Genomic DNA, 128,840 nt, shown 5'->3' on the forward strand with positions numbered 1-128,840 from the left:
GATTTTGTGTGACAGAGATTGGCGAGGTCCCGGCAGCAATGTGATCACACTGACACCCGAGAACCCGGTAAACGGGTGCCAGTGGACACTGATGAATCGGCACTTGGAGAAATCGAACGCAGGCCTAATCAGTGCATGGATTCCCCTGCAGCAACATTTTTCAGTTTTGTCCTGCCTTATCAGGTGAAGCCCATCAGCTGTGTCACATCCCATTGGTCGGGCCCCTCGGTCACTCACACCCATTGGTGATTAGGTGCATTAGAGACTATCAAGCAGGGGCAGTGATTTCTACTGTAGTTTTGTGTCTTCATAAGTAAATGTTGCCTTTTATGTACAAGTTTGGACCAACATTTTCTATATTTTCTCAATCACATGTATTCTTGCTGTAGCTGTTAGAATCCCTTTCATCATCATTTTTGATGCTTGTTGAGAATCAAGGTCATGTGCTCGTCAGTTATCAACAGGGATGGAAAATTATTCTTTACAAAACTTAAAAACTCATGAGCGTATAAGGCGATCTGCACTTCAGAGCTATGTTATCTTACGTTTGGAAAAAAAAAGCAGAACAACTCAGTCCACTATGTTCAGTGCATATTAGCATAGAGTTTCTGTAGTGGAGGCTATATGGCGTAGTGGTTAGGGCTTCCACCTCACAGCAAGAAAATCCAAGGTTTGAACCCTTGAGAAAGGTTTGGGTATTTCTGCGTGGCGTATGCATGTTTGTCTTATGCATGGATTTTCTCCTGGTCGTCTGTCTTTGAATTGACATGTCAGTTATGATTGTGAGTGTGTGATTGTATTATGCCTGTGCCCATCGTCGATTGGGATTGGCTGCATGGGCCCACAACCTCAAATTGGATAAAATGATATAGAAGATCATTTTGATGTAACTCATATGATGCTGTTGCACTTTTTGCACATCTTCATTTTGCATTATTTCATTTTGGGTTGTCTGAACCCAACAAGTATTGTTCAAAGGGACAGAATGTAAAGCTAAAACCTAGAAGATAGTGAAAAATGTAACAATATCAAAGCATTAATTATACTGCACTTGTTGCATGTGGACCAACTGTTGTGTGAAGTGCTTGTTGTCGGATTCAAACTCTTTTTACAGACCTGTTTACAGCAGCAGAGAATTATAACAGACGGAGGAATTGATGAATTGTATTTATCCATACAAAAGATACCAGTGACAGTGGGGAAATGTTGCATCACTGGTAATAGTTTGTTACTGGAAATTGTGTCATTGGTAAATGCGGCTGGCAATAAATTCTAACACAGACTTTGACATTGTGTGAACTGAAGTTTACATTGCAGAATTTGTGCTCATGAGCTTTATGAAGAAAATATTTTGTTCAAAATCTTTATGATCAAGCTTAACTCATATAATAATCTAATTTCAAGCAAGCAGTGTCTATAGAAAGAGCACAAATATTGTTCACCCTGCATCTGCACAACTCTGGAAGTTATCATTATGCAACTTTAGTATAGTATTTAATAACTTGCTCTTGGTCTTTATCATAAGTTCAATGTCACCTACCCTACTTACTTGCAGCTGAGAGTTTTGTGAACAGGATATCCAGGAGAAAAGTGTGGAAAGATGAAGACAAGACTCAAACAAAGGCAGAGGGGGGTCTTTACTGGTGGGTTTCTATCATAGAGGGGTGATCCTAGAGGGAGAAGATCCTTCCTGTCCCTCCAGGCAACTGAAGGATGAGGAATAGAGAGGTGGGGACATGAAGGCGTTGTGTAGTTTGGCTAGAAGATGATTATGTCAGTGCAGTGCAGGCCGAGGAAGAGCCTTGACTAATTATAGTCATCTATTATAGATACAATTAAAACCTGGCTAATTTACTGCAGCTCGACGCTCACACACCCAGCTGATTTATACCAGAGCTCAATGACACCCGGAGGACACACACACACACACACACACACACACACACACACACACACACACACACACACACACACACACACACACACACACACACACACACACACACACACACACACACACACACACACACACACACACACACACACACACACACACACACACACACACGTGCATTTAGATGAAACTTTAATAGGCACATTTGCTCTGTAAATTTCTCTCCTACTAACTGTAAAGATGTTTCTTATATTCACATTGTGTTCTATTGTATAGTAACACAAAAACTCAGATAAGTAAAATCTACAAGTGTTAAAAATAAACAGTTTTATATGGGAGACATAATTTCTTAATTCCATAAATTGCCATCACTGACCTCAATCTTGACATGATAACAATGTTTGCTGCTCATTATACAATCAAGCACTATTCAACATTTAGCTTTCCTTTTGTGGAGCATGTTTACTGAACTGTTTACTGAAGTTTGTGATACGAACATATAATTTCACTCCACACATATGTGATGCACACTTCTAGAGCCAAGGACTGGATGCCAATGTGACGCTGTGTGTCTTATTCTATACACCCACCATCATCTATTTACTACTGCCATTAGAAGTCAACAATGGATGTTAACAGCTTGCAAACACTTTTATTTATTTTTGCACAAAAATAAATCTACACAGAATAGAATTTATTAGTGTGTTCCCCTCCAGTACAGCAGGTGGCAGTGTGTAAAATATGAGCTATCATACCTATAAACCACCTGACCAATGTCGAAGAAAGTAAAGCAGCTGAGTAAACAGCAGGGTGTTGGTGTAGTTCACTAAACGAGAGAAAATGGTTAGTAGTTTATAAAGTATGCAGCATTAATTGTAGAGTTTTAAAGTTGTGAACCAAATTGACGGGAAAGCGTCCAGGTATATCTGATCCCAACTACATGGCTGTGATCAAACTTGTTTGCTCTACCTGCACTTTTCCATATTTAATGTTGCTATTTATTGAAACCAATGATAAAAGATGGCGTGAAAGCCATGATGACTGATCTGCACTTGTATACCTGGGTAACTGATGAGCACTTTTCTTAACAATCTCTTCAGGGTCATCATCACCACAAGAACACTGAAAACCAAACATGAGGACATGAGGAGGATTCTGTTGAGCCTTTTACGAGTGCGATCGGTAAGTAGTCTGAATGATATCAATATAATGATTCAGATCTATTATATGTCTATAGCTTGTGAGTGGTCATACATAAAGTCAGGTATTTTAAAACTAGTAAAGAATGAGTGCTTTAAAACAACCTACATCTAAAGAGTTTCACCATCTCATGGAGTATCATATTACGCCTATGTGAACTGTGTCTCAAATTTGTATCCCCAAATGACCTTATATGCATGTTTTTACTTTGTGGCAGGAAAATGTAGTACTCAGGGAAAACCCACGCACCACTTGCACAGGAAGAACAGGCAAACTCTATTTTTCTATGATGCTTCTTGACATTATTTGTTATATGCTCAAACAAAATAAAGGAGACAGGAAAACACAATAAGTGAATGAGCGGAAAAGAGAGAGCGAGAAAGAGCAATATGTCAGCAATTTTCTTGTTTGTTCAGTAAGTTGTCAAGGTGTTAGGCTGCTGCAGCACCAGACCAGAGCCCCCCTACCTCACTCTAAAAAAGGCCCAGCCTCTTCAAATTAGCTCCACCCTTGTAATGTGAATCTGGTGAAATCCAGTCAGAAGGCCCGCCCACCTCCACCATCCTGCCAATAGAAGTCTTACTTTAGCTTCCATACTCTCTCTCTCTCTCTCTCTCTCTCTCTCTCTCTCTCTCTCTCTCTCTCTCTCTCTCTCTCTCTCTCTCTCCCTAACGCACACACACACACACACAGGCACACACATATTGATGGCAGCCCTCAGGTGATGTGGCACTTAAAGAGTTAAGCCGGCAGCATGCTGGATCTCTGCAGAGGTGACAGATGCTTCCTATCCCACCCAGCACCACGGGGGAACCAGAGACACTCAGCATACCAATGAGCCACCGTCTGACACACATATACACGCACACACGCACACACGCACACACGCAGACTTAAATATGCATATGTGCACACGGAGACATCACAATCGTACCCAAATACACATACCACCACACGTGCACATGCTCGCTTGCATTTTACCTGCTGGGGTATATAGAATATGTCATATTTATGGATAAGCAACTATATGCACATCATTTCAAAATCTTCCTGATTTGTTTGACTGGAGCTAAAACAAATAGATGTTCATGGCTCCCCTTTCCAGCGGGAGTCAGGCAGATGTGATCCTTTGTCTCAACATATGACCTGTTATAGAGGGCCACTGCCCACAGCCGTACAATAGCAGGCACACACTCTCGCATAAATGCACACATGGATGCAGATACATTCAAACATATGGTACAAACATAGTATATGCACACAGGCAGACACATACACAGGCTATAAAAGTGACAGCTGTCCTCATGATGGAGCACTCGGAGAAGGGGAAGTGAAGGCTTAGCCACCGCGCAACATGGTGTCGAGAAGACCTGCTATTCATTTTCAGCTTAATATGTTCCAGCCCATTGGAAAAACATTGCAGCATATAATGTAAGCAATTTCATATGCGCACGCCACTCCTCACAGCTTTCTCTCTGAAGCGCTCGGCAAAATGAAGAGACCAGATTTAGCTGATGGTTGACTGACTTCAGAAATAACACGGAGGCCGGGAGTTTGTGTGTTTGGGCAGTTGGCTGCTTGTTTTTGTGTGTCTCCATAAAATAATTTGCATTTAAAACTGTACGGCCACGCGCATACACGTACATCTGTATTTGAATATATGTGTGTGTTAATTAATCCGGTCCCCTCAGTGTTTCTGTTATGCCCCCCTGCACTCTCCATTGCTGCATCATTTGGACATGGTGTTTATCCACCAAAGCAGAAAAGGCGATCAGCAGAGTGACACTCGATGGATGTGTTGACATCATAAACACAAATATGAAAAGAAAAAAAAACAAAAAAAACAACAGCCATAGACTTCTGTCCACAAAGATGAGTAGACTTGTGTACACATCGCCATATGATGAATAAAATCCATTTTCCCCTTATATATACACACACACACACACACACACACACACACACACATGCACTCTCACACATACACAAACAAGCATAGTGAGCCTCAGCCGGTCCCCTTGCATCTTTATATGGGTAAATAAATGGTGTGCTTGGCAGTGGGTAAATGCATGTGCTCTCTGCCTGCGGGCCCAGATGGCAACCCAGTCGTTTGCTTTACCTTGTTTTGTTTAATTACTACAATCAACTCTCTATTTCTTCAATTAATCACCACCAACCTGTTTCATTACTCTCTCTCTCTCTCTCTCTCGCTCTCTCTCTCTCTCTCTCTCGCTCTCTCTCTCTCTCTCTCTCTCTCTCTCTGCTACACAAACCATAATAAAGCTATCTGCACAAATCACATATAGAAGCAGACATGTTAATATTAAGAGAAAACAAATGCATTGTAAATGCCATGCATGTACACACAGAGCGTTGCCATCAGTTATTATCTTGCCCAAACTCTCAATGTGCCTCATGATGAAAACGCAGGAATTAAAACAGAAACCAGAGTCTGTTGTGGCGACAGGATGGAGAGATGGGGGAGGAGTGGAGCATCAAGGCAGCGTGGAGGTGGCTGACAGCAGCCGGGCGCGCGAGAATAACGGGGCGGAAAGCACTTCATTACGTCCTTTTATTCCGTTATAATCACCGCGCGGCCATCACTCCTCGGCGACACCGGGGCCCAGGCACTGACACGAGGATTGATGCACCGGAAACGCAGGGCTCATGCAACACAATAAACAACACCATTAACCAATGTGGCCCCGTCTACGCTGTAAACAGTTCATATTAATTATAGTCCGCCTGATATGCGCCTCCATGATGCATTTAATCCACCCTAATATGACGACAACCAAGAAGATTGTCAATTATAGTTTTATGTGTAGATGATCAAGGATGCAGGTTTAGCAGCTTGTAATAGAATTAGATGGAATCAATTTGAAACACAAAGCCAGACAGATATGAATTGATAGGCCCAAGTAATTCCATCATCAACGAAAAAGGTACATTCACTCCAAATAAACACCATCAACACACCTCAGAAATTGACTTTGCTCAAGCGCAACATTTCTGTGAATATTCTTTCAGGGCATACATTTTGTTTTTAGGCGTGTGTGTTGGGTTTTCGTGATGCATGCATATATTAAAACAGGTCTCATCAGGGTTTTAATCTGTACTGAATCAAAACCTAATGTTACTTGTTAATTCGACACAGAGCCTTTCAAAGTGTGATCAACATGTTGAAGGTTTCAGGGACTAAAATGTGACATTAAGGCACAATCATTAGTGGAAAGTTGATGGCAACACACACACACACACACACACACACACACACACACACACACACACACACACACACACACACACACACACACACACACACACACACACACACACACACACACACACACACACACACACACACACACACACACACACACACACACACACACACACACACACACACTCGACTGATCCGGTCAGATGGATGAGCGAGTCACATTACTGTTTGTCTTCTACTGCCATCTACAGGCCAAATGGAGCAACTCCTCCTCTTCGTCGCTGCGATTGGAAAATCCGTTTCACATTTTCTGTTTTTCCTGACTGGACGTGCTTTTTAGGGAGTCATGGTGCATTACCCGACCACCTCTACTCCTTTTTGTTCTTTTACTTTCATACCATTTTTTCCCCCCTGAAACCACCTATTTAACAAAACATGTTACTCCTGTACTTGTTGGACTTTCACTTCTTTTTTTTTTTTTTTTAGGGTTAGATTATCTGACTGTGTCTTTTGTCTACCTTGGCTGATTTCTGCATTTTATTATTTATTTAAGATATTATTTCTATTTTCAATTGTCACTATTAATAATAATGAGGAAACATTGAAAAACTGTATTTGAAAAACTATTTATCCACTCCAAAGTTTCTATAACCACCTAAAACAAATCAAATTCTGATAATTTTTTGCTTATTTCAGCCTCAATCTTCTGACTTGTCAGTAAAATTCAGACTTCAATGGGGGTTTTCAGAAAAAAAGACTGTAAATGAGATTATACGACAGGAACCTAATTACTTTTGCACCCCGACACTAGAGATTACTGTAACGTATAGATGTTGATCAGGCTTTCTTCTGAGGGAATTTTTTAAATGGAGGTAGGTTCATTTGAAGTGCACTCTGTGTTCCTACTTACACTGAGGAGCCTCTGTACGTGAGGATCATTAGTGTACATGCAGCCAAACATACTTCAGTGTCAGGGATTCGTTTCAAGCTGAAGAATTTCTCTGGTTCACCCAGTTTTCAGAAAACAAACCTGAGACGAGGTAAAAAAAAAAAAAAAGAATCTTGAAAAAGAAAAAAAGTGCTAATTATTTTCAGCAATGATTTACATGGCTGCCTCCCCACCAGACTCCGAGCTAAGGTATTTTCTGTGTTCTCTTTGCACTCTGACCTTGTAACAGCAGCAATATTCAGAGGAATTATAGCAAAGGATTGACCTGCTCAAGCATAAATATAAATTTTCAATATCACAAGAGTTAGAAACCCCCTTAAATGCAACGTAAAAGATAACATATGACCATCAAAGAGCACTGAACCCGTATATCACGTTCCTTAAGACTCCCGATCAGCACAAACTGCACTGTCTTCATTACTGTACAGGGATATCAGGTTGAAGCAATGCAGTGACTTGGTGTCACTCCGTCATCAAAGTGATTGTGTTCATTCCCAGATGGATCGGATGGCAGTAAGGAAGTTTGCATGTGCTATAAACAAATTGTAAAAAGAGATGTGTCTCAGGCCACCGAGGAAATGTGATCCCTCCCACTATCACCACAATGTGTAAATATTTTGATTTTGGAGCTGGGTGAAATTACATGCACACATTTTGTTATAAAGCTGAACAAAGTGGTAATGACACTATTGAGCTGTTGGTTTCTTTCTCTCATACTCGCACTTCTTTTACAAATATTCCTCTTTCTAATCTTTCATTTTGATTTACAGTTGGCAGCTGTTTGTAAAACATTCGAAGAATTAGAATTACTTGCAAAATCTTTTAATATAGAGCGAAACGATATCGCAAATCATCCTGTACTTGCCCACATTTTGTCACATTAAGCAAACATTAACAAAATCTTTGGCCAAAATTACTGTATTCAGCACAACCCAGCATAATGTGGCCTTGGCTTACGTGCACAGCTGTCAGAAAAGGGTCGTAACCCCTGTCCCCTGTTCACTCACACACACACACACACACACACACACACACACACACACACACACACACACACACACACACACACACACACACACACACACACACACACACACACACACACACACACACACACACACACACACACACACACACACACACGCCATAACTGTAACTTTAACCCTAAAAGTTAACCATTAAGAATATGTCGAAGGTCTTGAATCCAGCATTTGGTCCTGATAAGTATAGAATGCTCTCAAGCTTTGACCTCACAATGCGAGTAAGACGAGGGTGTACACACGCACACTTAAAACACTTTGCCTTTAGCCTTGTTAAAGTCAGGATAAGAGACCTGAGAGGGAGCAATAAAACCAGTCTAATAAAAAAGCCTTCTGCTTCTCCCTGCTCTGCAGCTCTCCCTGCTCTGTTGTGCTATGTACATGTATATATTCTCCATGCTGTTATGTAGATCCCCATCCATCCATCCATCCATCCATCCATCCATCCATCCATCCATCCATCCATCCATCCATCCATCCATCCATCCATCCATCCATTCATCCATCCATCCATCCATCCATCCATTCATCCATCCATCCATCCATCCATCCATCCATCCATCCATCCATCCATCCATCCATCCATCCATCCATCCATCAACAATGTTCATACTCACAGCTCACTCAGCTGCAGATATTTTTGATATGAGACTATCCAGACTCAAAGAAAAGCAACATTTAAAAGTATTGTCAGGCATGAAATACAGTCATGGAATGCAACTGTTTCACTGAGGATCAAATCATGACTCTATAAAGGATAGTTTTTTATATTACCACATTGTAAATAACTTAACATGTTATCATCATACTACTGTATTCATCTATTAATTAAATTACATGCATATTTCACATTTTTACTTTTTGAATTAAAACAAGATGTTCCCAGTGGGGATATTCCAGTCAAGTGTTTAGTCTATTAAGACCCACCGTTTCTTTTTTCTGTCGGTAGATGGCAGGCTTGAATGTAGAATTTCTCCTGGGCTCGGGGAGCGCGCCTGGAGTGGGCGGGAGCGCGCCTCCGCCGCCTCCTTCCCTTCCTTTCCTTTGCTTTCTTTTCCTGTCCTCCTGCCTGGATATCCTGCCTCCGTGCGCCGTCTCGCCGCTGCACCGTGCCCGGGTGAAGAGTTCATGCTGCGGGCTTGTCGGTGGATGATACGGGGCCCATGTCAAGAGTCTAATCTCATTTTGCAGCGCGGTGAGAGACGCGTGGTATATTACTGCAGGCAGAGATGGGACCCAAAGTAAGCATGCCAATAAACAAAAGTAACGGGCAGCTTCTCATTTATAACTATTAGGGACACTTAACCTTATGGTCAGGTTATGGTTATATATAAATCTACCAGCCATTTACTCCAGCGTTTTATTGAGAGGCGACACAGTGAATCATCAATATTAGATTTTAAAAATAACAAATATTTTATTGGGCCTATTTGCATCTTTTACTGTCCACTACAACTAGTGATGAAGTGGATACTCAGCTACTCACAGCTACGTGCAAATATGTGCACATTCATATACATTGTGAAATAGTTTGAGTCATTCTCTAGTTTATGATACAGTTTTGGAGAGTTTTTAGGAGGGGAAAAAAAACTATTTCCACTTGGCAATATACCTCTTCAGAGCAACTGATTCCCGCATCTTCCATAAGAAAAACTAGAATATATCACAATTACACACACACACACGCACACACACACACACACACACACACACACACACACACACACACACACACACACACACACACACACACACACACACACACACACACACACACTGAGCCACAAATTGTTCCACAGAGTCTAAACAGGGTTTGCTGTGTCCTTCAGTGCAAAGATGCACTTGAATGATAATGGCCAGTGGAGAGCACTTTGTGTAATCATAACGACCTATCTCCAATGAGTTATATGAGGTTTTGTCCATATGAATCATGTTTGTGCATCATATACATACATTTAGAAGGGTGAAGTCTACTCCTTGCATTGCATCGGAGGTGTTTTGTGGCGTATCTTGCGGTGCAGTGGGGAGAGGTGAAACCGATTCAGATAAGGGTCGTAATGGTCATTGTGTTTCCAGTCTTTTTTTTGTTTTGCATACAAATAAGCATTTTTTTGGACATGATATCCTGTAGTCACACAGATATCAGTGTTTTCATTGTAATATGTTTTCATGGAGAACAACAAACAATTACTCAGTGAACTGATTGATTAATATGCTGGAGGACTAAGTGACATAAAAAAAACTAAATTGAACATCACATGCCATTAGAAAGTGCTTGTTGAACAAGAATAATAATTTTATTGTAAGAAGGCTGACGTATTGAGAAGTTGGACATCACTGCACACTTTAGTTTTCTGAATACTGATATTTTAGCCTAACACAAATATATAGTTAAATATTCCAAAGTCATTTATTAATTTAGATTGAAACGTTCAGGCGCTTTCCTTGTGTATCTTTGCAGCTTACATCTGTGCCTTTGCTTTTATTTGTCACCTCAAACAATAGCTTGGCATATTACATTTACAAGTAACATATTTGTACACATGTCTTTGATAGAAAAGTATTCTGTTCATTTTGTCAACATGAATTGAGGTTGTGGAGAAGACATTGTTTATTCTTTTCCACCAACCTTCTGCTGTTCTATATTTTCAACACTAGTTGGCAGAAGAACACTAAAACCGTGACTGCAGACTTCATTCCAATGCTCACTCTTAACTAGCTGCTGCTATAGACTCACCTGGATCTTCATCTCCTGTTGCACCTTTCATCTGGAATGTGTGGCATGTTATTGTTCATGCAATAGATTTATCCAGAAATACAGTGTATGTCCTACAATACATTTGCATTTTTATGCAAACTGAGTGGATAAAATAACTTCTAATTTGACTTACTAAAAATAGTTTTTGAAGGCAAGTCTGCATCTGGGAAGTTACATCTTGGATTAGTTAAGTCAATTTTCTTTTTCTGTGCAGATTAGACTGTTCTCTCTCACACACACCTAAAGCCGGACACTAAAGGCTGTGCTGCATGTGTCACCAGTCTGACCCAGACTGCACTTCCTGCTCACCAGACAACTATCGCCCTGTTGTAGTGGCACACACACACACACACACACACACACACACACACACACACACACACACACACACACACACACACACACACACACACACACACACACACACACACACTGGTTAGAGAGCCGACACCAGATGGAGGTGCTGACACAGACAGAGCTGATAACGGGGTTACTCTCATCATTCCAACTTACACCCTGATGACTGTGGGCCTCACAGACACACACACACACACACACACACACACACACACACACACACACACACACACACACACACACACACACACACACACACACACACACACACACACACACACACACACACACACACACACACACACATGCTATCTGTGGTCATCGGCCTCCTCTCGCGTCACACTCCTGTCGCCTTATCAGCACCTCTTTGCCCTGAGCTCTAATGTTCATCCTCCTGAGGGGAGCACAGAGACAGTGAGACCGTGTGTGTGTGTGTGTGTGTGTGTGTGTGTGTGTGTGTGTGTGTGTGTGTGTGTGTGTGTGTGTGTGTGTGTGTGTGTGTGTGTGTGTGTGTGTCTGTGTGTCTGTGTGTCTGTGTGAGAGACAGTAAGACCTGTGGGTTTGGAAAAAGCCCAGTGACAGGGTAGAGGGAGGAAGCATGGAAAGATAGTGTGGGTGCAGAGGGCAGCAGACAGACACCCAGCCTGGCGAGGAAGATGCTGTGAGTGAGGATGGCGTGTGCAGCAGCAGAGGATGTGTGGTCTGATTACTGAGGTGAAAGTGTTGCCAGCCAGATGTGCTGCACCTCTGTATCTCTTCCTTGCGTCTCCCCTCTCTCCTGCTCTAATTCTGTCTCCCTGCTGCAGCCTGTACTTGGTCTTTTCTCCGTTGCTTTGACTCCTGGCCCTTTGCTCAGCTCGGTATCCTTCCTGCTGCACAGCCCCCTCATTTCTTCACTCCTAACCATGGACGCTCTCACTCATTTGTCACGTCCTTATCCGTGTTCTGTAACCATATCAGACTGGAAGAGAAACATAAGTTACATGAGCATATACTATGTACATATTTGTCTTTCTTTGTACTACTTTCTTCACCACTTAGAGGCTGTCTGGCACACCCCTCCACCTCCTGCTTCTCTCTGACCATTTAGCTCTAACAAGTGCTCTCATAGTTAATGAAATTTTCCTGTCTCTGCTCAAATTTCCGCGATTAATCTTACTGTACCATCTCCCACTTTTCATCCTCTCACCTCTTAATAACACCCCTCCCTTACTCTGTACTGAGAAACAGGGATTCCTGCCTATGCTGTCCTTTTCACCCCTCTTTTCCTTTAGTGCCTCACTCTGTTCCAGCCCTATATTTTAATTTGCTTGTGTTTAATTGCATGCATAGGAGAAGAGGGCAAGCAGGAGGAAAAGGCAGAGGAGAGCTCGGCCAACATTTGCCTAAGGCTCTGCAGCCTGGATCAATAAGTGGTCTTAAGTTTATCTGATTTTTATCAGCGGATCCGACAGGGGGGCAGGTCAATGGGCTGTGCCCGCGTCAAGTTGACCTTTTCAGGGACGATGGTGAGAGAGCTCCCCTCGGGACCACCACGGTCCCCTGTCACTGTCTGACTGGCACAAGTCTGTTGCGCTCAACGACAAAGTCTGCAGAGACGTCTATATCAGCGCTTGGTGCGGCTGACAGGGCCTGGCTGTTGTATTTATAAACTGTCCTTTGGCCGTGACACTTTGCCAATGATCGGGCCCTAATTTATGCAGGCAAATCTCCTCGGTGCAAAAATGAAAGCTAATAGAGTCATTAGCCGCTAATTCGTGCTGGGATACCTTGTATAAATTGGCTTACTTTGTAAAGCCCTCCCTTGATAATACCCCCCCACCACCGCCATTTCCCCTCCTTACCCCCCCACCCTCCCTCTGTCTCTTTCTCTCGCTTTTTCATCTTTCACTTGGACCATAGCTTAACAACACACACACACACACACACACACACACACACACACACACACACACACACACACACACACACACACACACACACACACTGAGCACTCGCACATTCTTTTAGTGCCTAAATGGTTGATGGTGTGTGTTTGTTTAATGGTGTGTGAGCTGGGATGTTTTAATGTGTGTGTGTGTATAGTGCAAAGCAGAGTTTCCTTCCATCTCCGTGGCTATGTTACATAAAATATACATACTCAATGTACCAGAGATGTAACACAGAAGAAGTGACTCCCGGCATGCGTCGGGTGTGTGAACACGTGTGTTGCCATCCTGCTGCTGCTGGTGCCCAAAGCTGTTAGTGCTGATGTGTTATTGTGCCGCCTGATGGCTGATTATGACATTAAATGTTTATGAGCATTGATCAGCGATAGCCCCAAAGTGAGAGCCATTTCATACCCTCACTGGCCATTGCTTAACGGCATACTGATGGATGCACAATGATCTCCAATACGACGCAATGGGGAGACACACACGCACACACACGCACACACACACACACACACACACACACACACGAAAGCTGATTCACTCACCCAACAATCTCATACTGTTATACACAGGCTGTAGAGGAGACATTTTAGCCATCATGCCCATTTCAAACATTTATGATATTGTTATATTTGTTCAAGAATTATGAAAAGGAAATCATAGTCAGGAAAATGATGAGGGAAAAGCTTGCAGGACACTCCAAGACGAAGGCAGGCGCTGGTTATTTGTAGTGGTTTTTAAGCATCTGTTTACTATTTTACATCTTATTAAAAGCACTATTTTGAAAGCTGAATTGGCTGTTTACCACCAACCGCACAGGAGCGGTGAGACATAATTCCCATCAGTTGTACTCACCCCATTAGTTTGTTAAAAAGTAGACCTTTGAAGTCTGTGTGGTGGGAGTCTTATGCAGCATGAAGCGTCCCAGGACTGTGGACTGAAATCCTTCGGCAGGTGGTTCAATGTAAAAACAAAAAACAAGCTCATATTTCTTATATTTTCTCATAAAAATGAAGCATGATACATTGATTGATTTTGATTTTGAACCGCTTTACGCACGACTGATTTCCTGACTTTTAATTATTTATAGCACCTTTGCAACGATGTTTCATATTACTGGACAACAATAGATACAATTGATATACATATTATAACTTCATCATGAAAATCCAATAAAATCTCAACCATTGAAAGCCTCCAATAAAAAATGGCCACCAATTCAATCAGGGGATGCCTTTTAGATGCAACTAAATCAGCAGAATAAATTGTATGCATGAATTAATTTCCCCCTGATGAACTGTATGGTGTGCAGATAAATGGGCTTTATGTGCTTCAGCAGCAAATCTCAGTAGCCCACCTTCCAGTACTGTGAACATTTTGCCAGCACATCTCTCTGTTGTGTTTGGCAATGCTTTAACAATGAATATGAATACATGATACAGCTTGTTACAAAGGCTCCTACAAAAGTTATAATTTTTTTAGCCAGTGCACAGTGCAATTTGGATTGCATGAATACAACAGCGAGTTCAACTGCACAATGTTGCTTTCATTTTACCTCTATGGAAATCTGATTTTGGTGAAATTTTGCAACATTTTTCTTGGTTGATAGTAGCTGTAGTTCATAGCAGCCACCATAGTAGTAAAATCCTCCGTTTTAAGCTTGTATTTAAATTACCAGTTGGCTTGAATACTATCATCACCCGTATTTAATTATTAACACTGGTCCAAACCTTAATGCTTTCTCTTGATCAATATGAGCATGTAAACAGTTTCATGTGACAGGCCGTCTGTTTCCGAAGCATGTTTGTTTCAGTGGCCTGACAGAGAGACTAGCTGGGGCATTTCATTCCGTTTCACTTACATCTGCCTTGCTTACTGTTGAAGGCCATTTTGGACTACTGCCAAGTTATGCCGACTGTATTGTGACATTCCTGGAGTGATTTAAATTCACAACAGTGGCAAAACGTGCTGAGGCTGATGGCATTAATGAAGGCAAGTCAGAGAGAGATGTGATGCTGCTCCACAGAGAGTGTGTGTGAGTGTGTTGTAGCTGTTATCAGGAAACAGCTTGACATATTATGCTGAATGCAGAGGACAAGGATTCATATCTACTTAAAAAGGCACCTTGCAAAAATGATCTAATATAGGCTAAAAGGGCAAGTACTGACGCCTCACCTGTGTTAATCTGTGCACGACTCTTTTGTTCCAATAAATTTCATGTTGTTTTAAGAAAAACAGTATCAGTATATGTATATTTGTGACTCTAACCAAGGATAATGCAGCACATTTCTTAAAGCCATCCATTGTGTCTTGGAAATATTAAAGATTGTAAAAAAAAACCTAAATGTACAAATGTATTTTCAGTGACTTACTGAATCTTCAAGTACAAATGTGCTTTTGAGTAACTTTAGAATTGACATTCTGTTGTAATATGTTGCCATGGTTTTGTTGTCAATTCTCGACTGAAGCCGGTATAAACTTGTGCTGCACGATTGACTGAACATGGAGTGGAGAGACGGTACTCGTACCTCAGAGCTACCAGGTGGTTTCATCTCAAGCATATGAAGACATAAAAAAAAAAATTACTTTCAATTTTTTGGGTTTGTTACATATAATGGCCTTTGGGTGAATACTGTGACAGTGGTTGGGTGTTGCAAGGCTCGGGTATGTCAGTAATGTGGTGTAAGTGAAAAAGATCAAGCACTGAAGTTTGATCCAAGATGAAAGACCATAGCTGTAAAAGTGTGATTTTCACTCATTTTATTAGGTTTCCTGTTTCAGTTGAGGCAAGTAAAGCAATAAAAATTAATGTATCAGGAAAGACTGGACTTGGATGTGCCCGCATGTTCATCATTGGGAAAATAAACTGCTGTGATACACAAAAGCTGTAAAGTTAGGGTTTCTACTGTTCTGGCTCAATAAAGTCTTGTGATGCGAGGTATGTAAGTCTGAATGGGTTTTCCATTTACGCTAGTGTGATGTTGAAGCCTTAATGCCAGATTTGACATACATGCCGAGCTCATGGAGAAACATCATGCCAGCTTTTCGAGAGATGATCCAAAATTACGGCGAGTTTTCCCTGGAAAAGCTCTCAGTCCTAACAGCCGGTCCAGGAAACTTCCCCCACACACCGGCAACAGCAGGCAGCAGATGGAAAAGACAACGTGGAAACTCAAAATCTATTTCCAGACGGTCTGAGAGCCACATATGGGAATAGGATCACAGACTTAACTCTTCATTAAGATAGTTAATCATCTATATTATTAACAAAATGATGCACAGAATCCAATGTGTTTGTTTCAGGATGAAGAGCTCGTAATAAAACACGCTGCCCAGATGACCATAAATCTGATCACCTAAATAACAAATCATCCTTTGGATGTCACCTTCACTTTGTCATGAGAAAGAATTCTTCTCAGTGTACAAATGTCCCTGAAATGTGCAGAAAAGAAGGAAAATTATTCATTTATTTAGATTTGGATGAGTGATACTTTCTCATTTGCACTTGATGTCCAGCTCCGGTCAGATCTGTATACTCGACACACGGCTCACCTCATCGCACGCCCTGATTTAAATATGCAATCAAACTTTTCCCTGACTTCAAGGATTGGAAAATAAATAATTAAGTCGGTCCAATTACTTAATTAATTATTTCATTAATCATAGGCTCACAAATTTCCTTCCCCTCCATTCGTCATGCGGCTCAATGGCTTCATTACAGATCAATGTGGAGCTGTCCCCATCAAGAGTCGCACTGTCATCGTCGAGATTAATCAAGATGCTGCCTGAATGCAGAGTGGGCCTCCGAGCCTTTCATATGGTAACCATCGTTACACATATGCACCTTGAGCGTTTAGATTAACTACATGAGGTCTGAATAGAAAAAAAAAAAAAAAAAGAATTGCTCCACAGGTAAACGGTTATAATTAATCTATTGATTTTTGGGAACAAAACAGAGAAACTCAATGCTGAATTTGTGTTCAATGGTGAATAAACTGTTGAGCCAGGAGTGCTGGAGATACTTGCAAAAAAATTGCTAAGAACCATAATCCAGAGCAAAGCATCTAAAGCAAGGTGATCTGACTGCAGCAAATGTTTGCCACTGAAACTTGGATGTCCTGTCGCATTCTTGACTGTGGTGAAAAAACAAAATGTTCCAGAGCTGAAGAATGAGAAGCTGAGCAGAGATGTCAAACTCATTTTACTTCAGGGGCCACGTTCAGCCTCATTTGAGCTCAGTGAGGCCAAACGGGTAAAATTATAGCATGGTAACCGAAACACACCGCAAAAATCATACTTTTTTTTTTTTCATAAAATACAAGTGCAACATGAAAATCTTTATATTCAAGGCACTTTATTCAATTCACCCTTCTAGTATGCTATTTGTTGCTATTGCTAATTGACAGTATAGTATTACTATTGCAGTTAGGGTTTCGGTGTTGCTTTGTCCTCTACTCAGCCTAAGATGTGACCTGAGTGAACAAATTACAAACAGAAGGTCATTTTATTATGAGGTTGCAGTTAATGTCTTCTTTGTTAGTGAATCCTTTAACCCTCATGCAGCTGGGTTTGGCCAACACGTCGCATGTTTGAAGCTCCTGTAGTGAGTAAAGACGTTAAAAGACAAATTGTCACTCTTACTGGAGAGGAAAGGGGTGTCGGGGCTTCTTCGCTCTCCAATCTGCCACAGTTTTAATAGATATAGCACTGTTGCAGTACTATGTAGAATATATCAATGTCAGCATGCTGTTCAACTTATATACACAGCGTCCACTATTATAATGCTTTTAACAACAGAACTCTGAGCTGGGTTTTAATCTAAACTTTAAAATTAGTTTGACTTTGTCTCATTTTAAAGCCCTCGAATTAGTTGGTAAGTTACTGAACACATCTGCTAGTACAAGAGCTGTATGCTGCCCCTGTGCACTACTGGAGTAGAAAAAAACAATAATGATCTTGGAAGTTGCCTCTCGAGCAGCAGCGCATAAAATGAACCATGAACTGAAAGATTATTAGTCATGCTACAGTTTTCATGCTGGTTAGTGTTTCAAAGTTATAGCTCTTTCTATAGCTCTGTTGACAGAGTCGGCTCTTAAGTGTGTTAAGTTTGACAGAGCTCATTAGAAGTACGATGCTTGAGTAACATTTGGATATATTCTTTAAATGACTACACGAATTTTATGTTTTCCAAAGTTTGCATCCCGGTGTGAGAGTACCAGAAACATCTGTTTGACAGAGAAGACGGTCTGACTGAACGCTCCAGCATCCCAGCAGACCCCAACTACAGGAACATGTGAGGGGCTGAGTGTCGACTCCGGATTTACTGAAGCTTTGAAAGCATTTTTTTCCCATGACTATGCTGCTAGCTAGGTGTTTAAACATCAATATGTGTGCGCATGGTTTTGTGAGTATTATTCTGCATGTCTCACAGTGCAGATGACAGCAAACAAGAAGTGCACGACAAGAAGAGAGAGACATGAGAGGGAGGGAGAGATCTTGCCTGTTAAACTCTAAATTCCTCGTTTATTTATTTGATTAATTTGCGCAACGGCGCGCTGTAACCTCGTTCTGTCACACGCCTCCTTCACAAGGGTTTATTTTAGCAGGGCGGTAAGTGGCCCCATAATGTCACTGTAATACTGGGTCAGGCTTTTCCGAACGGAGGGATGGGACTGAGGGGAAAAAAGACAGAACAAGGCATGCAAACGAGTGAGGTGGGAGGATAAAGAAAACATCCCTCGTTCATCTTCGGAAAGTGAGTGTTAAAATAACACCTGGCCCGACTGGATTCACTGTGGGTGTGCTTGAAGGATCTGCAGATTGGGCTAACAGGAACTGTCAGTGGGAATCCACACACACACTCGCTACGAGAGAATACAAAGAAGCAAGAGCTTATGCTCAATGTTAAGCGGGGTAACTTGTGACGCTGACACCCATGTGAGCCACCTCAAACTGCAAACCTTCGTCTGTCAATATGTTGGAGGTCAAAACTGCTTGGCGAGAATGCAAATGGTTGAAACGGCACCAATTCCTATGGCCGTGTGTGTACCGGCATTTATTTTGGTGTGTGTGTGTGTGTGTGTGTGTGTGTGTGTGTGTGTGTGTGTGTGTGTGTGTGTGTGTGTGTGTGTGTGTGTGTGTGTGTGTGTGTGTGTGTGTGTGTGTGTGTGTGTGTGTGTGTGTGTGTGTGTGTGTGTGTGTGTGTGTGTGTGTGACAGGGCTCACGAGGAAGGTAGATGGGAGAGTTTAGAGGGATAGAGAGAGAAGCAGTTTGCATATTCAACGCTCTGTCGCCTGGCTGTCATCGGCCGACTGAGCGGCGAGGAGATAGGGAACTAGTCAAATTACCGGCCGTGCTTGATTCTGTCTGCTGCACTGACAAGTCTGTCAGAGATGGGATTTAATCTCTTAATAACGAACCAGGCTGGGGATTTTTTTCTCTCTCCCCATCTTCCCCTCCGTCTCAAACTCTTCTTCCCTCGACCATCTTCTGATCATATCTGGTCATGTCGACAAATCACATGCATTTCCCAAAGAGAAATACCCATGTCTGAATATCTTATTTTCTCAACTCTCTCTCTCTCTCTCTCTCTCTCTCTCTCTCTCTCTCTATTTCTTCATCTCTCCATCTCTAATACGAGCTGTCATGCTAGATCATGATTGATCAGGGCCTTAGTGGCCAACGCAGGCTCTCCCTCTCCTGCTGCGGAAATGAATGGGGATCAGATGCGCTCCGGCTATGAAGTTGGAAGCTGAGTTATTGGTGACACAAGCTTGACGGCGGAGGAGAAGGAGAGATGAAAATGAGAAGCAGAGAGATCAAAAGAGTTGAAAACCAACTCTTATTTGCTCCTGCAAGTTTTTGATTTCCAGTAGGACCTGAAAAACACATCGAAGGCAACACGTCATGCAGACTTTGATCAAAGGAGCACACTTCTCTCTTTAAGGCACGTTTCATTTTTATTAACTTTTTGCTTCATTGGCGGGGCTGATAGTTTGATCTTAGGTTCTTCAATAGGTTTTAGGCTCCTTGAGCAAGAGTGTACCTATGTTAATGACGAAATATATAAGATGTGATGAACCTATGTTATTTCCATTCAATGTTTTTGTGTTATGACATAAAGATCAGACATGCGCTGTACCTCTGAAAACCAAATACATCCTTTTGTTAGTGTTTATCAAAAACCTGGTCTGAATAAAACTACAGATAACTCGAGTTGGTCCATTGCTCTTTACTCCAATATTAGGCATCGATTTAAATTGTTGATCAATTGATTTGGTAATATTATCCCACTGGTTGTAATGATAATGTCCTGAAGAATGGACATCTCTAACAAAAGCTTAAAAAACAAGTTTATTATTCAGAAATCATACGACACAGTCTGCTAGCAGGTGTTCGCTTGGTTGATATCCAATTAGGAAGGTTGATTCTTATAATGATATGAATAGTAATATTATCCTCTAAACATGGGGGTATTAATAACGTTGGTTTGTTAATCAAAAACGGCTGCCATAATGGCTGTCGCAACAACATTTCACTTTAATTTAAACTCCACCTCTTTCCAATCTGTTTATTTTTATCCCTAGTTCTTTGATATTAATATACCTACCGTATGTTGCAAATTCACTTAATTCTTCTCAAACTGCACCGTGTTTCCAGCCTCATTTTCGTCTCACCTGCTGGCTGTGAACTCGGCATGTGATTGGTCCCGTCGTCCCAGAGCTTGAACGTGAATGGCCCACACCTCTCACCCTAAGGGTTGCAGGCTGATCCCCCGCCTCATTCCCACATGGCAGTCACTATGGTGACACATTGTAACTCTGGTGATTAATGCCCCAGGAAATGAAAGTGTTGCCAGGGACGATGTGGGAACATTGTAACTTCCTGTGTTCTGCTGGGGCTGGAATGCTTTGGTGTCCGACATCAAGCCTTTAGCTAATTAGCTAAATCAGCTCACTGGGGCTTAATTAGAACCAGCTCGCAGACACACCCGTGTCCTGGGGCTCTTTAATTACCCTCAGGTTCATTAGGAGAGAAGGGCTTCAAGCTCTAATTAACTGGATTTGCGAATTTATAGGTGTGTGTGTGTGTGTGTGTGTGTGTGTGTGTGTGTGTCTGTTTGTGCACATGCATGCGCACGTGCCTCTGGTGCATGTGCATGAAAGCATGTTTGTCACTTTTATAAGAACAAAACAAGACACGAAAAAAATTGAAGACCCACAGGGTATGCTAATACCTTGTTAAACTGTGCTGCAAATCTGGTAAACAACAGCACAACTTTTCATTCTGAGGCAGAAGGGCCAAAAGTGAAGGACGGGGTAGATAACTGGATGAGAGATGGTGATAAAGATTTCTGCGGCTGCAGAGTGACAGCTTTGTAAGAGGAGCAGGGAGACGACGGAGAGGCAGAGTGAAGCAGTGTAACACAGTGCCAGAGGGAGGGATGAAGATGGAGGGACGGAGGTGGAGTCGGGCCTGTATGTGCAAACCCTGAGTGTGTTTATCTGTCCTTCATGGTGGTTGTCAGCTAACGATGCCACGTCTTCATGTTGCCTCAGCGTGCAAATACAGCGGTAATTAGAGAGACAGGTAACATGTGAGAAAGGACATGGACACAAATAAAGAATCAGACATCCCATACAATACGGATATGTTCATCCATCCATCCTTTTCTTACGCTTGTCCGTTTCCAGGTCGCAGTCTGAGCACTGTCACCCAGATCACATTGCACTAAGTAAGAACCTTTCCTGCAGGTGGTGAGCCCACGGGAAGGTGGCGCCTGGCATGGGACATGAACCCACTACCTTGAGATTGCGAGTCTCACGCTCTACCAACTGAGCTAGCCGTGGGTCAGATATGTTCAATTGGCTGGTTTTTTTTCAAGGGGATGGCTTTACTGTGAAAACCAGGGCGCAGAGTCGAGATTACTGCTGTAAAACTGTCCAGTCTGAATGGTGGAAAAACTGGAAATTCACTGTTGCTCCTGCTTCTTGTGGCCTGAAAATAATCAAAATGGTGCATCGCAGCCAAAATTTAGTAATGAGTTGAACAGAGTGCTTGGTTAAAGAGCCAGTGCAATCTGTACCACCGGCTCATTGGGTGGCTGTTTTGGTGAACGTTTTCATTTCTCACACAGCTATTTCTGTCATATTTATGTGCATGGTCCAGTTAATGAAAAACAAAACAAAAACCTTATACTTTACTTTTTAATGGATCTGTTCAGGATTACTGTGAAACTGTGTTGTGATACAGCTGAACTAATGCTTAAGTTACAAGTACCTCTGTTAATGTCACATAACTAAACAATCTTTTAAAAGGACTTTGGGATCTCCCCAATATAATGGTTCTCCTTTTACACAGTGGCTTGCAAAAGTATTCATGCGTTTTGAACTTTTCCACATTTTGTCACATTGCAACCACAAATGTAAATCTATCTTATTGGGATATTTTGTGATTGACCAACACAACATGACACATAATTGTGAAGTTGAAGGAAAATGATGCGACTGAAAAGTTAACCCTAACCCAGATTGTCCCACCTGAGCCGTGGACTTCTGCAGCGCCTCCAGAGTTACCACAAGCCTCTCAGCTGCTTCTCTGATCAAGGCTCTCCTTGCCCGGCCTCTCGGTTCAGGTGGACGGCCATGTCTTGGTAGGCTTGGAATTGTGCCATGCTCTTCCCATTTTCAGATGATGAATGGCACGCTTCTCCGTGAGATGTTCAAAGCTTGGGATATTTTAAACTTCACCGCGCTTTAAACTTCCCCGCAACCTTCTCCCTGAGCTGTCTGGTGCGTTCCTCGGTCTTCATGATGCCGTTTGTTCACAAATGTTATCTAATAAATGTCTGAGGCTTTCACAGAACAGCTGGATTTACATTGAGATTAAATTGCACACAGCTGGACTCTATTCAATCATGACTTCTGAAGGCACTTGGTTGTACTGGATTTTATTTATGGGGATAAGAGTAAAGGCGGATGAATGCTTTTGCATGAAACGCTGTCATTGGCATCAGACAAATGCTGCATATTTGCATGTGGCCAAACCAGTTTTTAAATCATCATGCCGTCACACCAAAATGACAGAATAGATGTCCTTTAGAAATAATGTATTTGTGTAATTGACCTGTCTCTTTGCATTTTATGACTAGCATATCTTTTAAAATCAGAATTACATCCACATATGGTGACAAAAAATACCCAAATAAATACTGTGCTGAAACAGTTCAGTCTGGTTTTTGTACCAAAGTTACTTCATCTGGTTCAACATAAGTACACAAGTCACACATCTGCTTTCATCAGTGTCATCTAGTAACACTTAGTGTCGAAATGGTGGAAAAATATTGTGAATCAGTGCATTATTGTTGCAGCTCATATTTCCTTCTTCTCTCACGTTCGTTTTTGCTCTTGTCGTACTGCCACTATAGGTCACTGTTAAAGCAAATATCAGTTGTTTTAAGTTGCATGCATTAACCTGCTGAACAGATCTTTATAATAATGAGAGCTTTCAGAAACGGAATCCTAAAGAAACAAAACCATGATCAAGTTGTTTTTTTTTCAAATTCTGTATAGTTTCATGAAATAAAGTTTACCTTTATCACTTGTTTAACCAAGTGCTGTCAAGCTAATATTTAACCAAAACTCTTCATTACATATTTGAGTGAATAATATATATATATTTTTTAATTATCCATTTATGTGCAGGTTGGTTCTCTAGGGTGTTTTATAAGATAATTATCAAGTGTGGAAGCAGTGCATTTAGCAGGGATGGAGATCCAAATAAAGATGACAAACCTTATCATGTGTAATTAGTCTACGCAAAACCCTAATTTACTTGGCATAATGTTGACTTTATTTGATATCTTTGTGCTTTGAGAAAATAGCGGAGAGTCAGATGTCTTTCCCTTGTTCCTGAGATTGACCTGTACAGTGAGTGAGCGAGCTTGAGCCGTCGTTTCTCAAGGACTTCACAGGTCAGTTTCAGGACGTTGAGCTGAACAAAGCTACTGAAGTAAAACTAATGGTTAACAAGTTGTGATGGAGCCATTATTCCACTCTGATCTGTGACACCTCACTTCATAATAAATTCCAGACCTTAGTGTGATAAGATCACAACTCTAGATGGATTCAAGCCCTGACTGGGAATTTGTTTGTGCAGTGAACATTATTTTTAACGTTTCAATTTATAAGGTCAAGTAGCTGTAATAGTTCTATAGTTGGAACTTTTTCAATTTGTGTCAATAATTGTGTACTTTGAGTACTAAGTAAAACCAGTGAATCCAGACTCACAAGAGTGTCCACTATCAATAAAAGAGCATGCCGCAAAACTCACAAACCCAAATTTATAATTTCAGTTTCAAAAGAGTTCATGTGAAAGATTCTTTTATTGAAACTTTCAAGCCATTTTTATTTTTTGTATTTTATTTTTTTTTTACAATATTTATTGCTTGTGCCTGCACAAAAGTTAGTCCAGCTTGCCGTCACGCCGCTGCCACGGCGTTGTGTATGATGCACACATGCCTCCCTGTGCTCTTCACAAAGTGCTGTGCCATACTTTGTCAGACTCACGTGAGACGAGCTTCGTATGGATTCATTGATTGACAACATGACTGGAAGCTGCAAGGCTTGAAACATTGAGTCGGCTCAGTCGATTTGTCCTTGGTTGACAGAGAGAACTGTGATGACACACAGAAAAAGCCTGCTATTAAAATGGAGCAACAGAGTAGAGAAACGGGAGGTTGGGACGAGAATGCACACGCAGTGAGGACAGGGAGTGGTGAGAGGTTTGATAATAGTTAAGAAGATAGTAGAAAATGTGATGACTTTGATTTGTTGATGATCATCATGATGGTGAACATCTGATGACAGTTGCATCGTTCATGCATACTCTATTTCCTCTCTCGGTTATCTCAGGTCATAGGTTTACAGGAAAAACTGAAAAAAAAACATGCCAGATTTTACTTACCTCATGAATTATAGAATGAAGACTAGAGAGAGACAAAAAGGCTCAAGTTGCTTGATAGTCTGCAGCCGATAGCTGGTGAAGTGTTGGGTGAAAGCAAAGAACAGTTGTTTGCGAGGTAACAGCGATTGGTCAAACATGTGAGCCAATGGAGCAGAGGCAACGTTAGTGTTTGGACTATATCGTACCTTTTTGGCACGTTTATGCGTATATTGTATTTAATAATTTTGGACAAGGACAAACAAGGTGGAGTCATAGGAGAACAATGTCCATACAGACTCCCTGTTAATGGGAACGGAGGGAAAGGAACAGTAACTGTGAGTAACAGTGAACTGAGCTGTGGATAAACAGAGAACAACCACATGAAACCACTTACATTTTATGTTTACATTTTCAGAGTCACACTGTGCACATCCTCTCATATTGGACATTGATTTTTGCATTACAGAAGATGAAAATTCTTACACTCATCCTCAAATGGAAAACCTAACAACAAGTTCAGACGGAAACTCTACATTTAGAAGAAAATTAAGCTGAGAGTAGCAGAAACAAAAAATAATTAAAGGGCAGTCAGCTAAATTGTAGTCACTAAAAAGTATTACCCAGTGGTAATTTGTGAATACTCACTGCTGGGCTGAATGAAGACAACAATTTTGAGGTGTACATGAGCCTGTTCAAAGACTATTTCTGTAACCCTGGTTGCAGTGTAGATCCTGGTGTTTCAGAGGTTAATGTTACAGGAAGAGGAAGCATATGACATCGTGCTGGGAAGCGGAGAAATGGACGAGACGGTTCAGGTGGCTTAGAGTAGCGAGAACTGCCTGCTGCCTCTATTTTCAGGCTGTGTTAAACCATAGTCAGATGCTACTTACATTTTTGGAGGTTAATAAAATACTGCATTCTTCTTTTCTCACCTATGACTGGCCACTGATCCGTTTCACGAACTACAGAGCCAAGAAAAGCTTCTCAAGATTAATGGATTATAAGACACTAAACATTTATTATTGAATTTTTGCCAGATGATAGCAAATTGAGCTAGTTTTGAGGACTGCCTGTGGTAATACTAATCATATGTTAATCACAATGGTAGTGATGCTCATGTTATTGACAGTTGTAATGATAATGGGTGCAATTATATTGATGATTGTAATGAGTAGAAATCATTTAAATACTTAAAGTATTGGCAATAATTGTGTGATAACACATGTTAATTTTATGTACAAGTTGAAGCTAGATAGATTTTTGTATCAACAATCATGATTACTTAGTAGTAAATATTTGAGAATGATTATGAATCTGATGATGGTATCCACATACTTGTGATGAATAATATTTATTTATTTGATGGGAAAGCTATTTATAAAATCACTGTGTGATCTAACAACAGATCTCTGTGGCTGTAACACACACACACACACACACACACACACACACACACACACACACACACACACACACACACACAAACACACACACACACACACACACACACACACACACACACACACACACACACACACACACACACACACACACACACACACACACACACACACACACACACACACACACACTGTCGCAGCCTGACAGTCCTCCCTCTCCTTCCAACTGTAGAGAACGCACCTTCAGCCATTCATCAGTGTCACCCTGTCGCCGTCGGTTACAGCCTGGGGCCCGTCGCGTCTTCATTACGGTCCAAATAAATCTGAAATAAAACCACAGATGATTTATTAGCTTCCGATGGCGTCGCGCTGGTTAGCATGGTCTGCCGCCACTCTGGCCTGGAGAGACAGTTCTCAGACATGAGCGGCAGAAGTCCGAGGTGACAGCGAGACGTTTGTGTGATAATATCCGCCTGTGATCACAAGTTCTTCCTGATCAGAGGTAGAGGGCATCCGGGTAACTGTCAGGGAACAGCAGCTTTTACTTGCCACACGAGGGACACCAAGGTCTCAACATGTCCCTCAGAGGAAAAGCACTAAAAGCCCCGTCTTTTATATGATTTGAACGCAATGTCTCACACATCAGTTTTTATTAACTCTATTGAAAACAACTTGCTTTTTTATTACTAGTAATATATTGGCAGCCTGTCCAGGGTGTTTTCTCTTTCTTCCTTGAAGCTTGTTAAGAAAAGCTGTTGTCAGCTGTAACCAAGTGGATGAAGTGAATATAAACCATGGACAGGTAGATTCCTAAATACCACTTTACCCGACTTTGGGTTGTGAGAGGCTTACTTTAGGCGAAGGTAGGATACCATTCGATCACGGGGTAAACACAAAGAGAGAGACAGACAACCACAGTCACACACTCACCTTCATACCCACTGTAATTCAGAAGAAGAAGCCAAAATTCCTCATTAACTAACCTGAGGAAGGCTGGGGCACTAATGTTGGTGCAGTTGGAGGCATCGTCGAGAAGTCACGTAACCACTTTTCGGAATTCTATGCCATTTGTTATTCGCTTCTAATCCCAACACTGCCCCCACAGTTGACTGTGGTACTACTCATGTGGTCCGTATTCATAATCTTCTTCTAGAAAACAGAAATACGGATGAACGGATTTGTGTGTATCTGTATGCATAACTAACATGCAGCATAAATTACCATTCACAGCAAATAAATCAACGTAGCATGACAAAATCATAATCATTTTTTTTTAGATTTTGTGAATTACATTGTCAGTTGTGAATGAATTGATTTGAGCGATCCAGAACAATTAAATTCTATTTTGTTTTTAATCTCAACAAAATGCAACATTGTCATCTCAAGTTACTGTATGTTCACAGGGAAAAACCTATCTATTGCACAGGAGCGAGGAGAGGTGACAGTGGAACACAAAAACTAACATTAGGACACAGAGAGAGAGAGAGAGAGAGCAATGAACAGATTGTCATAAAAAGGAAAGCTAATCCACTCGCCACAGAGTTGATGGAGCAGGAGGCTTCAGTTTCACCTATTTTTCACATCAATTCGATGTCTTATTAAATCCTAAGTTCCCGGCCATTTTTATACATATATATATATAGCTACACAAACCTTTAGGAGATCTGACCTCATCTTAATTAGAATCTCAATTACTGCTAACACTAATTCACTAATTAATTCACACAAGCAGAAAGCTGTTGTGGGTTCAAGGCACTTACACTTTAGCCTTGGAATTTGAAAAGAATAATAACAAAAAAACAACCCTACTACTGAAGCAGTGATCCATGAATAGTCAACGTTTCACTTTTTCTAGTCATCTCCATTCTGTCGTTGAGGGAACAGCTATACAATTGCACTGTACTCTGCAGGTGCACAAAAGTCTATTTGATATACATTTTTTATCATGTATGCATTGATTTTTATTGATCATTCATTCTTCATGTGTTGAGACCAAGAAGACACAGCTGCTGCTACAATGCTTACATGTGGACATGCTGAAAAAAGAAAAGAAAATGGACACAAAATTTGTTGAGAGACTCACAAAAATGAGCCAATTACTTCATTTGTCTTCATTGCTTCTCTTATAAAGCAAAGTAAGGATAATAAAACCTGAAGCAACTCAAGTGAAGAAACAGCCTAAAATTCAGGGAAATTAAAAAGGAGTGTAGGCATACATCATCCGGTGAATGCCAATTTAGTTTAGGCTTTGTGTTTAATGGTTCCTCTGGGTGGATATGAGAAGGTATATAAGTACTCTGTGAATGTCCATGTATGTATCCTCTGAGGATTTTTTATTTATTCCTTAGGATTGTCAATGATTGACATATGTGCTTTGTACATTAGTAACAAGTGAAGAACACACCTTTTTTTTTAACTCTGGAGATAAGTCTGTTAGAAACCTGATCTAATTTTGATAATACTGTATATATATTTTTTCTATGTGTGCCTTAAGAGCCACTGCTTTTGAATCCTGGAAGACGGATGTCACGTAATTTCTTTCCATGTCCTTGTCAGCCTAAAAGACAAAAGGTTAGGATTTAGACTGATATTTGTATTGCGCCCAGCCGTGCCTCTAACCCTGGATCGGTCCCAGAATGGCCATTTCAACTGAGGCTAGTCCAGATGACAGAGCTCCAGCTGACTCCAGGCCAGTTCAGTGGGGAGAGGCGCAGCTGAGACCTGCAGGTGTCACATTGTCCTGGTTGTCACTAACCCAATTACACCTGGATCGCTGGGGAAACACTCCCTCCAGCATGCAAGATGCGAGCACAGACACACACACACACACAACCACACGCGTACATGCAGAGACAGGGAATGTAAACAGATATGTATGAAGAGCAGAGTGAGGGAGCGATGAGGTAAACCTCATACCCCTTCCAAAAAAAAAAAAAAAAAGATATGCAGGAAATTAATTTTTTACTTGTCGTGAATTAATTATGCATTAGAAAAGGCAAATAGAGTCGATGATGGTGAGACAAATGAGACATTAAAGCAAACCTGAATTTTCAATGCCCTTCCACCCTTCACTCGGTATCACCCATCCTTACTTTTCTTCATTGTCCTTTCTTTCTTATTGCTTCTTTTTACTTCTTAATGCATGTGTGTGTGTGTGTGTGTGTGTGTGTGTGTGTGTGTGTGTGTGTGTGTGTGTGTGTGTGTGTGTGTGTGTGTGTGTGTGTGTGTGTGTGTGTGTGTGTGTGTGTGTGTGTGTGTCTGCTCTTGTGCGGGGTGTTTTTGCCCGTTTGAATGTGTGTACATGAGATTTCACTCATATTAAGGCTGCATGTGTATAAGCACACAGATGCCCTAACTAAACCCTAAATGCACATGTGTGCATGTGTTCCGTGCATGCGTGCATGTGTGTGTGCGTGTGTGTGTGCACATGTGTACGCTCTAATAGTGTTTAATGCCCAGACTAATGGTTTCAGCAGGGAATCCTTGTGCAGAGCTTCAGTCCAGGCTTTGGGCTGATCGCTGGCAGGACCATTCCTCATCCTAATACCGCATGGAGGTGAGAGCCAGGGGAACACACACACACACACACACACACACACACACACACACACACACACACACACACACACACACACACACACACACACACACACACACACACACACACACACACACACACACACATATGCGCTCTCCGCTTCTTCTTCTTAGGTTGTTTGATCATACCTGAGTTCTTTGGCTTTGTTCTCTCTGACTTTTATCCTGCATCACTCAATTTGTTCAAATTTGTTCCCGTGTTTAAATCACATTGTCCGATCTTGCATTTTCTCCAGCCTGGTGCTCTCAGCATGTGGATAGCACCTCCACTGTTTGAAGTCTCATTGTCAGAGAGCCCATCCGAACATTACGGTGACACTGAATAGTATCTCTTTTCAAAAGAAGTACGCTGTGCTTTCACATAGAACACCTCACCACTTTAAAATGACAAACTGAATAAAAATTGCTATTATTCATGTGACGGTATAGCTCCCACACAATGCAGGATTTTCCCTTCTTCTGTTAAAGCTCACCAAACAAATCAAGTGCAAATCCAGCCCAAATGTAAGGGAAATATAAAGCGATTTAGAAATTAAATTTAGGTTTTCATTATGAACAAATGGGATCAAGAGCCTCAGACAGAATGGGTGAAGTGGATGCATTTAGAAATTCCAGGGTTGATTTTTCTGTTGTTGAGGATAACAAAGAATGATTTCAGATGTTTTTCTAATATAGATGTTTCAGCAGCTGCTTATTTTTCATATTTTCTAGCCCCTCTTTCCATAACAAAGTAACCATAGTCCAAACTCACAGTGGAAAGGAGGTTTTGTACCCACTTTACGTACAAAACATGATATCTTTTACCCCTTAATGTAGAATTTGAGGAGGCTATATAGTTTAAACCCATAGAACAATAAAACTGAACGCACTTGTCACATTTATCAAGGTTTTTGTAACTTGTATATTAGTGAACACCCTCCTCTAAAAAAAACCCAACCCTAACCCTCTAAAAAAAATCAATATGGAATTTCCACCCTTTTTTTTTTTTAGCAATAAAACTGAACTTTGTTTTTTCATCTCTGACCTTGCGTTTCAGTCGACATGCATAGCTTGAATTACAGTACACAAATCAAACTTAAAAAGACTTAATGTTCAACTTTTAGGGACTATGTCCTACAGCAGATGTGTCAAAATTATTTTAATTCAAGGGCCACATTCAGCCCAATATTGTAGGCCAGAACAGTAAAATTATCAAGAATATAAACTCACACATTTTCCCCTTAAATATGAGTTCATCCTACAAACATCCACATATAAAACCCTTGTCACAATCTTACATGGACAATGTGGCTAAAAGCTTCTGTGAGCAAAACTTCAGCATTCTTTGTTTTTTCCCCCACATCTCACCCTCATGGTATGGCGTCAATGTTTATAACACTGATTTCTATCTACCACCCTGTTGTGGGTCTTATGTCAACTACTCTCACTGAAATACTGCAACCTTTCATTGGAAAACTGTACTTAATGTCTTCCTTGGTAATTTTACATTTTGCATGTTACAGATTGAAGCCTCTTGCAAGCCAGTTTTGGCCCATGAGCCTTATGTTTGACACCCTTATCCTTCAAGCAGGGACTAAGGGCACCTGCTTGACCTCAGAGTTGTTTGCTTCTATAGGATTAAGGGCCATTTTGGGCCTCGGGGATGTGAGTCACCTGACCTGCACTGGCACACCATTCAAAGAATACCCTCATATGGAAAGAGAGGAACAGAATTAAATTAGCAGATCAGGTTAAGGTGGAATTGTAGAGGTGAGACAAAGCACTTATTTTTATTTAATTTTTTTTATTAAACTGTGGCTTACCCAAGAATGGCTTACAAAAGTATGGTTATTAGAAAAGCACCACAATGAGGGTGTACGAGGGGAGCGAGCAGCGGGTTAAAGATAGATGTATGTTGGGGCGGAGAAGCGAAACACTGGGATGGTACGACTATGCGAAAACAAGACGCAGTAGAATGAAAAAAGAGGCAAGTGGGTTGGAAAAAGGTGTGAGTCGTAAGAGCGAGAAGGGCAGAAGGCAATGGACTGCCGGAGAGGAAGTGCGATGAAGGCAGGGGGTATTTGTGTGAATGTGGGTGGGTGTGTGCAGAGAGGTGTAGTCAGTGTGGGGGTACGCTGGCGCAGGGCAGTGAGGCTAGGGGGGTGTGTCAGTACAGATGCTCTGTGACCGGGTGTCACAACTCGGGCCAGGAAGCTGAATCCAGCGATTAATCACTGGGCCCCTCAGCTTGTAATCAAACGGGCTCTGGCCATGATGTATGAGCCATGTCACAATTACTGACTCGCACTTGCACGCTTACACGTGCACACGCACAGCACTCATGGTTGATTGTGCGCACATGCATTCATACGTATATAGGGATGAATAGACATACTCAGACGCAGATGCGCGAACGGTAAGCAGAACAACCCCTGGCGGCTCGCTGAGATTATGGCTGTCTTCCAAGAGGCCACTGGGGCAGACTTCAAAGACACAAACATAAACATCCTACAAAGCCAACACATTATAATCTTAGTCAGCAACACGGGGGTAACAGAGGAGAAAATGTCAGCATGGGGAAAGACAGGGAGAGAAAGAGTAAAAAAATAGATAGTGAGTCAGAGGGAGTTCAAGACTAATGAGGAAGACAGATATACTGAATAATGGGAGTGGAAGAAAGACAGATGAAAAGATTGGAGAAGTAAGAAAGACCGAAAGTAAGAGTGAGGGCGAGGGAGGCTGTAAACGAAGGAATCAGGGAAGAGATAATGAGCGAGAGAGAGCGAAGGAAGTGAGGGCTGAGGGGAGGATGAAGAGGTGAACCCGTGGGGATGGGGGTAAAGCTCTTGGTCAGCGGTTTCCACAGCGATGGTGGACAGGCCAGCTGACAGGATGAATAATTTAGGACGAGGTGTGGACATCGATCCCACAATGCACTTCTGCCTGACCACACTGTCCCAAAACGCGCACACACACACACACACACACACACACACACACACACACACACACACACACACACACACACACACACACACACACACACACACACACACACACACACACACACACACACCCATCTCAATCATCATGTGAGAGCTGACCTCCATTAAATTCACATCCAAATAATACGCTGCATTTTTTTGGAGCCCTGTATTTACAATAGTATTGTTACGTGGCTATTTTTTTCTTCTTGAAATCCACAAACATTTTGCGATAAAACAGGAAATACACACATACAGAATGTATTTTTGGCCTGTGTTGACGGACACTGACGAGTACTGCAGGCTTTCAGTAGCTTCCACTGTGGTAACTCCTTCCTGTTTGGTCGACTTTCTTCCTGTCTACTGCAACCCGATATGTCCTGGTTGAGTCAAATGTCTTTGACCCCTTCTGGCCCTCCATCCCAGCCAAACATGCCCACTTCCATGTTAATTCCTCCTGCAGGAACGTAACGGTGAACATAGAGCAGGAGCAAATTCAGGCTGCTTATGTTTACTTGCAAAATCACTCACCGGGCAAATCAGCAGTATCAAATGGTGAATATTAATATTTTATTAGTTTCATACTTTGCTAAGATTGATATTAAATGCTGGATATGATGAACATCCACTTAAATTGCAGTCCTACATATTTTTTTTTTTTATTTTTTTTTTAGTAACGCTCTCTCAGCCTCTGGCACAACAAGAGACCATTTTTAACCCTGCGGAACAATGTTTCTCCCAAATCTCTCTGGCTTTGCAGGCACCTCTCCTCTTCATTCATCACACAGCCTGAACAAGTGACCGGGGAATGACCTCGCTCACACACCAGACACACACACACACACACACACACACACACACACACACACACACACACACACACACACACACACACACACACACACACACACACACACACACACACACACACACACACACATCCACAAACGCGAAATCAACTCGCACAAAAGCATGATTCATTTATCAGAAACGATGGATACCTTGGAACACATGCTCAAACATGCGTGTGTGTACGCCCGCGCGTAGACACACAGCTAAGTGTGTACGCTCACACATAGCTGCTCCTATCACATCCGTTACAGATGGGTTCTCCTCCTCCTCACTCCTAAATGAATATAAATATGTCTGCTTGACATCATTCATCTGCCGAAGACGAACACATTTACCTCATCCAGCCAAAAGAGGCAGTGTTACTCTCTCCTCTGCAGGGGAGGGATGCATATGGAAAATGGGAACTGCAGAAGAGAATAGGAGCAGGGGTGTAAAAACTTTGTGGTATAAATAAGAGCCAAGGGCATTTAATAAGGCCGATGCCACGCAGTAGATTATCGAACGTATAGTTAATAAAGTTTGCGTTTCTCTCGCACACAGACGTACACAAAAACAAACGGCCCTCTCTTTTTAAATACACTTTATTCGGCAGCCATCGGCGCTAATCAAATCTGATCCTATCTCTCCATTCTTGACAGGCTGCATTCACAATGAAGCATTTGAAAGCCCATTAGCTCCACTTTCCAGCATCACAAAGCCAACACCAATCCGATATCATCAGTAACAGTCCATGAGAAGATGACGGCCAGACGACAAGTGAGATGCAGACAGACTAAAGGAGCTGAGAGAGAACGAAGAGATATCGGTGATGGGATCAAATTGAAACAAAATGGCGGGCGATAACCCGCCACTTGATGCTTAGGGAGATGTCATATGGGCAGGTGGCGAGATTTCTTTTCAAAAGACTACATATTATGGTGTGGTGTCTCAGGGAATGATCATTCAAACAAGTGATAAACAGTATTTTGCTTGGGGATTTAGATAGTAAACAAAACACCTGTTGAGAACCTTTTGCACTCAGAGCTTCCAGGTCATGAAAGAAAAAAAGGGTTTCAATTATAATGAAAACCATTAAAATTCGCCAGACATGACCCGTGTCCTCAGTCATGTCTTTATAATGTTCTGCTTGCAAAGCCCTGAGGGAGGCGACAGCGGGTTTCAGAGTGAACCGACTCCTGCTGCAATCTGTGCTCCATATGTCATTAAGCCCATTAGGGAAACACTAGGTTAACATTAGTGCTGGAGTGCCAGCCTTTGCTGTGTGAGCTATCGTGGGCCGACATAAAAGCAGCGTCTCACTGCGTCTCCCTTCCTGTCTTTGTCTGGCCGCCGGTATTAACAAGCCATTGTCTTTTTCTCACCACCACGCTTTCTGAACTGTATCCTCCATTTCCTCGCTTTGAGCCATTTCTCTTTCACTCAGCCCTTTTTCTGCCTTTCTGTTTCACCTTCACTGGTCCTCCACGTTGCCACTAGGGGCAGTAGAAGAATAGATGTGTAGCTTTTAGCAGGGCATTCAGACATCACTCTGTGGCAGCAAGGATCAATAACGGTACATTCTTTAAAAGCTGTAACAGTTGGTTTGCTTTTACTGTTCAAACATGTAGGATTTTGAATTGAAGGGGAATGGGAGGGATATTCCTCCTATTTGGTCTGAGGGCTTCCCTCTAGAATTATTTGGATAGCAGCTGCGGATAACCTCTTCATCCCCCTTACAGTGGTTGAAGCCACTTCGTCAGAAAAAAACATTCAAATGTATTTTGAGACGAGCAGAGCTGCCAACTCTTCAGAGTGAAACTGGCTTGTTAACTTTAAACACAAACCTTCTGACATGATTCACTTTTAAAGATTTTGTTGTTTTATTGTTGTTGAGGTTGTTGGGCAGTAAAACATGGTAAATGGCATGTGCTGATTAGAGAAATGTACATGGTAATGTATGAAGAATATCTACATACACCCTGTAACTGTTGCACCTGTTACACTGATAGTTTTGCATAATAACTCATTGTTATCACTTTGATTATCTTAATTCAAACTTTTAAAAATATGTTTTCAATAGTAAATGTACATATGACTTTTATTGTTGATTTATTTCTTGTTCATCATGGTATCCTCCTAAAAATGTTGAGAAAAAAAGATATGCTTTTTGAACCCCTTCCCCCTCCTCGGGTTTCCTTTCAAAGGGCACGCTGGTGATATCTATGCATGAAAACTGAATGGCTGTCAAACTCAGTAAAAGATGCATTTAGCTGTACAATTTTTTTTCTCCAACTCATCTGATGGAACTCATCCTTGTTTAATCAAAATCAATCGATCAAAATGTTCCCTTCAGGAAACCAGGAAACCAATACGGCATGTTCACCTAGAGGTCAGGTGGAGGTCAACGTATAGTGTCATGCCTCTACTCGACTCCCCTTCCTCCCCCTCCTGTTCACCTCCTCATTCCCCATTCCTGTGACAAAGAGAGCCAGTTTGGTTGCCAGGGAAACAGGCTTTTTTCCGTGGCGTTGTTGGGACACGTGGGAAGGGCAGGGCGGCTTTGTTTCGCCGCCGTGATGAAGGATTCTCCCCATGCATGTTTAATCGCTAGACTTATGGTCCCAAACCCAACAGCCGAGCCCATCTACCACAGCCTGATTATGTTCAATGGAGCTTCTGACACTGTCATTTTGCCAGTTTTATCACGCTGCGCAGCTCCCTCCACGGGTACCCGAGCTATTGTTGCACGGCGTTCCTTGATGAGTACAGCTGAGACCACAGATAGTGAGATCAAACAGGGAAGGCACACAAGCCGCCTTTTTTTTTTTTTTTTTTTACAACAACTAAGATACACCTGGCCAAATAAACACATGTACTTTATATACACATTTTGAAACCTACATAAGACTGGGCACACAATCCTTTTCTGTCCTTTTCTCGTATCTCGGCACCCACCCACCACTGTTTGGCTTAGCACAGCAGGGGAAAAAATGGCTGATCACCATGGCAACTGTGTGTGCCGTTCTGCTACAGCTGTGATGTATGTGGTGACACTTTTGACCCTCTGGTGAACTCTATAATGTAGGAGCCGTGGAAAGTCTGGAAAGACTAAGGCGCCCTGACTATTCTGCCTCGACGGGTCTTTTAGGTGCAGTTACCTTTACGTACCAGGTCGTCCTCCACGTATCGACACGTTTTCAAGCCAGTTTTAAGATATCTCTGCAGAGGCTCAATTAATATGCGTAATCTCAAATTGGAACACCTGATAATTGTCAACATTTTGTAAAATATTACAAATTGAGTTCTAATATAGCCTGTTTTATCACATCATGCATCTTATTCATTAGAATTCCTTTCTCAGTTGCTGTGCACATGTCACAATATTTTCTCATCCTCAAAAATCTAGCAAAACACTTCAGCTGTAGATAGGTTTCAAATGTTGATGTCAGACATGGACATCTGTCTGACACATTCACTGTCTTCAAATTATTCAGACAGGCAAGGCCAGCCCCTGTTTGGAGCCTGGAAGCATCCAAGGACTGTTTGGCCCTCACGTGTTTGTTTCCGACTCGTCTCTCAGTTATGTATGTCCTTTATTGTCACACAACATTTCTTCAGAACCTCTGTTGGCATGCCATTTCCACTGACATTTACAAATCATGCACACTGTTTCATACATAGAAAGGGTCAGATGCACACAGTTTGAGCCCGGATATACAAATGAACACACAGTGCCTTCCAGAAGGTTCTGCAGTGATGCACATACACACATACAAGAGCATGTGCGTTGTTGTGCGATGCAACAGAGAAAAAGTCACGTATGCTTGTGGAGCCTCTGCTACTGCCACCATCAAACATACACACATACACACAAATACAGGTGTTACTGCTTTTGCAAAAGCACAACACACAAAAACAATGCAACACAAAGCAACACTTTGCACAAGTTCCCTCAATCAGCGGTGTCTCCTGTCTGGTTGGTTTATGCAGAAATGTGACACTTACTCTGTGCTTCCACCACTAGAGGCGCTGCAGCTTTACAGAAAACCTGCTCTCACAAATCCACTACAGCTGCTGCTGGCTCCCAGGGAGCTGCTGTGGAGCAGAAAGGGAGCTGACACACAGTAAAAGCGTCAAGCAGACACCTTCTTAATCTTTCGCATTAGTTTTTTTTATTAAGAAACAATTGGTTCCACATTGAACCAGACATAGTCAGCATACTTAATGTGAGGCATACAGACAAGTCAATATAATTGACAGCATTAAAAAAAAAATAAAGTAAACTTGGCCTGAGCTTTAAAAGGTCAATCTAATTTCTTGTTGAGATCGCTCTCTCTCTCTCTCTCTGCAAGTACAGAGTGAGGAATTTTCCCCAGTTTCAACAAAAAAGTGAAACAAAACAAAAACAAAAGACACATTCCATGTCCTGTTGCAGCTCCTCAGTCCTGTTTGTCCAGGTCACAGTCCGGGAGGGTCATGACCTCCTAAGATACACTTAGACCTGTCATACCACTGAGAAGTCCACATGCTGCTCTGGAAAACACAAGGGGAAAAAGTGTTATGACAAATTGAACAGCACAAAAATACACCTCAATGCGTGAGAAAAACGAAGGATTACTTTCACAGATGTTTTAAGTCATGCACATGAGTAAGAGTTGTTGCAATTATACTTAAAGTATTGCATATTATTTACCACATGTATGTTTGCATGTTCATAGGTAGTTCATTTTAAAAACAAAACTTCAATTGGGTTTTTGGTGCTTTGGCAACTGACTTACCAAGTTAATTACCCAAATGTGTCAAACATTAACACTTTAAATTATACTAGGTCTCTAAAATTCTTCTTGTCAAAGGTCATACAGTCACAATTCTTTTAATAACTGATGTTAAGATGTGCAGGCTGGTTTTAAACAAATGTTGGTTTATAAATCGGAAGAGAAAGAATAAAGAAATGTTCTAATTTTCCTACAACTCTGTGACTCTGTGATCGGATGTCTTGACTAAGCCTGAACTGTGACGTTTGCTGTCGAGAACACATAGATTTGCTGTTCGGTGAGAAATCATTACGGATTTATTTATTTATTCATTTATGTGCTCCCTCATCGGTCTCGGGGGTTTGCTTATTTCCATTTGCTGAGTTTTTTTTCTGACATTGTTCACAGATCTTGTAAATTTTATTCGCTCATTTGTTCATTCATTTGTTCATTCATTCATTCATTCATTCATTCATTCATTCATCCATCCGAGATAGCTGCATCATGCATGTTTTTGTGATTTTTTGACTGACCAGATCACATAGCCAACACAAAAAGACAATCACCATGCACATATTAGGATTACAAACTAACATAACAAGAATGTCTTTTGATTATGGAGGAAGAGAAATCACCTGAAGAAGAAGACACACACACACACACACACACACACACCTGGAGAACATGTGATGTGATGAAAGTGCAAACCAATCCACAACTAAGCAGCCCTTGAGTGGAGCTAATAGAGATTATACTAAAAGAATTATCAAGGGGTCTTTGAATCATCTTTAGAAGCCAATTTCTGCAGGGAAATTTATTCAATCATGGCCTTGCCAGTCGTGGTCCTCACATTTGGGGACTCCCCCCCCCCCCCCCCCCCCCCCCCCCGGTTCCCCCTGTCCCTGCTGCCTGTGGTCCTGCCACTGATGTTGAGTGGGTGACCTTTTCTCTCAGCTAATCCACACCAAAAAGCCCTAATTACTGCTGCCGCTCCACCAGCCTCCCTTAGTCCAATAATCAATACACCCGATTGGCCGGCAGATCACCCCATCACACATCAGCGCTTTACATGTGAGTCAGTGTATGTGTGTGTTAGAGTGACATGATGTTGGTATATTTGTGGTAAAAATAAGAGAGAGTCAGGAAAACAAATCAGCCAATGGCTGAAAAGACTTGGCATTCGTAGTGATTAGACAAACAACAGAAAGACTGGCAGAGTGACTTCAAAGTAACCACACACACACACACACACACACACACACACACACACACACACACACACACACACACACACACACACACACACACACACACACACACACACACACACACACACACACACACTTGTATTTACACACATTCCTCTCTCCAAGCTGAATGTTGTGACGCCAGTTGACCTTATTGAGCTGCTGTTGTGTAAAGACTCCCTGATTAGAATATCTTCCCTTTAACCTTTAGCAGAGTGACGCTCCTCCCGAAAGCAAAGAAATAAGCTCGGGGTTTATGCAGGAAGGTAAATGTATTCTGTCGCTGTTTCATTAGGATGTGACATTTCACTAAAAGACCTGATCGTATTGTTGAAAATAGTGGCTTTTGATAAAAGTACTTGCTTTTTTTTTCTAGGAACATGCAGGTGTGGGCTTCTGAAGATATGATGAACTGACAGTGTAGAATGTCTACAGCCTAGGGCACTTGTGATTTTAAAGCTGTAATTTCCCACCTATATATGTGTGTGTGTGTGTGTGTGTGTGTGTGTGTGTGTGTGTGTGTGTGTGTGTGTGTGTGTTTGTGTGTGTGTGTGTGTGTGTGTGCGTGTGTGTGCGATGTTGTGTACAATGTTATCAAAAAAGGCAAGTTTAATTTTAGATGCAGCTGCATGAACTGTCATACCTGTGAAAAGAAGAAGGTGATCTCCCCTTTCTTTCTTCGTCTTTCATTCTCGCTGACAGTCTTTGATTGCATTAGACAAGTTAATGAAAAGCAACAAAGAAGAGACGGCCAGCAGCCCATCCTGCAGTCTGCACCTGCCAGAGTGTATGTCTGTGTGCATACCTGCCAGTGCCTATGTCAAGCTGACTCATGTCCTCAGGCGTGCCAGTCAACACATGATGAGACAGTAAGAGAGTGATGAGAAACTCGCTCAAAGCTTCAGGGCCAGACATGAAATGGTTATGAATATACGTTCTTGATGCTGTAAGAAGGAGAAGGAAAAAAAAGATTTAAACAATATGTTGGTAATTTCTTTTTTTAAATAGCAACACATTTTTGAATGACAAGCACATAATTTCCCTTGCAATATGTCTCATGTCAGCATGCGGCATTTTTGGAGCTACAGACACATTACAAGTCATCATCCAATAGTCTTCTCTAATTTGCAGACTCATAAAGATACTCGGAACCACAATCACACAACCTGCACTTATTGCATGAGTGCATGTTTTCATGCATGAAGATCAGGCAAAATAGGCGTTTATAAAAACGACCTGCTAATATTGTGGTTTGTGGATCAAATGGCCACACTCATGAGGCCATGTTATCTCGCAGCAATATCATCAAAACTCTGATTGTGTGGTTATCTTGAAATAAATAAAAAAAAACTCTAGTCGGCCTATAAAACAATATGAAAAGACCGAGCATTATTCTTGCAGATGGATTGATAAACATTGTGGGATTGGAAGTTATGAACATGTCGAGTACAAGTTGGTAATATTCATAGCAACCCGTTTGACAGGAGAGAACATTTTTGTGCAAATGACAATGATCAGTAGTAACAGATGATTTTTCCTCAGCTTTTATTGTTCAGGGTTTATGTGTTTCCAGTTTTTTATCAGTTATATCATATGAAGGTGAGCAACACAACTTTGTGAACCCCTCTGATCTTTCGCTCATGGGCTCGAGTGAATATTACTCAATTTTTACGGAGAATTCATGAATTTAAGTCAGTTTTATTCTAGGTTTAACTGATACAAGTGATCTCTGGAGATAAAACTGTGAGTGTGAGTGAACGTGTAAGACGAGGCGGGAAAAAGTCCCATCGGTGTTGCTGAGTGGTCACACTCCCATCTGCTGTTTGAGTTCAAATATTCTGAATTGCTGCACCAGTTTTTGGAGCGTAGAGTTGGAAAAGGAAAAACAAATCAGTGGTGGCCTCTGGGATAACCATCTGGAAATGGGAAAAAAAATAACAGTAGTCAAGATGTCTTATTGCAAACAAAATGACATTAGTGTCTAAAACATAGGCCAGACAAACCAAAGGAGCAGTTAAAACGATTTTACGCTCAGTAAAAAACAAAACCCTAAAATATCCCCTCAAACAGTAAGGGTTTATTATTTCACTAAATTATGGGTTTGTTATGTCATATTTTATTTCATCACGAAAAAACAATTGCTGAAATCAGTGTGGTAAAGAAATGTAGTTCCTCCACTGCTTGTGTTTAATAAGATGACATCATCTCAAAGACCCTCAGTCATTTGTTGATAATCTATCAGATGCGGCTGGTTGCAGCAATCAATAATGTTGGAGTATCAATTACTATAGTGTTGTATGTCATATTCTATCAGTATTTTGACATGTAAACAGTGTTCCACTGGTATGTGGCCTTAATTCTTGATAATACAGTGTGCTGCAATTAAGACAATTAAATGGGCTGTTCAATCCCCGACCTAATGTAGGCATCAGGTCTAAAATGCCATTAAGCTGATTTAATGGATGTATCAGAAGAAGAAAATGAGTGCCCTGTCTGTGTAAAGGCAGCGATAAATAAAGTTTTACTGTCCTACAGCACAGAATGACCATAATAAGTCTGCTGGAGGTTAAAATAATCAATAGCTGAACTTGAGCTTTTCTCAGGTTTAAACAAGGGTTCTGAGCACGACAGTATGACGGGCCGAGTCTACAACTGAAAATCACCATGTAAGCTCCAAATAAAGCATAATGCAAGATATATACAATAAATACTGTAAATACAATTTTGTTCGTAACCAATAGCTTTGGAAACATAAGAATCTTTGGGCCTGCTAAAGGCGTAAAAGGCCTTCAAACTTGTTTTTGCTCGCACTCATGTGAAAAGTGATCAACCAATGGGACGCACTGAGAATTGCGCTAAAAATCCATCTAATGCATTCACCTTCATGAATATGGAATACCTGGCAATACCCCCCCCACAACTTTTATCTGCAGACTTTATTATAAGGTATTTTCTCTGTTGTACCACTTCTTAGGTCTTTAAACCTTTTCTTTATCTCTTATATTGCTTTTTGTTTTCCACACATTTTTTGAATTTGTGACAGATCATCACATTGACATTTCCTTTTTTAGACAAATCCCCTGTTTTGTTTTTTTTGCTGTAACGCACCAACATCTTTGATAACTTCCACCACCAACACGCCCAAATCAAAGGCATCGCTTCTTTTTTTTGTGCTATGTCCAATGCATGTCAAACCCTCATTCAATTACTGACATTTGCATACGGTGTCATTGACGGTTTTATTTTTAGTTGATCAACTCCATTACCGTGACCATGTAAAGAGTTTATACAGGATCTTGGTAAATCAGCACCATTATGTCAAAAGTGGAAACTTCCTTCAAACTCAGTTGTTTTTCCTTTACACAATTATGCAGCATTGGTTCGCCATGTGTCTGCAGTGTGCATACATGTGCAGTTTGTATGTCTGCGAGAGCGTTTGGCGGTGAATTAAAGACAAACGCAGCCCCACAGAGAGCTGCCCCAGTCGGCCTGGCCTGCTGAGTGAAACCCTGTGGTAATGTTTAGCTTTAAGGGTGAAAAGAAGGTGTGCGGGGGGAGGCGGGTGGGGGATGCGGACGGCAGGGATGACAGGACTGGGGTTCTGTGGTTAGAGAGTGAGTCGAGAGAGCAAAGAGGCTTGTGGCTGAAGGAGGGGAGAGATGGGTCACGGAGCAGCAGCGGGCAGAGGGAGGGAGAGAAGGATGAAAGGTCCAATCGTGCTGCAGTGTAGGGAAGGTCCCTCTTGGTGTTGTCAGTCAGTCGTCTCTCTGACACCTGAACCTCCGCTGACCGGGCTGTGACTGTCTCTCTGGCACTGGAGATATCACTGGGGGGGCTGATCTTTGACCTCTCACCTCCTCATCACCGTCACAGCCCTCTCCCTGACTCCTCAAGCACCCCTCTGTATCCCTGCATTCATTTTATTATTTTTTTAGATCTTTACCTTCTACCCTTTCAGTTCAGTCAACATACCAGCTCAGCTTTACTAAGATGTCAGCGCTATTTCAATCAAAAGGGTTTATTTGCAATGACGCCAATTTGGTTCTATCCCGTGATAATATTTACTTCAACCCATTGATGAGTTTGGGCCGACTGGGGAGTTCAATTATATTTTGATAACTGATTATCTATATCCATATCCATATCCATATCCATATCCATATCCATATACATATACATATACATATACATATACATATACATATACATATACATATACATATACATATACATATACATATCATCCTCTCTTCCAACGGGTCAAATAGTTACTGAACACATCTACTGAAAGTATTAATGACAATTATGGCAACTAACCCTCTGAAAGGGACTCATTGTATGTCTGAATTTAATCAACATTCATCTGTTTTATAAATTTTTTTCTATTACCTTGAAATATACAAAGTAACTTAGAATAATTTCAATTAATACCCAGTTTCAATGTGCTTAAAATCATCCTACCGTTACCTGTGACACTGATGATTTTATTGACTTCTGGAAATTGGATCAAAGGTTAACGGCGTTTGGAGACTTATCTCAATGAATCAATCTGGCAGTAAAAATCATAGAGGATGCAATACATAGACAAGAGTATGTGGAGGATATATTCGGTGTATTTCACCTGGTTAATCACACCATGATCCGATGTCTGCAAAGAGCGTCTGTTAAAGACAAACAAACAGGAAGCAAAACAGCAGGATGTAACTGCTAAGAAGTAACCATGCCGCAATGCCGTTTCATTGATCAGTTCATTTTTTTTTTATCCACTCGGCTATGAGGAGCTCTAAGAATTTTTTTTTTGAAATTGTTAGTATAAACAATTTTATTTGTTCTAATGTCTGATTGGCTTTCATAGAGCTATGTAAAGTAGTTCCATTACCTGTTGGGAATTAAATAAAGTTATTTCGACTTATATAAATTTAATAAATTAGATTCCACAGTGAGCAACCAGGGCCTTAAATGTTCTGAAAGGAAACTTTTTCAGATGCTGAAGACACACACACACACACACACACACACACACACACACACACACACACACACACACACACACACACACACACACACACACACACACACACACACACGCACACTCACACGCTATATCCCTGGAGGGCAAGGTCTAATCCCAGGTTTACATTGTTAGGACAACAGGGATAATCCTTCTAACAGGGTGTTTATCTAGAAGATGCAACCATTGAATCCCCAACACACACAGTATTGACCTGGACAGAAACATAGAAAGGTGACGAGAAACAGAGGAATTTGAAAGATCCTAAAAAGGGGATAACAAGGGAACAGGAAGAAGATAGGAACAGAAGAGGGAACGATAAATAAAAATGAGCAGAGGTTGTAAGTGCACAGACAGAAAATGAAAGAAAGGTCTGAGCTGTCAGGTATGCAGATGAGAGCGCGATGGCATCAATGCAGGAGTGGACACAAGCGGTCCCTCGGGACCGCAGACACCAGCCAGAACACACACACTGAGAGGCTGAGCGGGACACCACAGAGCATATAAGCCTTCATTAAAGATAGACAACACTGAAGCTTAAACAAGACACACATGATGATGATGCAAGAAGCTGGTGAGGGTTTAGATACATACTTTTGTCGTGAAATGCAGAATACAGAAGAAAGCCAAGGACGTGTTTCCCTATTTGTTATTAAGATACGAAATGCTACCTTTCCTGCTAACTGACTGTCGGTCTTTCACGCTAGTTAGATTCCTCACTATTTTTCAAACTTTCTTTTTTCTTGTTATCCACCTACATAGTTAGATTTCCCACCTATCAATTTTCTTTTAGGAGTACAACATTTTTATTTTTGAGTTCCCTTACCAGACAGACTTGTTATAATTGTTTTGAAATCACATAAGTGTGTGCTGAGCAGCAGTGTGAGATGAGGGGACACCTCACAAGAAGATCAAAATAAAATAAAAGTGATCAACTATAAGCACATCTCTTTTTATGCCATTTTAACATTGTTGCCTATAGTGTAATTATTGTCTTGGTTTTATACTACTCCTTTACTTGATTCTGAACCATGTTACAAAAGCAAAGAAGACAGAAATGGATATTATTGACGCGTTTTTTTTAACTCTGGTCACATGTTCACTGCTGTGCCGTGCTAAGCTGGGATTTTCTGCAGTGGCGGGTTCATGTTTTTTAATTGCTCATGTTAGTTTCTCAGTTTGTCTTCCCACGCAAAGTGTTGACGCTGCTGGAAATGCAAAACACATTTCTACCAGTGTGCCACACTATATATTGTAAAGATGGAATAGAAACTATATACATAATGTGAAAGATCTCATCAGCAGAGCATCAGACGTGTGTTGTCTGAATGTCATGGAGAGATATCATGAAAGTCATTACTTTTGTAAAAGATTAGTCGCTTCGCGCTTAAACGTATAGAGAACTCCTGATGTGAGGTCCCACTATGACTCCATCATGCTTTCCTGCCTCTGCTAGGATTCTGGCTGACAATAATATGTCTTGAGCTGAAGTCTGTTATTTTTCACAACAGAGGAAGCAGGAGCTGGAGGGGCATAAATCGGCAAACAGTTGCAGTTGGCAGAATCGGCTCAGCTCCTGAGGGTGCTCCCTAATTAATGCAATCAACTGAGGAGTTTCTGCAGCGCTTGTAATAAATACTTTGTGTGCCACATACAAAAAAAGCATACTGACATATAACACGACAATATGTGATCATTTAAAATGTTCAAAGCTAGAGGTGATCGTACCAGGTACCATGATAACAAATTGAATGTTGTAGAGTCCAGCGGGGTTGGTCTAATGATCTTAGTAACTGAGGCACCACAGGAACGAAGCAGGTGGGGGGGAAAAAACTGTTAAAGTAAAATGACATATTAATAGATCATAAATATTAACTTGTTTTTTGTTTTTTATCTTGTTTGAAATTTTCGCTAACGATATGTACAACTTTAGTAATGCAATGCTTGATTTTACTTAACTTAGACAAACATTAGTGGTGAATTACTCATTTTATTGGTTTGATTTATTAAAATCCTGCATAAAGTGCACCACATTGCCTGCTCACACAAACTAGAGTTGCACTGATCAACTCAGAATAACACTAATCATCACACAAACAGGAGAATCCAAGTGAGGGTTTTTGGCCCTCTGAGTTCACCACAAAGTGACTGGATGGAGGGTTAGGGTTGGGAGCATTACAGAAAGTAAGTCTGAATTTGAAGGACACAAGAAAATTGCAATCTGGGAATGGCCATTTGTGGGATGGCCACAAAGTCAAAGCTGTGGGGAAAAGAAGACCTGATAAGGTGTACGACACAGAAAATATCTTCTAATAAAGTCTGCAGATGAAAGTCGTGACGAGCCAGCTGAGGAAATGCCTCTCACCACAACAGTAGCATCTAAGCTAAAGGCTGTGTGGGTTTGGACTGACTTTTCCAAAGTGTTAAAAACAGATGCAATCATAGTCAATACAAACACTTTTAGATGGAGTAAATCACACTATGAGTTCTTCATTCATTTATTCCCTCCCATGTTATTTGCTCAATGTGGTCAACGTGCCTGTTATGACATATGCATCATTCATTTCCATGAAATTAATAGAAGAATTTCTCAAGAGAAAATTACTGGAGTCCACCTGAAGACTTCATCCATGTGATGTCTGAGCTTTAGCAATGCCTCATGTTTTTGATTGAGACTTTCAGTTTTTTTATCATGGAGTTTGAACTTGCAGTTTCCTGACGATGAGCTGTTGAAATGTTTCCACTGTTATATCTTGACTCTGTCCGACCTTTTGCAGGAGCGCTATCTGCTAAAACAATAACAACTTTCAACAGGATGGGCCTACATTAAGGCACTTACTCACTTCTAAATTCCTCTTTTTTCCTGTGTAGATTGCCTCTGCTTACTTAAATAATGTCAGTGAAGATTGTTAAATAAACACGTGAAAATACCCTCATGCATCTTTATTCAATCTTAAATTTAACTTCTCCCCGACAAACCCTCCTTCTTTGAGCATTTGAACAATGGTGAATTTGCATTAATGGATTAAAATGAACAGTGTTCCTTACATCACAAATTCAATTAAATAAACAGACTTACAACTAGAAACACTGTTAATGACTGTTGTATAACAACATACTATCAGTGTTGTTTAATTATCCTGGTAACTGTTTGCTCAAACAGCAAATTTGGATAAACTGTTTAGAACCATTCAGGACCGACATGATGAAGGTTTTCACTGGTTTCAATGGGACATATTGTGGCATAGTGGTTAGCTCTCACAGTCTTTCATGGCCTTTCTGTGTGCAGTTTGCATGTTGTGACTGTGACCATGTGAGTTTCCTATCAACAGTCCAAAGACATATATGTGATATGTTTATTAGTAACTCTGAATATTCCATGATTGTGATTGTCTCAGGAATGTTGTGGGTTCAAATACTCTGGTCATAATTCTATTGGCTTCAAAGAATTGAGCATAACTCAGCAAGTGAAATCTGGGGGGGGTAATGGGGTGTTCTTTTCCAAGTGAGGTGGCACTCATTCCCAGACTTAGCACAACCCAGTTTATCCAGCCAGCCCACATTTGCAGATATGCTATGCATGCAAATCTTGATTAGATCTTCAAAGTAGCTGCCTCATCAGCTCGCTAACTATCTGCAAGGTTGCATTATGTGAATACTTGTTACTGGAGGAGGGGTCCAAGAGGGTTTGAGCTTGGCAATTATATGTGGTGTCTTCTTGTGAGTGGAGAAATAGTGAAAGATTTTAAGAAATAAGTCATTATGTGCCTAAATTAAGAAGCCCTATCTCCACAATAAGACAATGCAGCACACATTCATGCATACACATAAGCCATCTATATTCTCCCATTCAGGGGCACGAACTTCAGTGGCTACCTGCCACTCCAGTATCTAATGCTGCCTGTCGGATTATTGCGCTGGCCGGCGTTAACTTCCTGTTAAAGGGGGTTAGGTGGGCAGGGGGGATATCGGCAAAACAGAGGCGCGCTTTAGCATGCATGTCAGGGCTGGGGGACGCTCTCTGAGCCAAATGCCAGTCTATAGATCGCAGAGGGGACTAAAGATCACATCATCGTCCACCCGGACATCGGTGACACGGGACAGCGGACGTGGGAGAGAGGGAGGACCGAATGATCCCTGCCAGGACGAGGCATTATAGACAGCCGCTGTCATTACAGGGCAAACATGCACTAGTTTGGGTGCACAAATGTAAACACACACTCTGGGCTGCACACACACGCACACGTACGCCATCCGTGACGACGAGGTTATAGACAAGTGCTGTCATTAGAAGAGTCTCTGAGGAGCTCAAATGATAACGAGCGAGGAGGAGGAAGGACCGAGGGGGGGGAGTTGATGAGGGTGACTGTCCGGCTGTCTGCAGGTGAGGCTGTGGTGTGAGAGAGGTCAGCTCGTTTCAACACACACCCCTCACACAAAAGGTGCACACTTGAAGCCAGAGTCAGCCTGACTATTCATCCGTTTTCACAGCGTTACAGACAGAATGTTCAGCTTTGCAAGGAAACACAGTTTTTAATCTCTTTCGTTACATTTTGCATTCACGCAGCACGTACTCAGGTACAACTACAGTTACATTGTTTGAATTGCACTTGATTACAAGCAAAATACCTCAATAAAAAAATTTAAAGATTGAAGTACTTTTTAAGAAGTTACTGCAAATATCAGTTTATTTGTAATGTCATTCAATTAGATTGACAATGAAAAATCACTGGACTCGGTTTGTCTGCATGAAATACTTTCAAAGACACATTTCTTCAATGAACAATAAGATGTGCGTGTGTGTGTGTGCGTTTGTGTGTAAAAAATGCAAATCAAGGACTTTGAATATTAATTCAAATTGTTTAAATACTCAGGTTTTAAAGGAAGAAAAGTGGAATACATTGTGTAAAGTACACCTCTAAAGTATGAGTAAAATTATATACTGATAATCTTCATTAATGTACCCAAGAATACTTCTCAGTTATAGTAATTTGAATCTGTGTTGCTCCCGACACTGACTTGTGTATGTTAAGGTTGGACTCAGTTAATACATTTTATTCAACTATGTGATCAATTAACTCAAAATACACTAATCATTAAAGAAAGGAGACAAAACATTATTTCCTCGATTAACTGTAGTGAAAGAGCCTGATTTCAGTTTTAATATGACGCACATTCAATGAATATTGGGTTTTTGATTTCTATAAAGCAATAGAAATTACATGTTAAAGTACAGACAATTGAATGACAGCAGAAAATCTTTTCAGGAAACCTTCATTCCACCGTCAACACTCAGTATACCAGGAAGTCACAAAAGCTACAATTAACTGTCAGTACTTGTAGTTTGCTCCATTTCCTTTAACAGACTGTCAAATGGGTGAGAGTAAAAGTGAGAAAGTGTCGGGCTTAGATCAGTTTCACTGCTGTCTGACGCCTGTCAGCAAACATGAGACTCATGCCCACAAAATGACAGATTGTATAAGCTTCACAAATAAAGGACTGACACCAGCACCTCTGGTGTTATGAACTACTACGAATACATACAAATCATAACCAGTCAGGAATCACATATTGAACATGGAATGTGTGACATTAGAGAAAATGGAGGTTCGAGGACACACTAATAAAAACATTCCTGAAATCGGTGGTGTGTTGTGTTACATAAACACAAATAGTAAAGACATCTCTGTTTGGTAGAAGTGTGGCAGGCTGGTGACCACCATGAAACCACCAGGCTCATGCGACAGTGTATTTTGCTTTTAGACACTATTATCATATGCTCATGTTTGTTCAATGAATTTATTTTTAAAATGCCCAATTTTTTGGGGGGGGGGAGGTTTCAACCATCTAATCCACCGCAAAACTAAAAGAAGCTGTCTAGAATTGGGAGAGAAGATTTGTTTTTCCTTTCATGGGAGTAACCCAACCCACGTTTAACTCTGCTGCACATCGTACCAATTAGGGAAATAGCAAAAAACCACAACAGACTGTTCATTAGTATAAAATGTATTACTATTATAACAATCTACAAAACACAAATTTACTTATTTGTATGTACTATATTTAGGTAGTGTGAAAGCAGGTTTTTGAGCTGTTGAAGCTGTATTTGTAATGTCGCAGTGTCTTACCACTAATTCTCATTCACTGTAAAACTTGAGTTAAGTCAACATGTTACAACTTCACCAAACACAAAAACAACACTAAACATGCCAATTAAAAAAACTTTTTCACCACCTTGTCAATATTCACTAAGGCAGACTGACCACCACTGATAATCAATAAAATTTGAGAATATGAATCTCAGCCTATATGTGCAGGGTTTGCATGTTCTTCCTGTGTGTACATGTGTTTCCTTGAGGTGCTCTGATTTCCTCCCACACTCCAACAACATGTATTTGACACTAGTTGGCGTTCCAATTGCATATGTACACCCATAATTGGTTGCAGAACTTTTGGCAAACTGAAAACTTCTCTTTTGTCCAATTAGAATTTACTTCTTAACTGTCGGCATTGATAGATTTCCCCAGGAGCAGGCAGCAAAGCAGCCCCACGGCATTATGGTACCTCCACCATGTTATACACTAGGAACAATTTTGTGGGGCCCAATTTCATCATGTTGAACTGCATTCTTTAAAAGTACAATTATGTTGGCCGTGTCAGTACACAAAACATAGCAAGATAGATTTTTATTGAGTGTATCAACATTTGCATAACATTTTGTTTCCTTCAAAGCTCCAACATCCAGGGAAGGTTTTTTTCAATTTTCAGTGAAATGTTTTAATGGTTTCAAAGATGATTCTTCAAAAATATTGAGTCGTTTTATTGAAGCCTTTAAAAAAGACAAAACAAAAAACCCCAACATATAAATATAGTTTGTGATGCTCTCAGACAGCTCTCTTGGCTTTACATTTTTTTTTTTAAAAATCTTACTCTCTAAAAAAGTGTAAAAATGAGCACATCTGTATTGCATTTTGGGTAACTAAAAAATTATTAATGTTTGGGTCAATACATTTTCACTGAATTTATGTGAATTGTTTTATCATTGTATTGCCACGTCTTATGTTGAGTTCCACCGTCCTGCAATAAAATCTGCAGAAAAGTACCCAAACTGACTTATTGGAGGAATCGGGGGAATCTTTAAAAATGAACATCCTGTTCTTTGCACTAGGTTCATGTGTATTGTGGTATCAGGTGCAATGACTTGAATGATCTTGATGTTTAGCACAAATAATTCATCATTTATTTCTTAAGTATCATAAACATTAACATGTCCATTTAGAAGAAAGATGCAGGTACCTTGTACAATCATGGGTTGAGTGGACGCCATAAATTGTGTTCCAGGAACACAATTTTCTGTATTGAGTTTTTGTGTCACTAAAGCAAAGTTTTGAATTTTATTTTATACTACTGTTGTCAATTACACATTTATTTGCAATTATTTGTGAATTTATTACAAATGTTATTATTTAAAATGGGGGTTCCAATAATTCAACTCAACATTGCCCTTCAGCCAAATTAGGGGGGAAAAGGCAAAACCAACTGTGATAACTTATATAAGATATGATCATAATTAAAAAAAAAGATTTAAAAATAAATAAAGTCCCTTATGCATGTCACTGGCTCAAACTTAACATGATAAAAAGCTGCTGTCTACGTCTACTCGCCCGTAAACACAGAGTATCTCACAGATTTTTCTTTGTGTCAATTTGTCTTTCTGTGCTTACGGTTACACGGGCTGCAGATTCAGATCTCGACTGCTCTCTGCCCAAAGGGGACAAACAGCCTATCAGGTGCATAGTCTCACTCCCACTGTGTGCGATGTGCTTCGGGGTGTGTACAAACCGGAGGCTTAGAGTTACACGAAGCCTTACATCTGTCACTGAAGCATGTCTGTTATCCTTTATGATAACAAGCCGCTGTATTAATACTGTCGAGTTTAACATCCACGCCGGCTTGAAAGCTGTGTCTGTGTAATTTGTAGCGGCAAAACGTTGCACCGAGGAAGGTGAGTAGTTGAGATTTTTGGGATTTGGGATTGGTGAAAGCTATGTCACAATGAGAGCTAGACAAGTGAAACAATTAGGTTGAAAGCTCCTGATGATCGTCCAAATTTTCTCGATGTAATCTGACCTCCACCCTCGTGTCAGTAGTCATCAAAGAGATTGAGCGCTCAGTTTTGTGTCGGATATCACACAAATTGCTCCATAATCCCTCCCATAGTCCCCTGTCACTGCGCACGTGAGCACTATCGCTCTTCTTTTAGGAAGGACTGACAGGTGGTTCTCAGGTAAAATGGTGTCAGGTATGCTCAAACGCCCCGACAATCACCGCCCGTCCCCCTCAGCAGAATCCAGCGCTCACATCTTCTCTAAACTCGGCGGACCTGACACGGAGACGTTCCAACTCAGGTGCTGAAATCTGTTTTCTTCCTCGCGGCCGTGTGTGTGTTCATATCTGTGTGAAAGTACTGACGGCGGTCCAGTGTTTCTTCTTAGTGATATGTTAGCAATTATCTCCTCCAGGCCATTTTCAAATATGTTGCTTCACCTGTCTGTTCATGAGAGCAACGCCTCAAGTCCTTGATAACAAAGGCTTAGTTACAACGCTTGCTTATTCACAAGCTGGTTGTGCAGTTAAGATTTGGGATTATGTTTTGCCTTTTGTGTGTTGTACTTACATCTTTGGCTCAAAAGGAAAATTAGAAAAGCTTATAGCAGATTATAGACCAATAACGACTCGCATCATAGACTGAGTGGAACATGTCAGCTGGCTGAGTTCGTCCATGACATGATAATGAGTAAGAGATCATCAATAAGAAATACTCACATTATTAGGACTTGTGGGTGCGCTGCTTTTTTTTCAAAGTATACTTAAGTATACAAAAATGATTGCCATTAAGTGTCATTTGTGACAAATAGGAATGTAAACAATTAATACAGGTGAACTTGAAATTGAAGGCCAGCTGTTAAACTAAACATCAAGTAGGGATATTTGTGTTTGGCGGCCTATTTCACACCAATGAAAAAGCCTGTTTGTGTCCATTTATTAATGGTGCCAGTTTTGTGAAGAACATGCATTTGTGAGATGAGCAGCAGCTCTCTGACCTTGAGTTTGCATGTTCTCTTTGAGCAAGTGTAGGTTTTCTCAAGCTACATTTTCCACCCACAACCCAAAAGCAAGTCTTTGAGGTTAACTGGTTTCTATAAAGTGCCTCCAGGTGTAAATGTGTGTTCCTTCATCCTCCGTCGGTCGGGATCGGTTCCAGCTCCCTGCAACCTAAACTCAATAAAACATCATATAAAATAGATGGATCCATCTCGAATACAAAGACATGATGTGCTTGTTAAGAGTGTGGGGTTTCCCGTTGGTCCTTTTGACAGTTGTGTTGACCAACAGCAGGAATAAGTCGAGCGTTAACAGAAGGTACAAGTATATAAAATAAATCAATGGTTGTCAAATTACTTATCCAGTGAATATAATGTCCTGAACACGATGACGTCCAGATGATGTGTCCAGTAAAGATGAGGTTATCTTTAAAACTATAAATCCTGCTTTATCTTCCAAACTATTGGTTTTTTTTTTTACTTGTGTCATTTATCAATATGAAGTTACTTTTCACTGGTCACACAAAGTCTAATGTGACAAGCTGTTGACCCTCTGTACTGGTCACATGTGGCTTTCCACTGTTAAGGCTGAAATATCAGCATTTTGCACATCCAGGACTTGCATGCCACTTAAATTCAATTATGAATCTATTTTATTTATTTGTCAAAGAAGTGATATTTTGGTTTTATGCTTTGCGGAAGTTTTTGTAACTATGTTTCCCTACTTATTCTTCTTGTTTAATCTAACTTGCAGAGAATTCTTTTTTGTGGATAAGATAGTATTGTTTTGTATATTCAGAGGTATTGCCTTTGATCAGTGCCTGTTTCATTTGTAAAAACGCGCTGTGGTAGACACAGTTGTCCAGCCTCGATGCTCCTCTCTGGTTATTCCAGTTTTAACTGAAGAGTGCGTGTGGCTGCTTGTGAGGGAGACTCAGGATGAGCAGCCTGTCTGTCAGGTGTTGGTACTCACATTAGTCACGTAATAAACAAAGGATTCTGGGAAGCTACGATGGCTAACACAAAGAGCACCCAGACTCCTCTCAGTGTCACCCGATCTATTCTATATGTGTGTGTGTGTTTCCAAGCACATGTGCATGTGTGAGGAGATAAGTGTGTGCGTGCAGTGGGAGGCTTTCTTTAGGGGGTGCGGGCGCCTCATTGGCTGCCATGCTGGGGTCAGCCTGAGGTCGGGACATGTGTGATGGATGGACCTCTGTCTCTAGACCACTATCCAGCCCTCTAGTAGTTCTCGCTCCTCCGGTGGGCCTCAGACCTGCTCAACTATCCTGGCTGCACTCTTCTCTTTTTCATATCTCTTTGTTTCACTCTGACCAGGAGTGTTTCAACAGACTGATAGGAGCCCAAAGAAAACTGCAGACAACTCTTTGAGGTGAGTTCTGTTGTCAAGATGTGGATGTGCGGCACTTCAAACTGCGTCACTCATGTAACCTCTGCTATTCCTCCCTGTAATCCCAACGATCCACATCCCTACTTCCGTCTGCTCGCTCATGCTCTAACATGCATTGCAGGACAGACAGTCACTGACCACATGATGTCATCTCTGCTCTTCTTCCCCTCCTTCCCTCCTTCCATCTTACTGTCAGTCCCTCCATCGGCTCTGTCCCTTTATCGGCACATGGAGACACACATCTGTCGATGGAGGAATTCATTTTGGCTGCCAATCACAACAGGGGAGTGGTCAATGAGCACAGATGTGCCAATACTTCGACTACCATGATGAGTGACTTCTGTCTGGCTCCCTGCAGCTCCGTCTCTCTGGCTTCCAGCACTTTCTATCTGGAAGAAGAAACCATCTCACCCACTGCACTTCATTCTGACTTCACCTGAGTGTGTGTGTGTGTGTGTGTGTGTGTGTGTGTGTGTGTGTGTGTGTGTGTGTGTGTGTGTGTGTGTGTGTGTGTGTGTGTGTGTGTGTGTGTGTGTGTGTGTGTGTGTGTGTGTGTGTATACGGCACAACACCACAGCACAGCCAAAGCACAACATTTCTGTGAGTGGAATGAATTGAAGCTCATATAAAAATCTGGAAGAGATTCCTTGTATTACTGGGGCACATTGATTTTTGTTGTGGTCATATTTCTGCACCTTATACCTTCCTGAGACACAAGATTTCACAGTTACTATAAATGCAATGGGTCTGAACCAAAATGGTTGACTCACTGTGTTAATATCAAAATGTCATTAGTATCTGCATTTGACATTAGAATTATCCAACTTTTCATACTTTAAAATTCTTGCCCACTAATTTGGCTTTCACATTAAGTTCTGGCATGTCTGCTCAGTTTCAGAACTTTGTGCAGTTTTGCTGAGTCTTAACAGTTTTTATTTGGTCTTCTTTCACATGCAGGTGAACACAGAAATATAACAAATGTTTGAATAAAGTTTGTTTAAGCAACAGAAGTTTGTAAAGCTCAGACGCTTGACGCAGCAGCGAGGGATTCTTTTGAAATCTATTTCCATTTCTGCATGTGTCTTTCTCCACTTCAGTGAGTCAAATCTCCTTAAAAAAAAATTCTGGAGCTCCTGCATTTGTTTGGAATACAAGCCCATATGTACAGCACCTCAGTGGATGTCAGAGTTTGTAAGTTCTAAGTTAAATACCTGTGGACTCCCAGATTGATGTCTGGTTTCTTCCTTATTGAGCAGGAGTCCAAAGACTACAGACAAAAAAAATCATATTAATATTTTTGGAAGTCCAATAAAATCTCACAGTTTTCTTTATTTGAAGGACCCATTCTTTATGAAAGAGTCTTCTCCAGACACTTTCCACAATAGAGGCCAAAAATAATTTGGACTTTGCTATTGTAATAATAGAGTGAAAGACAAATTAAGTCATTATTCAGAAACCATAAATATCAACTTGAAGGCTTCACATATATATATATATATATATATATATATATATATATATATATATATATATATATATATATATATATATATATATATATATATATATATATATATATATATATATATATATATATATATATATATATATAAATAATAATTTTTAAAAAAACATAGTCTTAATATCTAATTCAATGTCACAGTTTCAAATTGGATTTAACCTATAATTTCAGTACGTTTTTTTATTTTGTATTTAGAATTTATTTCAAATAAGAATGTTAATTAAGTTTAAAATATATAATTTTTTTAACAGGCAAACTGATTTAATTACATTGCAATAAAGCATGTGCTAATATTCTGATTTAATTTTGAATAAAGTTTATCTAGGTTTTAGAGGGATTTTTAATATTAGAAAGTTCTTGATATATCTGGAAAAAAGTCCCTTTGTGCTTTCATTTGGAAAAACGGCCTACGTTTTTATTATTATCATGTTTTTTACTTTTTTTTTTCTGATTATATCATCAGCACTGGTCGAACTAGAAACTAGAAATGTGTATTTTACACGGCTGAATTCTCATTTTGGCTCAGAATCTCTAAACGTGTATTCCTTCCTCACGAAGCCTTAATGGTTTGAGTTAAACATCTGTCATCGTCCATGTGTTTATCTGAAGGCCTTAATGGGAACCATCAGCCGCGCGGCGCATCTCTGAAATCCTCTTTTTATCTCATCACGCGCAGGCGGGTCAGTTTGAGAGTTTTGCGCAGAGTCTGACGGTGTTGATGCGACACAGGCAGTCGTGGTTGTGACTGTACTGCGAGTGACTGTTGTTGAGAGACTTGTTTGTCTGTGTGGTCTGTAAACTGTTGTTTGGATTGGGTGTGGAAGCAGGGGCAAACAAACTGAAACCGTGACCGAGGACTGACCCCGGGGTTTCAGCTGCGGCTCCCTGCGAGGGGCGCGAAGGGAGCTTCCACCAGCTTCTACTTTCAAAAGAGGGGCACCCAGAGGTCCCCACGGAGGACTCTCGTGAAACACAGGGTTTTACTAAAAAAAATTGCACAAACTCCCCAACATCAAACGACTTATTTCTAATTTATTATCTGACATTGTCAACTAAACTCAAGCGTTACGTTTTAGTTTTAAGACACAAAAGATTTCAGTCTCTAAAATAGTTGGCACTTCGTTTTTCACAAAGGAAAATTTATACTGCTAGAAAAAGAAAGGCGGTAAAGATGTCACTGTTGATCTACGTGCACGGAAGTAGCAGTGAAGTCTATTTCCAAATCAAACAATCAAACTTTACTGTCAAGCGCACATCAGTTTTTATAGACTACATTATTAATTTTTTTTAATCGGCTAAAAACACACTACTTTCAAATAAATTAAATGTACATTTTTAACTGAATGAAGGCACGAATTGAAAATAAATTAAACTTCCAAATTTAATTTAATTGATTAATTCGGCCTGTTTGTCTTAGAATATTTCTAAAATACTCCAAATATGTGTTCAATTGTTAAAAAAAAATTACCTCGACTGATAAAAACAAAATAATCTTTTCAAAATTGCAATTATTCTCAGTCGCCTATAAATGAAGCGAAAATCTTCAGCATCAATGAAATATTAGTTCAAGTTTCGTTAACATTTTAAGAGTCTCCCCGAAGAGCTCGATATGGATTTGATATGATTTTCTTTTTTATCTATTCTATACGGAAGTTTCAGAGCAACAAGTCTGCATTAACGCTTTCATATTTTCACAGAAACAGCCTCGACCAGCAGAATGAGGGCCTCTGTAATGACCAAAACAACAACATCAGGCTTCACACAAAACACAGTTTTTGTCCTCCGTATAGGCATGCACTAGACACAAAAAGAAGTGAGTGAAAGATGAATAAAATAGATTGTCTACATAACTTACTCTGCTTCCCGGTGTGTGTTAGTTTGCGCCACAGCCTCAGCTTGTCAACGCAGCTCCAATTCAGCCACTCCTGCAGGTGGATCCGAGGTGGAGGTGAATGCATGGCGCTCATTAATCATGGCTTTTTCGGCCTTTCTTTGCCCTTTTATGGTGGGATGGACTCGCATCCTGCACACCAGGAATTAAAACAACCAAAGGATCAGGAAGCCCATGCTTCAGTTTCAAATGGGGATTTAGGCTAAAGAAGGCAGTTACCACAAAAACTCATGAAAACCGACAGTTTTGAGTCTAGTTTAAAAGCTGATTGTACCATGGTTATTTTAAGTGGAATATTTATTGGAAAGGTGTATAAAGTTGAAACATTTGTTCTTGTTAAAGCACTATTACTCGTTCGTTAAGCGTTTGACATCCGTTTCTGTAAGTTTTCACGGATCATCTTGTCATCAGATGATGATGATGACACCTCCATGTAACTTGGGGCGCGGCTGAGTTGACGCTGACGGGTCGAGAGGGGAGAAGTGGGGCGACATCCCTGTCGATAGGCTAATCTCGATGTTTTAATCAATAGAGTTTATTTTTTGTCCCCTCAATAAGCCGAGTGCTCGATAAGATTGTCATCACAAATGACGCTGACGTCCGCGCTCTCATCTTCTCCACGGATAAACATGCCTTTATTATGCCAATAACTCTGTACCCCAGGGACGGGAGCGCGCACGGCCGCATACATTGTGTGACTCTGGGGCGAGTAAAACAGTCACGTGCCGTTTCTCAGATGGTATGAAAATGGATCTCTTTTTTTTCTGTCTTTTGAGTTAAAATGAATTTCTGGTTGTTTGATTTCATTCTGCTATTTTCATTCTGACGCTCCAATCAGAAACGACACAGAGGGAAAAGCTTTAGAGGTAAACTCGCTTTAATACACATGATTGACCCGTAAACGTCTCTCTGGACTAAACAGTATTATGTGCTCCACTGGACTAAATAGCTAGCAGATAAAAGCCTGGAACATACAGATCCATGGATGTTCTCGCAACTGATAGAACTCAGCGCCCCCACTTATAAGAATACATGAAAGCATTACGCATCATGCAAATCTCACACAACAGACATTCAAGGTGACACACAGAGACCTGTAACACGGAGTGATATTCATCAAGAAGTTTGTTTAACAAAGCACTCAACAACGATTAATAAGCGAGGTCAACTCCTTGATTGTGTCATTTTTGACAGCTTTCAGTGCAATCAGGCAGCCTGTGGCCGTGATGCAAACTTTGGCACAGTTGAGGTACTTGTGTGTGCAGATTTGTGACGTTACATTGGCACCTTTAGCAGCTCTGGTCAGAGACAAGTGTGAAGATGGCACTGGGCATCTCAGCAGCAACATAATGGTGGCAAACGGATTTTTACGCCACGCTTAGAATGCAAATTACTCCATGGTCTACACTTGTTTGAACAGCTATTGTTCTTGCAAACACATTACACAATAGAAAACAAATGTATAGCCCATATGTGGTCCATATCACTGTCCCAAATTCCAAAATAGTGCATTAACTCATCAGTTATGTTCACAAATATCGTCAAAACTTTGGCTTTGATATACAGTTGGTACGAAATTTGGTATATACAGGCCGCAGTGGCCCAAAGAGGTAAAGAGGCAGTTGGTCTTCAGTTGGAAGCGTAAGGATCAGCCCCTGCAGATGACACCGTAGAGGATGTGGGAGACGGAGTTGATGGGGCCGAAATAGACTTCTCGGATGCTGCATCGTCCATTTTCTCTTGAATGCTCTCTCCCGGATCTGAGGATGCAACTTTGGTTGGCAGCAGGCCTTCTTTCTCACGTTTTTTTTGCTTCATCCTCCGGTTCTGAAACCAGATTTTCACCTGAGTCTCATTCAGCTGAAGTGAAGCAGCGATCTCCACCCGACGAGCCCTAGTCAGATACTTGTTGAAGTGGAATTCCTTTTCCAGTTCTGTCAGCTGTTTGGTGGTGAAGTTGGTCCGGACGGTGTTCGGCTGACCAGCATAACCGTATTCCCCAGACCTACCTGCAGACAGATAAACAAGCCACTGTGAACGTGGATAATGGGCGTTCCCTGCTCTGATCCAATGGCCTTACACAGACATCTAAGCGATGTCCTTCTGCGTGAATCAACTTTTACGCAGCTGAAGCAACTTTTACGCAGCAGACAACTACCATGTAGCATGTGAATGAAAATGATATACTGGTCTGAAAAAGATACAATAGTGTGTCATGAATACATGCATATAGGTGAAGCGTAAATAAAGGCTAATCTGGAAAATGCAAAAAAGTTTGAAAATCCTATTCAAGCTCACTGTCTTAATAAATGCGTTGTACGAGGAATAATGACAGCGTTGCATAACAATGCTCCGAGTTCAGACCATCTATAAACCAGAATTATAACTTTGTGCCTCAGACCGACAAAACTCATCCGTGCTTCATGGATTTGTTGCCACACACCTGTTTTTGGAGGGTTCCTCTTAACTTTCATCCAGTCAAACGTCTGTGCAGACGATGCGCCCTCAGACAGAGGTGAGCAGCAAGCCTCCAGGTGAGCTGCATGTAGAGGTGACAATGGGTTAGAACAGCCAGGATAAGGGGTCGCCTGCTCGTGCCCACCGCCATAAGCAGCTTGGGTATACTGCAGTTGACCTAAGGGGGCAGCGGTGTAACCATGGCGATGCTGAGAGACCATGGATGAGGAAATGTTTCCCGAATACATCAAAGGGCCGCACTGAGGGAATACCGCTGCAGAGTCCACTTCCTGGTTGAGTGCGTAGTGGTTGTAGGTAGCGCAGAAACTTTGTGGTCCATAGTTTGAGCTACAGGCCGGGTGGGCCCCGTAGGAGAGACTCAAAGAGCTCGTAGTTGACTGGTATGAACCCGGCTGGTGAGGGATGCCGTCGGGAGAAGCTCTGCTCGCCATGAAACGGTCATCGGCCCCGCAGTTGTTCACAGAAGCTGAGCAGGACTGGAAACTTGTAATCCCGTGGTCCGAATGGAAAGCCCTGACAGAGCATGAGCCACCTTCACCGCTCATCACCGTGTAGTCTAGGAAGCTGCTCATTGTAGCATTGTTCTAACGGGACAGAGGGACTGTCCGCTCCACAGACACCCTCTGGTTTCTTCCTTGCTCCCCTCTTACCCTAAGTGACCGTGCCAACCTTTACCTATAGTCTGTCCTTATCAGAGGAAGGAGGGGTATGTGCACGGGCCGTTATCAACGGACGGGCACTGTCACGTGGGCTCGGGTCAGCCAGTGAGATACTTGTCCTTATCCCCTTAGCCGGTGACAGATTGGTGTTTGAGTGGCTATTTAAATTCCAGGCGCTCGTCGATCAGAGTGACGTGCGTCGCCACTAATGTATTGGCCGAACAAACAATGAGCTGGGATGCATACGGCGGTGGACAGCTCCGGGGTCGCATGAAGAACGGGGCACTGCAAACACCGAGCCGGTCTCACCCTGCAGTGCGCTTTCCCACTAGAGAGAGATTAACGTCTCACCCTCTGCAACCTCACTGCGAGGACGACCCGGCTCCCTGACCTCAGGTACGGTATTTTTGGAATAGAGATGGGAATGTGTGTGTGTGTGTGTGTGTGTGTGTGTGTGTGTGTGTGTGTGTGTGTGTGTGTGTGTGTGTGTGTGTGTGTGTGTGTGTGTGTGTGTGCGCGCGCGCGCGCGCGCGCACGGGACACGGGACACGGGTGTCCCCCTCCTCAAGTGACCATTCGCCCGCTCCTAACAGCCGTGATGTCATATGTATAACACTGTCATTCTCTTCCTGGATGGATGGGCGGCTGAGTGTGCCACAGGCTATCTGCGGGCTATCAATGTCCCATTCCGGTGCGAAATGTTTCACGGTTGAACACTGTGGGATTTTCTCAGCAAATATTGTTACAATGTGACAGTGAAGGAGAGTTACGAAGGTTTTACTCCCGCATGCCGACAGACAGGGAGGGGGATAAAAAACTTCAGCTGCATCCGACGAGCTTTTTGCTCAACTTTGTTTCCTCACCAAGGTCGCATTAGAAGTGTTTGGCTGCTTTGCATGATGGGAGGTCACAGGTGATGAAACGACAAGACAACACATTAAACATCGGGATGATGTGATATTAATTTTTTTTCTCCCCGGTCATAGGGCAGGCTATCTTCCCTGATTTCACTCCCACATGTATTCATTATGTATGTATAGTGATCAAATGATCTGATAATGCGAGGCCCGTTGTGGAGCTAATGCGCCTGTTATGGCCCGAGGTGCGAGTGTGGGCTGATTATCCTGTTAAGTTCATCAAATAAAACTGTTGGAGAAATTAATGGCCACGAATGCCGCGTTGAGAAGGGGAGAGCGAGAAACGTGTGCGTGGGAGACTTGCAGCAGCGATAGCAGATGCCCAACCTCTCACAGAAGAAGGGAAAGGAAGGGAGGGAGGGAGGGAGATGATCACGTGGAGGAGCAGGCGCCCCTAAAGGCGGCATGTGGTCATACACTTGAAAGGATGCTGGTGTGTTTACAAGTACAGGCTGCAAGTATTGTTTGGCTCGCCTAATATCTGTGTATTTGAACTACAATGCACACTCTATAGTTTGTGCGTGTGCGTGTGCGTGTGTGGCGGGGGGTGTGGTGCTGGTGTTGGGGGTACATAGATAGATAGATAGATAGATAGATAGATAGATAGATAGACAAAGACTGTTTTACTTTTACTTTTATTTACACAGAACTTTCGGGGTGCACACACCTGCAGGAGCAGTGTTCACACATTCATATATGAATGAGTGATTGTCGCTATGACAATATGTGTTAAAGTCCTTTACGGGGAGCGTTCTACTGCCAAATGAGTAATTTTTGTTGTTGCTGTATTGGAATGTGCCTTGGAATTAATACTTATTGCACTTGTATGGTAAATGCACTGGAGTTTTAAAAGTTAAGTTATTTTTATTTGATACTTAAAGTCAAGATCCCTTTACAGTGATGGGTTTAGAGACGTGTGTGTGTGTGTGTGTGTGTGTGTGTGTGTGTGTGTGTGTGTGTGTGTGTGTGTGTGTGTGTGTGTGTGTGTGTGTGTGTGTGTGTGTATGTGTGTGTCAGTGTGAGTGTCTGTGAGAGAGAGAGAGAGAGAGAGAGAGAGAGAAAGAAGAGAGGGGGGAGGGGGGGGGCAAATCCTCGTCCAATAAAATTTCTATAAATAGTTTGATGGCTTTTACTTTATCGAAGCAGATTCTTCCCACTATTTACATTTCCAAGCTCGAATACAGCGAGGAAGCTGCAAATGTGATGCGAAATTCCCACCAGTGAAACAAAAAAAAAAAGAGAAAAACGCATTGAGGTCAATACCCTCCCATGTTTACCACCCCCCGCCCTTCTCCCAGCCTTTGCAACTGTCCTAAGAAGTGCGCAGAAGACCCCTTCCCGCAGGCTCACAGAAACTTCGCCCGGCCTCGGTGCGTTTTTTTGGCTCTTTGTGTGCACACATGTGCACAGAAAGGGCGCGCTGTCTCGGAATGATTCGGTTATACGGGCCCTGTGGTTAGTTCGAGTAGGGTCTATTCCTGCACTTTTACGCATACACCCCCTCCTGAAAGTACACACATACACAAACTCACTTTCATACCACTTGCCCTGTAGGCTAATGTTTTGCCAGTCGATGAGCTCGTTATGTTTTCCAGATTATTCAATAAACGTTGGAGTTTATGAATTTGTGCAGATGACTTTTTCAATCGATCCACGCAGGCCGGCGTCGCAACCGGTGGTTGTTTTTTTTTTTTTGTTGGTCATTTTCACACACAGTCTCGTTAAAGTGGACTAACCAATTGAATTAAACCGTGTACGACCTTGCAAGGGATTCCCATAAGTCTAACTAAGTCCAATAAATGTACCACAACTTCTCATAACAACCGAGTTGGACTGTGGTACTGTCAATTCCCCTTAACTCCCATACTTTTGAATAAAGTAAACCATGATTATGCAGATGCCGGCCCAGAACAAGCAATTCAAATTAATTTGATAAGTCACATCTCGTCCAGACGCGGTCTGTTTTGAGTTTGGACGACTTTTAATGCAACGGTGCTGCCTCATAACCCGAGCAGAGTGCTGCAACCACTGCTGTCCTGTCCCCGGGCCAGCGCCATGTTTAAACAAGCTATAAAAATGAATTATTACCAAACACATGCAGAGACTCGGTACCCTTTTAGCCCAGGAATTGGGGAGACCCGTATGAAAATGTAAGTGGGGTTTTATTTGCGCACATTATGCCACAATTGGTCCCCTTAATGTCCGTCTCATTCATGCCACGGGGTGATTTATGAGCTCCTGAAGGCAAACATGGCTCGGGTATTTGCCTGCAACATGCATACAGTGTTAAGAGTCCTGTCGTGCTAAGAGATCCGTGCTGGCACATTTGGTTTTTTTCTCCCAAAAAGTATAAGTTTGAAGTAGAAATGTTAGTGTTTCAGTTGGTATAAAATAGTTTGAGCGTTTCTGGGTAATTATTGAAAAATAATAACTCAACAAAGTTGTGTATGATAAAGGTTATTTAAAATGTTGCAGGTTTAGGGACATTTCTGAATAAATATACTGATAATAAAAAGTTTTCACATCAAAGTGTGATGCAAGAAACTAAAGTGACTCTGCTTTCATAATTATACGTTAATTTTGTGGCGTAGCATTCTTATGTAACAGCTTATATTAGTCAGGAAATAATTTATAAGCCTATGTTAAAATTAAATTCAACATGTGCGTGCCTTTAACGACTCGGTGCAGACGCGACTATTTATATTCATTGAAACCTGTTGTTAATTTGCATAACATCTCGATGCTACGATGCCCTACTTCTTTTATTATTTAGCATATTTCTGCATGAATAATTCAAACATTTGCACTGTAAATAGTAAAAAAGAAGACTCACGACACAAGATGAAAGATTGTAGCAAGTTAATTGTATTCTAACAAAAATATCCAAGACATTGGAAGCTATACAAAAATAAAAAATGACCAGGTTCCATAGGCCCACTATTGTATTATTATTCACATAGAATTTCCATTTCAAGAGATCGAGTCGTTATGATAATTACAAGACAAGTTTGAGTCGAGCTATTTAGTGATTTAATTTCATCCTTACCTTGTGTTTACCGTCAAGTCAAATATCAACAGAATAAATGTGCCGAATATACAAATAACATCAGAGTTAATACAGTCGTAGCCTGATATTTAGTGTCCCGGAAAAAGTTACTGTGATTGATTTTAGTTAGTAGTTTAGATGCTGCAGGTCGATTGTGGTCAGAGACTCCGTGAAAAAATAGAAACTGTCCGTAGAAATGTCCACGGGGCTGTCCAGAGACTCTGACAAGCTTGGCGAGGCTGCGTCTGAGAGCTGTAGGCAAGAATCCGAGGAGAAAGGTTGAAAATCGTGTAAAGAAACATCCAGGGCCGGGGGACTGTCGCCATTGTCCGGGCCAGATGCCGAGCCGGGGCCCATTGTTGACATGCAGCCCGGAACAGTGGGTGAAGGGTTGGGAAAATGTTTCAGATTTTTGTCATTGCTGCTCAGCGGCGCAGCAGCGAAGCTCAGTGACTCTCCATTGTGCAGCGGTTGCGTGTTGTTCTGAAAGGAGCAGGTATCTCTCTCCAGCAGGGCCCCGCTCGGCTCGTACACAGGGCCCTCGTCCTCCTCGTCACTGTGGATGCCGTCCTCCGCGCTGCACGGCGCCTTGCCGTCCCCGTTGTGATTCTCTTTGCTCTGCGTCTGTCGCTTGTGCTTCATGCGCCGGTTCTGGAACCAGACTTTGACCTGTCTCTCTGTCAGGTCCAGCAGGGCCGCGATCTCCACCCTGCGCGGCCGGCACAGATACTTGTTGAAGTGGAACTCCTTCTCCAGCTCCAGCAGCTGCGTGTTGGTGTAGGCAGTTCTCAGCCGGCGTGAGCCCCCTCCTCCCCCGCCGCTCTCCACGATCTCAGGCGAGCCTGGAAAGCAAGCACCGGCGGTATTAGCGTTGGGATTAAAACGTAGGGCACAACAGTTACATAACCCCGCTGCCCTGGATCATCTACAGCTACATGGCCGTCTCAATCCACAAGATAGTGGCGCACAACAAGCCTGCAGCAAAATGGCCGCTGGCGCGTACTAACCCAGGCTTATACATCCTTTATCATAAAATCATTACCACATCATCAGCTGGGTTTATACAAAAATATCAGCAAGGATGAGCATGAAGTAAACACAGTGCACTATAAAGGCAGTGGGGTCCAGGGTGGTGTGGGATACTAATGAATGCTCCAGCTGCCCTCCTCGGCAAAGGCACTCCATCACTCTTCATTACTGTCACACATCAAAACTCTGCTCCGGCTCGGGGAATAAATCATCTTACATCACCAAACTTTACCCAAAGTTTTTCTTTTCCTGTTTCAAATACAATCCCAGCAATAAAATAGTCATAAATCTTGCACGAATGAAAACGAGAGCCAGTTTGCTGTGGAGCCTCTGAGTGGTAGATGGTAAAAAAAAAAAAGAAAATCTGTATGTTTCGTTTGAAATCACCCACCTTTCGGGGAGAAACACACGGGTCCATTAGAAATAGTGGTGGTAGAAGTGGATGTCGGCAGGTGGTTCCTCTTGGAAGCTTTCTTCTCCCGCATCCAAGGGTACTCCGGGGGTAAGGAGGCAGTGGGCAACGGGCTGCATCCGTCGGGGCTGTGTCGGGGCCGGCCGTGCCGCGGATGGCTGCCCGGGTTGAGGCTGGGAATGGTCTGCTCAAAGGGAGGAGGAATCAGTGTCGGGCGTGAAAGCGTCGAGCTCTTGATTGATGAACTTTGAAATGAATCAGCGACAGGGGGGAAAGATGTCAGGCACTCAGCAAGCGACGGCTGACTATTGATAAAACCGCTCTCTCGCTCAAATTCGTAATTCATCTCCGCTCCCTGAGAGCCGAGGAAAAGTTTGCACGCGTATTTTTATAAATGTTGCGGCTCAGTGATGACGAGGAAGAAAAAATCATTTAAAAAATCTCCTTGTGGGGTTTTTTTCTATGTCACTGATTACGGCCGTATGGGGACCGAGCTACTATTAAACTATTGAATTCATGGAGACAAGGTTGAAATTGGACCGAATTGCCTGTCACATGATTACCTCTGCCCAATGACAATTTGGGGTTTAATCAAAAGAAGCCAGTGTCTGCCTGATTGATCCAAAAACTCAGATGAAGAACGCCTCGCTGAGCTCAGGGACGACTGTTTTTATTTACATCTCTGTCCGCTGAGTTTATCCTCCTCTCGCCCCTCCAGTCCAGTCCACTAAGCTACAAAATGTGTGTTTTTAAGAATGGCTGACGCTCACTATTACAGGGAAGAAGCCCAGCCTAGGGTGCGCGGATTCGTGCACTCCTCTTTCTCGTATTGTTTGAGGATGTCAGTCGAGAACGCCCCCACCGCACACAGACACACACACACACACACACACACACACACACACACACACACACACACACACACACACACACACACACACACACACACACACACACACACACACACACACACACACACACACAAATGCCAGAAGCTATACATAAAGGAAATAGTCAGACTTTAAAGGTGAAAAATCAAACACCAAAAACTGACATGAAGACTTCTCTATAGAAATGAATAAGCAGTCTTTTCACTGAGTATGGACATGTGAGTCTTTAAGCATACATAATGGTATATTCAGTGCATCCATTGACATGTGTTGCAATAAAAAAAGCTCATCCATTAAGTTAATGCTGACGGATATGACACGTTCAGACCATTTCATCCCATAACTGCAGCTGCAACAATCACAGCTATTGTGTATATAAACATAAACTCGTCGATAGGTTTACACATGATTGTTTGCATGTATTCACTGAGAGACAGTGGTGATTTATTCTATGGCATTCACATGTTTTATAAAAAAAAATGATGTGAAGACAGATGCTTTTTCGTTTCTTCCACAAAAATTGAACTTATAATGAGATTTTGACACCGTGTCTGGTCACATCAAAACAGTAACTAAATCACATCAGCTTTTCGTCATGTTGATGCTCATGTTCAAAATGTTTGATAATTAATAGCCACTATAATAACTACATTTCTGAATTGTTTTCCAGATATTCAAAGCAGTATTTTTTTTTAAATGTAGTCAAGAGCAAAGAGTGGAAAGCCACATGGCTAAAGCTGGATTTATTGAAGGGACATTGGCTGCAGTGCTGAAAAGGGCTTCTCACTGTATTTCCATTATGCTTCCTACCTGAAACTGCAATGAAGCAAACATCAACACAGTTACAATCGACTATTTCCAACGAATCCGTTTGCAGCGTTATTATGCAGATGGGAATGCTATTGAATTGCTCTCCCCCGCCGAGTTTGGCCTCACTGCTTTTTCCAGAATAACCTGTGAAAGCCACATTAGGGATGTTTTGCGTCAGCCACTATACTTGTTGTATTTTCATTTGAAAAATATGGCTTACTGAGTGAGAGAGGAAAGAAGAGAAGTGGTAGGCCTCTCTCAGTTTGTTGCTTATATACCAAACAAAGAGTCCTGGAAGCCTGTGCGCGATCAATCTTACTCGCCAAAAGGTCTGACAGCTCGGTGCCCTCACAACACATTTAAGGCTTCTAACTCTCCCCCGGATCAAATACAGCCAGGAAGCGGCGAGAAACACTGGCCACTCAGATTAGAACCAGTTTTTGCTCGCAGTTATATCCTAGTTGTCGCTTCAGGGATGTTTAAGACAAATAAGTCCGGGTCCACAAGATGCGACCATTTCCTTTTTGAAGAGGAGGCGGCTATGCGCCAGCGGTGAGTAGGGCGAGCTTTCAGCCTCTCCACCTGGCTTTATTTTTGTGAGCCGTGCATGATTTACAAAGCCACATTTATTTTTCGTTTCAGTTGAAATGCGGGTTTGTGCATGGATCAGACTGTTTGGTGAGGAGCAGAGTTGCTAGGGGCAGAGACGGATGGCTTTTTTGGAATTACGCACAGGCTTTGTCTGCAAGGAAAGGAGTGGGTGGCGGCTTTTAGTGGACTCCTGCCTGTCCTACACACTTATCTTTATGGCAGGATTGATTTAGGACCACTTTCCCACGGATGTAAAGCAACACGGGGATACTGTTTCGTTTAAAATACTGGTTATTTGCTACCTGTGTATGGAGCATATGGCTCTTGCTGTGTGTGCGTGTGCGCGTGTATGTCATGTGTCTGTTGGATGCAGAAATACTCAATGCATCAGCTTTTTTTTTTTAGCTGTGACACACCATGGCTCAATTGTTCTAGCGTTCCCTGCTAACCATATGTCAGGGTAGTAATGTTCATGCCCACATATATCAATCATTCGGTGCTGAGAAATGATTTTAGTGCAAAATCACTGGCAACAAATAAAGTAACGGTTCAATAAAATGAAATAACAAAATATTTGGAGAAGAAATGTACAAAGCGGATTCAGATGAAAAAAAAACCTGCACGACAAATATGAAGAATTTTAATCGATTTTTTTTTGTAAATGGCAATTTCTTCGCTTCAATTAAACTTGTTTGATATTTTTTTTAATAGCAAAAAAATTTAAGTAAATAATTAAAAGAAACACATTTTGATCAATCCTTTGAAACGTTCTCATTTTACCTGAGGAAACTGTTTTCCTGTTTCCCATTGATCATTTCCTTTGTTGCAATCATAAAAACCGAGCTGCTTCCCATCGAACTGACTTTACGCATGCAGGCATCCGCAAATCTGCAGAATAATGAGACAAATAAGCTCTGTTATGATTCCAGTTCAGGCTGCATCCTCTTTGACCGCATTTGACTGACTCACTGAACATTTCAGCGAATTATTTTTAAACGATTTCTCATTTAGGCTGTTGTCTTCTTGCAGGATCACCAGAAGGGCCCGGCTGACATTTTTATTATTATGGATGTGCCCACGCAGATGAGAGGAGGGGAGAAGGCCACCTCTGCACGTCGAAACAAGAGGATTGGAGAGTAAAAAAAAAATCAAGTAGAATTCACTCAGTAATTGACTTTATCCTTTTTGTTATTGAATATAAACTATAGGCAGTATTTTCATACACTTTTATATTCAATAAATTCAATTACATCACCACGCATTGTTTGGAATTGTCTTTGTTATTGCTATTATACTCTCTTACTTTGAAATCAATTTTGTGATTATTCTATTCTATTTAATTTCCAATTTACTTATTATAAAAATAAATTAGACCATAAAATTGGAGAGTTGTATAGTTCAACTGAGTTGCTTGTGTTTGATTCTGTCACCATGTTTGAAGCAAAACTGAAAAATGTGCTTTAATTATATTTCAATTCTTTTATTAATTTCTTCGAACTGGAGCAGCATGGAATGTAAAACAGAAAAAAAATAATGATGCTTGTTTCTTTTTGTCTTCAATAAAGAAACTGCTAACGTGTGTCCTTCTTTCCACCCTTATTGCATGACTGACTGATGTTACATTCGCTGAGAAAAAAATAATAAAAGACCTCCTCCAAGAAGAAGAAATTGAAACATAGCATATAATAAGCATCATGGTTTGGCTGCTACGGCAGACTACATGTATGGGCTGAAACGGGCCGAGACGCTTATCTTCCACTATAATTCTCCCCGAATAATAGACGGAGGGTTTTCAAATAATACTAAAGGACTCTTTTATCTTTACATTGAACAAAATAAATAACATCAGACAGTCCAATAGTACAAAACATAAGCAAGGGAGGCTGCGTGTAAGCTCATGACCCTTGTCTTTTTCAAAACGTATTTCCCTCAGAATCCCAACAACGTGGCTCTTGAGGATCCTTACACAAGTGCAACAAAATGCAAACGAACACAATTCTTCAACAGCGGATAAATAAAATACGGACAATTCACATTAAAAAATGAATAGCGTGTTCATAATACCCTGTTTGAGTTTCAAATTGAATCAAGATTAACAAAAAAAAAAAAAAAAAAAAGATTAAATAGGCCTATGCATATACTGTGCCCCCCTACCTCCCGCTCTAGACGTCCTACAGCCCAGACAAAGGTCTTTGTGAGACAATGATACGAGCAAATAGAGAAAAGTTCAAGCAAGTCGTGATTATTTATCCTACGCTACTTCACACATCAAACTATAGAAAACATAAACAAAGCGGAGAGAAGGTGGAAGCCGTGAGGAGGCGTAGAAACAAAGCAGTAATATGTCTGGAGGTGGATAAGACAATGGGCGGAGTGATCCAGTCTGCGCTATTGCTACAGATGCGTCAGTTTGGGCGCTTCCTGGATTCTTCCCTGAGAGTAGTGCGGCGTTAGGTCTGTGTAAGTCGGTGTCGGATCACACACTCCATGGTGCTGACTGTTGCCCATTGTGATTGCTCCATTGTACTCCATGTTTGCGGACGGTGGGTGCGGTAGGTGTGTGAGACCGAATACAGAAGCCCCCGAACTGGGCATGGAGTCGATGTATCCTCCACCGACATAAACTGGGCTTCCTTGCATGTGCGTCCCGTAGTTGCCATTGCCTTGGAGAGGGTGCGCGTCATACTCGGGCGTGGCCGAGTCGGTCCCCGGATACCTCTTCTGGGAGGGCGGGCAGTTGTTGAGGGAGTTGTTTAAAGAAGGGGGGTATGACGTAGACATACCGTATGCATTCTGATGAGGTTTATTGTAAGAAGTTGGCGACTGGGATTCGTATGGTACACTGTTTACGAGAGAATGCATAGAGTTGAGGTATCCGCCTCCGGAAGTCGGCCCCACTGGACTCCTCGGCGACTGGCCACCTGGTGAAGGCATCATACCGACCCCTTTCTGATCCTTCTTGTATTTCATCCTGCGGTTCTGGAACCAGATTTTGATCTGTCGCTCTGTCAAGTTGAGCAGGTTGGCCATCTCCACCCTCCGGGGTCTGCACAGGTACCGGTTAAAGTGGAACTCTTTCTCCAGCTCTACGAGCTGGGCGCTGGTGTAAGCTGTCCGGGCCCTCTTTGATGCTGCTGACCCTGGGGGACTTTTGTCTCCGGGACAACTCTCCACTGTCAAAGAGAAGGAGAGCACGCTGTCAATCAGTGATCCATTAAACACACACAGGTACAGAGGCAGTGACAGCAGAGTGATAGTGAAACCAAAATAGTGTGAACACACATGAAGCTGATAGCCAAGGTATACACGATAAAGAGGAGGCGATAGAACAGTTTGCTGAATAAATATGCTTATTTCTACCTTTTTCTTCCTCCCTCGCCTGTGTATCGCTAAGAACCTCAGCAATTTGATAAATCGGCTCCCTAATGTGACGTCCAAAGGTTATCATCAGGGACAATTACCAATCGATGTATATAAACATTCCACCTGAGCACGTGCCACTATCTCCAAAACAAACATAACTGGCAGGCAGTTTCTGATATGAAACCAGGAAACCTCAAATTCCTTACTACAACATTTTGACCATCGTCTCTCCCACAGTCACCCATTGGCGTACGCATAATGCATACACAAGCAATATATATTCCTCTGGGGTGTATAAAACGGTTCGCCTTGCCCTCACTGATAAGCCTAAGAGGCTGGAGCTTGGCTGCAGAATAGCAAAGTGTTGATCTACTTACCGTTGTGGCTCAGAGCCAACATTTAATAAATTTCAGTACCAAACTTGGAGTAAAAGGAATTCAACATGACATAACCTGACCCATCATGTTATGGCATGGATGGAGGAGAAGATTAAACAGCATGGTCATGTACCTTGTGTGCGCCTGTGTCATCCACGATATTGAACACTATGATAATTCATGAATTACATCTAAAAGAAACTTCGCTTTATTTACATGACTTGCCTGTCTTGAGTGCGGTGTGCTTACGTGTGTGAAACATGTTTAAGAAGCTGTAAAGGAGTTTTAGTTCACACAAGGATCTGTGTAACTCAATGTGACTGTATTGACAACATTACGATTGATCTCTAAGCTACAATATATGTTGTTGATTAACACTTCCAAAACTCTATCCTAACATTTCTTTTCTTCTCCTATAGCAGGACGTGGGTATAAGACTGATGCAGAATACGCATAAATGTTGATTATATAAATAGCTCGTCATCCGTGAGTTAAGCCCTGGCGACAACTTCTGAAAAGCATAAATCACAGGTAAAGCTGCCTTACTACCTTCCAGGCTAAGCATTTGGAGACGACAACCAAATTGTTTTCAAATCTAGGTAGAAGTGAAAGATGTGCATCTCCAGATTATAAGTGTTCTTACAGGTAAAATCTAATTGACCTGCATTCCTCCATTGTCGTAAGAAGTTCCAGATACGAATCGCTTCGCAAAAAGACTTGTGAGTGTCACACAAGTTCAACTTTGCGAACTTAAGAAGCAAGATTTGACCCATAAATACTTTGGAACCTTTGACATGGAATATGGTATTGCGTTGTTCAAGTATCTCATTGCTGAACTCAATAACAAACGTTGCCAGTGTACGTACAGACAGACAGACAGACAGACAGGGTTGGGAATTTAAGAGAAGTTGGATTATCAACTTTTCATTTGAGGGGTAATAAAGACTCTCATCCGACCCGTTAAGTTTTCTTATCCTCCAAAGCCAGGATTGGGTTTGTGTGTGTGCGCGTAAAACACACCAAAACACTTAGTCAAAATCCATGAAAAACAAATATAGATCACAAGCTTTATTGAAATGTCACACGCTGGTTTTCATGTCATGGGGAAAATGTATAACGTAAAGTCAGGCCCTGAGCAAATAATCCCTCTCCCTACTCACCCTCATTAACCCACAGAGTTTCCCCCTAATAAAAACAGCAGGACAAACTGAAACAACTGTTATGTGTGTTTGTTTGTTGTCTCTGCGGGAACATTATGTAATCAGTGGAGATGCGTGTTTACAGTTGGGACAGGTCAGCTGTCGGGCACAGAGGCAACAACTGGTGGGGTGGACTCAGAACGTGGGATAAAATCCCAAATAATCATTTTTTTCGGGGAAAATCATTTAATACAGTTTAATAACGGAATAAAATACGGATACGCTTTCTTTTCGTTTCGTTTCGTTTCGTTTCGTTTCTTTTCGTTTCTTTTTTTTTTTAATTATAAAGCGAATGAAGTCAACCTGAGTGGGTGATTCTCTGCTGGATTTCCCAAAAAGATCTGAGAATATCCATATATATAGCACACACATGAAAAGATTTTACAATCTAATACCAAAATAATGACCAAAAGAGACAGAAGTGAGCCCTTACTGAATAAAGTGGTTTCAACTCCTTCACCCGCCCCCCCACCCAGACCTCCTGGGTATTATATCCCAAATGAACAAAACTTAAGGAACTTTCTGTTCATGTGGTGTCAAACTGTGTTAATGTCAGCAGCAGTGGTGTTTACGTGGTGGGTACCTGAACTGGAGCTACTGGTGGGCTTCTGCTTGGTGTTCTGACGGGATTCCTTCATCCAGGGAAAGATCTGTTTGCTGCGAGCGTTAGAGGTCGGGGAGCCGTTCTTGGCGCTGGGCTGGTTGGACCCGTTGCTTGTGTTTTGGCTGATAGCACCGGGGGATTGTGAGGGAGGGGGCTGGCCTGACACCGGCACCTGCGGTTGATTGCTTTCGGGATGAACCTTGGACTGCGCTGCCTGAATGGCCGTGGTCCTGTCGCAGCTCTCCGCCATCTCCCCCGGCTTCTGCAGAGCCACGGAGCCGTCAGGAGACTGCAGAGAGCAGGCAGGTCGATGGTACTCACTTTCCACATGAGAGGCCCGGGGATATTGGACCTGATTGGCATCATAACTGAAGCCATTTGCGCTTTGATATGGGTAGCCACTGTAAATTGCAGAGCTGTCGTAGTAGGTTGCCTTTTGCATCTCGCCGTTTCCCAATATTTATTTCAGAAACTGACAGGGTCTTGACACCCTTGTAGAATAACATTGGCACCCCGTGGTCACGTGACGCCTCTCCGCCAATGGCCTCCTTGGGTGAACCTAGGGTTACAAGAAGCACTGTGAGGAGAAGAAATGGTGGCGATCCATCTTACTTTTCAATACAGACTTGACACTGGAGACTATGGAGGCAAGATAGGGCCAACAATTCTGTAGACTATTACCGTTTACCTTATGGCTTACATGGGGCACAAAGGCACGCACTAACCTTGTATTACCATCTGTGCCAAACAACATAAAATAAAATCTTTTTAAAGAGAATTTCATGTTGCAAAATCATTTCAGACCTAAACTGCAATACACATTCAATCTGTATGATTAGCAGTGAAATAAAATATAGTTACAGTACCACAATAAAGTCAACTCTTTAGGGATGGATCATACCATGGAAATTGCTTGTTAGAGGGTCCCCGCACAGGAAAATAATATTTCTTTTACAATGTTATTCTACCAACACGGCTGTCAACAGTATATCAGATTTCGTCTGTAGCAGGTGAAAACATTCCTTGTGGCCCAGCAACTTTTAACCCGCTTCTGCAGCGATTAGAAAGAAAATCCTTAATTCAGTAACAAAATAGACTTCACAGAGCTTCCCCGGCCACCTGGTGCAGAGCATAAACAACCACATTCTCGCTTTTTTTGTTCTCTTTTCTTTGCATTCTACAAGATAAATGGAAGGGCCTCGAGGAAACCTGAAAAACCGGGCGGGCATCCGTGCATCTCCATGACCATGTTGTGAACCTTTCCTCGCAAGCCCATAATAATGGCCGCTGTCGGTGCTGTCTGCGCGGCGGCCCGTCGCCGTGATATATGGGGGTCAACGGGCCGAGACTGCGCGCGCTCAGGAGCGGCCCGGTGAGCAGCCAAACCTGGTACTGAGGCGGACAGAAACCCGGAGAGGGAACAGCTAGAGCCTACTGCTAAAACGCCATCATTCATACAGGTAACCACAGGGATTATTGGGGAAACTATAAAGTATAACAGACACAGATCCACAGGTCATTTTGGGAAAATATTTTATGTCACGTTAAATCTGAGAAAGACATTATGGATGTTCGAAACCCCCGCATTATAGAAGCAAGGAAGTGTACCACACTGGCTATTTGATGCTGCTGCTGCAACTACTAAGAATAATATTTTTCTAATCATAAATACATTTTTAAACCAAAAAAAAAGTGCATTAAAAAAAGTAAAACAGCACAGATAAAATCTATGCAATGTAATTTATTTCCAAAATAATGCTTTAGTCATTGCTATAAATGGAACAACTGCCCGTCGCCTTAACGTTTGGATAAAATAAAGTATATAAGATATGAAATAAGATAAAACTCTTCCATGTTGTGGTATTACAATATTTCCCCTCTATTATTCTTGAGTTTATTTGTAATGGTAAATGTGACCCTAAATATATGAATAATATTACTACAGACTGCGATAGAAATAAATATGAGTTGTGTGTTCCACAAACAATGAGTGCAGTTGCTGTATAAATCCTTAAAAAGACATAATGGATTTTCCGAAATGGACACAAACGAAAATGAAATGAAAGCGTCTGCATCAGTGCAGCCGTGCATAGCAGCAAGTAAATCAGCCTAAAATGAGCCCTGAGCGCAGCTTCACCGCAGCATGAAAGAAGGTGTCCTCGGTGTATCTGCACTCATGTTGACCGGGGAAAGATATCAGAAAGCTTTGTAGTGTGTATCTCCAGGCGAAGCACCGCGATAGTCATAAATGGCAGAGAAAGAAAGACAACAGACAGAGTTGAGCTGTGCGCACAGCTCCCTGCTCCACGCTGGAGAAATCTGGCTGCCTGACTGTGTGTGTGAACTCTTCCTGAACCGAGATCTAAGTCATACGGTGATAAATCACCGCGCGACACACAAACTCCGCCATTTACAACCGAGGGGAGCCTATTTCTGGCCTGCTTACCTTATCCTCTTACGACGAATGCAGAGCACCAAGCAATATTTTCTCATTCAGCGACGAAATCGATCAAAGCAGTAATCCAGGGAAAAGTTTAAAGGCAGGGCTGACTTGGTGGAGCAGCAGTAGCAGACTGCGTCCTGCCATACAGCAGGCATTAGCAGCAGCCACAACAAAAAGGGAAGAGCCGAAAGAAGCCCCTTTCCTTTTTTCCTTCTCCTTTTTTCCTACTCGACGTGGATGGGCACACCAAGATTACGAAAGCAGGCGTGAGCAGTCGGGTCAGAGAGATAAGACTTATCTGGCCTCAAGATTGAATTTACTCTCATGCTACAGAGCAATGGCCAGGGCTTCATAGCAATATTAAACTCAAACTAGGCTAAGCTGGACTCTGTGATCCTTCACCAGTACCATGCAGTCACCAGTGAACTGCCCAGAACCAGAGCGTCACCATAGACAAGAAAAATTATGCAAATGAAGGTAGCGCCTTGGAAAGCCAGTTCAAATCAAGTGGTCGCCTCTCCTCCTCCCCCAACCAAATGAGGTAGTGCATGTAAAAAAGAAAAAAATACATTTCTTCGTTACAAATTGCACACTTAACCCCAAAACTGTACTAAATGTCTTTGTTATTATTTACTTCGCGTCCTCCAGTGGAGTTATGGACCCAGTGAGATGTTGGAGAGAGAGAGAGGACGAATACAAAGGAATAATCAGGCGCTGACCGTGCTGCATTTCCATCACCATGGGACATAAAGGGCTTCTATCCACGGCTTAATCATTAACCCACATTTTTGCATTTAATTTTGTCTTTCTGCACAAGGACGCTCAATTCATCCCTGAGTCAGGTACCTCATTTTTACGCTTCTTCTCTGGTATATATAGATTTTTGGAGAAAAAAGAAATATGTCAGAAAGCACAACTGCAGATCAAAGGTGCATTTGTTGTCTATTGAGGAGGGAATCCCACGAGGAGAAGAGTGTAAAAAATGGACAGAAGTTTCATCATCAAAAGGCAAAGAAGAGGACGCAGAGAGGAGCATGGGAGAGCAGAGCCGGCAGCAGGGGGAATCCCTGTGCAGGGCACTGCTGTCTTTTTGCAGTCCACCCCACCACCCCCGCAAAAAAGACGGAGAAAAGTAGATTTATGTCCTCTCAGTCTTCCCGGGCTGTAAACACATCCAGAGCTGCAGCTTCTCTGTTGGTTTCAGGCTCTGGGACAAAATTCAATGACACATTTCAAAAGGTGGAACAACAAGGACGGCGTGGGAGGTTGAGTGGGACAAAAATTTACGCGTGAGGATTTTTTTTCAGCTTACTCGTCTCTTTCTATTACAAACTAATGCAGTGACTTTGTGTAATTATTTACTTCTTTGTGCTTTGCTAAAATGCTGATTCGTCTTTTTTCTTTAATTTGGCCCTGAGGAGAGGGTTAAAAGTCATTGAGGTGGCGGTGGATGATGCCGTGCACGGCAAGACGCAGGCCAGCGTAGGAGGAAAAAGCTCAAATGCAGATTGAAAAAAGCGAATAAAAACATTTCAAAAAGCTGAATTCAGTCAGCTCTAGCAGCTACAAGCAGGTGGCTTTCACAGAAAGCAGTTTCTGAAATGAGTAAGGCGCCGCTCCAAGAGCCGCGATTCCCCTCGTCACTTTTATAGTGACAAATTACACCACAAAGACAAGTGGAAGAGAAGGAATTATTGCTCTCGGGCTATAGTCATACTGCTGCTACAAGGAAGTGTACAAGCCACCGGGCTGCTGCTCCATCCTATACCAGCGCTTCGGTGGGCGTGCGTGGTACTTATTAGAAATTGAATAAGGATATCAACCATCAAGCATTCATAACACAATCAATAAAGATATATGGACTCACCGAGGGCAGTTCAAGATGTCTCCAAGACCGTGCAGTGGCCTGAATTCACTGGGCTGGATTTCTGCAACAAAGAGTGGGATATACCTTTTAAAATTCCCCCAAATTTCACAAAATATTTAGCATTTTCTGCCAATCGAAGCTATGGAATTTATTTATCTAGTCTCCGATTTATAACAAGGATCTAATATAATTTATACTACGGTCAATGTTATACGTGATCTTTGAGGCTCGCGTTTTAATTACATAAAAGAGAATCATATAGCAAACAAGATACATATAAACACATGAAATTGTATTGTAAGGATTTAATATATTTTGAGAGATTATTTTATAATAATTTGAATTATTACAGGCTAAAAACCGTTTAAGCGTCATGGAACCGGTAAATCCAAATTCCATTTTGTAAGTAATAAAATACATTATTCTTTAGAAAACAGAACATTATCAACAATCAATAAGCAATGCAGAATAAAAACCATACATGTATTTTTTTTTGTCCTGTAACAAAAGAGAACAACAATCGTATCATATTGCGGCATATTAACATAATAACACTAATAATGTTAATTTCCCTGCTTCATTCAAATAACGTGTTTTGTTGTTTCCTTGCTGGCCGGTAAGCATTTTCTCTCCGAACGGATCGAATAGTCATTAGCTCATGCGCACCATCTTCCCCAAGTCCCCGTGCCCATAAATCACGCAGGAGCGCCGTGACCTCAGCGCGGCCGCGCGGTCCTGGATGGCACTCCGTCTTCCATTATATCCTCGTTTCCCTGGCGGAGCGACACAACCCCACCGCTTTCCCCTACTTTTTATGAAGCTCATCTTGATGTATCATTTACGCCAAAATAATATATATATATTTTGAAAAAGCACGTAAAAGCAGGAGATGTTCTGTTTTATAGGGCAACCTGCACTTTGGAGGCGCCGTGCCTCTCTGTTTGGGTTTTTTCTTGGAAGCCCGATATTTAAATGGCTGCTTTATTTACAAAAGGCATCACAGGCCTATTTATCCAAATGGCGGCTCATGTTGTTAAAGATGCGATTAAAACAGGGATCTATCATTTCTTGCTGCTCTGTTTGCATTGAAACTAATGATGGATTGATTATGATGTTAGTCCAACAACCATAAAATGAAACAATGCCTCAATCTTAAAGAGTCCGGAATAAATTCCTACATGGTTTTATGGAGTGTGTGTAAATCTTTTAGGGCGATTTATTTTACCTTTATTGGGATGAATCGGGGATCATAACAGATAGGTGGATATCGATAGCTTGATGATTTGTGTCTATTTTCTCGCCCTGGAGAAACCCTGGACCCCTTTTTACTGACCTCTGCCTGCTAAGCAATAACTCACGACAGTAATGAACAATCGGCGGAAATACCTCAAAATAAAATCCATCCTCCCAAAGCTCGTGCTCTGACTCTGTCCGCGTGGAAAAACATATCCGTCCGTGACAGCCGAATACATCCACAGACCCGGGTCCTCTCTCCCTCTCCCACTCAGCCTCCACTTTCTTTTTCTCCCCTCCGATAAACAAACTATAAAGCCAGGAGTCCCCTCACGGAAAATGGGGGTAACCCGCATATAATCTGCATCATATGGTCAGACCGGGGCTCCGGTTTTCTTCCCAGTGCCATAACACCGCGCAGTATTATGCGCCCGGCTCACGTGACGCAACGTCAACTTAAATCCCTTTTATTTGAGCCCGTGAATCATTAATGGAGGCAGTCATTGCCCCTGAGGAGAAACGGATCAGTTTGGAGGGAGAAAAAAGAGGGGTTTGTGACACTGCAATGTATCTGGCAGAGGAGCAAGCCTCTCACAGAGAAGCAGCTTTTCCACGTGTCGACCATTCAGAGGGAAAGACTGTTGTGTCAGTTTTAAAGTGCCATATATTTGCTGCCTGTTAACGGCTGAAAGAGCTAATCCCGGCTGTTTTATGCTGAGTTTCAAGTACAGACACAGACCCTGAGCCAGGCTCAAGCCAGAATGTTTGCACTGCAGCGTGATAATTCGCACTATGCCAGGCTTTGCTTTATACTACTATTTAAAGGTGGCATAATAATTAGGCATCACTCCACCAAACACATTTTCCCTTCTCTTTACGACACACTCAGGGCATTAAAGTGTATCATAGACAACTTAACTCATTATCGCCCCCCAGTCTTCATTGTCTGACTTCTTTAGTCTCTCTGCCTCCATCAGAGGCTGCACGCGACCGCATAAACAAAAACAAAACGCTGCGTGCATTACCTGTCCTACACGAGGTGGCTGTGCGTCCTGGTGGTCGTGAGCAGCGCCTGTCAGTCAGCACAGAGCGGAAAGTGGAGGCGAGGGAACTAAAGTGCGGCTGCTCGACCCCGCTGATCAGTACATGGACCCCCATTAGACCTACATGCACTTATGCATTTCCTATGAGCAGTTGAGTGATGTTAGAAATTACAAGGTTGAGCAAGGTACGATGGTTTTTTTTTTGACGCATTTAATTCGCCAAGCTCGCCAATATCTAAAGTAATTACTGTCTACGGAGTGGAGGATATCTGGCGTCTTACATTTCAGGTAGAGCCAAACAAGACGTAGCCCGGAAGAAGTTCTCTCTTCTCGGCACCGTTTGGCGCTTGTTTTCCGTCAACACCGAGCAGCGGGCGTGGAAAAATCCAACACAACTATTAATCATGCGGGGCGGACACAGACAGCATCCCACTCCCACACCAGTCTTTGTCTTCTCAAACTACAAGTTGAGTGGTAAACTTTTAAAGACGTGAACAGAGGCAGGTCTGATCCTATTAATTCACCTCAAGCAGAAGAATAATGGGGGCTAAACATTAACTTTTTACGCGCGGCTTTAGGACGCAGAAAACAACACTGCTGCTCTTTTGTTGCAACGAGAGTTTGTGTCTGTAATATGTTGTTTTGCTCTCCGACAGATGTGAGGCTGTCACCGGGATTACATGGCTCGACATGACCGCGCAACTGGAAGATTATCTCAAGTTGCCTTTCGCCACCACACCTGAACTTTTCCCTGACCCGGGCAGGGGCTTGGAGAGTTGAGTGGGAAGTTATTTGGGGGTTCAAAACAAGACGAGAAGACGAAAATCAAAGGCTCTCAGCTGGTTCCATGCTTTTTTCCACTTTTTGATGCATTGTTTTCGAGACCTTCTCAAAAAGTAGATGATTGATTCTATTTTACATTTCAGCACGGTTACCATAAAACAAATGATTTGGAGATATTTACACAAACCAGGGCTCCTTATCACTCCTCCGCTAAAAGGAGTTGCAGACCTGTGGATATCTGCCAGAAAGAGTTCCATATCTTCTCACAATGTTGACAATCGGAGCTCTTAGTCATACTAGTCTGAGCAGAAGATCACTCTTTCTGTGAGGTTTACACCGGACCACATAGAGGCTAAGACGGAATTCAACACCCCTTCACTGTAAGGAGTGTTCTCTGTAAACAGATCAACACTCAATACTGTTTGTTTATCGTTGTAATAAAGTGATTTTGATTGTCACGTACAATTGCTTGTTGTTATAAGTTGGAAATGTAATAATAATAATAATAATAATAATAATAATAATAATAATAATAATAATAATAATAATAATAATGATGATGATTTTTCACCCACAAGTTGGCTTTGAATGTTCCTTTTACTGATTATTCAAAGCAACACGTCCCAAGTAATTATTGCTTAAACGCGAAAGTAATCGACGAGGTGACGTTCATTCATTTTGTATTAACTTCATGCATAGAAATACCTCTATTTTTAACTGGATGAATTGATTGAAGTTGTTTTTGCCTTCGGCTGGTTTTAATTTCATGTCAAGTTATTGATGTGTCAGTGACTACCTTGTTCTCATTTGATCTCTACAGTCTACAAAGTGTACGTCTTCAAATGAAGGTAACTAATGAAGTAGTTTTTAACAACAATGTAGAACTAATGGACCAAGCTCGTCTTGGTCTGATAGCAAAAGTTGAGCAAAGTTGTCTTGGATCACAATATCACCTTGAAACATGATATATATTCCACTATCTTGAATACGTAAGGTGTTACCACTAGTACCCAGTTGAAAATGCAATTCAATATATTTCTCAAAAACTGAAAAAAACAAATGCCCCGTTTGACTCCAGAGCAGCGCCAATCAGGGCAACAAATTTACATTCCAGTATTGATCAAATTGAGCAAAAAGCCAATGATTTTTTAAATACGTGAAATATTGTCTCAGTAGTTCAATGACTCCCACAAAGTAAGAATGAGCCAAATCTACTCACAAGTCATGACGGTCAGTGTCCAGCGAAAGGAATTTTGTCAGAAGACAGGAGCCCTGACTCGCACCCTGCAGAGGATCACTTCAAATGAAAATAACTCAGATTTTCAGATCTATTTCTGACCCCGGGGGCATTCATTATTCAACAAGTCACGTGAAGAGGCGAATTAAATTTTCAGCACATTGGAAGTGACCTCTATTCGTGAATCAAATGACTTGAAATCTGTAATTTAGCCATAGTTGGACTTTTTGGAGTCTGCGCAAAATCGGTGCCAATCAGCCAGTGCCATCTCCTACACAGCGTCCATGCTGCGGCAAAAGTCCCTGAACATAGCTGAAGAGATTTTAGATATTTCTGCTGCAAATTTGTTAACTACTTGTTTTTTTATGTGTATTCTGGGTGACACAACATTTGCTATTAAAATCATATTGATTGTGTCTAAAATATACACAAATTCTCATTTGTAAGCGGTTCCTCACTGCGTCTAATTTTGAGGGCGATTTTTTTTGGGTGAATGTCAGTTAATTTACGACTGACTGCACTACAATGCCATTTGTTATGCATTTATTGACATATTCATTGAGCTGAAACGATCACTACCAAGTTAAACAAGGACGTAAAAAACATGCACAATAGCAGCAGCTCATATTTGCTCTACACATCCTGATATGGTATTTCTGTGATGATTTGCAGAGAATCTGTCTCTAAGATAACTCTATGGACATTTTGTGCTGCAAATGTAGCCCTGAGCACTGTTTTTGTTTCCTCCCCGATTCTGGGTAAATTTCATATGAGAAGAAAAAGCTTGCAGAGGTCGCAGCGCTGATGTATGATCTGAACATTGTGTGTGTCGAAAGGTCAGGGGTCAGACGAAGTGCTGCGAGCCGGTGATTGGTCAGAGTCGGCCGTGTCCCCCAGCTGAACTCCCTATTGTTTGGATGTAGCAGGTAGTGACCAACACTCACACTCTGGTGCACTAAGGATGGCTGAAATCTCGGCCAGTCAGAACAATATGTGTGGCCGGATACATTTAACAATTTGGGTTTGGCATGATTCCTGTGTCAGTGAAACCTGCGAAGCTTCACAGCCAAGAGATGATATCTGACTCGACCATATTCCTAACAAATCTCATCTTAAGCCGTGAAAATGCACATGAAGTTCATGCGCATTTTACGCTTAAGACTTTAAGACAGCGCGCCCTTGAAAAACGTAACATACAATTAACAGCGTGTTATCACAGTGTGTACATGTTAACGCACTCCCTGATCCACACTCAGTTATGAACTGAATGCAACTTCACATTTATGACCTAAAATTATTTTTTTTTTATCTCGGAGAATTGTCGTTGCGCATTGATTTCCACGTTATATCTTTGTATAAATGAAATAAAAATGCTTATTAAAATACTGCTTGTATTTATTTTGTGTGTAAGGAACAATTTAATTAAACACCACCACACATTTTTGTAATTAAAGGAAACCAATAATTTTAAACACGCACTTTTGATCAGTGACACAGAACTTAAGAGAATGAAAGTGTTTGGGGTCTAAAATTATATAAATAAATAAAAAAATCCGTGTGCATCATATTTTTAACGACAAACCAAAAGGTATTTTTTCAGATCGCAATAACTGCGTGACATGTTGCGTTTCGGTGAAATCCGAATTTGCCGTGACAGAACATCCAGAAGCCATGTCAGCCTTATCAGTGAAGTACACGTTTATTTCACAAGGACAGATTTATCCTCCACTAACCTACATTACAACAATCATTACTGAGACGACAAATACAGATATTCACAGTTTAGAGCACAGCACAACAGAGGACGCACTAGCACAAATAAAACTGGACCTCACAACAACAAGAAACATAAACCTATTTGACGAAACACTCTCCTTATTTGTGCCTTCATTATGATTTGTCTATGTACATTAGATGTGAAAGTCACTTGGACTACATTCAACAGTAAACCGACCCACTCAAACACACTGACTACACTTCTACTCTGACTGATGCCTTATCTCTAAAACAGCCGTCTGGTTTCTTAACAGGCGTCTACAGAGTCTCACTAAATATCTTTCAAGTATATTAGAACTTTCCATGAGCAATAATAAAAAAATACAAAATAAAAGAGAACATAGAAAAAATGAGTTCAGACTTACTTTCACATCATTCAGTTTTAACTGCAATGATACATTTTGTTCCAAGTCCTACGTTTTGAATGTGCGTTATCCTTCTTTCATAATAATAAACAAATATATAAACACTTCAGTTGCCACCGTGGCAATTAAAGGTGAATTTCAAGCTTATATGAAGAGCGCGAGGACAGCCGGAGAGGGGAGAGGGTACAAAGGATGTGACAGGGGCCCAATGGCAAGGGCGGGGAGAAAGAGATAACACCATGTGTGTGTAAAATACTGAGAATCGGTCCATGAAATTCCACTTGTGTTATTCGCCATCTCAGTCTGGATTGGGTTTAGTTGGGGTTGGGTCCATTCGTGCACTATAGACCCGCGGTGCACGGCGTGGGGACAAGCTGCTGGCCTGTTTTGATTTGCTGCTGCTGCTGCTGCTGCTGCTGCTGGGGCCCCGAGGATGAAGACGAGGCCGAGCTTGAGGAGCGGATCTTGGTGTTGGGAAGCTTGTGCTCCTTTTTCCACTTCATCCTCCGGTTCTGAAACCAGATCTTGACCTGGCGCTCGGACAGACACATGGTGTGCGCAATTTCCACCCGTCTGCGCCGGGTGAGGTACCGGTTGAAGTGGAACTCCTTCTCCAGCTCCAGAGCCTGCTGGCGGGTGTAGGCAGTGCGGGACCTCTTGGGCACTCCTCCATTGTAACTGGCATTGACTGAGAGGGGGGAAAAGCCATACACAGGCAAGCAAGCAGGTGTTACATGCAGGTTGATAGCGTTTATTCTAAAGCCCTTAGTTCCGCCACTGGACACATTATGGGGTGTAAAACTAAAATATTTCAGTGTTTGGTCGGGGAAATTACAGCCGTTTTGTTTGCATTACTCCATTTCTTGTTTCAGTTAACAGGCATGACCTCAATATGGAGATGTCGAGTGTACAAGCATTCGCATCCAGGGACAGATCAAGCTCAGAAATGATTAACAAAACAGCGGGGTTGAATATTACAGTTTGGCCGGGCTCCAGTGGTGGAGGTAGTTTGGGTTAAAAAGCAACAAAGGCACATGGCCCCGACAGACGAACACAGGCAATAAAATTTACGAGGGTCCTTAATTACCGACCCTGCTGCTCGATAGTCGTAAATTGCTGTTGTAAGGGCTGCTACTAGTGCCGCCTCAATAGGCGTGCGTGTGTTCCAGTGGTTGTTTCTCAGTGGTTCTGCTGTTTAACCGTGACGATAACTCACCGGTGTTAACGTGGACCTTTTTCATCCAAGGATAGACCACCGGCTCCTTGCCCTTCGCCACGCCGGGATATACCTCACCGGCGAGGCTGCAGTCTTTGCTGGCATTTGCCCCTGCGCCACCGTCTGGGGCCGCGGTGAGACGCGGACCGTGGCTCTGTGGAACCGGCTGCGGCTGTGCGTGGTGGCCATCGCTGAAATCGTCGAGTCCAGCGGCGGGGACGTTACCGTAATCATATCCCGATTCCGTGTAGTTTGACCTCGGATAGGATGGCTCGTCGTGATGGGGAAAGCCCGTATCTTTTGGCCGCTCGTAGTAGTCGCCGGGGTTGGGGATGTATCCGCTCTGCTGATATTCGTCGCATGGAGGAAAGGATGGCTCGATATAGTTGGAGTTTATCAAGTAGGAACTCATGGTCATTAATTTGTGAAGTGCAACAATACTAATTTTTATCGCGCTGTCGTTTTTCTGATCTCCCCAAAACCCTCCTACTCCCTGTCAAATGTACAAAGTTGCCTGGTCACGTGCGAGGAGCCACCAATCACCGCGTGTCCTGTGGGCATCATGTAAACAGGAACCAATGGAAAGCATGGCACTGGTACCACCAGCGCCGCTCGGACTGGCTTACGTTGGTGTTTTCCTTATTAAATCACAGCATATAAAGCAAAACCAATAAACTAACTTGTTTACTGCAAAGAGCCAAACTTATATGGGTGAGGCTTCTCCTGCATGTGAAGCACTCGAGTGAAACAGAAAGTGGATGGCACACACGAGTCAAATTGATGATTAAAAAGGTTATGCACAAACAAAGCACTATCTTTGAAAAAAACAAACATCAATACAGGTTGGTGGAGTTGAGTTTTGCTTGAGAATAAAATACAATCACAGAAATACTCCTATGAATCACCGCACAGTGCAATATCGCACTCAAAACAGTGATGTGCGCAAGCTCTCTGTCCAGCTGAAGAGCCGGTTTACTGCGGACATTACAGTCTGCACATGAAGCTTGTGCATCTATAAAGTCTGGATTCATGCATTCGAAAGTACAATAAACCCGCCTTCAGTTGCAAACATGTATAGATAAACAACAGCCACATGTCACTGCAATGAATGCCATCACATCACAACAATCTAGTTTAGTTGTTTTTCTTGTTGTCCTGCAATAATACCATGATAAACTTGTTGTTGACAGCATGAAACCCCACATACTAACAGTTGTTACGTGTTGCTTACGATTGGAAAAATCATTCAAACACCGTTTAAAACAACTGACCAGCAAGGAAGTCAGAACTGACTATCAATAAACCATGCAGCAAATATAATTTAGAATAAGATGTGTCAGGTACAATACGTCTGCATGCTAGAAAAACAGCTCAGACTGTTATTCCATTTTTTAAGATTTCTGCTAATCCTCCAACAAGCAAGTATTTGTGTGAAACGTATGCTATAAATACTGGTAAAATAAAAAGTCCCTCCTCTGTTTTGTCACATTATTGTAGAGCCAAAGAACAATTTACCAGCATAGGATATTTGGATTTATCAATAATAATAATAATAATAATAATAATAATAATAATAATAATAATAATAATAATAATAATAATAATAATAATAATAATAATAATAATAATATTCTCATACCTGTGGATGCAACGATAATATTACAGTATTTTAGTAACTTTCTCTGTCTGTATAATACAAAATGAAGAGAAACTGACCGTGTTTCTCGCCGTCAGCCCTCACGTCCACGTCCTGTTTCCCCTCCATATCGGTGATGGCACACTGTATCTGCGTCCCTTGCAGATGCAGCAGCTTTTCACAAAGCAGATCCACACTGTCCACGTCAACAAGGCCCCTGCATGGAGAAACAAGAGGCCAAACTTCGGAAATATTGAAAGCTTTTCTTTTCTCTCCTTTTTTCTCTCTTCTCTCTTGTCTCCCACCCCCCCATTCTCTTCACTCCCCCAAACAGAGATAACTTCTGCCTGACCCCAAAGTGACACCGTTTCCATTTTGTTTCTGATTAATCTTGCCCATTGACAGTCTTTGTTAAACAACAAGGCGTGCCCTTTTTTCCAAAGAGGCGACATTTTCATATCTGTTAGACGCAGTGACCTGGGGTTCACCCCGGACTTGGACTTCAGTTTTGAAGGCTCTGTTCAGCTCCGGGGGCGATGGGAGAGCACTCAGCGTGGGCCAGCAACCACTAAGGTCCACAAAGGATTTCAAAAATGCGATACAAAAAGACCTACAACGATTTCAGGAGCTCATAATGTGCTGTGAGATAAAATATGAATGCATGCATGCGAAAATAAACTAAAAAACACCAAAACAAAAACGAGCTCATAAAACTCATAGAAATAAACAGATGTGCTGCACATGACCAGCAACGTAATTTTATTTTTATATTGCGTATCATCGGCTGCAGATTTTTTTGGGGCGTTCTGATGCAGATGACTGAAAAGCGCACAGTACAAAAATTGCCATTCACTTCATGGTTGCACACTGTTGCTGTGAGGCACAGCAGCCACCTTGTGTATCTCACAGGCGTCCCCTTCACCTAACTCATTGTAAATGGCAGCTGATGTACTTTCCTCCGAAGATCCGCTGTATCCGTATGGCCGAGAGACCACCTGAGAGGCAATATGTCAACATAATGTCAACGGGTAAGACGACTTCACATGATATCTAAATTTACAGTCAGCTGCCATTCCATTATATATAGGTCCTGTATAAATATGGACCAGGTCATCTCGGCTATTATCCACTTACTGTAAGGTATCCTTGCGTGAATAACAGTGGCTGTTTCACACATCGGTCTCCGTGTTGCTTGTTATTCAGCTGTGAGTAACTTTATTAAAACGTATGGCCTCAAGATTTGAATTCACAGCCCGAAAAAGAGGCCTGTTGGATTGCGATTTAGTGCCATCTCACTTCCAGGCCTGCAAGCTGCTTCTGTTTGAGGCACCTGAAATTATCCACGGTGTGCCAAAAACACATTGCAAATTAGAAACATCCAATTTAATCGTGGGTTTAAAGGCAAAATCTTATCGGCAAAGTCAAATCATCTCGTCATTTCACAGTTGATGCTCCGCAAAATTTAAGACCTACTTTGCGTTTGATGTGAACACAATCTTTTGTTTTGTTAACATTTGATTCCAGGATAACCTGAGCCAACAGCCTACGCTGGGTGTCCGCTTTCACTGTATATATACCGTGAAGTGAAGGTCTATTTAAGCAATATTCATCATGCTGACAGTTTACTGTAAATTTAGATTATCAGAGAAGTGCTGTGACGATGGTGACAGATTGCAGATGGCTCTCACAAGGTCTCCTGTCTGTGTGGAGCCCTGAATGACAACGGGATGAGAAATCCTCTCTGCATTCAAAATGTGCCAAGGATCCAGGATAAAAAACACATTTCATGCCTTTATGGAAATATTTTGTTGCAGGTAAACACTGATAATAAATATTTTCTTCTCTTTAAAGACGTGTCGTGTGTGATTGACCTTTGCACCACTGGAGACAAAAATTGAAAACTGAACGTGACTTTTGAAATTAATAAATGTGGACATGAGTTTCTGTTCACATTGGTTATAAACATTGAATGAACTCACGTGGAGAGTTTTTTTTTTTTAAAGCAGAAAAACCTGAGGAAAAATGGCGAAAAAGTTGGTGCATCTTGTGAGAAAAGTGTATTAAGACTGCCCTCACTCCTCTACGTGATGCAACCAGATGTATATAGAGGGGATTCAAGACTTCAGGCAACAGTTTCAAGCGAATGTTCTCAAAACGTACAAATGACAACATATGGGCCAAACTGCAGAAAAGCTGCCCAAATAGCCAATTAGACAGAGTGTTTAAAGCAATTCTAGAGTATATTCGGGGCCTGAAAGTATCAAACAATTTGGCTCATATTTATGCCAAATCTTGTATCATATAATAAGGATCAAATGTGTATATCAACAGAGTTGTACATTTGACTGAATTTGGTCATATGTTTTAACAATAGTTATTAATAATTTTTTGCACTTGCAGTTGAACAAATTCGACATATAATGGGTTCATTTATAGTTATATAGGTGGCTTTTAACGGGTGCTTTTCACTCTTTACCCGGAGATGTTTTCTTTCATATGAGTATATTTTTTAATATTTCCCTTCATCATGGTGAATATGATTAAATTACGCATGAAAAAACCTTTGGTGTTTTTCAAAATAGAAAGCTTATATTAATTTTATTTCACATTAATATAATAAATAATGAATTTGTTGCGATATCGCATCTGACTATTTGTAGGTGATCAATGATCGAGTTTTTTGAGAAATATAGATTAAGGTCAAAACTCTTGATTTTCTGTTTATTGAGAGAGTTTTACCATATAGGCGAGATTTAAAACATAATATGTAAAGCTTTAATTTATTTTAGTGTCGTCCTGTTAAAATGGTGCGTGCTATTCTCGAAGGTGTATTCATACCCGCAGTTAAAGGTTAACACTTTTATTTTCTTACGGATTTTTTGGGGTATGATCATTCATAGGCGAAGGAACAAATGAAAGACGCAAAGAAGACAAAAACGATTTTGGATAAAAATTTGAAAAATGAAATGAGTTCCTTTAAGAGTCACAAAAACATCTGTGCCATTTCTGTCTTTTAAAAGGGCTTCTATTCAGCTGATCAGGAAGAGAGGGGCTAAATGTTTTTTAAGGGATCCGGGGGCTCATGTTGGGGGCCGTGGGCCTTCCCATTACCCTGTGACCGGGTCGAAAGTATCAATCCTCAGAATGCAAATTTTGCCCTCGTCCCCAAACATATCAAATGCAATTTATTCAAAGGAAATTCACCAATCAACCGCCCTAATAAAACGAAAGCCACTCAATCTTGTTGCAGGGGACGGGTGGGGGGCTCCTCTCCCCTGGTCCCTAACGCGAGGTCACTGCGCTTCCAGGGTTCACCTGGAGTGCACCGTGCAACATATGTAATGCAAAGCTATTCTGCCTTTTGTGTGGAGAGTCAAGATCGCTATTATGAGGCTGGCATCAAGCTCCGAGTGAACAGATGACGGTGACTTGTTCAGCGCGTAAACTTTTGACCCCAATTTTTCCTTTTCTTCTGCAGCTATGTCTCTCTCATCAGTGCCCCCCCTCCTTTCATTCAAACGAAAAGTTGATTTTAACAATGTGTACATCTCTCGCCATCACGAGGATCATTCTCACACATTTGATGAGCGCAGAAGATGCCAGCACAAAATCTAAAATGCGATTGTGACTTTGTGATGTTTCCAACGACCACAGGGTTGAAGAGATAAATCCAGAAAGCTCCCACTCAAGACTAATAGGGCCGTAAAATATGCAAATCATTCATTAGCGTTAGAGCACCCAAAGCAGCCAACAGTCTTTGTTGGAGGCAACACTGCAAGTTTTATCCGCCCTCTGTCTCTCTCTCACTCACTCTCCGCAGCCTTCTCCTCCGGTGCAGGATATTACCACAGGCTCTCGGCCCTTTGCTATAACTTCATTTACACGCATTATGCTTATAGGCAACGCCAAGCGAACGTGTCATTAACGTGGAGGCGCGTGTACGCGCGCGCCACCGTGGGTGTGTGAGTGGTTTTCCCCTCGCTATGCAGCAGTGTGACAGTGAACTTGGCCTAAAGCGAGCTCTGCTGGTGGCTCTGAGAGGATGCAGATTTATCTTGGTGCTGTGGCTGACCTCCACATGAACCTGCAGCGCTCCCCTCTCTCTCTGCCTGGCAGTGCGCCGCACATGGGGCCCTGTCGAATTTCTCCTTTTGAAATATTGGCAAAGGTTTTTAATTTTCATACAGTCGTCCTCTTGCTTTGACCTATTATCTTTTTCTCCCTGTGCAGGATTCAACTGAAAGGAGTCGACGTCCTTATTTTTCTGAGGATGGTGACCAGTGGTTTAGTTTTGTTCAGTAAAGAATTGGGGGTTTTCAGCAATATACCGTTAAATGTTAAGATCACCAAAGACAAGGCATTTTTTTTATATAATGTATAACTGAAAGAGTTAAACAATAAATCGATAAGAGAAATCCACTTAATTGTATAGAACATGTCATTGAATTCAGATTTGAAAGCCTTAAAAGCCAGGAAGAGAGAATTAAATGGTCATGAAAGCTCAATTATAGATATACCTGTTTATTTGTTATTTTAAGGTTCAGAAATAGCTTCCAATGATTTTCTAATGATGAAGGCCTTCCGCCCAAAACAATAAAACCCAGATTTTGAAGTATTGTCGCTGTCAAACAGTGTGACCTTTGCAAATTCGCAGAGGCACCAAAATTACACAAAGTCCAATGAACACCTTTTGTTCATAAAAATTCAATGAAGGCCCAAATAAGTTATTTTATAAGTTTCCTTTGAGGATTTCAAACAAGCGCTTTGAGTCACACATCCATTTGAGGGTGAAAATCCAACAAAATTACTGTTATATACTTTAAGCCAAAGATGTATCAGTTTCTTAGTTGATGTATTTGAGAGTCAGTGTCCACTGCTGACCCGTTTCACTGTGGCCAGCCAAGAGGTCACCACAGAGCGAGAGTGGATTTAAAGAGGTCATTTGAACTTTTCAACCCCAAACACAAAACGACTTGGTTGACACAAAACGGAATTCCTTTTAAATGTCTGCCCTGCTGCTGTTTCTTTCCTTGTTGTGTTTACTTGACACTGTTTACAGCCTGCCCTAAAGCCATACACGGTGTCAACATGTGGCGCGCACGCAGCGCTCAGTAGAACTCCAACTTTTTTTTCTCAGGGATAGACCTACAACTTCCAAAAGTCATCAGCCCATATAGAATCCAATCAAACCCGAATCGCTGTAAATCTGCGTGGTCTGCATGAGTGTTTAACTTTATGAAGGAAATCCACACACACTCGACGAGCCCCTTGGAAACTTTCTGGCTCACTGTCTGTGAATCCTCCAATGTAATAAAACGACAACAACTCCAAGTTTGTGGGGGTGGAAATGGACACAGAGATAATTATCCAACATGTAAAAATGGATTATGAGTTACACCACAGATGGAGGGAAACAAGTTACACGGGGAAGGAAGCAATTAAATAGCCATGAGCCGGACCCAACCCTGCGCAACATCTGCCGAGACCAGAATTCAGCACTCCACAACTGACAAATTAGTGTAATGGACTAATAGGGACGGATAGAGGGAGCGAATACAATAATAAGACTGTTAAACAGAGGCTGGCTGTTCAGAGGCTACCGGCTCGTCTAGAGAAACTTACCCAGAGACGCGGTCCTCACCCTGGAGTGCGTCCGGTCCATACTGAGGCAGACTGAGTCATAGTGATGGTCTGTACCGGTCAAGTAACACTTACAGCCTGCAAAGAGAGAGTCAGACGAAGCCTCGCCGTCAGTGCGATTATATGTTATGTGCAATATACTGTCAACTCCCCAAAACCATAAAACTTACTTTAATGGCTACCACGTGACCGTTTATGGCCAGTGAGCCTATCTGGCCGCTCTCCGGATGATTTTTACGATCTAATTCATAGACAAAACCCCCATTCATTTAGCACCCAAATGTCAGAGAGCCAAAACCGGCCCTAATAAAGTTTACAGCTTTAAAAGTCGAGCTAACTCTCCGGGAATAGCCCAGGAGTCTGTGCGTAAAAGGGACACCCGGCCCCAGGAGCCCGTAAGTGGCCAAGGACCCCAAAAGCCCCCAGCGCGTGAGTAAGGTGAGTAAAACCAGCAGCTTTCAGTCAATGGGACCTGTTGAATTCGGTGACGTTTAACTTGAGTGAAGTGTGCCAGTTGTTGTTTTTTTTTGTTGTTTTTTCTGCACAACACATGCAATCGATTTCAGGATATGTGACCAAAGAGGAAATTGTGAGTCATTTCTGGTGTGGCACAAAGACATAAAAGTGTTAAACACAAGTACAAAAACTCACTGGCAGGTTGCCGTTCCAGTAGAAAGTTTATTATAACGGCCATCAGGTTCATCATGATCATGATCATTATCATTATTATTATTATTATTATTATTATTATTATTATTATAGTATATCTTGACTTCCAGTCTTTTAAAAACATTTACAAAAAGCTTATCACGATGGAGCTATACACATAGGCAATGGCATTTACTGTGGGACCCTCCACATAAAAACAGCTAAAGAGAAAACAGACAAAACACTTTTTTTTTTACTAAGATGTTGCGCCCATGGTGAACAACGCAAACAGCGACTCCTGCAAAAACAAAGATACCAGGCACAGCTACTGTACATACAAGGGTGAGTCGGCACCTTTGTCCATACACGTGTTCACGACGCATACAAAAACCACACAAAGGCGTATACGTACTCTGCTGGCTCTACTTTTTGGAAGCAAGTTATCTGACAATACATCAAACAAATAAATACATACATATACAGTACATACATAGAAAACGGAGGCTAAACACAAATTAACTCATCCTCAACCATCTTATTTATTAAGCTGTTATTGTTGAGTGCATCACACAGGTTTCTTTTTTTACTGGATTTATTTGCGGCAGGTAGCATTTCAAGCTTTGACATTTTTATTTTTTTTCCCGTCTGAACAAGAAATAACTTAAACAAACATTTATTTCAATTTGTTTTTTTTAACTTCTAAATCTAGACAACTGTACATAATGCATTTTACGCACATAAGCATAACCACTGAGGGAGTAAAAAGAACATAATATTAGGGAATATAATTGGACTGCTGGGCATACAGAAAGCTGAGGTGGGGCGCATCTTTGTCCAGCCCGTTTACAAGTCTCTGCGCTTTCTGGAATAGGAACAGGAGTTGATATGACAATCTTTTTTATTTTTGTGGAGCTCGTAATCAGGTGGTCGAGTTGGGAATATCAGGGCCTGTAGACTCCCCCGCCTGCAGCCGCCATGCTCATGCTTTTTAGCTTGTTGTCCTTCTTCCACTTCATCCTGCGGTTCTGAAACCAGATTTTGATCTGTCTCTCTGAGAGGCAGAGGGCATGGGCGATCTCGATCCTCCGCCTGCGGGTCAGGTACCGGTTGAAGTGGAACTCCTTCTCCAGCTCCAGGGTCTGGTACCGGGTGTATGCAGTTCTGGCTCTCTTCCCCTCCGGACCAGCTAAATCTAATGCACAAACAAGAGTTGAAGATACATATCAGATGCAGCTCGTTTATTAATAACACATTGATAACTTTTTTCCAATTACATTTCTGCTTAATTACATATTCGTCACAATTATATTATTTTAGCAAAAAGCAAAAAGAAAATGCGAAACCTAAATCACGACTGAGACACAAGTGGCACCAAATACTCCACAGTGAATAAGAAAATATAGGTAATTAAGTTAGATGAAGGTATTTTCAAATGCATTTCGCAGAAAGGAAATATTGCAGTGAAATATTAAGAATTATAGCCTGACTTGCATCAAAGAGGATCACAATAGCTAAGCGAAAAGACATTTATCCGAGAACAATCAAATATATCAAAAGTAAATTTAATCTTCTTTGTAATATTACTCCGTACCTGGGATACACTCATATCATGTCATATGTCATATGTCCTTTTGCAAAGTATGTTTTTCTAGTATTAAAATAACAGCAAACTAACGCAGTGGCAATTTTTACACAACTTTGTTTGTAGGCATGAAAGAGCCTGGATACGATACGAGAAGGTCGTTTTTATTTTTTGCAGTAAAGAAACACTAGGTTTCTACACAACACACAGAATCGAAAGAATATCAGTAAACAGGGCAGATTACCATGATTTATGTGTAGTTTCCTCATCCACGGATATATCTGCGGCTGACTGGAGTCGGTGACATTTTGAGGAGTTGTCGGTGCGCTTCCCGCAGGCTTCTCTTCCTCCAGGGGGGAAGCTTTGGACACACAGTCCCGACTGAGCAGCAGCGTGCCTCCTCCGTTCGAACTCGCACACGGGGTCGAGCAGGGCGTGGGTATGGAGTTTTTTACGGCTCTGTGCTGGGATTGCGTCTCGGTGACCGGGGACGAGCTGCTGGCGACGGAGGAGCAGGGGAGCGGGTCAGGTGGAGGCGATAGAGACGAGTTCCCGTTGCTGCCGGTGGACTGGTTATACCTGACAGGCTCCACGGACGCTGTCGTTGCCGCTGAGTGACTCGGGGAGTAGCCCTGCGTCCGCTCGTTGCCCACAAAGTGTCCGGCACCGGTCCGCCCGACTGTTAAGTCCATTCCGTTGTAGCCATACCCGTACCTGCTAGAGTGCATGGCTGTGGAGTCCCTGTATTGCTCGTTTGCAGTACTATGGTCTCCATAATTATGTAACTGGAAGTCCGCGCCATTGGGATAGCGACCGCAGAATGAGTTCACAAAATAGGAGCTCATTTGTTGACAGTTCCACCGTTTGCTGGTTGTCGGTATTGTTTGTGTATTTTTAGTTATTTTTAGCCGTAAACAGTATAAACCTGTGTTCTTGATTTGTGGCTCTTATGGTTTAGCGCGTCCTATAGCACCCTTGCACAATTTATGATGAATTATGGAAATGAGTGGGACATGGACTTGATTCTCTCTTACGTAGGCACCCAAATATGGGGTACGGCAAGGAATCACGTGCTTTTGTTGACCAGTCGTAAATCCTGCTTGGTGACCTCCAGAGGTAAACTCGTGCACGCAGGAAATACTGGGTGGGAGGGGGAGGGTGCGCGCCTCCATGCGCTTGGAGCTGGGGCAAACTCTCAGGCACGGTTCGGGTGTTTTGGATTGTCGTGGTGCGCCATCCTCTGGTTCAACTGTTGCACTGCGTGTCTGCGGCGCTTTCCGAGGCGTGGGCTCCGCACGGGGTCATTCCGAGGTTAACGACCATTGCGGCAAAAAAAAAAAAAAAAACAACGGGCTCCTAAACAATACAACAAGTGACATGCTGGGAGTGCAATCTCCGCGATGATAGTGTACAGAAATAATTCGATCAGAATCTGTTATGCACGTTATGATAGGCGATGGGTGTGAATACTCTGCACTTAATGGAATAAAAGCCCATTCAAGGCATGGCTGCGCGTTTTAACACGTTTTTCCTTATAATCGTGAAATAACTGAACGACCCCTCACGGGGAAAAAATACTAATAAATAAATGTTTGTTGAGAGGACATAAAACTGAACATCATATGATCGAATAATACCACATAGACAGCCATCCGAGGCCTGTCGTTTATCCAACATTGAAAATTAATAACTGCATGTATAGGCTTTATATGAACACACAAATATTGTTTATAAGAAAGTTAAATGTTAACGATGCCAAACCACAGACATTTAGATGATCACTAACACGAGCCTGTGGTACGCAACCCGTTATTTCGGTGTTATTTAAAGCCGAGTCTTTCGTCAAATTCACCGTAAAACAGTCAGGATTATAAGATGCAGCCCGATTATTTTATTTGTATATCAACAGAACATAGATCATCACATTTAATTTCTTTTTTCTCCTTTTTCTTTTTCTTTTTTGTAGAAATCTTACAGTTCAAAGCTTTGTGGTGTCAATTTGGAATACATAGAAATACGAAAGACTAGAAGAAGAAATAAGATGGTGTTTAAAAGCAAAGTTTTTCATGGTTCAAATAGCTTTTTTACAAATGTCGAAACGGACAAAAATATCTTTATTTGCTATTCGGTCTCGTACACGTCAGAAATGTAGAGGTTCAGTGGTTTTCCACATGTAAAAAAGATGATTCGACTGCTTCTCTTGGAAGAATCGCCTTGTCAAGTCCGAGTAACTTTATGAATAACTTCATACTGACTCGTTTTTAAGCTTGATTTCCTTCTTCCTTCAAGATTCGAACTCGCGCCCACAAACTTAGTGAAATATTTTGCATGAAAAATAATAATAATAACGAAGCACTCCATGTACAATTTGAAATGACGCATGAGTTGATTTCACAATTCAAAGTCTCGCTAAACAGTAGTAGTAAAAACCTTGATGTTGCAGTATAAAACGTGAGAGACAAGTATCAAAAAGTGTCCAAATTCTATCATGAGAGCGGTCAGAAGTGAACAAAAAACATAAAAGCACCACACAGCACAGGGTCTGACATGGACGTGCCGCCTCAATAAAAGGCTCGGCGCAGCGTCCGGCGCGCTCCGTTTGGTTCCCTTCTCCTGGAATTTTTATGGCACCTTCGGCTCTGGAATAAGGCATTAACTTGTCCTCTGGTTTCCTCCGCATACCCTTTCCCCAGAGCCGCCAATTTACCCAGCACAAGCCCATTCCTGTGTTACTGACAAGAACACTGAGATGGAATATTTATTCTGTCCCAGGTATGTGTGCTCTTTGTGGTAGTAGAGCCCCAGAAGGCACTGTGCGAGGCAGGGTGAATACCGGGCTCCTGCATGCGCATGGAGTGGCGGCCTTACACCGACTTAGTGTTGGCTAAACAAGTCAAGCCCGAGCAGCTGATTTATAGTTGGCCAATGGCGACCAAGTTCCCACGAAAATTATTTTTTCAAGCTGAGCCAAGGACACACCCAGGAACTAAGTAAGGACTAAAAGACAGAGGAGTGGTGAAAAAAGTGTGTGTGCTGGTGTGAGACGTGTGTCAGGGGCCGGGGAGGGTGGGTGGTGGTGGTGGAGGTTGTGTGGTGAGTCACTGGTGCAGGAAACAAGGAGGGCAGTGCACTCTGCAGGCACCTTCACACACTTGCACTCGTAAGACGTCAAACAAATAAAATCTACTCACACTTGAGTGATTAGTTAGAAACGAATAAATAAAGGCTTTTTAAAATACACATTGTGAGTTGTAGAATATGACTAAAAATAATTCCCCTAGTTTTTTGGGGGGATGTCTTTTTCTTTCTTCCCTTTTTGGTGTATTGCAAACATTCATTTTTGTCGACAAACTAAATCACACATCAGTGCCACTTTTCAACAACACCATAAACGTCAATGTGCCAAACAAAAAATATAAAAAATGCATTTTAAAACAATTTTTTATATATATTTAAGTGTATGTACGTCAAATAAAGGTCATTCAAGATTCTGTTAATCCTGCTTTCAGCACTGATGCTCTCCACGTGTATCACTTCAAATTGCAATATTCTGAGTCGCACTCGCATAGACATGAAATAGGCAACTTTTAAAGCAACATGCATGAACGCTCAGAATTCGACCTGCCTGACTTCCAGTCTGCATGTATTTGCAGTAAAACAGAGCTGCAGTCACAATACCCCCTGTCCATCCACGGGAGGGCGTCAAAGAGCAAATATTCTGTCCACCATATAGGCTCAATGAATTGTGCAAAACAGAACGTCTCCGTTTAAATCCAACAACACGCAAATTGTGTACTGCATGCAAAAGAGCAGCTCATCAAAGGATATATACACCTCTACCAAACATCAATTATTGTTAAGCGTATTACCCTGCAGCACCTCACATATAAAGCCCAAAAACTGTAACATCAAACGACTTCCTTACATACCGGAGTATTTGAAACGAAAACTAAAGAGCATTTGAATTTAAAATAAAACAACATAAAACAGTTTTCCCGCTTGCCTTTCTACACGTGCAAACCCATGCAATGCATAGATATGGTTCAGGTGTCTTACCTTGTGAAGGCGTCTGCATGTAAACAGAGGGGAGGGAGTGGGCAGGTGCAGGCAGGCTGTGACGGAGTCACGTCTCCAGCTGGGTCTCCGAGCTGAAAGAGAGGCTCCGATGGGGGTCAGTGTCGCACCAGGGCTCCCCTTGACATTAATTCCACGACGCACCGGGCGCCCCCCGCCAGAGCGCCTTGATCCCGCCATGTCCTCCCTGCGTTCAGCTTCAGTCTCTTTACCAAGACATGCAAAAAAGAAAAGAAAAAAAAACTCCAAAGAGAGACAGAAGGATACGAGGGATTTAAAAATGTAGCTGGTCGCTTGTGGAAACAGCCGCGTGGCAGCTGGAGACGGTTAAATGAAAAGGCTGCTCTATTCTGCAATTGGAAATTATATATAAAAAGTTCATGTTCACGGCTCCCCGCCACGTGACGAGCTGCGAGCCAATGGCAGGCCGCGCCGCGTCGTAAAGTTGCATTGCTATGTTGTAAATTTTCATAAACAACAACGGATTTATGGCCCCAGCGCTGGAGGGAGAGATGAGGAGAATGGGTGAGAGAGAGATAGAGGAGGAGGAGGAGGAGGAGGAGGGAGGGGGAGGGGGGCAGGTCACTGTCGGGCGCCATCTTACCGAGTGAGGAGGGAAAGCAGAGTTCAACAGTAATTTCCCCTTCATCTGCAGCCTGTCCCGTCTCGCATCCTCATAGCTCACATTCCCCAACCTCAGTGTTTACCTAACCCTCATAATGGACTGTAACGTGTGTCATTACATGCAACTTAATATTGGTCACACTGAGTGGCACTTAGGCTCCACCGGTGACTGACAGTGAGATATCACCTCTGCAATGATCTTATATAATATATAAGCAGTCAAATAGAGAATAAAAACAAACAGGCAAGGGCTATTTTATTAAATAGTTATATGCAATTACAGATTAAAAGCCATCCCCAGAGGCGAAACATTATTTAAACATTTCACAGTGAAAAGGAGGAAACTGAAACTTAAATTATACTAAATAATTGGCATTTGAAGGATGCTACTTATTCATTCGTTTATTAATAAAAGTGGCAATCAGATGATTAAAAAAATGTTTTCTGAATAACTGTGCATGCATTTATTTCGCCTCTTGCTATTCACAAGCGTTTATGAAAATTTCAGGCAAAAATGGCATCCTGTATCAGTGATTTCCGGCGCACAGCCAATACTTCAAAATATTTACATTATGTATTCCTGTTTACGATATAACAGGCAAGTAGGTTTTCTAGGAATCTGAGGTAGATCGCCCAAAACTAAACTACACACAGACACACACCAAAAAAAAAATCCTCTGTCAATCCAAGCATTTACCGTTAAATGCATGTCAATATGTAAAAAGGTTGACAATAAATTTAGATTTATAAGCGGGAAATAACCAACTTCCTCTAACACACTCCTATTATGACGTGATCAAAAATAAGGCACGTCTATGCGTAAAAATGAATTTGGAAGGAAATCAAACTTTAAAAAGAAATCACTTAAACTAATGCAAAATTCTTATTTCAGTGTTTGATCAATAAAAGGGTAACTATTAGGTAGTTTTTTCGTTAAAGGAATGTTGACTCAGTAGTACAGTCAGGTTATATTAGATGTTATTGCTAAATATCAAATACATTTGATTAGGTAGTTTATCATTTTCTTTTTGAGTGCATTTCTGGTTGAATCTACTTTTTTTGCCGCTTGGAAGCAAAGTGCGTGAGAAGAAGCGTCCGTTACATCCACAGCCCGTGTGTTTATTTCTTTTTAATTCTCAGTCCCGTTTCTTCTTGTTACTTTGCAGTCGTTAGGGGTTCCACGTCTTCATCTTCGTCCCCTGCTTGCTCCGTGGCTCCGGTTACCGGCTGATCATCACCCTGACGGTCGTCCGTGGGGTCAGAGACTGGCTCGTCTTTGTGGTCCTTCTTCCACTTCATCCTGCGGTTCTGGAACCAGATTTTGATCTGTCTCTCAGACAGGCAGAGGGTATGGGCGATCTCGATCCTCCGCCTGCGGGTCAGGTAACGGTTAAAGTGGAACTCCTTCTCCAGCTCCAGGGTCTGATACCGGGAATAGGTCTGCCTGCCTCTTCTTCTGTTTGGATCTGCTGGAGGGGGGAATTGTGCACATCTTAAATAAAGAATACATGTATTTGTCCCTATGCATGTTTGTAAACCAATAATTAAAACTAGTGTTGGTAATAAAACCTGCTGCAGAAAACAACCAGAGTGTCATTAATTCATTGGTAATTACCAGTTAATTGTGGTTAATTTTTTTTTTTTACATTACACCCTTCACACACACAGGAGAAAAAAAAACACTTTTCACCGGCACAAGTTTTCCGTGCATCAATTTAAAGTGGTCCTGCTGGGGTGTTTAGCTTGTGCCTCCTGTGATACTCTGCATGCATTTCCAATTAAAAGCCAGTCATGTTCTGCACACCGAAAGAGCCATAAGTAATTAGATTATAGCCCGTGCACCTTCTTCTTCAAAAATATAACAAAATGCCAGTGTTTCATTGGGTGCTAAATCCACCGGACTTCTTTATTTAGCCGACAATACTGGTGCATATTGATCCAAGTTTCAAAAAGAAGAAAAAAATCCCAGCGCCTCTGCAGTGCAGACCCAATTAGAAAGGAACTGCAGAGTGCAAGAGAACTGATTTACACAACAGGCCGGGTTTTTTTTTTTTTTTTTTTTTTTTTTTTTACAGCCACAAAGGGGAGAAGCGGCTGTAAGAGTAATAGTAGTGCAGAGAAAACCCCCAGCGGCAAGGTCTCTGCGCACTGAACACACAGAAGCGCTGGCCGAATGAATTTATGGCTGTAGAACTCATTAGTTGCGCAATAAAAGTTTTACGATTCTTTCCATGCAACACCAATGACTTCAAGAAATTAATTGAACCACTAACTTGCAGTGTAAGTATCACAATGTTTTGTAAAATCGTTGACCTCGGGGGGGGGGGGGGGGGGGGGGGGGGGGGTTGGGGGGCTTTGAAATAGGACATACCTGAGGCTTGCATCCAGGGGTACATCCGGTAGTGTTTGTCCGGGGGAGAGGTGAGGGGTCCCGGCCCGGGGTGACAGCAGCTGTCGCTGAACAGGCGGCTCTGGTCAAACGGGCTGCACTGCAGTGTGAGCGCGTCTTGCCCCCGGCCGAAGCCCGACGCATACACCGGATGGCTCTGGTACACCGCGGCACTGCTGTAAACTCCAGGGAGGGACGGCGCAAACGCGATGGCCGCAGCAGTCCGAGTCGAGCTCTGGCTATCTCCATTGGGTCCAATGCTGCAAGAAGCTCGCGCTACGTTTGAGAAGAGGGAACTGGCCGCAGTAGATTTGCTAAGAAGACCATCCACATAATAAGAACTCATATTTTTTCTCTCTGATTTGTTGGCCCAGAATCCTCAGTGTCGTTTTTACGAGGTAGTGTGATATATGACAGCAATACCCCCTAGATTTACACCAAACCCCATTTCTACTCCGGACCAAAGAACTCACCCATGTGACTCCGGCCTGGTCTCTCTCATCCAATCAGCAGACAGACATGGATTTCATTATGGCACAGGAGAGTGGGATTAACACTTCACACACATCAACACGTACACACATAGACACACTCACACTGTAGAAATTCACACAGTCTTGGTCATCTGGAGGAAATTCACACAATCCTCCGTTTAGGTTTCCGTCTTATGTGTTACGTACATTTAAAGATTTTAAAGTGTGTGTCCAAATGTCATGGCATTTACATTTCACAGGGTGGAGCTTATAATAAACTAAACAGTCTCAAGTTAACTCACCGATTTAGAGTGAAATAGAATATAAATACCTTATTTTTGAAATAGAAAAGAAATAAGTGTGATTGAACGTCCTTCCAGCAGGGGTTTCTTGTTTGTTGGTTTTCTTTGCTGGATGATAATAATAATAATAATAATAATAATAATAATAATAATAATAATAATAATAATAATAATAATAATAATAATAATAATAATAATAATAATAATAATAATAATAACAATAATAATAATAATAATGCCTGGAAATTGGCAATAAATTATGCATGAGACGCGTTACATAAAACATTCATGACAAAAGACAAAGAAAACGCCCCACTGTAAAAAATATTCTATTCTATTCTATTCTATTCTATTCTATTCTATTCTATGCAACATCGCACCCCTGCCGACATTACACAAATTAACTATCCCTCTGTATTTTTATCATAACTTATCATCATCTGGTTTTCGTGATCCACATTTAAATTATATAATTATCTATACCTAAACAATCTAATGTTTGTGCCCTACTTGTATTTAGAATAAGATGCAAGTTGTATAAAAGGACATGCCACTGAAAAATACAAAACTTAGTTATTGAAAAAAAAATTTTTGCAGGCTTGTCAGAATATTCAATATAATCTCACTTTAAATCAGATTAGTTAATTCAGCAAGCTTTAATATTGCTTCAAAAAGCGTCTGACAAAGGAATAGTATATGAGTATATGCCGATATAGAGGAAATGCACTAATAACAGTGTCTGAATGTTTCATCCAGAGAGCTGCTGCCTGAACAAGCTGGTTCTGCACCGAGACTGTTAAAAGGTGTGAAATGATTTTCCTAGCCTCTTAAAATGTTACTACACTTTGTTCCCCAGTGCAGGTTCATTAGGCTGGAGTGTTAAATGTGGCTAAATGATGGTGTGGAACAGTGTCGCCACCGTCTGGTGACTTGTTAAGATTGCAGTATGAGGAGAGAGCACTGACCAGGCGTTTCCTGCAAACTGTGAGCGTGTTCAAGGATCAGAAGGGGGGAAAAACAAGACAAAAAAACAACCCAAGACGAATTACGCACAGAGGTAACGTTTCAGCGCCTCGGTTGTGATTTTTGAGCAAACCTTTGTTTGCCATTACGCACTTGCCCAGATGTGTTTTGGTGTCTGCTCAAGGCTCACTACTGCGTTTCAAACTAGCTGCTGACTTTATTGCTCTTTTCGCTTTAGGACAGGCCTTGCAAAGGAGCAGAGGGCGGAAGGTTCCCAGGTAGAAACAAAAGATCGCTGCAAACGACCGTGAGTCCTGCGCGTCCCCGTCGGGGAGAATCCAATAAAGCTGATCATTTCCGCTCGGCCTTTTGTCCAGCTCCCAGTCACACAGAAAGAGAAGAAAAAACAAATGGGTGCCATTCTGGAAACGGCCTAATTGTGTCTGGACGGTCATAAAGCCATTAAAACTGGAATGCCAGACAGTATAGCAGACCAGGCGTTTTATTGCACTGTCTCTGGTCGAGTCTTTGAAGTTTGTGTCCATCTGCGGTCCCCAACGCGTCATAACAGCACTCCAGATAGACTAAAGTCCGACTAAGTGCAATCCGTTGGTGCACAGCTCTAAACAAGAGCTACATTACCATGTCGTATATGACAGAAGGACTTTGCACCTCTGCAGGTCGCTCACACGTGGTTTTTGCTGCTTCTAGCACTTCTGTGGCAAAGGTTTCCTCCGACATGCAAAGACTTGAAGCAGGTTCAGTCAGATTTTAACCTAAATATACAAATATTATCCAAAATCAATTTCATCGACTGCCTAAAGCTGCGCCATGCTTTGAAACAATCCCGAATTGGTTTGGAATGTTTCATCTTATTTAAAAAAAAAATATTGCATTTATGAGAAACATGTATGCAACTAATTTTAATTTTGTAAATAAGACATATCAATGTGATTTAACGTCGGACTGGCCTTGTCATATCTGAGCTTATCAGAAACACGCCGGCTGCATTATTTTGGGCTTCAGCTGTCGAAGTCCTTCGATGTCTTTTTTTTGTTTTGTGTCCTCTCGCCTCGCAGCGCTTTGCACCCCATAAAAGGTTATGGCGGTAATTGTCTTTTATTGCAGTATACAGCTAACAACATCCTCTGCCAAGACGCAACTCTGTCCCCAATCCAGACACACAGATATTCACCTATAGGTGTGTGTGTGTGTGTGTGTGTGTGTGTGTGTGTGTGTGTGTGTGTGTGTGTGTGTGTGTGTGTGTGTGTGTGTGTGTGTGTGTGTGTGTGTGTGTGTGTGTCCAAGATTAATTAGCAATTCATAATGAAATATTACATTTCATATCATGCTTAAGTTTCCAATCATAACGACTATTTTCCATTTCACTATCAATATTTTGTGTGTGTGTGTGTGTGTGTGTGTGTGTGTGTGTGTGTGTGTGTGTGTGTGTGTGTGTGTGTGTGTGTGTGTGTGTGTGTGTGTGTGTGTGTAGTCTTTCAAACCATGTCAAACAATAACATTTTTGTGAGATTTCACGAAAACAGATGGGCTTAAAGCCAAAATCAAGTCGAAATATTCGCAGATATAATTTGTTTTATTTAATAAATAATGTACAAATTACATTTGTGAACCAAAAGTCAGACGGTCAGCAGACCGCGAGGTATTCAATGAGTTAGCCTACAGTGTTTTTAATTTCCTCTCACTAACAAACATCACATCCTTTTGAAAATGTTACTCCCTGAAATTCAGTCAAACATAGTTCAGTACGCAAGCAAATCTATTAGAATCCGCTATTGGGGAAAAAAAAAAAAAAAAAAAAACATAGGTTAATGTAGGTAGTTGAAAGACATAGGTAGTCAATCATGTCATGTTATATAGCTTCTATAACATTTTAAATTTCGTAATAGTTTTCCAGAGGTTTCTGGGTTTTACGCACTTGCTTCAAATGCAACCAGTCAGTTTATTTTTTATTTTTTTCCTAAGATTCAAACTCATGGTCATCAGTCGTGGTACGAGCAGTAAGGGAGAAAGAACATGTCAAATTAATGCATTTCACAAACTATACGCTTAAGTGACTCTGAAATAGACAACAAATATAGCTACAAACCAGAACACTCACAGCTAGAAACATCCACACACAAACGAGCACTGGGACCAGGCCAACTAATACACTTTAACGAGGTATTAATTCAAGTTGACATAATAAAATAAAATAAAATAAAATAAAATAAAAGAACAAATAAAATAACAAATTAAAAAAAAAATCCGCGTGGGCACCGTTAAAATTGTGCAATATAAAGGTAGTCGCATCAAACTAAAGCCCAACATGCTTTTTTTTAACAAGACAAATAATCCTATAGCTGTTATATAGAACAATAAGACAATGTAATTGAAAAACAAGGTCCAGCAGAGTTAAGAGCTTCCAAACACAAAGCTCGCTATCACCCTTAATACTGCTAATCTACACGGCTCAGTCACTCGTCTTTCGGTGCGCCTTCTTTATTAAACTTCTTCATCTTCATCCTGCGGTTCTGGAACCAGATTTTAACCTGTCTCTCGGTGAGGTTTAGCAGCCTCGCCACCTCGTACCTACGGTCCCTGGTCAGGTAGGTGTTAAAGAGGAACTCTTTCTCCAGCTCCAGGATCTGGTGCTTGGTGTACGGACAGCGCTTTTTTCTCGTGGCACTTGCATGGAGCCAGTTGGACACTGGGTTATCTGAAAAGAGTGGGGTGCGAAACTGGTGTGAGGTCCCGGTTCTGGCAGGGTGATCACAAATTTGGCTTAGTCCAAAACAAACAAATCTCCCTATTCATATCAGACGAGTGTTGCCACACATGTAAATGCAGCTTCATCCAAATGAAACCGTTGTTCTTGTGTGAGTGTGTGTGCGTCCCCTTCTTTAAAAGCAGCAAAACGTTGTTTAATGCAGCAACTTGAGCAGGGCCATTAACAGCCCCCCATAAGGCAATGGCACGTCCAGAATGGCATCTGTTAGGACGCGCACCCCCATCACGCACCCCAATCCTCGCAGCTGTATGTGGTATAAATAGTTTAAACACACAGAAACGCAGCAGCGACTTACTTGGATCCAGGGCCGGTTTGTCCTCCACCTCTACGCTCATGTCCCCCGCTTGGACCGACAGATCGTCCTTCTCCACCGGTGATGCTGTCGCCACGGAGCCGTTGGCGTAATCAGAGAGCAGCAGCGCCGTGTGGGATCCGGGCAGCGCGCCGTCACCTCGCGCTCCCAGTCCCTCCGGTTTGATTCCGTAGTGGTGGGTCGTCGGTAATCCGGTCATGGGGAGAGACCCGGACATGGGCTCCAGGAGCCAGGACTGATAGCGACCATCTGTATCTGCGCCCACTGGGCCTTGGGGATGCCCGTAGTGGTGATGATACATAGACGAGACGGTGCCGGGGAACTGAGCGGGGACGTGGCTCCATGTCGGACCGAAAACAGGAGGTTTGGACGGGAAGGTGCAAGTCCCGAGTTCGCTGTGGTCGCTGATGGAGGCGGGCTGTCTGGCGCCGGGGAGCACAGGACCGCTGGGGTATCTCGGCACAGAGAGCTCCTCGCTCTCGGGCAGAATGAGAGAATCGACGTAGTAACTAGTCAGTGTTCCGGATGTCGACATGGCAGAAAAATTACACTTTCACATGTACGCAGTCATACAACAGATACATGCAAAAGCAAAAACGCGCGCACACACACCACACGCACACATACACACGCAGTAAACCCAGCCTCACAAAATAACAATGTGGAGAAATCAAGTAGCAACTTGGCCCCACAGAGAACTACAGTGGGAAAGTAATGGGGAGACAGGCTGCCATGCCATTGGGCAGCAGACACACGTGATCATATGGCTGAACAATAAAGGATAAATCAATCCCTGCGGTCATTAAATACTCACCCGCTCAGCTATAACAACCTCGAGTTTCAAAAATCATCAAAACATGGAAAAGATTTTCTATCTATAAGATATGACATATGTTAGACTAAAAGAATATCTGAACTTTGTATAGTTTTGTAGAGGCTTGCTGCTGATACAACCTGCGTCTCCGTTATCTGAAACGATACAATATGTGTTTTGAAGCTTTATTTTACGAGATACTTTATAGGACACGTAAGCACCCTGCTATTGCTGCTCACCAAAACACATTTTAAACACCAACGTGTTACAGAAAGCTTTCTTCTCAAGGATCAAGACCTAGCTAATAAATTACAAGTATAGATTCCTTTTCATTTTAGTTTATTTCGGCTACAGCAGACATTTTGCACTGTCCGTTTAATTTATCTTTTTAAAACCTTTAAATAATCAACAATTTTTGACAAACAGATTCAACAAACTTCCAAATGCACCCCTAGTTTAATTTTCCTATAAAGAATTCATTTTCAGTTTAACATGTGGAAAAGCCTCATAAGCGGTAATTTTCTCCCATAAACACATCTTTTTTACGTGAATTAGGCTATTTCATGTAACGGTGCACCTTTGAGCTCACTAATCCACAACATAAACACTTTCTGAAAGAAAGCAATACAGGAACATATACTGTTTCTATTAAACAACTTATACAAAAAATAATCAGAAAAAAATAATCAATAACAATCAGTGATGTGAGGGAAAAAGTGAAAGGATTTTATTTCTAAATATCAGGTAAATTTCCAACAAGACAAAAAACCCCACGGTACTTCATTTAAGAGTATTGTTTAGTTGATTTACAGAGTATTTATTAGCAGTATTAGTATATGCTATATTTTAACAATAACGCCTTACAACCACAGCCAAAATAACGGGAGCGCGATGATAGTACCGTGATTGAAACTTGTGTTATGCGTGCGTGTGTGTGTGTGTGTATATATATATATATATATATATATATATATATATATATATATATATATATATATATATATATATCTGTTGTTTTTATATCTGATTAACTAAATCAACCAGAGGTGGTTGTGGTTGAATGTTTATTTTCCATTTTGTAAGAGTATTAAGAGGGCCGGGTTGTTGTTAAGCTTGCACCCGCTCACTATGTACACCGCCGTTATCACTTGTATATAGGCCTATATGTTGGTAATCATCGTGGCCATTAACAAATTAACTGTGATGCCTGTGAGCAGCCCAACTTCGGTGTAACGTTACTCTTAAATGGAGCTAAAAATAAGCTTAATGTGGTGTTTGTGGTTTCCCCCTTTTAAAATTAAATGGCGTGGGGAGTGGCGAACACCAGGACACAGCAGCACTTTCAAAATGCACCCTGTCTGCCGGCCAATTAGACAAATATATGTTAAATAAAAATTTAAAAACGCAGGCAAATATATTGGAAGCGGCCTGCCTTTTTTATATAGCGTTAATTGCACATTACTGTGATGAAATAATATGTTCGTAATATCTTAAATTCAAAATTAGACCTGATACCAAATAAATATTACAGAAAATAGAGTGTAACCGACCCTATTTTGTAGCTGTTGTGTAATTCCATATTTTAAAGAAAGCCTGTTATAAATATAATCCTGATGTAAACTTAACCTCTATTATGTACTAAATCTAAACTCTACTTTGCAGATTTTAAAGCAGCAACCTTGAGTTTACGCACATTACACTGCGGGTTTTATTTATTACCAGCAAATAAACGGGGAGCCTGGCCAACACCCCCACAAGGCCACAGGCAATCTAATAAGCACAGATTCTCCATATACTGGTGTATTATAAAAGAGAGCGAGAGAGAGAGCGAGGGAAGAGGCACAAGATGTCCATAATGTGTGTTCGAGTTTCTAGCTTTCACTTCACCAGTACTTGCACATTATTTGGTCAACGGACATCAAACAAGCCGAGGGGGGAAAGAAACGGCTGTGCGCCTATTTGTGCACTAAAAGTTAGAATGGACAAACACCTTCAGAGCAGGAAAAGACGCCACTATACCAATGGCTCCCAGGCTGTAAACCTAAATCAGGGTGTTTTTTTCACCCAGTTTACCGCAGGGGCTATTCACTTCTTTTGCCTCTGCAGATAACAGCCTGTCTGGCGGATCTAAATATCGCCATAAAGCCCTTCCCCTCCTTTTGTCTGAGCCACTATTGCGCAGCGGAAGCATCCGGTCTCATTGCCCACGGAGGTCGCTGTTGCCCCATTCACCTTCCCCTTCCCCTCCACTGCAGTGGTCGTAACCGAGGCCTTGTCTGGCGTGTCTGCGTCACTACTACTCACGGAAAACACTCACGGCTTTACCCTTAATCCCAAGTCCACGACGCATACTGCAGCCCAGCTTTGATCACGTTGATATTCCGCACACGTGCTCCGTCGGAGTCATTTTATCAACAAGGTACAAGTCGGGGACAGGGAAGGATAAAACCCCACAGGAGACAGGTTCAGATTATACACACCAGGCAGCCACCCCTCCCCGATTAGTAACCAGGAAGGCTTTGTGGCGTGCTTTCAACACACCTCTCCACAATTTTAAACACATCTGATCGTCTGCACGTCAACGATTCGCCTTTCCGTCTGGCTCCGGTGCATGTAACTGGGGCAATTAAGACAGTTTCGTGTTGCAGAGTTAGAAATACACCCCAACAACATGAAACTACCTAAACCACTCGACAGTCGATCCGGGCCTCAAGTGAAACACTATCAGCCGATTCCTAATGCACCATGGTCGTCGTTTCAGTCATCGTGCGTTCCAAAAAAAAAAAGAAAAAAAAAAAAAGAAAACGTGCGTTTTGGCAAAAAGTGCAACTGAATTGTACACACTATGGCGAAGTCGCTGCAACAAGGCGCAATAAAGGACACATACACAGTAATGAATAGACTTACCCGAGCCTCGAAATGTTATTCCCAGTATGTCCAGACTAAAGCAGAAATCATTGTTTTGTCCACAGAATCTCTGTACAGTAGAGATTTGTAGCTGAGAGCCGGGCCTCCTCTCCGTCCGAAAGGCTCTCTCACGACTGAAGCTGCTCTTAGAGGAGAGGGAGAAAGCTCATATACCAGCCAGTCATAAAACTCTACAATAGCCGGCTGGTGCATGAAGCTAAGGCGGCTTATAGCCTAATATCCTAATTATTTCCGACGGCCAGTACATTAGCACTGTGAAACATTTCTATTTCAGCTCCAACACAGAAAAGAAAGTCAATCACCTCATTAGGAATCCCAAATTATTTGGAAGTTTTGGGCATTTTAGTTTAAGCAGTTTGCTCATTTTGTGTGCTGTTGGGCTAAAAAACACAAGCCACAGTTCAAAATACAAGCAGCTACTCCACAGTGCGAGCTGATAATTTATTAGGCATTACACAAAAAACACAATGTCATCTGTACATGGAAATATACAATAAAAACATTCCTCCTTCACTTTGCACAGTTTGCGCTTAAACGTCATCAACGTGAATAAAGATTCAATTTATACATTTATATCATACACAGATTCAACCTATATCATGGGAAACTACATTTAAGAGTCAAAGGATAAACTATCTTCCCCTTAGTGAGAGAAAGTCATTGTATTTGGGATTAATTTTGCAAAAAACAAAAAAAGGAAATACAAAACAAGATAACCATGCAATTCCAATTAAAATGTAATAAATTCATGAGTTTTCAAAAATTTTGATTAAAAATGCTGATTTTCATCAACTGGGCAAAAAGAGACGTTTAAGCCACCTGCATGGCACAAGGGTGTGTGTGTGTGTGTGTGTGTGTGTGTGTGTGTGTGTGTGTGTGTGTGTGTGTGTGTGTGTGTGTGTGTGTGTGTGTGTGTGTGTGTGTGTGTGTGTGTGTGTGTGTGTGTGTGTCAACTGCACTGCTATTAACTGCACTGACGACACTATCCAACCACACGACAGAGGTGACATCAACAGATCAACAGTACAAAAAACACAGAAAAAACAAAACAATCAAATAGAACCAAAACACATCCAATTCTTGTCTTTTCTCAGTGGCTCACGGAGGACGACGCATGAGCATTAAGCGTGTCTGGAAATTAGAGGAAGATGCACCCCACAGTGAAACAAGTCATTATGTGGACAGTGGTGCGGGGGAGGAGGAGGGTGGGTGGAGAAGGGCGGATGTCAGATTTCACCTTTTTTTTCTGATTCGGTGTGATCACCTCGTTCATCACGAAAATCCGTAGTTGGAGGTGAGCTCCCGGATCCGGTTTTCACGCGTCATTTTCTTCAGTTTCATCCTGCGGTTCTGGAACCAGATTTTAACCTGCCTGTCCGTCAGGTGGACACTTTTACTGATCTCTAGGCGGCGCTCACGGGTCAGGTACATGTTGAATAGGAACTCCTTCTCCAGCTCAAGTGTCTGGTGCTTGGTGTACGGGCAACGTTTCTTTCGGCCGCTCTTTGCTGTTAGCCAGTTGACCGTGTTTTCGCTCTTTGTGTCTCCTAAGGAAAAAAAGGTAGATAGATGGGTTGTATGAGGAATTGTGATGTATGAGAGAGAGAAAGAGGCAGAAATGGAGAGAGACAACATCTACGACAGTTCACTTTTACAATAAGCACACACAACAGTAACATTCGCCATGATGTCAATTCTCCCACTTAATATTTACGCAATGTACAGGAATATATCAAAATCCTTTGTAGAGTAAATCAGGTTAACTGAAAGATTACTATTTATCAACAATTATAACTCCTGTAGACAACCTTTAAGGCAAAGAGAAATTCAGTGACAAGATCAGTAAAACTGTCAATATCACAAACATGTTTTCAAGTTGCTGGGTGGAGACAAACAATTAAAATTGTTGTCTATGGAGACAGTGTAGTATTTCATAAACAAACCAACTTCTAAAATAAAATGAATGAGTCCTATTGTTTACGCTAGTGTGTTGTGTGCGTGTGTGTGTGTTTGGGTGTGTGTGGGCGCGCGCGCTGCGTGTGTGTAAAGTATGGTATCTTAGAGTCACAAGGCTTGTGGACAATAATATAACTTTAAAAATAATTCAAATAAAAAAGATGGAGGGATGAAAAATAATTTGAATTCTTAAAATGGGTCATATTAACACCGTTTCACAGAAAATATACAGGCCTCCACTAATACATGCTGGCCTATACGCCATTAACGCAGCGGTCAAAAGAACATAGGATAACGCAAACACATTTCAATGCATATCTCTTTATGTTTTTTTTATCTAGCTATCACAGTTGTATAAAAAATGTTAGCTTGGTAAACACAGAAAATCCAGATTCACCCCCCAAAATCCGTATTTATTATAGTATAAGGGGTTTTACGCATTATATATCCGTGCTTGCCCATGTACAAATTCATATTTCATAGCCAATTGCCCTTGCAGTATTGCAGCCGACAGGAACATGCTAATGAATTGTCTACAGACCTGTTTCTTCACTTGTCACTGAAACCTAACCAGTAAAATGAAACTTGGCAGGTGCCATTACAGGACAGTCACTTTACCTGCACGTATACAAAATAAAAGTGCTGCACCACGCCTAAGATGGAAGGTGACTACCTTTATTGCCCTTTGTTGGTTTCTCCTTGTCGTTCTCCTCTGCTTCGTCAGCTGAAGAGGCTTCGCCATCCGAAGAGTCGCGCGTTTCCTCGGTCCCCGATGCAACGTGAGGCTGCCGGTCTGCGTTTCCCGAGGACACTGGCTCCTCGGTGTTCCTCCCTTCCTGTGCCGTGGCTGGAGCAGAAGTCGAGATTTGTGGCGTGTGGAAGCGAGCAGGAGCAGTGGGGTGTAGGCCAAAATGAGAATGGGAAGGGTTCGACTGGGGGCCGTTGGTGTTGTAAAGTTTATGAGAATGTGCGTGCGTCTGAGACAAGCGGAAGTAGCCCGGCACAGGCACTGAGCCCCCGCCGCCGCCATCCGTAACTGTACAAGAACTCGACCCCAGGCCGGCTGTAGTTAACCTTGAATATGTGAGATCTTCGGCGGTAGAGGCTTTGGGGCACTTCGGCTGCTCGTACAGGCAGTAGGTGCTCTCTTCTTTAATATTTTGCGGGAAGGAACAGGGCGAGACTTGGGGACCTACCGGGTGCTCTTGGTCCATTCGGCACGACCTTTGCGCGTCCATCCACATTTCCATGCTGGACATGTACGCGCCTGAGGCGGAGACCATGTTTTGAGGACCCATGTCGCTCCGCTTACCCATACCTGGGAAGTATCCATAGTTGTGTAGTCCATAAGGCACTTCTGTGGCGGTGCTATGAGGCACGCATACAGCGCTTCCAGTGTAGTGACCTCCGCCACTCTCGTTGCGGCCACTGATCAGAGAATCCACTAAAAACGCATTTCCTGACGGGCTGTCGGAACATGACATTATTGTGGTGTATTTTGGCGAAGGGAGAAGATAGCCCTTTCTGGCTGACATTTCTTGTGCAAAACATGCTGGATATGATTAGAGGCACCCCCCCTCTCCACCAAGCGGACTGTACAGCCAATGGAAATGCTGCAAGATGGGCAGTCCCTCCCACTTCCAGGCTACGTAGAACTCGGGACGATATTCATCATGGAGCTGAGGCAGACACAGAAGACAGCGAAGCAATCAGTGTGTTCCTCACCTCGCCTTAATGCACCATATAGTTTAAAAAGGGGCGAGGTTCAACGCCACCCGAAGTTTTAAAAATCATTATCATATTTTGAAGATTGCATTTCCCAATTACATTCTTTAAAGAAGAATCCGAAACATCACTGTATCACCAAACACTTCCCGTTCCAATGCAAATCAAATGTGACCACAAATCTCAACACAGGAAGAAGCATTGGATTTATTAGACCCAAACCTCCTAAAATGATAGCAGTGCAGATCATGGCGGTGAATGTACAGGAAGTGAAATAATCGCCACAATTTTCTCTCACAAATACCCTAAAACAGTAAAGTATATTCAGAAGATAGGGTTCAAGTGAAGTTTGGGAGTATAGTGCTGCTAAAACCCACCAACAAAGACATAAAAAAACAAAGCCAGGGGAGCTAGAGGTAATAGTCTTTTTTAACTGTAGCAAGAATTCGCCTTTGGCAAAATGACTTGGCAAAAAGCCGCTATTTCTATATAAAGTGTGTCTTTCAGCTCGACGACAGTATGAGTCTGTAAGAAAATGTGTTTAGAATAATGGTTGCTATAGACAGAGTGAGTCATATCAAACACGTTTTCTTTCATCTTTTTTCCGCAGTAGGAGCTTCCAAAAAGACTTATGTCAAGTTTATGCAAAAAGGGATAACTGTCTTGTTCTAAATTACTATATTGTATCACATATAATCGTGTTATAAGCTTAGAGTTTGAACTTATATTCATTAATGACGATTCTGCTGAACGTAGCAAACTTGTGCCCGTGCGTAAACAGAGGAACGGAAATGTCCCGTCTCGAGTTAAACCTCAAATATGAAAAAAATAAGAAATACAAAAAGAAAGTAAATGTAAAAGGGCTGACATGTTCAAACATTAGACACCAAAAATACTTTGTCTAGTAGTGCATGCCGAAACGCCTTAAAAACTAAGACTTGGAACCTGTTGTAACGTTTCTCTTAATTATATAGTGAAAAAACGAACGCGCATTTAACGCTACACCTTAAAACACAATCTCTAAAAAATATTAAGAACATAAACAGCAAATTAGCAGGTTTTTTTGTTTTTTGTTTTTCATCTTTTTATCTTTATACTACAATTGAATACCAGACGTGAGTATATTCGAATACCTGTATGTAGGTGAACATACTCATAGTTTGCAATCACGCACGACGCATAATGTTAAACGTGAATGTATTTTTGTCCAAAGAGTATAAAAGCTAAACTAAATGAAGCAGTACTGTGGTGTTCGTCAGACTGTTTTATGAACACCACAAAATCCAAACTTGGCTCCGACAACTAATTTTAATTTGTTAATCTGTCAAACTATTGATCACAGTGTTTTGAGGCAACAGTCCCACAGTAAAGCAGACATAAAGCTTCCGCATACAAGTCATCCTGTCGGTCCAATTTGGGGCAATAAGGGCCACAATAAAACTCTCCTTCCATTTCGTCGTGTCCTTGGCCATGTGCACTCTATTGCTCTCTCTCTCCAGGTTGAAGTTAATCTTGGCCAGCTTTGCCATTACCAGACCCAGGTGGGCGCGAGCCCCCCGGGTTTGTTTGCAGCCTCTTGTACTGAAATTGGGAAATCTGGGAGAAATTCATAAATTGAGCCCATTTAGGTTTTCAAACTCGGCCATTGACAGCTCATTTATGCACACTGGCTTAGACTTTTACCGCGTCGAAGGTGGACATTTGTCAATCGCTGCTGGTCATAACGTGCATATTTTAAACTACTTAAGTTCCATGAAGATTATTTATGTGCGCATGAATATAAAACAATAGCCTATTACAAGAGTAAAATATGTAATTACATTTTGTAGAAAGCGTCCATAGTATATTAGTATTAAAGAGCAGAGGCCGTGCGCCGGGCATTTCCCGTTTAGGTAAGTATAACTAAAACATAAAATAATTCATGATAAATGCAGTTAAACTAAGCCTGTGCACTTTCCCCCACTGTGGCCTGTTTCTTGTGGGACACATGAGCCTGTAAGGAAACAAAATACATCAATTAATTATGTGTGCGCAGGATTAAATTGTTTTGCTTCGCGCACTTCGCGACGTTGTACTGGCACGAGGGCCTATCGATATCTTTGTGTTACAGTTATTAATTGTAGCTATTAAATCTTCATTTTCACAGCTGCCCGGCTATTATATCCTGAAAACAGTTTACTCTGACCACTGGCTTTGATCAGGCCCATATAATCGTGGCCGAAGAGGCCGTTTGAGTCGTATCATGTTCGTCCCGAGTGCAGTTATGAACAATAATGCGGCGTTTTATTACATCCAGCGGAAGCGTTTATTTTTCACGAGAGACAAAGGAGAAAAAGACTCGGTCCACACGCATTAAGGTCCAGAATAGCCACTCGCTTCACTTCGACTGACACAGAATAGCCTCAGAGTGTATCTGTGTGACTGGGACAGGAAGGAAACGGAGACGCGATCGCTGCTCTATCACACTGAAATCGACCTTTTGAATTACAACTTTGGCACGAACTGGGATTCATTAGTTCTTTTGTGTGTGTGTGTGTGTGTGTGTGTGTGTGTGTGTGTGTGTGTGTGTGTGTGTGTGTGTGTGTGTGTGTGTGTGTGTGTGTGTTTGGGGTTTTTTAAAGCTCGTTTTCATGTTTTCAGCGGATTCTTTGAAGAGAAGGAAGACAAAGAGGACTCAGCAGACCCCCAGACTTCGGTGACATAAGATGAGCTGCTTTAGCATGCGAGCAATTTGAGAAATGAAATCATTTGTTTTCCATCCACCGCTTACTGTCGATAGGATGCCAACGGTGTCGCGTAGTAATACAAAAAGCAGGAATTTTCACAAATCAAAAACATTTGTCGGTGAAACTGGAAGGGCCGGCAGATCTCTCCAGGTACACGCATGCTATGCTATACTTGACCCATTAAAAAGCTGTAGCTCAGCAAAATTGATAGCACATGCAGCATGAAGACTTGGCACAGATGTGTTGCCTTATTAGGGCCTCCAGGAAGACTTTTCTCTACCGCACGAAACTAGACCCAAATCGGCTCTTATCTCAATGTGTCAAGTCTTGCAGGCAAAGAAAGAATGTAAGACGTGAATATATGAACGCTTTTCCCCACCATTCTGAGCGAATTATTCAACCTCCAGGCTTTGTTTACAACTTTTACCTGCGTGCATGTGAGGTGAGCTTGGAGACCAAAAGATCCAAGGCCATGACATTGGTCCCAATAGCGCCGCCCGGTGGTTGGAGAGACAAATCCTGAGCGCAGCATTCGCCTTTAAGCAGCACACTCGGGGTGGATACACCACACGGACGGAGAAACACTCTCGAATGAAGTCTGTGCCGCCAGCGAGCAGAGGCTTCTCCTATCCGTCCTCTTCCTATCGTCGCTGTCGCCTCCTTGGTAACACAGTTAATAACCTTGGGTCTCAGACGGTTTATTGCACTGCACTCCAATTGTACAAATGCTCCAGACTCTCAGACAGCTTTTATGGCCGCGTTGCTGCGGCAACGGGGAGGATGTCCCGTAATTAGGGACGGAATTCCAGCGCGCAGTAAAGAGTAAAGGATGCGCAAGGCAAGGCCGGACTATGGCAGAGAGAAGCAACCATAAACTTCAGCCTCTCTCCCCCCGTTTATGGCCCTTTTGACTGTCATATATGAACGCCAATGCGCTGCGGCTAGCTCCCATAAACACGGTGATAACAACAGCAAATATGGCGACCCTCGCCAAAGGAGACTGCTGCTGGAGGAGCGCTTCCAAAGCCAATCAGTGAAATGACAGTTAACACATAGAGAGAGGCGAATGCTCGGAGAGAAACGATTAGAAATCAAAGTGCACATACTGCTGTGCTTAATGTTTGGCAACAAGTTACAGGGAGACACATAGGTGGCTCTATATGCACAATAATTACAGGTTTCCTAATGTAAGTGTTGAATACCTCACAGGAGTCAAACTATTGTGAGATTGGATACTTGTTGATTGTAACATTTTACCAGAGCAATAATAATAAAATAAAATGAGTATTTTCTACCGGTGTGCTTTTAAATAGTTTGTTTCCGTGTTTGTTTGTATTGTATTTATATCTCTTTATATTCAAGTAAACCAAGCTCAATTGTTGCACATTCTGAAATAAACTGCCAGTTCCTAATGTATTTAGTTACTTTAATGACTTTATTTGGGGAAACACACGTCAACAAGCAGGTCCAATAATGTGTCTGCCTGTGGACTTTTTGTTATTAACGGAAGTGCATGTGTAATTAGTTGGTATTTTATTTATTTGCTAAGGCCCCCAGGCAGCGTATTGTCACACGTCTGCTGTAAGTTTAATGTTTAAAGTTATCTTGCTTCAGTAAAATATCTCCTGATCGTAATTTGGATCCGGTAGGAATTCTGTGAAATAAAAGCGCTCGGGGTAAAGACAAAACAATGACAACAAACAAGTTGATTTTCTTTTCAGTACTTCCACTTTCAGTTGTTGTTTTTTTTCTTTTTTTATTGGAAATATAGTATAATACACAATAGTTTGGACATACAAAGCAATTGATTCAATGCAATGACCCTGACCAGCCTTGCCCTGACAGCAGCACACTCATATGTAGTTGTTGTTGTTTTTTTTGTATTTTGTATTTTTTTTTTTTTATGTGATCTGACTGCAAGTATTTCAAGGATGACGAATCGTGAAAAAAGTGTATGCATATCAGACCACTTAGGATCGCTGCATGGATAGGCTACCTGTGTGAATATGCTGGGCGTGTACCCCAGTGCAACTCCACACAGATCCAGTGGACAAGCTTATCTCTCTGGTTTGGCCAGCATTGTCAATATTCGACTGATAGTCTCCGAAAAAAAAATCAAAAATCAAAAAGAGATTTGGGCATCGAAAGATACGCAAAATATAAATACCCAGCCCTCCTTCTGCAGCAACGGTTAAGGACGACAGAGGCTCATTTTGAGGTCAGCTCGAACTCTGCAAGGGACACCAAAAGCCTTGGTGATAATGGACTTTGACTTGGGTAGCCGTGGCATTACAGGAGATAGTAAACGAGTGGCTACGAAATAAATAAGCACACAAAACAGAAACACATAATCCTCATCGATTAGGATTCATTATTTGGTCACACCATAGACTCGGTCACCCCGCCGTTAAAAGTCACATAATCCTCATCAGTATATAATCCCCCCACAATTGTACTGATTTCAACAACAAAAAATAAAGTCAGATAAATCTTTTGATTACAAAATACACCAAATCAGTCAATTATTGACTGAATTATTTTTTTGCCCGTGTGAGAAGAAAATAAACAAGGCGTCTGTGAGTTACAATATGAACAAGGGCCTTCGCACGAGTAAAGTCTTGTCGATTTTTTCTTAAATTTCCCAAAACTGAAGATCGAACTCACTCTTTAGGTTGATTTTTTTTTTCATATCACGGGATACCGATGTCCTCGAACTTGAAATTAACCATTGAGCCGTATTGTTGTTGCACCATTGTGGTACACAATGTACACTGCATGGGGAGCAACAGCCGGAGAGTCAGTCTGTAAACGAAGCCTGTCCCACAGCAGAGGACTGCCGGAGCAATGACGAGCCCCTAAAGCAGAGGATTTGACGTGTAATACTGTAATCTGTCTCTGTTCAATTTCTTCTCCTTCATGCGGCGGTTCTGAAACCAGATCTTCACTTGTCGGTCGGTCAGGTTGAGCATCCGAGACAGTTGCAGCCTTTTCTCCTTATTTATGTACACGCTGAAGAAAAATTCCCTCTCAAGTTCTCTTATCTGATATTTTGAATAAGGACACCTTTTCTTGCGCGTCCTTTGTCCACCTGCAATTCACAAACACAGAAAAGCACACCGGTTACCGAAAAATTGAAACATTAAATCCGCCATGACTTCGGTATAAAGAGATTTATATGCTTTGGATATTGCCCGGATTACACATTTCCTTTACATGAATATAAGTAACATATTTCAACATTTCAAGTGTCACATATAGTGATATTATATTACACTGGAAAGATTACCAAACCACTTCTGGCTGACGAGACAATACACTTGGGCTTTGACCTTTCCTAGCACAGGAAAACAAGTTCAATTTAAAATAAATATATATGAGTAACTGACAAGCACTGGTGAATGAGAGCGTACCGCCCAGACAGTATACATGAAAAAATCAATTTTTTAATAGAACATGTTAAAGGGAAAAAGTACAAATGGGAACATAAACTCCATGATCGCTTTAACACAGGAGCCCATGTGTTCTAAACCTTAAACCAGAGGCGACACCCTCATTATATGTAAGGATTCTTTTAATGCTAAGAACCCGTGAAACAAGCACCTTGAAAAATCAATGGCGATGCCTGCATGTGTAGGAATTTACATTCATAAATGGAAACGTCAAGGAGTGTTGCAGAAAAATCACCGTCCTCATGTCTTTCACGGCCAATTTCAATTCCAAACACGTGATCCTGCAGTTTATAACAAAGTTTTGTTGGGGGTTGGGGGGGTCTACGGGCCCTCTATAAACCTTATATGCTTATAAAACAGCATATAAAATTTTTAACAGCAGCGCGCAACATTACAAACTTTCTCTCATAACCGAGGAGCTGACTTTAATACATACTGCTGCTGTTGGATTTCTCCTCATTGTTGCCGGAAGATAATTCGGGGCTGCTCGTCTCCTCCCGCGGCTCCTTCGCTTCGGTGTCCCGGCAAGAAGGCGCGTCCTCCGGCGCAGAGCTCGGCGGCTTGCTCGCCGTTTTGTCCCCTGAGTAGCCGTTCGTGGAGGAGCTCTCCGACGCGTTCCCGTACGCCGTCTCGTAAAATTGGTCGAAAGCTTGTGGCAGTACGCCATTTCTGCCCACGTTCCCGTAGAAATTGGTGGCAGCGGAGCCGGCGCCCGTGTGGTGGTGGTGGTGATGGTGGTATGCGGCAGCGGCAGCTGCGGGGCTGCTTTTGCCAAACACATCTCCTACGACGGCGGTTTGTGCCGACAGACAGTCCCGGTGCACCATGTCCTCCGCGCTGGGGTAACACTGAGGCAAGTTCCCCCGGTGCGGCCATTTACCGGACGCGTCAATGGCTGCATAGTCCCTGAACGTCACCTCTCTGACGGGTTGAACCTGCGGCAGGTTGGTGGAGTAGGAGTATGTCATGGGGCGGGTGGACGGGCTCTGGGATAAAAATGAGGGAAGACCGGAGAAATCAGCCCCCGCTGACACGTAATAAGTGCAACTGGGCAAATACATGTTCGATCCGACGGGGACCCTTTCGTCAAAATCCATCATCGTAGTTCACCCTCTTCTATAACTCTATGTCGGGCTTGGATTCTTCTATAGCCGCCCTGAACATGGCTCTGAAGCCCCGTGCCTCCTGCCTCTTTGAAGCAGGTTCGCTAAGCAGAAATTTGGAGACGTAAGCTGACGTGGAGAGCCATCTCCATCCACTCCACAGAGGAGGAGGTCACGTGACCACGCGGTAGAAATTGACAGAATTTCAAGCTCTGTGTGTGTGTGTGTGTGTGTGTGTGTGTGTGTGTGTGTGTGTGTGTGTGTGTGTGTGTGTGTGTGTGTGTGTGTGTGTGTGTGTGTGTTTGCCTTCCCTGCTGTGTGTGTGTACGACAAAGAAAGAGTGTGTAGGAGTGCGAGAGACATGACTGCTCTGTGTCCTAAAGCTTGACATTGGTAGTTTATCGCCATGTCGACTTAAAATCAAATTTCTTGAATGCGCGTCAAAGTTGATTCAAAGAAAATTTGTAATAACTGTCAAATAAGACAATAATTATGTAAATTCACGTTTAAGTTCGAGAAAAAAAAAACATAATATTTGCGCTCCATCATTTTTTTTAAATCTTTGCCGAGTAAATATATTTACATAACTTTTAAAGTTTCTCAATTTGCTTCGTGTTTCAAAATCAACTTATCAGTATTTGGTGGAACAAAAATATTTTTTTTATCCTGAAATCCAATTGACGTGATATTAACTAAAGCAGTCTCACTGTGGACACCTAACATAAACCTAAATTAGAGGAAGGAGACACCGGCTTATCTCTAAAGTCTGGTTTTAGAAATGTCTTAGTCATCATCATTTGGTGGTTTTACAACATAGCATTTGGCTCAGTGGGCATTTGGTTATCAGGGTCATGTTCAAAGTAGCGGCTAATGTTTCAACTGGCCACAACCTCGTGTTAGTACCATTATAAGAACATTCTGAAATTCTGACAAAACAAATATTGGATACGATTTCAAATCCATACACTTGCAACTTCAAACACTTCAAAAAGTCAAACGCTCCATCGGTGTTTTGGTCGTATCTAAAAATACGCACAAAAGAAAAAGGTCGTCTCTGATAGATAATAATGGCTGAGTGGTTTTAAATATTGTAATATGTTCCTATGTTTCACAGAAATAGGACGAAATCAAAGACACCTTTTCCGAAAATACCACAGGCTCACTGAGGAAATTATGTATGGAATGATGGTTAAAGTCTTACGATTACTAAACGGTATGTTTCAGTAGTCACATTTTACACGTTGATTGTTAAATGTTTGTTTTTTTCCAAATATTTCCTACACCACTTTGTCCTGTTTCCCAATTTTTCTATCTGTTTAACATTTTACAAATTCACTGCTGCAATAGTTGCAACATTGCTGCCCGCTCCACTTTTACGCACGGCTGTTTCACAGGGCTCTGCTGCGGAATAGCTTTAAAAATGCGTTGTAAAGATCTAGCGTCCAGAAATTTACAAGACACCTTTATGTTACAATGAATAAGAATATCTACAAGATACACAATTTACACAATTTATTGTCATAATAATTATTCAAATAACATTTGCGTCAACCCTACAAACAAATAACCCCGAATCAGTGCTTACAAACGAGCACGGTGTTGCAGAATCTAAACAACGAGGCAAGTCCAGTTTACAATTATACCTGAAAGTATCTTCGTAATGATAATTCTGTCTCTGTATATTCAAGCCCTGAAATACAATAATAATAATAAAAATACAGTGAGGCTACGAATAGGTATAGGCCAAAATGGAGATATCTGTGGTTTAAAGAAGCTAAAGTAAACTCAGATAACAAATGTGTGGAGTATTATCAAATGCATTTCTGTTATTTGATTTAGTAAACATGCCTCAGTGCAAATTCCCCGGATCTCCGCTCAGAGGCCACCGTGGAGCTTGTTTTGGAGAGGCTGCAACCTGACTCTAATGTGCTGTGAATGGGAGACCTGAGCTCGGATTAAGATCGCCGCGGCTGGTCTGGCCCCACAGCCCGGAGAGCATGTACAGGGATTCAAAGGGCTCTTGGTGGCACATGTGAAACACAACCTTGAAATGTCACTCATACTAATGCTTTGCGAGTAACCGGCTAACGGTCCGTGAGTGTATCAAATCAGGAGAAAATGTAGTTGTGATATAAACTATTTTGCGTTCAGGCCCGTTTATCTGGATAAATACCAAAGACACAAAGTATTCCAGTGTTTTTGCGACACCACGCTCCGCCTCTAAGACAATCCAGACAAATTCTACGAGTTGTGCTGAAGCTTTTAAGCTGTAATTGAGGACAGGATGCCCAGGAATACTAAAGCCAGCTCTGCACAGACCTGGGTTTTTATAGCTACTATAGTATTCTAGTGCGCTTTTTCCCCTGGCCAGACAGACACCACAAAACTGGCCATGCATGATAGGAAGTCGCCACCTACGGAGTCAGAGTCAGCAGCTGAGGATCTTCAACAATCTAAACATGCATGTCAATACAGGTAAGGGATTCTTAAGTTACAATATACAGGACTATCTCTTACAAAAAAAAATTGTTTCATAATAGAAGAAGTTATTAAAAAAAACAAGAACTGCAAATGTTCAGAGTCTGGCTTTATATCAGTTGTGGGTTTTTTTGTCATGAAAGTAAGTCTTTTACAGAACGTCTGGAGATTTGCTTTGTGGTGTTTTTGGTCACTAAACTGTAGTCTGGCGCTGCGTAAAAGATCTCAAAGCCAAAGCTTTGTCTGTACGGTCGACTTCAAGTTCGGGGGAGGGAGAGGGTCTTTTCCAGAGAGCAAAGGACCCCCGTGCCCCGGATGGAGTTCCTTTAATTGCTTGTGCCTTTACGCAGGCTTTAGGTTGCAAGATTAATTGATAATGTGCCTATAACAGCCAGCAAAGGTAATGTGAAATGAACTTCACCTTCGCAGTGTCTATCGTGACATGCATAGGCCCTCGTGATCTGCTGTGCTGTAATCTTTCCTTAACAAATGAAAGGTTAAACGATTTATACAAACAAAACGTTAGTGGTGTATCTGCAGAGTAGTCTGCTCATCGAAACCTATTTTGATAGTATTGCATTTTTTGGTATAAAAAAACTAATGGATTTATAATTGTTGTGTGTTTTTAGAATAAAGTGCATAAAATACAAAAATGTACTTAATTTTAGTTTAGAGAGAAATACTATTAAGAAGATTTGCCTCTGAAACAAACAATTGATGTTTTTCCGAGAAGCAAGTCTAATTTTCCGGCCTCAGTCCTTAAAAAGAACAATTATACCCACAAACTGGATTTAGATTATATATAAAAGAAAATAATCACATTAACGTGAAGCTCGTATCCCAACACCATCAGTAGCTTTTGATTTAGACTTGAATGAAAGCTTGGTTTTGTCAAGCTGAGAATGCAACGTGTAGATGGCCCAATTCTGGTGCCATAAAAGCTGGTCAAACAACAAGTAAACAATCAGGTCTGGGGAGTAACTGAAAATACAGTTTAACGCCACGTCAGGTAGCCCCATGGGCTGTAAAAGGGTCTAAATAGGAGCATTCACCCTCTTGCAAAGCAACCTCCTGTAGTTCCTGTCTTTAAGTGAAATAAAAAGCCCAGAGGTTTACTACAGGCTGTTTTTGTTTTCATTAAATGGTGAAAAAATGAGCCACCACACCTGCGCCTCAATGCGCCTTTAGATTCCCAGTCCAAAATAAAAATGCTGTCTTATAATGGGCGCAGCAAGAAACCGAAATGTGCGCACAGTCAGTTTGACAATATAGGATCCTTATTCTTTTCAACAAAAATGCAAAATTAAACTTCACAATTTAATCTCTGGTGTGGTTCTACGAGAACCAAAACAAACCAAAAAGGTTCGGTTACTTACTGATTGTGTTGTATTTCATTTTCAAATACAACATTTATTAGAATTTTGATTGTGATGTATTATTGCCACTGACTTAGAAAATGTAAAATGTATAAATAGTAAAGTGTTTTTGAACTTGAATTGCACATGGTCTTGGCTCAGCCGCTGATATGTTGCTGTCTATTTTGCGGGGGATTATAAAACCATTTGGCTGAAACCTGAAACAATCGCGCTTACTTGCGTGAGTTAGACAAAAAAAAAAAAAAGGCAAAGGTGCATCAATAGCGAACTCAATTCAGCAAACAACTGTTGATTTATCCACAGGTGACAGAAATGTGGGCCGATAGCAATGGCGACGACAGAGGGGCCAAACGGACCACACAAGGGCCAAGCAGGGAGAGTGACCAACTCCACGGTCAACGGGAGCTCCTCTTCACAGCCAGGAGAAGCACAATGCTGGATGAGCCTGCAGAGGGTATCCTGGGAAACAAGGCGACCTGGACAAAAGGACATAAACTGGATTTCTGGGGTGGGGGAATAAAGGAGCGATCACCTGAAGAAAATAGGCAAAGCTGATGAGGAATTGTTGGGAAAATCTTTGGCACTGTGAAAGCTTTCATCTTCATTTGGAAAATTGCATCACGCTCTGCAAGATACACTTTTGTATCGGAAAAAAATGCGTTATTCCACGTATAGTTTGGGCGGATTGTGCAATTGTTGGATACAAACATACTCAGAGCATCAAATTTCAAATTGAATCCCGGCTTCCAAATTCAACTGGAAAAAGTCAAATTTCTTAAAGCTTAATTTGCACAAACTATTGAATCAGGTTGTAACAATAGTGTTTAAAATAGCTAAAGTTTAACATTTTTAAAAGAATATTCTATACTTACACTAATACTTATTTTTCAGCTCAACCTACATTCAAATCTTTACGAATTATCTACTAGAAAATGGTGAAGTCAAAAGTGCTTGTGTGTGTTTTGACGGCAAATCGCAAGATTAACAAGGGGAATGCATTTTGAATCCCCGTCAAGGCCTTTTTCGTGTTTATTCTAAAATTGGATTTAATGTGAAGCGCCGGAAACACAGTATGCGTTTAAAACATATATTCTGACTCGTCATAAACACGCTTATTCATTTCAAACACACTTACGAACGAAATTCTAAATCTTTCTCCACTTATTCCGAATCTTAAACTTTAAATCTACTGTTTTAAACTCGCGTTTTGCGTTTACACACCCCATCGTCCCAATTCCTTAATCTCACGAGTTAAAAACGTTCTTCTAAATATTTGTTGATCAAACCCTCTATAAATACATGTTCTATTGTAGCCTACTTTAAAAATCCAATTGAATGTCATCCCTACGCAAAAATCTAAATGCAATTCTGCCAATTGTGCGTATTCATTGTGCCTAAACAACAAAAGAAAACATCCTGATCATGTATTTCCCTTTCGGTAAAAATCAAATTGGTTGAGCGTCCTTGCCATATGGATACTTC

The 128,840-nt window shown here is 41.8% G+C and overlaps 9 protein-coding genes and 2 long non-coding RNA genes across 13 annotated transcripts; 1 reads left to right on the forward strand and 10 right to left on the reverse strand.

Annotated features, from left to right (window-relative positions):
• Window positions 1-36,927: 36,927 nt before the first annotated feature.
• On the reverse strand, window positions 36,928-59,059 carry LOC308123315. Its single transcript, XR_013936206.1, has 3 exons — window positions 58,995-59,059; window positions 40,735-41,035; window positions 36,928-38,623 (listed from the first exon to the last, which is right to left on the reverse strand). It is a non-coding gene; the product is annotated as an uncharacterized lncRNA (long non-coding RNA).
• On the forward strand, window positions 52,939-56,840 carry LOC308123314. 2 transcript variants are annotated; one of them, XR_013936204.1, is made up of 3 exons: window positions 52,939-53,107; window positions 55,545-55,599; window positions 55,814-56,787. It is a non-coding gene; the product is annotated as an uncharacterized lncRNA (long non-coding RNA). The 2 variants fall into 2 exon arrangements; XR_013936205.1 differs by lacking the exon at window positions 52,939-53,107 and adding an exon at window positions 53,350-53,510 and having other exon boundaries at window positions 55,814-56,840.
• Window positions 59,060-60,659: 1,600 nt separating the features above from the next.
• Window positions 60,660-62,080, reverse strand: hoxa1a (homeobox A1a; the record flags this gene model as incomplete). The annotated part of the gene is made up of 2 exons (XM_080484660.1): window positions 60,660-61,035; window positions 61,470-62,080. The coding sequence occupies 2 exons, from the start codon at window positions 62,078-62,080 to the stop codon at window positions 60,660-60,662; spliced, it is 987 nt and encodes a 328-aa protein (XP_080340786.1).
• Window positions 62,081-65,933: 3,853 nt separating this feature from the next.
• Window positions 65,934-67,917, reverse strand: LOC308123317 (homeobox protein Hox-A2a; the record flags this gene model as incomplete). Its single annotated transcript, XM_080485739.1, has 2 exons — window positions 65,934-66,972; window positions 67,551-67,917. 2 exons carry the CDS (start codon window positions 67,915-67,917, stop codon window positions 66,257-66,259), a joined length of 1,083 nt encoding a protein of 360 aa, XP_080341865.1. The 3' UTR covers window positions 65,934-66,256.
• A 3,417-nt stretch (window positions 67,918-71,334) lies between these two features.
• Window positions 71,335-81,390, reverse strand: hoxa3a (homeobox A3a). Of its 2 annotated transcripts, XM_080485738.1 has the most exons (4): window positions 81,102-81,390; window positions 79,716-79,776; window positions 75,385-75,964; window positions 71,335-73,035 (listed from the first exon to the last, which is right to left on the reverse strand). In XM_080485738.1, the coding sequence occupies exons 3-4, from the start codon at window positions 75,845-75,847 to the stop codon at window positions 72,257-72,259; spliced, it is 1,242 nt and encodes a 413-aa protein (XP_080341864.1). In that variant the 5' UTR covers window positions 75,848-75,964; window positions 79,716-79,776; window positions 81,102-81,390; the 3' UTR covers window positions 71,335-72,256. The 2 variants fall into 2 exon arrangements, with proteins under 2 accessions (XP_080341864.1, XP_080341863.1); XM_080485737.1 differs by lacking the exons at window positions 79,716-79,776; window positions 81,102-81,390 and adding an exon at window positions 77,852-78,271.
• A 4,296-nt stretch (window positions 81,391-85,686) lies between these two features.
• Window positions 85,687-88,413, reverse strand: hoxa4a (homeobox A4a). The gene is made up of 2 exons (XM_080484288.1): window positions 87,369-88,413; window positions 85,687-86,840 (listed from the first exon to the last, which is right to left on the reverse strand). The coding sequence occupies exons 1-2, from the start codon at window positions 87,784-87,786 to the stop codon at window positions 86,494-86,496; spliced, it is 765 nt and encodes a 254-aa protein (XP_080340414.1). The 5' UTR covers window positions 87,787-88,413; the 3' UTR covers window positions 85,687-86,493.
• Window positions 88,414-95,547: 7,134 nt separating this feature from the next.
• Window positions 95,548-97,865, reverse strand: hoxa5a (homeobox A5a). The gene is made up of 2 exons (XM_080484291.1): window positions 97,119-97,865; window positions 95,548-96,484 (listed from the first exon to the last, which is right to left on the reverse strand). The coding sequence occupies exons 1-2, from the start codon at window positions 97,717-97,719 to the stop codon at window positions 96,234-96,236; spliced, it is 852 nt and encodes a 283-aa protein (XP_080340417.1). The 5' UTR covers window positions 97,720-97,865; the 3' UTR covers window positions 95,548-96,233.
• Window positions 97,866-101,811: 3,946 nt separating this feature from the next.
• LOC308122486 (homeobox protein Hox-A7-like) lies at window positions 101,812-104,418 on the reverse strand. The gene is made up of 2 exons (XM_080484306.1): window positions 103,944-104,418; window positions 101,812-103,038 (listed from the first exon to the last, which is right to left on the reverse strand). The coding sequence occupies exons 1-2, from the start codon at window positions 104,305-104,307 to the stop codon at window positions 102,728-102,730; spliced, it is 675 nt and encodes a 224-aa protein (XP_080340432.1). The 5' UTR covers window positions 104,308-104,418; the 3' UTR covers window positions 101,812-102,727.
• Window positions 104,419-108,176: 3,758 nt separating this feature from the next.
• Window positions 108,177-109,437, reverse strand: hoxa9a (homeobox A9a; the record flags this gene model as incomplete). The annotated part of the gene is made up of 2 exons (XM_080485418.1): window positions 108,786-109,437; window positions 108,177-108,418 (listed from the first exon to the last, which is right to left on the reverse strand). Exons 1-2 carry the CDS (start codon window positions 109,336-109,338, stop codon window positions 108,177-108,179), a joined length of 795 nt encoding a protein of 264 aa, XP_080341544.1. The 5' UTR covers window positions 109,339-109,437.
• A 3,510-nt stretch (window positions 109,438-112,947) lies between these two features.
• On the reverse strand, window positions 112,948-116,055 carry LOC308122460 (homeobox protein Hox-A10a-like). Its single transcript, XM_080484269.1, has 2 exons — window positions 115,175-116,055; window positions 112,948-114,092 (listed from the first exon to the last, which is right to left on the reverse strand). The coding sequence occupies exons 1-2, from the start codon at window positions 116,034-116,036 to the stop codon at window positions 113,818-113,820; spliced, it is 1,137 nt and encodes a 378-aa protein (XP_080340395.1). The 5' UTR covers window positions 116,037-116,055; the 3' UTR covers window positions 112,948-113,817.
• A 4,615-nt stretch (window positions 116,056-120,670) lies between these two features.
• hoxa11a (homeobox A11a) lies at window positions 120,671-123,635 on the reverse strand. Its single transcript, XM_080484150.1, has 2 exons — window positions 122,838-123,635; window positions 120,671-122,040 (listed from the first exon to the last, which is right to left on the reverse strand). The coding sequence occupies exons 1-2, from the start codon at window positions 123,499-123,501 to the stop codon at window positions 121,808-121,810; spliced, it is 897 nt and encodes a 298-aa protein (XP_080340276.1). The 5' UTR covers window positions 123,502-123,635; the 3' UTR covers window positions 120,671-121,807.
• Window positions 123,636-128,840: the final 5,205 nt, after the last annotated feature.

Source organism: Lipophrys pholis (genome assembly GCF_963383615.2).
Source record: "Lipophrys pholis genome assembly, chromosome: 17".
NCBI lineage: Eukaryota > Metazoa > Chordata > Actinopteri > Blenniiformes > Blenniidae > Lipophrys > Lipophrys pholis.

Bases quoted from the DNA above. Each gene is read 5' to 3' on its own strand.
- hoxa4a (XM_080484288.1), bottom strand. From the start codon at position 87,786: ATGACCATGAGTTCCTACTTGATAAACTCCAACTATATCGAGCCATCC. The intron at 86,841-87,368 runs GTGAGTTATCGT...CCCCCCTCTCAG, and splicing joins AAAGGTCCACGTTAACACCG to TCAATGCCAGTTACAATGGA.
- LOC308122460 (XM_080484269.1), bottom strand. From the start codon at position 116,036: ATGTCAGCCAGAAAGGGCTATCTTCTCCCTTCGCCAAAATACACCACA. The intron at 114,093-115,174 runs GTAGTCACCTTC...TTTTTTCCTTAG, and splicing joins ACCAACAAAGGGCAATAAAG to GAGACACAAAGAGCGAAAAC.
- hoxa5a (XM_080484291.1), bottom strand. From the start codon at position 97,719: ATGAGCTCCTATTTTGTGAACTCATTCTGCGGTCGCTATCCCAATGGC. The intron at 96,485-97,118 runs GTAATCTGCCCT...TTTGTGCATTAG, and splicing joins GAAACTACACATAAATCATG to ATTTAGCTGGTCCGGAGGGG.
- hoxa3a (XM_080485738.1), bottom strand. From the start codon at position 75,847: ATGCAAAAGGCAACCTACTACGACAGCTCTGCAATTTACAGTGGCTAC. The intron at 73,036-75,384 runs GTACCCACCACG...TCTCTTTGACAG, and splicing joins CACCAGTAGCTCCAGTTCAG to TGGAGAGTTGTCCCGGAGAC.
- hoxa11a (XM_080484150.1), bottom strand. From the start codon at position 123,501: ATGATGGATTTTGACGAAAGGGTCCCCGTCGGATCGAACATGTATTTG. The intron at 122,041-122,837 runs GTATGTATTAAA...TGTGAATTGCAG, and splicing joins GGAGAAATCCAACAGCAGCA to GTGGACAAAGGACGCGCAAG.
- LOC308122486 (XM_080484306.1), bottom strand. From the start codon at position 104,307: ATGAGTTCTTATTATGTGGATGGTCTTCTTAGCAAATCTACTGCGGCC. The intron at 103,039-103,943 runs GTATGTCCTATT...CCCCTCCAGCAG, and splicing joins CCCCTGGATGCAAGCCTCAG to ATCCAAACAGAAGAAGAGGC.